At 31.4% G+C, this 144,179-nt stretch overlaps 4 protein-coding genes across 9 annotated transcripts; 3 read left to right on the top strand and 1 right to left on the bottom strand.

The window, feature by feature from the left end:
• The first annotated feature begins 15,449 nt into the window (after window positions 1-15,449).
• On the top strand, window positions 15,450-31,572 carry LOC134708256 (ras-related protein Rab-14). The gene is made up of 9 exons (XM_063568650.1): window positions 15,450-15,555; window positions 18,908-19,020; window positions 20,297-20,342; window positions 21,504-21,635; window positions 22,470-22,536; window positions 23,669-23,756; window positions 24,223-24,253; window positions 25,063-25,131; window positions 26,954-31,572. Exons 2-9 carry the CDS (start codon window positions 18,915-18,917, stop codon window positions 27,057-27,059), a joined length of 645 nt encoding a protein of 214 aa, XP_063424720.1. The 5' UTR covers window positions 15,450-15,555; window positions 18,908-18,914; the 3' UTR covers window positions 27,060-31,572.
• A 6,475-nt stretch (window positions 31,573-38,047) lies between these two features.
• LOC134708255 (tektin-like protein 1) lies at window positions 38,048-53,927 on the bottom strand. The gene is made up of 6 exons (XM_063568648.1): window positions 53,389-53,927; window positions 47,362-47,466; window positions 45,822-46,208; window positions 44,290-44,385; window positions 42,550-42,663; window positions 38,048-41,611 (listed from the first exon to the last, which is right to left on the bottom strand). The coding sequence occupies exons 1-6, from the start codon at window positions 53,761-53,763 to the stop codon at window positions 41,426-41,428; spliced, it is 1,263 nt and encodes a 420-aa protein (XP_063424718.1). The 5' UTR covers window positions 53,764-53,927; the 3' UTR covers window positions 38,048-41,425.
• A 250-nt stretch (window positions 53,928-54,177) lies between these two features.
• LOC134708254 (uncharacterized) lies at window positions 54,178-85,560 on the top strand. 2 transcript variants are annotated; one of them, XM_063568647.1, is made up of 5 exons: window positions 54,178-57,039; window positions 74,722-74,971; window positions 78,012-78,037; window positions 79,226-81,808; window positions 82,443-85,560. In XM_063568647.1, exons 1-4 carry the CDS (start codon window positions 54,391-54,393, stop codon window positions 79,232-79,234), a joined length of 2,934 nt encoding a protein of 977 aa, XP_063424717.1. In that variant the 5' UTR covers window positions 54,178-54,390; the 3' UTR covers window positions 79,235-81,808; window positions 82,443-85,560. The 2 variants fall into 2 exon arrangements, with proteins under 2 accessions (XP_063424717.1, XP_063424716.1); XM_063568646.1 differs by lacking the exon at window positions 78,012-78,037 and having other exon boundaries at window positions 54,181-57,039.
• Window positions 85,561-90,903: 5,343 nt separating this feature from the next.
• On the top strand, window positions 90,904-114,258 carry LOC134708253 (MFS-type efflux pump MSMEG_3705-like). Of its 5 annotated transcripts, none has more exons than XM_063568642.1 (13): window positions 90,904-91,055; window positions 95,051-95,122; window positions 96,092-96,150; window positions 97,695-97,745; window positions 99,234-99,471; window positions 100,282-100,548; window positions 101,220-101,382; window positions 102,093-102,318; window positions 105,976-106,172; window positions 106,826-106,910; window positions 107,572-107,775; window positions 110,595-110,696; window positions 113,639-114,258. In XM_063568642.1, exons 3-13 carry the CDS (start codon window positions 96,093-96,095, stop codon window positions 113,671-113,673), a joined length of 1,626 nt encoding a protein of 541 aa, XP_063424712.1. In that variant the 5' UTR covers window positions 90,904-91,055; window positions 95,051-95,122; window position 96,092; the 3' UTR covers window positions 113,674-114,258. The 5 variants fall into 5 exon arrangements, with proteins under 5 accessions (XP_063424712.1, XP_063424715.1, XP_063424711.1 ...); XM_063568641.1 differs by lacking the exon at window positions 90,904-91,055 and adding an exon at window positions 94,279-94,295; XM_063568640.1 differs by lacking the exon at window positions 90,904-91,055 and adding an exon at window positions 94,302-94,483.
• The last annotated feature ends 29,921 nt before the right edge of the window (window positions 114,259-144,179 follow it).

The raw sequence follows: 144,179 nt of genomic DNA, 5'->3' as shown, positions 1-144,179 counted from the left end.
GTGGCACCCGTCGTGTTGGTCATGCAAGTACAATCCACTAACAAGTCGCGCTCGGTACTGCCACAATATAGAAAACACTTGGTTGATATACAAAACTTGTTATATAGATGATACAATTTACCGTATAGCGGGTAATTTTCGCGGGGTGTAAATTTTCGTTTATTTTCGAGGATAGAACAAAATCGCCAAAATAAAATCTGCCAATTTTAAAGAGCACATACAAAGGTAAAGATGAAAGTTTTGAATCCGCCAAAATAATAACCGCCAAAATATTTCGTTTACCTTATTCAAAGAAAATCACGAAATTTACGGTATCACATTTAACAAAGTCCCATCATGTGATTACTAGTTTCATGATTTTTCATTCATGCCTTACATTTTCTTATTTTCATATTGTCTATCGAAAACTATTTTCATATATATATACACGATTTGTAATCACCAAGTAATCTTATGAATGTAATCTTATGAATGTAATCTTAAAGTAATCTTAAAGTAATCTGAAAGTAATCATCAGTACACATGTTTTAGCAATGTAATCGATTACATTACGCTTGCTTGTAATAAGAAATTGCATGATTACTGATTACACAAAATTACACTGTAAAAATGTATTCGATTACAGCTGATTACGATTACTGATTACGATTACCCCATGCCTGGCCATAATAAAGAAACAGAGGACATAATCGTGGTTACGAACAATTGAGCATATCCAAGGTCATCTGTGACTCAGATATTCCATAACAACCATTTATAGAATGGTGGCGTGAGTTAATCTTTCAAAAGCGGCCGTAAAAACCACCTACAACCCCTCTGCAGTTTTCAATTAATTCTTAAAGTTGTTTATCATGTCAAGGATTTGTACTTTTCTTTAAACTCAAGATATAGCAATAATGCTGTTACTTCCCTCATTAAGTGTCACAGACATCGATAAAGTCGCCCACATGAAATAATGTCTCCGATTGTCTTTATTGATTTTCTAAGAAACCCACAAACTATATGACTAAAATACCTTTACATTCACAACTATTATATTTCTCCAATATGACAATTTCAAGATAATTTGCAGGGTCTAAATGCCATGGATTCTTTTACTATTATTCATGCTGTATATCTGGTTCCCCAAAGCAGATTTGTTTGACACGTTTAATGTGTATACAATTACATATCTATTCAATTATACACCGAAATTTAGTTGCAAAATTAAACTAAAAATATCTTACGAATGCTGAATAATGGACACATATGTTCGATTATTTATTGCAATATGCTGTGTATTGTTTTTTTTTTTTTTTTTTGCTAAACCTATCCTGTCGCAATGTTCGATTTGTGTTTATAAACACTCCGTCTTTAGAAACAGTAAACGGATAATTCAAAAAACTACAATACAGTTATTTAATTTATAATACAACTCAAAGAAATCACACATTTTAAACTCGTTTACATGACATTCATGCTGTCGTGCTCAACGTCAGACGATCAATCATAACATTGATGCTCTGAAAGTTGTGGTTTTAAAAAAACTATTGCGTCAAAATTACATTTGTCAACATTTTTGCTGTTATTATCTTTGACATTTATATACCCTTGACAGTGTCAATAAGTAATTACTTTCAATTACAAAGTCTGTATCTGTATTTATTGAATTTGTCTTTTTCAATTACAGTTCCCTGACCAGCTTTCATTTTAGGTAAGAAAATCTTTCACCATAAGTAAAGTAATTCAGTCTATCAGCTAGCTTAGATTCCTAATTGTATATAATTAGAAGACTTGCTCAATAAACGCAAGACGTTCGCAAAGTGTGTTGAAAATACTAATTACATGTTTGAAAGTAGATAGACAATTAATTGATGTATATCTTTAAATTTCCTGAGAGAAAGCGAAATTAATATCCATGCATACGTAGTTATATTCCCCTCTGAATTGGACATATTTTTGCAAAGTTCTCTCCCCTTGTGAAGTATGTTAAAATAGTTCTCTGTCCATGAATAATCCTACAGTCTTGATTCCCCACCCGGTTACTACCAAGTTTTAAATTGAGACTGAAGAATGGTGTTTTTTTTAAACTTCATTATTTAGAAATAAAAGCTGCCTTATCTTAATGTTTGAAAATGTTAATATATGTGATAATGCCTACTATTTTTTTTGTAATGGATATAAAATTAAATATACATTCGAGTTCAAACAAATATTTTAAAGCATATAGTGGAGAGAGCGGGAGTGGATCGTAACCCTTGGCTAGCGAAGATGGCTTCGTGGTTATATGCTGAATCTGTTATTCTGTGAGTAATAAAGAGGATACAAATTTGATCGAGAATTTATAATTTTGCATATAAAGCTGACAGCGTGGAAAGTTATCGTGGATATTTACTCATGATCGTCGTCAAAAAGAAAATTCTATTACAACAATTTATAAACGTCGTAAGCAGGATTTGTCACGAAAAACGGGTTTCTAATATCGGAAATATTTATCAAGTCAATACAATATGACAAAATCAGATTGCACCATAAACTAACACTATATTCAAGATGACCGTCGTATACATATACCGGTATATGTTATGATTTTATGTTCATTGGATTTTGTTCTTGACTATGTATATAACAAAAACTCATCATAACTACCAGGATTAATGTTTTGTACATCAGATGCGCGATTCATTTACAAAAGACTCATAAGTTACGCTCGATGCAAAAGAGTTGTCATGCCAAATAACGTACGAAGTACTATAGTTCCTCCCTTCTATCCGCCAAAAGTCTCCTTCAAAACAATGCACAATTTTCTGTTCTATCCACCCTTATCAATGCTAGAGTTAGACAGGGCCTTGTCCAAACAGAACTATGTAACGACGTGTAGTGGGTGACAGCGGAGCCATCTCGATCAAAATGGGTTCATCCAATGTTCAGGCGCGCACGTACGGGCTTTAGTCGGAAGCAATCATCATTGATCACTATAATAAGCTTCATCGTAATAAATCTGTTATACCTTATATCCTGTAATTGGATTTTAAAGAAATTGTGTGCACTTTAATGAATAAATGATGAGCCTGTAGTTATACAATATTGTCACGGATATTTTATATCTCTGAAACTGTTACAGAATATAGATATTATATGTCAATTCCAGTTCCAGTTGCAACAATACGTACTATAAAGACAAAATGCACGCCTTCGACATGGAAGTACATTGAGTCAATATAGTAATTATATTTTTTTTGCTCAAAATTCAAATAATGTGATCTAGTTAAGTTTTCATTTGTAAAACCAGTTTCATTGTACAGTCGCTGTCGTAGACGACCTCATAACTCCATTTGTTCTTTTGAATTAATGAAACATAGAATAAAATGCAATATGCTTTTAAAAATGTCGCACCCACGTGATCTATATGGAAATACTTATTGTTAGAATCTCGTATATTTGAACTGCTCCTTTTCTTATCACTTACAATTAAATCCATTCATAAACTACATTATTCCAATATCTACATGACACAGTTTAGCTTCTGATCTATCATAGCTGAAGGAAAAATATCTCAAGTAACATCAAATTAATAGATAAATAAATAAACGAATTAATAAATTAATAAATATGAATGAAATATACTTTACCCCTCAATCTGAAATTAAACATCTCTTGAACACGTCTTGGTATAATGCTCTTGTGAATTGTGGCTTAACAAAGGCAACAGATAGCTTGACGCTGTATAATCAATAAATAAAACTATTTGAAAACAGAACTCTACACCAATATTCCCTTAGCACAGAACTGTCAACTTCCCTGACGAAGCTTTATGATCTATTTATAAGCTAGTGGTACTTATCTTTTTTTCAAAGCCAATTGCCATTTTCAGTATACAATGTAAAAATGTAATTGTCTACCCTGACGTGTCGCGCCAAGTTATGCAATATTTTCAATATAAAATACTTCATCAATAATATGATAAATGAAAACATGAGCAAACATAGAATTTCTTCACTTAAAACTTGTCGATCCTAATCAGAATTAATGTGCCACATCATATTTTCTTTTTCTTTACACTTAATGCACATTTCAATTAAATTTACACCTTTAATGCTTAAATTATGAGAAAATAAATACTATCTGAAGTAATTATTTCAGTTATAAAACATGAGAAGAAATGAATGGTATTCTTATTAAGCAATATTTTCTTTCAAACAAAACTTTTACTGTCTTAAAAACCACAAAAACAAATGCAATACATTAGTCCTAAACGTCTGTCTACCTCGCCGAACATATATCCCTGGTATACTTATGTCCAGACAAATGGACTTTGACACCACTGACCATTCTTTTTTAGAAGTGATAATATCTTGTGTCATATTTATATTTACAAGTTTTACTAATAATGATATACTTTTAATAAAACGTGTATTTTAATATATTTTTTAGTTTAAAGAATTTGAATCATAATTACGGGAGAGATTACATGACGTATATAGTATATATATATTTGGTTCTATGCTTATAGAGGTGGAATTGAGATCACAAATGATAGACGGAATCCTATGACATATTTTTAACACTAAGTATGCATGCGGTAGTTGATGATGGAATAGAGGGGCGTGACTATGGTACACGTAGTTAGAAGATAATGAACATTGTAAAATACAAATTTTAAAGCAAGAAGATAGATCAGGAATAACAATGAAAATTTAAAAGAAAATCGGATAGTAAGATGATTATTCGACAGGAACAGTAAAATAGAAAAAGAAGTTCGTATTGTAAGAAGATGATTCGAGAGGTGCAATAAAAAAAAGTAGAGATTTATCTAACTTTGACGGAACCTTTTAAAATTAGCCGTTTTGAAGCTTTTCAACTTCGTAGTTTAATTAGTCCTTCAAACTGTTTGATTCCAGTGTAATTCAACAGTCTTGTGCAGAATAAACGCGCGATTACCGTATAAAATTAGAACCCTGGTATCTTTGACCAGTTAAAACCACTGGGTCAATGCAACTGCCGGTGGACGTTTTGTCCCCAAGGATATCACCAGCCCAGTAGTCAGCACTTTAGTGATGACAAGATGGTATGTTTCTTTTTCTATTAATTTACTATTAATAAAATTCGGAATTACTCGAAGCAATAAGATTTTTTCTACCCTAAGGTAAAGATTGTCTTAAATTGCTGAGTTACTCGACGCAATACAAAAATGTCTACCCTGAGGTAAATATTGTCTTAAAATGCTGAATTACTCGAAGCAATTAGATTTTTTTAACCAGAAATAAAGATTGTCATACAATGCTGAATTATTCAAAGCTATCAGATTTTTTCTACCCTGAGGTAAAAAATGTCTTACTGAAATGCTAAATTACTCAAAGCAATACGATTGTTTTACCCTGAGGTAAAGATAGTATTAAAATGCTGAATCACTCGAAGCAATAAGATGTTTCTGCCCTGACTGATGAGGTAAAGATTGTCTTAATCGTTTTGGTGGAAATTGTTGGCTGTTAAGTTTTTTTTCGCTCTTCATCTTCGCATTTTGTTTTTCGTTCCAACAGTTATAGTTATACTCGAGTGTCTTTGACGCGTATCATAAAGAGGAACCGCGCGAATACAATTATAAACCTGGAGTGTTTTTTCAAACTGTATTAATTAATTAAATATAGGAAGATATGGTATGAGTGCCTATGAGACAACTCTCAATCCAAGTAGCAATTCATAAAAGTAAACCATTATAGGTCAAGGTACGGCTTTCGACACGGAGCTTTGGCTCACACCGAACAGCACGCTATAGAGGACCCCAAAAATTACTAGTGTTAAACAATTCAAACGGGAAAACCAATGGTCAAATATGTTTACTTACTGATTAAGAAGATGAGCCTTTCTTTCAGATTATAGATTAACATGTATTTCGTTAGACATTTTTAGCAATGGTTCACACCTCGGTGGCGATAATGTAGGTTTTTTTTTAAGAAACATTTTCATTGGTGGATACTTGATATTGCAGAGGCGTATCAATTAACAAATGATAAGTCAAACAGACACAACACAAACTTTCACATACACGCCGATATGACGTACTGCCACTACTCCTACAGCTTTCAGTAAGGTCCAGAGCACTCATCTGCTGATAGAGCACCATCAGCTGGCGATACGGCACCTTTTTGGGGAAAAAAATTGATTTGTCTCCCTTGGCACAGTATCTTAAGTAATATCTAATGTACGCTCTTTTCTTCTCACTTTAACGTTTGTTTGTTTTTTGTGTTATTAAAATTTGCTGTTACAAAATGTTAGAATTATTATAAATTAAGGAATGTATCTCCCTCATGCAAAGCTCTGATTACTTTCACGTATTTGGCTTTACTTTTTGGACCTTTTGGATTATAGCTCTTCATCTTTTATATTATAAAAGCTTTGGATTTCAAATATTTTGGCCACGAACATCACTGAAGATACATGTATTGTCGAAATGCGCATCTGGTGGAGGAAAATTTGGTACCGTTAATGTTATTAAATTGTTTTGTCAGGATTTATTTGAATTAATATTTTAAAAAAGTAAATATTTTTCAACAGTGAAATAAAAAAAATAAAAACTGTGCATGACACTTCAAATATCCACGTGCTTTAAAAAAAATCGCGTTTATAATTTAAATTCCACCTCCGCTTATCGAATTTCACCTTTGAAATGTAACACGTTTTGCATTAGTGACAATAAAAATAGACTTGGATATTCACAAATTTTCCCGTGTAATAAAATTGAGAATGGAAATGGGGAATGTGTCAAAGAGACAACAATCCGACCATAGAAAAAAACAACAGCAGAAGGTCACCAACAGGTCTTCAATGTAGCGAGAAATTCCCGCACACGGAGGCGTCCTTCAGCTGGCCTCTAAACAAATATATATTAGTTCAGTGATAATGAACGCCATACTAACTCCAAATTGTACACAAGAAACTAAAATTAAAAAACTAAAAAAAGGCCAGAGGCTCCTGACTTTAGCCAATGTAGAAAACTACACGCATAACAATACGCACATTAAAATTCATTTCAAGAGATGTCCGAGTCTGATGTCAAAAGATCGATGTAACAAAAGAAAATAAACAAAATGACAATGATACACAAATAACAACAAACTACTAGCAGTAACCTGACATGCCAGCTCCAGACTTCAATTAAACTGATTGAAAGATTATGATTTCATCATATGAATATCAGACACAATCCTTCCCGTTATGGGTCTAGTATCATACCATCATAACATATATGAGAAGAACATAACCCGTGTCATGCCAATAACTGCTTTTTTTAAATAAATATGTTTAGTTCCGATGCAAAGACCCTATAAGTGAATCAATATTAAAGCCAAAATATGCAATCTTTAATGATCTGACAACAGTATCGTAACTATATCCTTTCTTAATAAGTCTATTTAAAGGTTTTGTTAGTTTCTGATGTGAATACTGACATTTTTGTGCTTTATAAAGAATATTTCCATAAAAAATGGATGTGAAATACCGGAATGTATAAGAAGTCTGCATGTTGAGTTACACTTACGAATGATGTCCTTATACCGATGATCACATTAAGTAAATGTTTTGACTAGTTTGTGATATCGAAAACCCTGGTGTAATAATTTTTCAGTAATACACAAATTTCTCTCGTTAAAGATTGCAACATTTTTACACACACGAGCGAATCGTACAAGTTGAGACATATAAACACCGTAAGGTGGTGACAAGGGAACGTCACCATCTAAAAATGGATAATTAACGATAGGAAATGAAAAATCATCTCTTTTATCATAGATTTTAGTACTAAGCTTTCCGTTAGTGATATAGATATCAAGATCGAGGAAAGGAAAGGGCAGTGGTCATTGCTAGTATTAGCTTTATTTAAAGTAAGTTCAACAGGATAAATTTCTTTAGTATAAATACTGAAGTCGTCATTATTGAGAGCCATCCAAATATCTAAAAGTATTATTAAATTTGTTTATCAGATGTTGTTTCGATGGATCTTTGTTGATTTTTGTCATAAATTGTAACTCATAGCATTACAAAAACAGGTCTTACCAAAAATTGATTCCTGTGACATACCTACAAGTAGCTCTTCCATTTGAATCATACATCAAGACAAATTGAACAATTTAGAATTATCAGTGAATATCTTTATTCATTTTTTAAATGTTCTCCGTTATTTCGAAAATTCCTGCAATCTTCAATGTATTTAGCACATTTAGGACATTTATAAACAGAATGTATTTCATCTTCAATTTCTCTTTTGAAGATTTACATCTTTCAATCTCTATTTCTAATAAAGGAGTAGGTCTAGTAAGATCACTTTTTCGGGCCCCAAAATATAGCAGTTTTACAAAGTTGTTAAAATGTAAACTTTTGGTTATTTATTGAAAAGTTGAATGCTTCTGCTACATAAATATGGTCTCTTTTTGACAATACACTGCATATATATTGGGTACTAGCGTCATTAAGTCATGTTATATTACTGAAATCTTCACAATTCTAGAATTTTAATTAAATTTTAGACTGTTTTAGTCTTAAATGAAAGTGTCCAAGTTTTGAGGCCCTTTATAGGTTTTTTGTTTGGTGTGAGCCAAGGCTCCGTGTTAAAGGCCGTACATTGACCTATGATGGTTTACTTTTATAAATTTTTATTTGAATGGAGAGTTGACTCATTGGCACTCACACCACATCTTCCCTTTATTTATAAATCACAAAATTACACTGCTATAGTTCAGCGCTTAAACTTAATACTATTTTATGATTATGGAGGCGTATAAAAAAACTTGCACGCATAGAAGTCTGAAATATAGTTTTAAGTGACAAGTATAGAATGAAAAATTAACATAAATATGTAAAGTCCGAGATTACTCATGCAAAAGAGCTGTTGGACGTCAGAGTAATCTCGGACTAAAATATATATAACCAGGATGAAAAATGATTTGGCAAACTAATTTTGATCGCGTTTTGGCTGATACATTATTGAGAGTCTACCTCGTAATTGAAATACCGTATATATATATATATATATATATATATAACTTGACAACAAAACTTAATAACAAAAGAAAAGATTTCTGTTTCTCTAGTGTTTACTTTCACTTTCTATGTCGAAACATTAAAAGCAGTGAAATTTTATCATTGACGCCACCATGATTTGATTGCCTGTTATCAAACATCTATGTTAAACAAACCCGCCATAGCGGTGTTCCAATTGTCTTAGCCGCACTCAGATACTCTTTTCCTCGATTGTGACAACACAGAATGCGAATCATAAATGGATGTGTACACTTGTCTTGAGGAAAACGACACATGCCGATAAAGCAAAGTCATCTTCCGGTTATTGTTTGGGTTAGTGTTGTACAGTCTCCTGTTTTCTCTGCTGTGTTTTGTGTTGTCGTATAATATTATCGTTTTTCGAATCTTAGGTCAGAGTTTTCATCAAATTACCTTGTTGTGCACCTGCGTTCAATCTTAGTTGGTTTTAAAAGGTTTATGGTTTTTTTTCATTTGTTGTCAGGGATGTAATGTGTTCTTACTGCTGGACTATAAACGATTGGTCATAAACAGAAACCTCTGACGTTTATAGAGCCTCTGGTTTTGATGGGGTTTCATGTTGTCCAATCTTGTTTTGGTGTAATGTAGTGTTCTATGAATTGCTGTTTTGTCTGTTCTGCTTTTACCTTTTGATCGTGACGTCGTATGGTTCTGTTTTATATGTTTTAGTTTTGAGCAAATTATGATAAACGTACCTTTTACTTTAACACTCTCAAACATCGCTGAATAGCAATCAGCAATATGTTAATGCTTACAAAATAATCTGCCGTCATAACCAGAAGTACAGCAGAAAGACTTTTTACAAGAGTTTTACTTGGATTTATTTTAGTTCATCACCAAATACAAATACATGCTAACTGTAGTTTACGATTTAAAGAGTTAATGAATAATGAAAAAATAGGGGGAAATATCATTGATATATAGCTTTGCCACCGCAAATTTTAATAGTCTCATTAACCCTTCTCAAATGAACTACACAAACGAAGTATTAAAATGTAATAAATATTGTTAAAACTAGCAGCTTTTTATTTCTGCGAAATAATGATTTTCTTAAGAAAATTATATAAGGTAATAAGATTGACTCCTTAGCACTATGATAAAAGTACAAAAAACATAACGTTCGCACAGAGTTGTTACATTTGAATATGTATACGACCGATTGCTAAAACATTATTTAGAGATTTTCTATTGAATAATGGTCATAACCTGGATTAACGTTATTTATTACTTATTCTTCGTCTAAATTGTTTCCAAACAACAACAGCAAAGTGTAGTCTTTCCTGCAGCGGATTGTAATCCCATGTTTCTGTGGCAACAACACCTGCACGTACTTTATTCAATGTCTAGTGCCCAAGACCATTCATGCAACTAGGCTATATTGAATATAGCATAGCAGACATGTCGCCGGATTCATATAGGATTGTAACAAACGGTATAATGTTTGTTATATTAATAATATAAATCAAAACATAATGCCCGTGTCACACTGTCCCGATTTTTATATACGATGGACACCCGAATGCGAAAATTGTAAGTTCATACGAAGTTGGTCCCGATCTCGTTAAAATACCAAAAAGTGACCGAAGCAAGTACGATCAATAACAAAGTCTATACGATGGTGCCGAAATCATATACGATAGCAAAAGATGGACATACGAAGGTTAACCGTAGACGGTTATTTAAGCTTCATAACTCAACCGAAGCCTACACGATGGATCATGAAGGCTACACGATTGATTACGATGATGGCGCGATGGCCATACGATGTATAAAAGACGTCGTGTACAGCTTACGATAAGTATACAAACGATCTAAAAATGCGTTCTACCTGTTTTGAACTTTTTTATGATACGAACAGAATTTCAACAACATATCTTTTCTGTACAAGTCTGCCATGCATGGCGGGAAATCGATCTTTTTGTCTTATTCTTATAAAACTTAGTTTAACATACCCTCGCCTACTACATGTAAGTTGCGTGTAGATAAAATTGTTATGGACACTCTAGAATCAAAATGTTTAAAACTTGGTATGGTATTACTCGTTAAAGTTGAAAGGTCAAGGTCACAGTGGCAGTCGTAATACAAGGCAATACCAACCTTGTTGACACTCTCAAACCAATATGCTTCAAAAGATTTTAACCACATTTGGTAAATTGTTCCTCCTTGTAATGATCTGACATTTTTTACGTTCAAGGCCAAAGGTCAAGGTCTTGCAGATGGACTTGTTTTTTCTCCTTGAAATATCATAATACACAGAAAATTGGTTGCTCAATTTTTTACCTGCTTATTCTAAAGACAATATTAAAGGTATTTCCAATTACTGAATCTTTTGTTTGATTTCTAAAAGAATAGTTTATGTATCAAAGATGCATATTCAATTTACCATTTTCTGCATGTGTCATATACAAATATAGTGTTCATATTTGTCCCCAATATGTTACATACGAGGGGATGCCACCGCTCGGCTTTGCCTTGTTTGAACTGTTAAATGAGTGCACTAGTCTGATTAATCACCCATAATTATGCCCATGTTTACTGATCTATCTTAAATGTAAGGTTCGTTGATCCCTTTTATTCAAAAAGAGTTCTTTTCAGGAGAATATCATAACAATATATACAAAAGGAAGGATGTGGGGAAAGCAACAAATGAGGCAAAATATGACATATAGAAAACAAAATGGTTATGGAGTAAACGTTCGTGTGTCAACAACTCAGATGATACATAAAAAATCAGAATAATGAAGAAAAAGTTGGTTTCCCTATATTCGTGAATATGCAGTGTTGGTGTATGAGGCGCGTTTATGATTTTCAATATGTTACTTGATATGAAAAATTGACAAAAAATAATATTTTGATTGTAAAAGTAAATCCTGAGCCTGTAATAGCTGCTCTTCTTGTTCTATTTGAATTAATAGAAACAACGCTGTCGCCTTTCTTGTTCTGATAGAATCATATGATATGAGCTCCTTATTTTGTGAACGTCTTTCTTAACTGTCGTATTAGACTGACCAGTGCATATCGCGAATGGCACTTTAAATTATTTTAGCGCGAAAATTAACTTATATTTAGCTGAATTTATTGCCGTCGTAGTTCCATCTTGTCGCCTTCGTACTTTAATTCGATGGCAACACGACAGGATTACGAGGTCTTCACGAAGTCGTGTTTCCATCGTAAGACCTTCTGGTAGCTTCGTGATTCATTCGTGTAGACATCGTAATGTCAAAACTGTCCGATGGAAACGATGGAAACACGAATGCAATACGATGTTCAAAGATGCATTCCCGGTGACATTACGATGGTGAGGATGGTGATACGAACTCAATACGAACCCTCAACATCGGATGCACCTTCGGCGATTTTTAACATGTTAATAAAATTTAGAACCCTTCACGAAGTTGTCCCCGAAGTCTAGAAAAAGTTGTTGATGGTTCTACGATGATTAAAGATTGCATTACGAATAGCCCGAGCTGGATACGATCAGTCCCGATTTTGAAAATTTCCCTAATCGTGATGACATCGGCGTAAAAATCGGGACAGTGTGACGCGGGCATAAAGGTTATTCCTGATTAATTATTTTATTACTAAAGGCGTTAAGAACCTTTGGTGACGCACAGTTTAAATTCTATAATAAGTAAGAAGTGAGCAATGGTTGTTACAGACGAACGTTCACCTAATCTGTCCCAGTCAATGGGATAATTTAGGTCGTCAATCAATGGCCAGGACCACACTGTTTTGAATATGATTCTATGACCGACGATTTGCGAATTTGTTTTAGTCGTCGGGTGTCCTGTTATATAAGACTTCGGAGTTTCATAACATTGCAGTCAAGGTTTTTTTTTTTTTTTTTTTTTTACTATCAATGTACGGGTTTCAACATTGATAGTAAAAAGAACTAGTCGGGTTAGATAAAAAGATGATTACCAATCCGCTATTGCATGTGAGTTGCCTTTTCGCTTCACTTACTCGATACAGCTTTTTATAGGAGTAACGCGATGACGGGTGCTAACCTTTCCGGAAGATAAGAGCTCAACCCTTGTTTTACGTGGGGTTTGTGTTGTTTCTAAGTATTTGGTTTTATATTGTGTGTTTTGTTAAAGCCTTGACTTGTTTAACATTTGGTCTTGCTGTTTCTTTTTTTTCACGTCAGTTTATTTTCTGCATTTCTGTTTAATTATCCCTCTGATATCTACAGTCTCCCCAATTACCGTATATCCAAAATAAGAAAGAAAAAGAAAAACAATCAGCAAACATCAAACATCAAACATAATTGAAGTCGCTTTGGAGTGTGACGATGCCATACACAATGGGGAACATATATATATATATATATTTTGTTTCATCTCGTGATCGATTTTATTTGGGAATCGGCAATGGCAGTCAGCAGGGTTTAGGAACATCAGTTGTTCGACCTGTTAGTCAAATGCGTTTTGTTTAAATATACTTTTTCACTTTTTTGGTCTTTTGGAAAATGTTGTTTCTGCTTTATTCAGACCCTTCTACAACGAAATTTGTTTTACTTGCATACGTATAAAAATTGCGGTTTTTATCCAACGCAATCATAAGTTTGAACGTAGTTTTCAATAACGACTCGTGTATGTATATATATATATACATACAACTCGTCTAAACATCAACCCACCAATGTTAGATCTGTAAATTTTCTTTCGCAATTTTTTTATTTTTCCCTCGCCGGGATTCGAACCCATGCATATATATATATAGAAGTCTAAAATTTCAAGCAACAGCATTGATAAGACATATATGGTATCAGCGAAAAATTATTAATAAAAGCGTATTAAAAGACTGCATATTTCGTTACAAAAAATTACATGTTTCAGTGTTGTTCTTCTTTCATAATAAAATCATATCATTGTTTATTCTAAAAGAAATTGACGTATAGGATGTACTTAAATATTGCAGAAAGGATTTTCATTTTTTTTCAAATCATCAACGACGAAGGTCATTTCTTTTGCCGAAATATAATTTATTCTGTATGGCATAACTTCCTTTTGCTTGTTTACCACAAATCTTTAGACTTGTGTATTTGTTTGTGTAGCATCTAATACATGCATGTACATATTACGGTTGCCGCTTGATTGTTTTTGTGTGCCTTTTCTGTAAATTAATGCTACAAAATATTTTGTGAATTTGAACTTTTTTTAGTATAGAACACAATTCTTTGACTATTCTGTCAAAAGATCTAGCCGGTCGGGTGTTTGTCTGTCAATTACTGCATCTACATGCAATAATTAACATAGACATCATTTAACATCAAAATATCACAATGAACTGCATGGGTCATTCGAATATAGGGGATCATATTTTTCTAAAGGTTTATGATTATCCTCATCAAGTTCAAGTCCGTTTTGAAATATCTGAATTTCTGTGTCATTTGGTGTCTTGTCGAGAGTTATTTCATTCTGGCGCAATTGCCAATCATACCAGATCTTCATATTTTTTGTATTTGAAGCACAATCTTCACAAAACACATCCTCATTATTTTTTTTAATTATAACACGTTTCGTTTATTTGAGATACATTCCTTTCTTATTTTTTCGGCTAAAGTTAATAGAATGGTTATTGTCTCATCTCTGACAAATCATCTCTGTCAATAAATTTACACTACTACTAAGGGGAAATAAAACCATTTTCTAACGATGAGACTACAATAATGAATAGTAGTATCGGACATTCTCTTATTTAATTAATTGGGCCATTGGTTCATGTGATTACAGCTACATATTTGCTGCCCATGATTCACATAAAGGATAATAGTGTTATAAACTTTGAAATGGCGTAAGGTCAATGTTACAGTAAGATTAATTGGCATGTTGTATGTGTTCCTATAGGCACAAGTTGCGCCTCTGTAAAAAAAATGTGTTACTATGTTTAATGTTGAATATATTTTGTGACACGATGAGCTTCAATTTTATAAGGTATCAGGTTCGTTCGCGCCCAATACACTTTCGCACCCCTCTCGTTCGCACCTCGCACGTTCGCACCAGAGACATATATACATGTCTCTGTTCGCACCCAAGGTCCGTTCGCACTCAACACGTTCGCGCCCAATTTTAATTCAAAAATTTACAAAGACCTAGACAAACCACAGTAAAGTTTTCATTTATTGCATTTTAGAGACAGAAAAGAAATTCCATGAACTCAAATGAAAAAGTACCAGTCCATTATAAAATCTTTTAAGATACTTCTCGAGCCATAAATGAAAAATATAAAACAAAAAAGGGGGGACCATTTACCAAACGCAACTGTGGTTTGTCTAGTTCTTTATAAATTTTAAATGCTGTAAACAAATATTTATTTTCAATGTTTAAATGGATATTACTTTTATTGTTTTTATTGAATTTTTAATTTTATGAGAAACGTATTTCTAAATCCAGCGCATTTCCATTTGTGTGATTGTGGGTTAACTTCTCTTGACAGATAGGGGGCGTATGGATCGCCTATTTATTCCGCCATATTGTTGCTGATTCAGAAACACAATTTCTGGGTTTTATACAAATTTAGGTATAGAACATCATACAATGATGTCTTAAAATGAAAGGCAGAATGAGTCTGCATATTCAATTATTATAGCCTGTATTTCATTTCTGTAACATGTAGACACGAACCGAAAATCGTAGATAAACATAAAGAGCAGACGGTTTGACAGTCACCCCTCCCCTTCCAATCTGTCATTACGATGTATCTGGATGAAACTATGCGGCCTATGCCATTAACATAAGACATTTAAACGAATACGATTTTGTTCATCCTAACTGTGAATTTACTGAACAACTGACTAGTAGAAAGGGGTAACCAGTGGCTGCTAAAATACTATATAATTTGTTTTTGATAACTTCAATACTTGAGTATAAACGTATTTACACTTTTTGTATTTAGATGTATTTTGCCTTTGAATGACCTTATATCACCTCCGAATAACCTTTTGACATCAAGCAACAATCACTTTTTAGTTATGACGTCAAATGGTTTGAATTATGATGACAAAGTTTACACGAACCTGTGATTATGTTCCGGACCATATGAGTATTTGGACCATACGTGTATGGTCATGACCATATGCGTATACTCATATGGTCCGACCATACGTGTATGGTTGGACCATATGAGTATATACTCGTTTGGTTATAAACGGCCCGGACCATATGAGTATTTGGACCATATAGGTATATTTTTCAATATTATGCATGAGAAAATTTTATAAAATAACAATGATTTCTACATGCAATTGTATTATTTACAATTCAAATAACATTAAATATTGATGTCAAAGTTAGTTTTCATTGCCTTATTGTATTCTTGCATAGATGGGTAGGGTGACATTTACGTCCACACGGTACATAAATTTGTACCATAGCTTTTCTTGGGTCCTGGGTCATTCCGATGTGTCTACGGTAAAAAAGCTCTATTGACTAGATCTCCAATATTGTAATATGACTGAAGTACATCATATCACCAGACAACTTTAAAAAATCAACTAGTGTCCTTGTTAGTGACGTCATTCATTTAAAAAAAAAAAACCCACGTATATTAAGTATAAAAAAAATTGAATATTGCACTGCTGATGCTATATAAAGTTTCAAAAGTAAGCAAATTATTGGACTCTTTATCCTGTAAACTTCTTGCGTAACAGTTCATTTAGATATTTTGGGAAGTTATCTTCACAGGTCGATCGACATTTTGCCATTGACTTGTAATAACATATCGGTAATGAAAAAAAATGTGTCTACTATACATGTAGTTTTGGCTAGTGCTGAAATTTACTGTGTGAAACTGCTTATTTTATTTTGATATTCTTGTTATAACTAATTTTTAATGAAAAAATTACCTTTGGTAGTGTTTTTTTAATGACGTGACAACTAGAAGGGTTATATAAAGAGGTAAGCACAAATGTACCTGTTAATTACCCCGACCATGCGGGTAGGGTCCAACCATACGCGTATGGTTGGACCATATGAGTATATACCAATATGGTCATGACCCTACCCGTATGGTCCAAATACTCATATGGTCCGGAACAATTATATTATGGCTGACAAATTTGCAGACAAGTGTAAATACATTTATTTCCTGTTTTCACGCTTAATTAATCGACTTTCACATGTCACACTTAAAAAAGTCAGCCAATCCCACGTAATACTTAGATCCCAATAAGACCCTCAAAGTAGTCTTGATCTTCCAGACCGTGTTAACCTGTTTAGGAACATATATATTTACAGGAATTCATTATTTCATTATTATTTTGTGTTTTTGTCTTAACTAACAAATTGTACATTGCATCTCCAGTTTCACTAGTCCTGGGAGTCGTGACAATCCTGTATTTGGCTATAATTTGTCCATGTATCACTATTTAGTAAATCGCCAATGAAAAAATGAAACACTGTATCTTGAAAATAAATATCCAGATATCTATATTGCTGTCCAATCTTCAATAATAAGACATTTCATACTCAATAGTTTTTTTTTTTTATCAAAACTGTAAAAGGATATTTTAACTTTGATATACATGTAGCATTTAATGATTCATAAAAACAGCCATTTGAATGGTTTAACACTAGTAATTTTTTGGCCCTTTATAGCTTGTTATTCGGTGTGAGCCAAGGCTTCGTGTTAAAGGATTGTACATGTACATTGCCCTATAAAGGTTTACTTTTATAAATTGTTATTTGGATGGAGAGTTGTCTCATTGGCACTCACACCACATCTTCTTATATCTATCTAATAACAAAATGTCAATAGAAAGGAGATGTACTAAAATCAGTATTGTCATATCTTATGATCAATTTCTGTCGGCAGTAATTCAAGAATTGGGTTATCACACATAATCTTGACAAGACTCAAAAGCTTCATACATGTATAGGATCACCTGAAAAGGTTTATTAGTGTAATCAGGCTAGTACAGTTAGCACTGGTTCTTAGTCAACACGCCCTTCTCCCCAGGAAATTTCAGGTAAAAATAAATTTGTAACTGTTAAAAATGGTCTAATGAAACGGGGAATTTCAAATCATGTGTGGTCATTTGCAGTATTTCTTAGAAAATCCTGTTTTCCTTCATCAAACAGAAGCTGGAACCACTTGTAAATGATTCTTTAACACTTCACAATTGTTTAAATACTGTAAACCAACTTATTTTTGCGAATATGTAAACCTTGGATCTTTCCTTATTGAACTTCATCAAGTAAATCAGAAAATCGTGAAATTAAATAGCCGCGAAGTGGTCAAGAAAAGGTAAAACGCGAAATAAAGTATCCGCGAAAATCAGTTGGTTTACAGTAAGTCTAAATCACACAAAAACAATTTAGAAACTTGTGTATGTTTGAACTGGAAGTTCGAATAGCACATGTAAAAGAAGGAAAAAAATGCCTGAAAGAAATATTTTTAGGGCCAGCTTGGTCCCTTGGGGAAACAAGTTAAGTTTAGTCCCCGTAACTTCAGAGCAGAATTCCAGTTATTGTTTGGACAAAATATAAATTTGGTCTCTCAGTTGTCATGGTTGTAATAACATGAATAAGGTTTACCCAAGCCAATATTTTTTTGTATATTTTTTTACAACTCTGATCAGCTAGTCAAAGAAAGACCAAGGGAACATATGCATTCAAACTAAAATAAACAGACACTGACATGGCTAAACAAAAATTAAAAGTCAAACAATAGTACATAGAACTCTATGTAGAATATGTATATACTGAGCAACACAAACCCAAGCACATTCACAATTACAATCACATTAACCATGTTTACTATTCACACTACATGACGTACACAGTGTAAAGTTTTGTATGTACTTCCCATATCACATGTAAACTGAATGTTCTATATGAGATAAAGCTGAAAATGAGTTTTACTTTTTTTTCAGTACAAAGATGGCGGCAGGCCCTTATAATTATTCGTATATATTTAAATATATCATAATAGGAGATATGGGAGTTGGAAAATCATGTTTATTACACCAGTTTACAGAAAAAAAATGTGAGTAAAATACACGTAGCTGTGTATATAGTATATCTGATGTTAGTCTATGTACACAGCAGTGTTCTCTCCAGGTCTATATGACACATAGCCGTCCAATGTTTGTGGCTTTCACATTTATAATGAAAATAGCTTTTACTCTGCTTTACAAATGTATGTTGGTATGTTCACATAACATTGCTTTAAAGCATTCAAAAATCTACGGTAACATTGCTTTAAAGCTTTAAAAAACCGCAATCAACAACTATTTAACAGCACAACACAAGATATAAAAAAAGAAGATATGGTATGATTGCCAATGAGACAAGTGCCAACAAGAGACCAAAATGACACAGACATTCACAACTATAGTTCACCGTACAGCCTTCAGCAATGAGCAAAGCCCATACTGCATAGTCAGCTATAAAAGGCCCCTATATGACAAGTACAAAAATTCAAACAAGAAAACTAACAGCCTTTAATAAGCTTATTTATATAAAAAAATGAATGAAAAAAAAATACATGTATGTAACACATAAACAAACAACAACCACTGAATTACAGGCTCCAGACTTGGGACAGGCACATACATAAATAATGTGGCAGGATTAAACATGTTAGCGGAATCCCAACCCTCCCCTAACCTGGGACAGTGGTATAACAGTACAACATAAGAACAAACTATGAAAATCAGTTAAAATGTTGTCTTTAACTAAATGTCATCCACATAAGTTACTTTCCCATTAAAATGTACTTATTTGAGTAATAACAGAAGAAATGTCATCCACATAAGTTACTTTCCCATTAAAATGTACTTATTTGAGTAATAACAGAAGAAATGTCATCCACATAAGTTACTTTCCCATTAAAATGTACTTATTTGAGTAATAACAGAAGAAATGTCATCCACATAAGTTACTTTCCCATTAAAATGTACTTATTTGAGTAATAACAGAAGAAATGTCATCCACATAAGTTACTTTCCCATTAAAATGTACTTATTTGAGTAATAACAGAAGAAATGTCATCCACATAAGTTACTTTCCCATTAAAATGTACTTATTTGAGTAATAACAGAAGAAATGTCATCCACATAAGTTACTTTCCCATTAAAATGTACTTATTTGAGTAATAACAGAAGAAATGTCATCCACATAAGGTACTTTCCCATTAAAATGTACTTATTTGAGTAATAAAAGGAGAAATGTTAAAATGTATATTAAACAACCTAAAACTAAATGATACATATGGCATTAGACAAGGTTTTCTTCAGTAAACCATATTTTGTGTTTTTCAGTCATGGCGGATTGTCCACACACAATAGGAGTAGAATTTGGAACACGGTAAGCTTTTTATGTATTGCATGAGAATAATTAAAATAAATGTATAACTTCAAGTAAGCTCATAATTCAACCATGTATAAACATGCATGACAAGAAATAAACACAGGAAATATAGCTATCCTTGATTCACTCTCGTTGACTCTAGTTACTGTGAATTCATTCATATTTGTGGTTCAAGTATTTGTGGTTAGAAGAAAAGTTGTATTTTCGTGAATACTTCATTTTGTGGTTTTGCAAATGTTTCTAATCAAACCTATATAAAATCATATTTTGTTGATCTTTGTACTATGTATTGAGATGAGTAAAAGCTATAAACCATATTATCATATAAACAGGAAGAATATAATATAGATATTAAATATCAAGATAAATAAACAGGAAAATATTGTATCTTATTCACCTTATGTGTATTAGATGTTATAGATATACCTTTATATTGATAAAGATAGTCTATAAAAAAAAATGATTTTGCTGTTATCAATTTGACAACTGATTCAGGAAAAATAAAATGCACAAAATATTACTTGCATAAAGTATTTTGCAAATAGTTAGTGAAAAATGAAAACAAAAACTTAAAGGTTCCTTTAAATGCAATTAGATGTGTACCTGGTGTATGTTTTATGGATGAAACTCTTATTTTACTCTGCCTTCAAAGGACAAGTAATATTTTCCTCTCACAAGTACAGTCATTTGTTTAAGTCAAACTTGTCACTGTTTGTAAACCTTTTACAATAGTTGTATCATACAATTAAAAAAAAGTGGTGAAATTTATTTAAAAAAAGCCTATTAAACATGTACCTTCTGTTTTGATTAAATAATTTTTACACACTAATAAGTTGTATGCTTTAGTTAAAATAACCCTTATGATTTGAAGATGTGAGTTATGCAAGATACACCAGATAAATCAATTATGTATTTGGATTGTGACAAACACGATTCTGTAATATAAATAGAGAATGTCTTATACAGTCAACTAAAATTTTGCGTTATTTCTGTTAGTTTGTAAAACCATTTTAAAACAATAGAAACATTTTTAGCATTGAATGTTGAAACATGCTAAACAAATGATGATGAAAAATCTTAAATCCCTGATATTTCTTATAAAGATTTTCATAACTGGTCCACAGCTAGACTTTTTCACATTGATCATGTACATTTCAGAATAATAGAAGTCTCAGGACAAAAGATAAAATTACAGATATGGGATACAGCAGGTCAAGAAAGATTTCGTGCTGTCACACGAAGTTATTACAGGGGGGCTGCAGGTGCATTAATGGTTTACGATATAACACGGTAAGACAGATTCTAGATCATGGAAAGCCAGACCAATTATTGAACCTTGTCAAAAGGTTCTGAGTATGTATCTGGCGTACTGTAATTGCAGGTCAAATTACAATGACCTTACCTACCATTAAGTTCAATATTGAAAGATTTCAGTTCGTTGTTTGTAAATAGATATAACTTTAGTGACCTTTTTAAGTCATAATATTTAGAGAACTGGGGTATCATGTATAATATAAAAATGAAGATGTTGTAGGATTGCCCCAACTCTACACATTAGACCACATTAAGTGACGCAGAAATTTAAAACTATAGGTCAGCCTACAGCTTCAACAATGAGCAAAGCCAATACTGCATGCTCAGCTGTAAAAGGCCCTGAAATGACAAATTAAAAAAAAAATCATACGAGAAAAGTAACAGCCTAATTTGTGTACAAATCAATTAACAAAAAAAAAACAAATATGTTACATTACAACCACTGAATTACAGACTTAGGACAGGCACATAAAGAATGTGGCATGGTTAAATTATCTTCTTTCGTGAAAAGTACTGTTGTGCTTTCAATAATTTGAAAACTTTGGCTTATCTCCTAGAACATACAATGATATAAAAAATGATAAGACTGCAATGTAGATCGTTGTTCTAAAATGATTCAAAAAATTGTCTGGTTGAGGTTTACTCTTTCTGTAAGCATATTACTCTTTTCTTACTCTCAAATTCCTAAATTTTATTGTGAAACAATTTTTGTGTATATTAATGTTTTTAGGTAAATATTATTAAGATTTGTATTTTGAGGAGAGAGATATCTTATGCTAGCGATTAACATTTTATATTTACTATTTGCAGGAGAAGTACATATAATCATTTAAGTAGTTGGTTAACAGATGCCAGAAATTTAACAAATCCAAATACAGTAAGTATGAACATTAGTATCTATGAACATAACCAGCGTCTATTTGAACATTGCCAATTTACTATCTACAATGATTAACATCACAAAATCCAATGGTGAAGGGTTATCAGCTCTGATCACAAGAGGGGAACTTTAGATCTTGAAGGCTTCTATCAGCCTTTGTATGCTGATATGGGCTGCTTACTTCAAGATATTTTAACTTGTACAAAATGAAACATATTTTGGTTTATGTGATTTAACATCATATAACTTCCTGTTATGATACATTTATATGTGATTATTGGTAGTAAAAAAAATGATAACAACATATTTGCTTCCTGTTCTAATACAACTTGCAGAATTTCATTTTCCTATATTTTATTTCACCCATAAACAAATTGTTTAAACATTATTTTATCCGAAAGCATTTATTTCATGCTTGTAATTGATTTTTACTGAATCTGTGTTTAAATAGTAAAAAAAATATATCAATTCAACTTACAAAAATTTGAACTTTAAAGTGACATTTTGTAAAAAATATTACTCAAAGGGGAGATTTGTTTCTATGTCCATCTGACTTGACATAACCACATTTTATGTCTATTCCAAATCAGGTTATCTGATCCTTGTTTTGTTCTTTGTTTGTCCTTTGTGTGCGTTTTTTTGTGGTTTTTTTTTTATGCCCAACCTACGATAGTAGAGGGGCATTTGCCTGTGCTTCATTCGTCCCACTTCAGTTTAAAGTTTTTGGTCAAGGTAGTTTTTGATGAAGTTGATGTCCAATCAACGTGAAACTTAGAACACATGTTCCCTATGATATGATCTTTCTAATTTTAATGTCTAATTAGAGATTTGACCCCAATTTCACGGTCCACTAAACATAGAAAATGATAGTGGGAGTGGGGCATCCCTGTACTATGAACACATTCTTGTTTTACAGCAGTTTTGTTATGTTAAATAATTTTTATTATCTTTTTTACCCATTTCATTTATAATACAACTTGAAATGGCTAGCTTCATTCTTTATCTAGGTATGAGAAACATTATAAAACACAACTGACTTGAAAACCCCACTGAATTACTCTTAAAGAAAGTCAATTGTATGTTTGCAGGGTGTAATCAGACACTGAAATCCATGTTTTATCATTTTCAGGTTATATTTTTAATTGGAAATAAATCTGATTTAGAAGCACAGAGAGATGTAACTTATGAAGAGGCAAAACAATTTGCTGATGAAAATGGTAAAGTATTTATTTATTAATGTAAAATATTGAAATATCATGATTAATATAGTTAAGTTATCAAAATAACTATGTGTTAGAAAAAAATAATAGAGAAAATGATGGTTCAAACAGTACTTTTTAAGAAATTTATTTGAGAAAAGTATAATTCATGGTGTAAATATGAAAGATAAGATGTGGTATGATTGCCAGTGAGACAACCCTCTGGAAATGTCACAGAAATTTAAAATTATTGGTCACCGTAAGGCATAAAACAATGAGCAAAGCCAAAACTGCACAGTCAGCTTTAAAAGACCCTGAAAAGACAAATGTTTAACAATTCAAACAAGGAACTTACTGCTTAATTTTAATATGTACAAAAATGAACAAAAGCAAAATTGTTCAGCTGAAGTCAGTCTCTGGTGGTAATTGGATTTTTTGCTTATTTATATTGATAGTTAACATTATAAATTACTCTGTTTTTCAGGTTTAATGTTTTTGGAATGTAGTGCCAAAACGTAAGTAGAAACATTCAGTTACTACATTGTATATTAATAACTACAGAGTGTTGCCATAAGTATTCGTCTATTTTTCACTATATCTTGTATATAAAACAAAATTTTTTCAAAAAATATTTAAGGGTCATTTTTGGTTTGAATTTAAGCAACTTGGTACTAAAAGAAGCAGCATTGTCAGAGGTTTATTTGGTTAAATTTTATTTTGTGGATCATTTTCATTTGTTCACAAGATAAACTCAAATATTATTTTCTGTTCAGAAATTTTCTATGTATTCAACCAAATTAATTTATAAAAAATTATTGTATGTGTTTAAATCAAGAGACAAAAAAATCCAACCATAAATGCCCTCAAAATATTTTTTTTGAAAAAATGTGTTTTTATATGAAATAATGGCAAAAAAATGCAGGTGACAGATACTTTTGGCCAGGTACTGTATACTGAATATTTAGTTAAATTACTAATCAGTTGATTTATCAGCAAATTTGTACACATCCCCTTTAATTATACTGCTTAATATGTTCTATATCATAGACAGGGCAGGATACTCCAAAATATCGAATAATGACGTTGCACAACAGTGGAGTAATGGCACATGTTCATTAATTTTTCAATGTAATGCACGTTGCACATGACCTCATTCAGGGTTTGCTTTATCAGCATACTGGTAAAGTCTGTATTTAAAAAAAAAAAAAATCTATATATGAGCTGCGTCGCATAGAAATCAACCTTATACAAGTGCATGTTTTCATTTACATACTGGTGATTTTGTTTGATTTTCGAACAATCAACTTTTCTTCATATTTTTCAGGGGAGATAATGTAGAAGATGCATTTTTAGATACAGCAAAGAAAATTTATCAAAATATACAAGATGGAAGGTTTGTACATATAATGTTATATTGTGTCAATAAAATACTTACAATAAAATGAAAAAAAGGCATCTAGACTCTAGAGGTTCACTAAGGGTTTTCTTCATAATGGCAAATACTTCAACTATATTTAAGCCCTTTAAGTTTTATAAAAGCTGTGAATAAAGGACTTATTCCATCTAGTGTTTTCAACATCTGATGTCACAACTATATTTATCTTGACTTCATTAACTACCTGTTTTGATGCCCCTGCAACTAAAAGTTGGGGGGGGGGGGGGCATATTGTTTTACCCGTGTCTGTCTGTCTGTCTGTCTGTCGCATTACAGGTACTGGGGATTTATTTATTTTCATGGGTACCAATTTTTGTGGTTTCAGGAAAAATTGCATATTTGTGGATATTTAATTTTGTAGTTTTGTCAAGGTCTGCATACAATCCCTTATAAAATTTGTAATTCGTTGAACATTTAGATTCATGGTTCTCCTGTACCCACAGAATTCACAAAAATTGGTATCCAAACAATATTAATGAATCCACAGTATATAGCTATTCCTGATAACTCCTCATACAGTTTAAATGCTAGGAAGTTTTAACTTTGCTGGCTATTTCTATATATTGAACATGGGCATATGGTCAGGGTTTTGAATTTTATTGATATCAACTTTTCGTCAAGTTGATGTTATTTTATCTTATAAAATAAAAAGTCTGAAAATAACTACCAATGAAGTCAAATGAATGTAGTTGGGTTCATCTGAAGTTGAAAAGGCACTTCTATGTTTTTTTTCTGAAAAAGTCATATATTTTTGTCAATTTTCACTGATTTTTTAGAAACAAGAAAATGCACATACAAATATCATCTAATAATTAACCACAATGTTTGCCTATATGAACAATGTTTCATGTAAATAATTATTAGGTATTTACAAGGCCTTATTATTTTTGACTGCAAAACCTCATTGAGTATTCATTATATTTGGAATCCTTACAGTTTAATCTTTGCAAATGCAAATGCATTATCTCTAAGCAAAAATCACCTAATTTGGTATTACAATATACCTCAATTTTAGGGCCCAAAAAGGCCTTATTCTAATGCAATTTGTTTTTGTTTTGTTTAATGATACTTTTGATTGGACGTTGACAAATAGATTAAAGGGGTAAATTCCACGTTCTACGAGTCCATAACTACCATTTTGAATTCAAATTTTTGTGGTATGTAATTTCTCACAAAGTAATTACCAAAGTCACATTTTGAGCCTCAAATGTTCTTTTTGTCAACGTTGAAACCATTCTGAAGATTTCAAAGTATAAACACGTTGAGTTTTATGTTTGACATCGTGAGTATACATATGATGACACATTGTTTTGTTGCTAAAGTTTTGTGAACTTACATTTATGTCATTTACACCAAAATATTTGGTAAATGGTATTTTTTATAATATGCTGCATTAGACTGGAGATAACTGTATATCAAACTTGGCCTCTGTACAACTTAGATTTAACTGTCGCAAATTGAGTTTACCTTGTGACGTGTATCAAAAAGTAGATATCATATTGATCTGACATAATCAAGAACCTGCTATCAACATATTGTTTCTTAATCTTGTTCTAGTGTTTTCCTGATGCTGAAAATTAATTTGTCATCAGCTTTTAAGTCTTCAACAAATTGACAACAACTGAACTACAGGGTCCTGACTTGTGACAGGCACATATAGATTCAAGCATTCACCGTTATTTACCTAAAATGCGATTACTAAGATAAGCTATAAAGATCTGTAATAACATATGAAAAAAGATGTATCTCATTTCTTTCTTGAATTGCTTTATTTTCTCAGCTTGGACTTGAATGCTGCCGAGTCAGGTGTACAACATAAACCAGCCACACCTAGGAATGCAATTAGTACGGACCAGACACCTAATGATAAAGGATGTGCATGCTAGTCTAGGAGGAGATTTTATCATTGTATGGACATATTAATCCATTCCAAATCCGGTGGTTACTGGTGGATCTATCAACACAAGTCATTTATGTTCTTAATCTATGTTTATATGTTCTTGGAAAATATACTGTAAAAAAAACTGGTACTGAATGAGAGAATTATAAACTGGTACCGAATGAGAATTATTTAAATTGGTACTGCAAGACAGAAATATCAAATATTGTGACTTTATCAAACAAATTTCAGTTGTAATATGATTTGGATAGACATGTTAATATTATCATTTTTCAATCCTTCTATCTTTAAATGTACAAAGTAAGTTACTTGTCTAACCAATGTACGAAGGGTAGAAGATAGTAGCTTAAGGGGATAAGGCTAGAATTTTTTAAATGTCTCCCCTGAATTAGAACATACCTGTAATACGTTTTTCCTTTTAAAAAATATCAGCTTCACTTACTAATGGCAAAATCATAAACATCCCTGCTAAATTGATTGCATCATAAAATTGATTGGTTTGTGGGGGGGATTTTTTATTTTGTTCCCCCATTTGGTAGGAATGTTTATTTTTGTTTGGTAATCTGTAAGTCCATGGATAAGGTTCAAAAGTATTGAAAATTTATAACGGGGAAGGATATAAGTTAGACCATCTACAAATTATTTCAATTCCTGTTTTGTTTTCATCTCTGCAGAACTTTATAATAATAAAGCCTAAACAGCGTTCAACTATCTCTGTCACTTTTTGCATATTTGCTTTAAGGAAAATGGACCCTACTGTTAGTATTTGTAATTCAGAAGTCAAGACCCAATATTCTCCAGAAGGTTGTATTTATATAAACATATAAAATATAGAATCGAGAATAAATAGTATGTTAAATATGTTTCAAACTATTTATCATTTGTGTCTATTATGATTGCTATATGTTAATTTAAACAGGGTAATCTATGTAAATGATAGGAACTTGTATCTTTGTATTTTGCTTGGAAAGAAGAATTTTAATGTTTCAGAAGGAATTGGTTCAATGAGGCCCCTATTTCTACCTTAAATTCTTATTTGGATTTAAATGCAATTATCACAATAAGTCTTAGTGTGAGCATTGACTTTAAATAGAAGATAGAAAAAAAATATTTTTCAAATTTCTGTATCCATGTTCATTTTTAGGAAATATCCATTAACATCAATTTCCAGTTAATCCAAATTAAATGAAATTTCCATTGTTTTTTTTAGGATGGGAAACATAATGCACATGGTTCTACAAATAATATGGTAGCATTATATGTTTGTTATAACAAATTATGTGTCTGACTTGAATTTTTAATTTGTTGAACCATGTAGTCTTTGTTTTTCCAGCCTCATTCTGTAGAAACCTGGGAATTAGTCAAATTTTTATCATATCTGTAATATAGTAAATTTAGGTGTTTTATTATTAAAGTGTGTCGAAATGGTAATATATCACATTCTTGAAGGTTTATTCCTCAGCTTAAGATAATGGAATTAGTTTTTGGGGGCCAAATAAGACCCTAACCGCACCTATCCCAAAAAGGATTTTCTGTAATGCAACTTTTTTTTGACAGCATTAGTCCTATCTTTTATAGCTATTCCTGATGTGAGTTTTATTTAAGTTTTAAAATAATTTGATAGATTTACCAGTAATCATTTTGAAGTAGAGAATGCTTCTCACAAATTTTATAACAAATTTTCAGGTTTTTAGTTGAATAATAAATATTATATTGTATTCAGTTTTTAAGAATTACAATATAGTTTCAGCAGGACTGAATAAAAGATGATTTTGTAAGAAAATTTATTGCAAAAAGAATTAATGTTAAGAATTGCTGTATAAATTTCATCCAGACAAGGTACACTGAAATAAATGCAATTGATAAAATACCTTATACCTAATACCTCTTTCACAATATCTGATATTAGAATTCTGTTGGTGTCTAGCATTTATTTAGTGTATTTTCCCTGGATGATAATTATTGTTAAAATTAAACTTTTGGTAAAAATAAAAGATGGAAAACATTCTTTATTAAAAAAAACCAAAAAACACACCTGTCAAAATTGAAGCATATTTAATAAAGTTTGTGAGAAACATTTTGATAATGTGATGACCAAGTATTGGTCACATGTCAGTCATATGATATGGTATGCTGATGTATTTTTTTGAGCTTTTGTGAATGTGTGAGTGAATGGATTACACTTAATCATTGTGATAACCATTTTGTTTTTATAGTGATTTGTTGAGACTTGAACAAACTATAAAGTTCCTGAAAACGAAAAGCATTTGTTGAAAAAAAATCTGTATTGCAATTAGTAAAAATCATAATGACAATGACACTGATATATATTTATGTATAAAAAAAACACATCGAAACTTCAAAATCTGTTTAAATTAAAAATTACACAAAGAGTACATATACCTAAACAAGATAATTGTTTATTGTTGTGCGAGTACAAAATAGGAATTACAGTAAAACCTGTGTAGTAAGACCATTATTTATAGGTCCCTTTGTACCGCATTTCATATAGATTGAACCTGTATTAAAAGACCAATTGTTTTATGAGCCCACTTATTTGCTCTCTCTTAGGTTGTCTCTTATGACAGGTTTCACTGTATAATATCTTCTAGATAGGGATGTGTGAATAGTTGTAATTTCTGCATATTTTAAATATTTGTGAGATCACATGACATAGAAGGTAGATACTTATTGTGGGCTCAGCAATATTTTCATTTGTTAATCATTTGTAATTACTGAATTGTCGAGAGATTATTTTTTATTTTGTTGCCCAGAATAACATAGGTAATCTGCCATGATTTTGTTCTGCAATATATCTATGAAATCTGCTTCATTTTATATAAATTTAGATGGAATATGTTAACAATTGGTTCCCTCTTGTCTATTTAATGACCTGCCAATTGAGAACAAATATTTTTTTCTGCTTTCAAAACTATTTCTTTTAATAGTTTCTTTTCTTGCTTTTTTGATTAAATTTTGAAAGATGTCATTTTATCTGATGACTGTCCTGTTTATTTGCCTATTTATTTTTATGCAATTTTTTGTGTGTGTCAAATTTCCTTTTCTAGACTTTTCCCTGCATTTTTCTGGCACTATTTGTGCATTTAGAGAAGTTAAAATAATGGACCTATATTGACTGAACATAAAAAATAATGCTATTTTATAGACCTGAATTGTTCCTTATGGTATAAAATAATTGAAACTACAGAAATATTGTCAGCTAAAAGAATTTAAATACATGATTTTATTGCAGTCAGAATTTTTTGGTGGCTAGAAATAGGAAAGGTGTCTTTCCTGGGGATTGAACCTTTTAAATGAAATTATTCTCATTATAAATCTTTTTTTTTAAAGTGAATCTAATATTTTATGAATTCCATTGTCTGTAGGAAATTAATTCATTTGCTCACAAAAAGCAGACACAAACTATAAATCAAAAATAATATTAAGTTTAGTAACGACAGCTCTTTATCTTAGATTGAATATTAGTAGAATGGACTCCCTTAATACACCCTTAAAAAGTTTAATGCAGGTAGTCCCAATTTAGTGTATTGGTTGGATAATAAAATATACAAATTTAACATAAGATATATATAGAATTGACCAGACCGTTTAGAAAACTTCACTCATATGAAATGTCTATATAGTAGATAAAATGAATTCACAGTATTTGAATATACGACAGGGACCAATAAAGTAATATATTTTTATTGCTAGATAAGAAGCTTTGAGCATGTGTTCTGTCCTTCATGTTTATATAGGAAATATTTTTATACAGTGCTTCAGTAGACAGGTTTGCTTCAAGAAGTCATTATTACATGGGAACTTGTTTGTTTAAAGTATGTATGAACAATGAATGTATTGCATCAGTGCTATATTTAACATGTTGTTTTCTAGTTCTGTTGTTATATTATTTGTTGCAACATGTAGATAAAGTGTACTAATTGTATCACATTATTTATTATATAATTTTATCATTATCTTAGATATTCATGTACAATTATGTGTACACTATGTGATAAAAATGACATAATACACTATTTGGTAGTTGTCTCCCCTTACAATACAATCTTCATTTCCTGTCAGGTGGTTGTTGCATATAATTGACGTAACTTAGTAGACACACCAACCAAATTTAATCCTTGAAATGAACAAAATTGACACACAAAATTTTATTATTGTTTAGATTAATTTTCTACTTTCTTTCTCTATGCTAAAATGATAGAGCCTTAGAAAAATACAAGCTTTGGCAAAAAATGACTATAATGTAGAAACAGCTCAGAATAATGTTTTTTAGTAATGAGTAGTCAGCAACTGTAATCATGATTGTATACACATGTAATCATGATTGTATACACATGTAATCATGATTGTATACACATGTTATCATGATTGTATACAATACACTTTATCATGATCATCATATGTTCACAATATGAAAATTTTAATGTCAAGAATACTGTGTAAATAATGATATTGACAAATAAATTATACAAAAAATCTTTAGTTTATATTATTATTGCCTGCTTACTGGAGAGCGGGGTTTGTTTACAGTTTGGACTGGTTGTTAGGGTCAATCTGTCTTTAACAGGGGTTTGTTTACAGTTTGGACTGGTTTTTAGGGGTTTGTTTACAGTTTGGACTGGTTGTTAGGGTCAATCTGTCTTTAACAGGGGTTTGTTTAAAGTTTGGACTGGTTGTTAGGGTCAATCTGTCTTTAACAGGGGTTTGTTTACAGTTTGGACTGGTTGTTAGGGGTTTGTTTACAGTTTGGACTGGTTGTTAGGGTCAATCTGTCTTTAACTATTTATCTACTAATCATTGGATTTCTAAATCAATAACTGGATTTCAGAAAATCTTTTTGAGAATTTCCAGTACTTTTTATATGACCCCAAAATTGGGATCCTATAATGGTATGATGTCGTCGTCTGCGTTGGCGTCTGAAGACAATTTGGTTTCCAGATAATAACTTTAGTTAAAGTGAATAGATCTTAATGAAATATTTTCAGAAGGTTCAATACCACAGAAGGAAGCTTGGGATTGATTTTGGGGATGATGGTCCCAACCATTTAGGAATTAGGGGCCCAAAACAAGCATTTTTCTAGTTTCAGGATAATAACTTGTTTACAAGTATTTCAATTGCTCTGAAATTATACCGCAGTGTTTAAAATCACAAGTAGAAGGTTTGGATTCATTTAATGGGTTAAGGGGCCAAAGTTTAGGAATTAAGGGCCAAAAAGGGGCCAAAACAAGCATTTTTCTAGTTTCCAGACAATAAATGGTGTGTAATTGCATGGATTTCTCTGAAATTGCACCACAATATGTACCATATAAGAAAGGGGAAGCTGGGATTGTTTACCATTTTTTTAAGTTTTTTTTTTTTTTTTTCAACTTTTTTTAAATTTCGAATTTTGAAAAGTTTCAAGAAGAAATATTCAGTTGCACAGTATTGTGCAATAGATGTGTTAGATCTTTGACCACATTAATGTTGTGGCAAAAACCTATATTAAGTCAAAAATTTGATCACAATCAAAATTCAGACAGTATCAAGCTTGAATATTGTGACCAAATTTGCCCCAACTGTTCAAGGTTTGACCACTGAGGTCGTATAAAGCTGCGCCCTGCGGAGCACCTGGTTTGCATTGTGTGCTCTGATATTACTTTGGGACAATATTTGGTACCTTTTTGCATTCAATTTTTTCTTCCATGGGATTTTGGTATCTCCTGAAGCTAGCAACATATTGTACAATAAATGTTATAAACAATATACCAGATTCTATATAATCTGATGGATTCTATACACAGCAGATGTTTTAATAGCTTAGTCGGCTTACACACCAGATCATCATTATCAAGCTGCACATCAAAAAATAACATTATCCCCTTCCAAAGAAGCCAAGAAAAGTTGACAAAAATAAAATCTTTATCATGCAATGAGAAATGTAAAATTTCAAATTACATGTACATTTATCTGCAAATAGGAACTAACAGCATGGTAGATGTAACGATTGCTTACACAATATTACAAAATTGGAGATTATATATAAACTAATTCAATTTCATAGAAGTCAATGAAACTACACGAAGACAGACAAACACACAGAATGGCAGAGTTAAATATTAACTAAACTAGTTTTCGAAAAGATCACTCAAGCAAAAACATTTGATACCTGTGAGAAAAAACTATGCATTTTCTCATTTGAATTGTTCTACATTGTCATTTGGGGGCCTTTTATAGCTGACTGTGCAGTATTCACTTTGCTTATTGTTGAAGGCCATACGGTGACCTATATTTGTTAATTTCTATGTTATTTTGGTCTCTTGTGGAGAGTTGTCTCATTTGCAATCATACCACATGTTTTTATATTGCGTGAAAAGCAGAAACGTCAAATGTATGCTTTGAGTATGGATATTGGTACTAAACATAGATTGTATATATTTATACAAAAAGTTTTAAAGGTTGAAATAATGTGAAAATAATAGAAAACATACAATTTGGCATGGACATATCAGGGCATTGTCAAACCGGGGCATTTTATAGCTGACTATGCCGTATGGCTTTGCTCATTGTTGAAGGCTGTACTGTGCCCTATAGTTGTTAATTTCTGTGTCATTTGGTCTCTTGTGGAGAGTTGTCTCATTTGCAATCAAACCACGACTTTTTTTTATATTGGGCCATAAGAATGATTATACAGAATTTTTTGTCAGACATTTGTTGCTTCATTAATTGATACCTTAGTTTGTTTTTGCATCACCCACTGTACTTTCACTGTAAATGATTTTCAAACCCATTAAAAAGTAAAAAGTACTGAACAGAAAAGATTTCAGTTCTTAAAAATATTTGTGTTTTTGTGTCACCAGCAAAAGTCATGGAATTAGATACTGGAATTACATTTCAGAACTATTTGTATAAAGCAATATATTTCAGAAGTTAATGACTTCAATACTTCATAACCTGGTATTTATGCAGGTACCTTATGTTACAAAATTTAGGTTTGTCATATGTCCATTGTCCTCTTCTTTATTTTTATTGTCCTGTAACTGTTGAACAAACATTACCTTTTTTATACCCCCGCAGAATTTTCCTTGAAGTTCAGTAGTTTTGTGATTTTACTTTTTAACCTTATCTGTCTGTACTTATGTAAGGTACATCCAAAAGTTGATTTCCATTCTCTTACTTTAGATTGCCTCAACGAAATTTTATAAAACTTATAAACAATGTTTATTTTAAAGTGAAATACTCTCTTGTTTAGAGAAAAAAGGATATCTATATAATATGGATTCCTTGAGAGGTTACATTCCATCAGGTAGGGTTCACCTGACCTCTAACTCATGGGTGTTACAAAGGTTAAATTTACATGATCAAGTCCTCATCTCAGATTCTATACCCAGTAGCCTTAGTTGGTCAACTTTATTTTGTATATGAAATGGTTATTTGGTGTACATATCTGACTTGCAGGTTTATCTCAATTTTATGGTTGGAAAATGTTTTGTTTGAATGGTTTGGTCTATTTCTCAAATGCTAGTACCATCAACAACATGGCCACTATATTCGGTGTAAAAGGTAAAATCACAAAAATAGGTAACTCCGAGGAAAATTCAAAACGGAAAGTTCCTTATCAAATGGCAAAATCAAAAGCTCAAACGAATGGATAACTACTTTTCTATTCCTGACTTACTACAGACATTTTCTTATGTAGAAAATGGTGGATTAATTGAACCTGGTTTTATAGCGCTAAACCTCTCACTTGTATGAAAGTCACATCAAATTCCATTATATTGACATCAATGCATGAACAAAACAAACAGAATTAATGTGTAAAAAAGTCAAAAGGAAGTTGAAAAAAATTGGAACCAATTATAATGTTTTAGTTGTCTGTAATAAATCCAATTTTCAAGAAAAACCAAGAAATTCTCTGAAGTGTTCCATCCTAGAGAATTAAGGGGAGACAACTATGGTCACCAGATATCTCACTAAATCAGTAGTAAAACTATAAAGTTTAAATCCATATATGTTTACATCAGTTCTATGTTCCTTTGGAATTTCAACCAAAGATGAAGAACTGGATCTTCCATCACTGTATTGGATACCTAAACTACATAAGTGTCCTTACAAACAACGGCATATTGCTGGGTCTTCCAAGTGCTCCACGAAACCTCTTTCTAAATTATTAACATCTATTTTATCAGCAATCAAAGACGGGTTTCAAAGTTATTGTGAAACTGCCTATTTTAGAGGTGGTGTGAATCAGATGTGGATACTTAAATATTCCAAAGATCTTTTAGAGTACATACAATCTAACTCTCTTTCATCTTGTAACAGTATTAAAACATTTGACTTTTCTACTCTTTACACAAGTATTCGACATTCCAAACTAAAAGACAAATTGAAAGAGTTGGTATTACTTTGCTTCATAAAAAAGAATGGCCAACGTAGATACAAGTATCTTGTCTTAGGGAGGGAAACATCCTACTTTGTAAAGAATCACTCTGATTCAAACAAACAATTATCTGAAACTGATATTATCAAGATGCTTGATTTCTTGATTGACACCATATTTGTTACATTCGGAAGTCGTGTTTTTCAACAGACTGTCAGCATTCCAATAGGAACAAACTGTGCCCCTCTACTGGATGACTTGTAACTTTATTATTATGAGGCTGACTTCATGTAGGAACTTCATAGGAAGAAAGGTAAGAAGTTAGCAATATCCTTTAACTCTACTTTCCGCTATATAGATGATGTTCTTTCACTAAACAATTCAACATTTGGTGACTATTTGGAAGGCATCTATCCCATCGAAATACAGATAAAGGATACTACAGATACAGTAAAGTTGGCTTCATATCTTGACTTACATCTAGAAATTGACAATGAGGGTCGGTTGACAAAACTTCACGACAAAAGAGAAGCTATTAAACCAAGAGTTCCAAATGGTGAAGTTGAAATCATCCCTTCGTAAATTTTACGGACGCCATAACGAGTTGGTTGACCGTTATGGAATAACCGTTTCACAAATGATATCGGATATGTTCCTTACGTCGTAACTACAATCCCCTTCCCTTTCATGAATGTGACCTACTGAATTAGACTATTTACCGGATTTGTAATCACATAAGCAACACGACGGGTGCCACATGTGGAGCAGGATCTGCTTACCCTTCTGGAGCACATGAGATCACCCCTAGTTTTTGGTGGGGTTCGTGTTGTTTATTCTTTAGTTTTCTATGTTGTGTCATGTGTTCTATTGTTTTTCTGTTTGTCTTTTTCATTTTTAGCCATGGCGTCAGTTTGTTTTTGATTTATGAGTTTGACTGTCCCTTGGTATCTTTCATCACTCTTCGTTGAAAGTCAATGTAGTACTGATGAAATAATTTTTCATTACTGTAATAAATAGCTTTTGGCAACAAAAATCTGTTCTACTTGTATTTCATGCATTCGGATGAATGGTTCCTACTGAAAATTAGCCTCACAATAAAATTACAAAGATAGATCCTATAAAACTGAAAATATCTACTAAGTTATGTTTCAATTCAATCAATGGTCCAAATGTACAGGCAGTTTACTTCAACTGTTTAAATGATCAATAATTAAACAAGGATTCACATATCAGTTCTTTGTACAGAGTTTCATGCACAAACTTGTGTCTAAAGATTAGTTCCAGTCTGGTAGGTTTTCACAAATTTTGTTACTTTGCATTTCATAATGTGGCTTTCAAAAGGCATGAAATCATTAGTCATATTCTGTACTGATTATCCAACTTCAATAAAAAATAATTTAATATTAACCAAGATTAAAGTATTACTGAACAGCCATCTACTAAGGATTAATGATTTAAGCCTAAAAATCGGGAGTACTTTAATTCAAAGGAGATTTGTATTTATATATGTATGAAAAATGAATATCATTCAACTGTTTCTACAGGTGAGTTTCATATATTATAAACAGTTTTCACAGTCATGATATTTCATATGAATAATTTTAAAGGAACCTGAAATAATAAGAGAATCAAAAAGATTGACAGCTTGTAATACACTATGAAGTTTGTCAGACTTCAGTTGTCAATCTAGTATGAATGAATTATCCAACCTATTATTGTTGAAAATGATCACAACGTTTGTACATCTGCTTCATACATAATAATTTATAAATACAATAGCTTGAAATAGACAAGATTTCATGAAATACCATTTTTCAAGTAATTTTTCTACTTTTTCAGCCTTGTATAATGATTTTATATATCCTGCCACCCTTTTCCCCCCAATTAAATTTTGGTGGAAAATTCAAGAATTATAGATTATCGTTGATTATCTCAACGAGATTGATTTTCTCGCTTGAGCTGGTACAGCGAAAGTGAGAAAAGCAATCGAGTTGAGATGACCAATGATAATCTGTTTATCGCTATTTTACCTATGACGACGTTGTCAATTTCAATGTCAATTTCGTTAGAGACGCCACGTGGTCTCCTTAGTTTCTAGCGATATTTTTTCCATCTCAAGCGAGAAGCATGATATGAAAATTATCACAAAAAAGGATAAAAGGAAAAATGCACAAAATAGCGATAACATGGTATATAAGAAATATTTCAGCAAAAATATGTGGGAGAGAGCCACTTCCACTGATAATGTTGCAAAAAACTTTCATAAATTTTGACAAATAATGCATTAAGTGAACCAACTTCTTTGCAGAAGTAATTAAAAAAAAAAAATGTTAGTAGTTTTTTTATTATAAATAATTAAACCAGACATCCTGTGTTTTAAACATTTTGTACCAGAGAAATTTTGCTGAAATTTCATTAAAAAATTCCACAAAATCTGTAGATGCTGGAAAACCGTTAGGCTTTTACAGTGCAAGCTGCAATGGAAAAAAATAACAAGTGGCAAAAGTGACAGCAGATGGAATTTTATAAGTGAAGCCAAGAGCGAAACTATCTACCAGCTGTGTAAACAGGCGAAATAAAACTATAACACTATTAAAACAGTGGTTGATGCTTTATTTTTTATTTAGCACTCATGATAACAATATTTGTGTGCATAAAATATCTATCTCAAACAACAGATCTGGTGAACATACAAGACAATGAAAGACAAACTAATACTGATCAATAATCTAGCAATGGACTATAGGTTCTGAAACAATTGTATAAGGTTCAGGATTAGGCTATCAAAATACTCAACATCTTAGAAGGAAATAGTTTCTGAAACAATTGTATAATATTCAGGATTAGACTATCAAATTCTCAACAGGTCAGAAACAAACTGATTGTTGATTTCTACTGTTTCATACATGTCATCTAATTATTTACTCAAACCATTTTGCATAAGATTAACATAAACTGGAATTTGATATTTGCTCTTTAAATTCAGACACTTTCACATCTATGCATAAAATTATCTAACAGCCAAAAGTTAGGTATTTTTGCAATTTTTACAATTTGAATCTTTATCCTTCACCACCAGTCCTTGTATAAAGACATATTTCATGAAATTCTGGATTTGTAATATAAATAGAAACATCAAAACAATTTTTGTTTCAGAACCTACAGTCGAACATTATATACTGAGCCATAAAAACTGTACATGTCTTCACTACTAAATAAACAATGCCCAGTATAACATTTCCTATACTGACAAAAAAACTGTTTCTTTAAACTACATGTAAAGATGTATTTCTTTTGATTATTTCTGAGATTCTAAGTGGGGTCACTGGGGGGAAATATAAGAATAATAAAATATATATTTTCAAAGGTCTCAATACACTGCTCCAATATTTAAATCAGCTAATATAAATATTTTATTTAATTTATATGTAACCAGATTATTATTTATCATTATGAAAGCATCTATTAAAATCAAGCATTCCAATTAGGCAAGACAGAAGGCTGCAGTTTTTAAGTTATCTACCCTGTTTAAAATCTTCATGTTACAATTTAACTTTTGCTTATCAATAAGGAGAGACATTAAGTCTTTAATAATTCCCTAAAACTATAACTTTAATAACTAATATTATTGTTCAATAAAAGGAATTGAGCAGATTACTTATCTCTTATCTAATAACAAATTGTGTAAATCAGTTTTTCACTTGGTTATACTTCAAAGGTCTATATAGTACATAAATGTATAGTTAACAATTCAGAACTTGCATATATATTTAATTGAAAACAATGTTATTTTTCTTTTAAACTCATTTAAGGGGGGTCTGTCTCTCAAGTCCCCTCTAAATCTTCTGTAGTTTCTTACAATGGGTTTTCTCAGGCCTTCTATATCTATATATACCAGCTACTAACAACAGTTCAAAATTCTCTCTTTACCTACCCAAGTTACCTACAAGACTTTAGTTGTTAATATTTCCCTCCTTTATTCGAAAAAAAGTAAAAAACTTTTGAATTAAAAAGTAATATGAGATATTAATTTTACAGATGTATTTGATTTTTAATAATATTTTTGAAAGATTTAATTTTTGAAGGTTTTGATATTTTACTGATAATAAGGTGCCAAAACAATATGAATCTTGTTATCAAAAAAATGTTTGTTTTGTTATATTTTATTAAATGACAATTAAATGTAAAAGGTGCATAATTATTATATCATGTATGCAAAGCGTGTATAAAGCTAATCATAATTACTAAAGCAATAATAATGTTTGTTTCAATATGAACATATATATATATATAATGCTTGTAAATATTTAAAAAAGCTTTAATAATTCGTTAGGTTTGTTGGAAAAATAAGAAGTATATGACTAATGCTGAAGTGGATATTTATGTACCGGTAGAATCATTTGAATAATACTGTCCTAAGGTGTGTTGTTTTAAACCATGACAAAATACAACTGCTCAACAGAAGATAAATACTGTTCTAAGGTGTGCTGATAAAAACCATGACACAATACAAATAAGATAAATACTGTTCTAAGGTATGCTAATATAAACCATGACACACAATGCCTGCTCAACAGAAAAAAATACTGTTCTAATGTGTGTTGACATAAACCATGACACAGTATGCCTGTTCAACAGAAAACAAATACTGTTCTAAGTTGTGCTGATATAAACCATGACACAAAATTACAGCACAAGATTTAAAAAGAAAAAATATCACAGACAGTCAGAAAGTATTACAATAAAGGAATGTAAAACAGACCACAGCTAACACACAGATGGTTTTCTTCCAGGAATACTGTTCTTAAGTCAGCTAATTACAAAAAATAATCAGCAGTTTATCTACGTAAAAACATGTAAAAACTAACAAATAACAAAACAAATAAAATACTGTAACAAATATACATTTTATCACAGCAACAATAAACAACGACCAACAAGCTATATACTTTTCTGTCACATATTGGATTAATCACATCTGTATTGTTCTTTCAGATTTCTTTCAAAACCCAAAATTTAACCGTAGATCAAGATCATACCATATCTGACAATATCAAAATTACACTAAATTGTCAAACCTCTCACAATTTCTTCAATAAAGACTGGAATGGTGAAACACTTATCATTATATATATAATACAGTTAATAAAATCTAAGATTAAGCAGAGAAATTCCAACATGTGACAAAAACTTGACTTCAAGATAACCAGCATAAGTTTTTGAGCAAAATGGTTTTATAAGATGAAGAATACTGATGTAATGACGTGCTAAATGTTATCATGCTTCAAATGATAGAAAAATAATACTTCATACTTAGTCCCTGATCCCCGTGTTAAAATTCATGTCGACATAATGTTCACCCTTCTTGAAACAAAACAAACAGTTATCATATTGTGTGTATTAAGTATTTTCATTACACATAATTAAGAGATTTATCAAAGAAAAAAATGAACATTGTAAGTTATAATGAAAAGTTGCCAGAAAAAATTCAAACTGTGCTCTTACTACAAACATTTAACAAAACTCTTTAAATATTAAATGTCTTCAAATACACATTTATAAACTAAAATATCTGTCCATAAACTGTGAATTCATTAATTTTCATGGTTACCAATTTTAGTGAATGATGAAAAATTTGTATTTTCATGGATACTTAAATTTGGTGGCTTTGAAATATATCCTCAACTTAAAATCCTATAACTTAAGGTTTTTGTATTTTGTTGAAAAAAATAAATTCATGTTATATCTCTTTACCAATATCATTCATGACATTTAATACTAGTAGCTTCTGATCAATAATGAACTCACAGTATATCATAATTAGTACTTGGACGGAATCATATTAAAAAATAACAATTACTAAAATTTTGATTTCATAACAACAAACGCATCATGCATAAAAATAGTGTTTATAATATTTGAAGCAAATATTTAGCATTTAAAAGTTCTATAACAAAATGAAACAGTTTTTGCACTAGAATGCCTCTCCAAGTGTCCATCTATGATTACTTTTGCTTCGTCTCAATCTAATAATACTTCCATCGATGCCAGCAGCAGCACTCTTACTCTTTATATCATTACGTAATTTCAGCTGTGTTAGTCTTAGAAGACCAATATTTCTACTGGTAGCTGTGAGTGACTGAAGTAATCCATCACCTCCCTGAAAAAGATAAACAATAAACTATTGTCCAAGTTCAATGTTTCTTTACACAAGTCAGAAAGTTAGTTTTCTTGTTTGAAGTCTTTTACAATTGTCATTTCAGGGTCTATATATTGCTGACTATGCGGTATGGGTTTTACTCATTGATGAAGGCAGTTCAGTTACCTACTGTAAATTCAGAAATTATTGCGTGCATTTATTATTGCGATTTTGTCATTTTAGACTTAAATGCGATTTTAATTTTTACGATTTTTTTGAGAAAAATTCTGTTAAATTCATATAAAATATTTCAAAATGCGAGTTTAAATTATTGCGTTTACAACTCAGTCGCATTTTTCGCAATAATAAAAACCTCGCATTAATTTCTGAATTTACAGTATTACTGTTTCTATCATATGTCATTTGTCCCTTGTGAAAATGTCTTATTGGCAATCATATATTGACATACTTGTTCATGGCAATTAAACCAGTAACTGTAACTTGTGTTAAATGACTTGGACAAAATCATAGTGCATCACTGGCATACTATTTACTAGTAGCTGTATGTTACTTTGATTAGTTCGTAAATGGAAAGCAAGTGTTTTAACAAAGAACAAGCATTTTGAACATAAGAAATTGAATTTGTGCCTGTAGAATTAAGATTGATTGATTGATTGATTCTTGGTTAATATTGGCCACTTTCAGTAGTTCTCTTGACTATGCACATGTATCATGACGGACATATTTTGTTGGTAGAGGTAGAAGGAGTAACACAGCAGAACCACCCACGACCTTCAACAGGAATTTAGGCAATTCTAGGCATTTAGGATTTGAATTAAAACACACCTTGCCACAAGTGGGTTCAAACTCACAACCTGAGTGATGAAAGTCTAGTGATCAATGTAGCTGAACTGCTTAGACCAACCAGGATGTTACACACATGTTACATGTTAACTCACCCTTATAATTTCCTGTGCTTCTGGTAGCTGTGTGCCAGGATGTCTCTGGAATACTTTGACCATTGGACGGTCTAATCTTTCTCTTGTTGATAAGTCTGAACTAGCAACTGGACCCTAAATAATGGAATGATATAAATGTTAAAACTTTTTAAAAGGTAACCATATACTTTTAGTTACAGCAAACAAAACAGAAGTGAGCAACTTGATGATGGAAACATTATATTTGTAAAATTATCTGTCTGTTTCACAAGATGTAGTGATCTGATATTGATAATGTAACATTTCAAAGTTAGTACATTTGTACTGACAAATTTCTGGTGAGACAGTAATTGCTTAAAAATTTAATATCATAAATATTAATATGTTCTAAATGTAATAACATCTAATTACAAATGAAACAATGATATAACATAAACAATATGAAATACATTTGTAAGAATCAGGCAGTAACTGGACAAAACTTTACAAACAAATCACATTTAAAAGCAGTAAATATTGTAAAATGTTAAATGATACTTTTTAAAAATTTTAAACACAGTATGAATAAAAAAACACCAAGTAATTTTATTAACTTTATTATTCACAGGGCTAAACCACCTTTCTAACTTTACTTAGATGGACTATGTTTATGGTCATGTGGGTAAAATTTATAAAAAAACATATTTTAACAAGTTTTTCATCTTTTATGATTGAAGCGAATACCACCTGATTCTTACAAACATTAACAACATAAATAAACAGATTGATAAACAAATTAACAACATAAATAAACAGATTGATAAACAAATTAACATATCAAATACAGTTGTAATGAGGCCCCTCATGGGGGGGGGGGGGGGGGGGGGGGTGGGGGGGAGAGGGGGTCCTAGTAATCACATAATCACCATTTTTTTGCCAATATAATCACATAATCATTAAATATTTGCTTATCTTTAGTAATCAAATAATCATAAACTAAAAATACAGTCCTAGGTAATCAAATAATCATGAAATATTTGGCTTAATAATCAAATAATCATTAAAAAAACGGCCAAGTAATCACATAATCAAAAACCCCATGAGGGCCCTCTGTAACGTAAGAACCTTTATTATATTCATCAAGAGTTTATTTTCCTGTTGATTAAAAAATACGTAACATTCCTTATAAACTACATATTATAGATTTGTTAATTTAAGAATATTGTATTTTGTGCAATTGTTTCAAAACTTTTTAAGATAAGCCTTGGTCCTAAATTTGCATACAATATTGGACAATATATTTGCAATTTTTGTTTTTATCACAGCTTTCAAAACATGAGGATAATAAAGTTTAAAAAACAAGTAGGAACGTCAGTAAACCTACAATCAAGCAGACATTTTTTTTTTCGACAAATCTTTAAACTTTTTTGTCTTTTGCAAAAGGTCAACACAGTACTGACATGATTGTTAGCATCCTTTCTTAAAATTCTCAATTAAAAAAAAATGAAATTATTAAAGATGAGAAACAAAGTTTCCCACTACCTCAGACATAGCTGAACTTAGGTGAAATGAATTTTAGGTATGTAGATCCTTAAGTTATCAAATACTTATATATGTACATCCTCAGCTTTCAAACTTTTGGAGTTGCTTGTTCCTGATAAAGGTTAATCCAGAAAGTGCGTTTAATGCATATAATTCATAAAATATTATTTTCATTTCTAAACTTATTTGTATTTTCAAGAAAAAATGACTATGGAGTTTAAAGTTGATTATAATACATACCAGTGTATAACTCCTAGCCTTATCGGTGGCATCGTACCATCTCTGTGCTCTGTGCATACCATGACGATTCTCTCCAAAGCTCACACCAAGATGTTGCTGCAATATTAATATACAATTGATAGGCACCATATATATTAAACATTTTTATAACATATTCAATCAATACTTATCAATAACTTTAACTCCATTTTGTGATTTCTGTTGAGAATTTCAAAACTGTATATTTTTCTATCCATATTTGTTTTCTGGGAACAAATTTTTACTGCATGAAAAATATTTTATGACAAAAGATAAATAGATTGCACAGATAATAGATAGGGTTATTTTTGTTTGTTCACAACCTCCCAAAAAAGGTTCCCCATTTCTGACTTTTCTTATTCTAAAATATATCTGTTGTTATGTTGAGTGGATACCTTCCATTTCAAAATTGAAGAGGATCTGAAGAGGAACAGGAAATAATTTGACTTAAATTAACAAGTGAAAAAAATTAATTGTACATAAATTTATATAATATCCCATTTTAATTTTTCTGATAATCGAACACATCAAAATATAACAGGATCCAGCAAAAAAGAAGGGAAACTAAGGTGACATTAAATGAGCAGGAACAGACTGGTTAAAATCATCATATAATGCAAATATATTACATAATTGCAGTAATATATATTTTTTTTTTTAAATTACATTTACCTATAATTATGAGTAATTTTAAATGAAAAACTAAATAATCTTTTTCACTCAGCCATAGCCTTTTAAATATTTTTTAAATGATTTAAAGACTGATCAACGAGACGAAAATGCATACAACCATTTAATAATTAAATTAAAAACATGAATACATTCTCTTTTGAATTATTTCACATTTTATCATACCAGGGCTTTTTATACCTTTCTGTTAAGTATATTGGTTTTCTATATTGTTGAATGTTATACTGAGACCTTTTGTTGCTCTTTATGGAGAGTTGTATCATTGGCAATCATACCATATCTCATTATTTTTCTATGTCATAATTATGTCTTTATATTACAGTTATATAATATTGTGAAGTAATTGTTCGTGATGGAAAAGTACCTAATCATAAATAACACTTATAACGTTTATTTGAGTTATGTAATCTTCAGCTGGTGGTTATTTATTTTAGACAAAAATCAAGTTTTAAAGTACTTTGTTGAAAGATTTATATGAATATAATTCCTTACAAAATTTCTACATAAACGAGAGCAATTGCAGTCAGAGATGTTAGTATGAAACAATTACTTGGCAACCACTAACTCTTCCTATTTAAACCAGCCAATTATGTCATGTGATATCATTTTAACATACAATAAAAGGGGATGTGGAGTAAACATCAACAAAACAGCAACCCAACAAATAAATTGACCAGACCTACATGGAGAGGGCACCATACATAAAGCAATTAAGACGAAATTATAAGATGCAAAATATGATGCATGTATACATTGTATATATATGTACATGTGAATTGTTTACCTATCTGCAAAAATGTTTCATGTGAATAATGATAATGTACCTTGAGTGTGACAGTCTCTGATAATTTCTGTGTTAAACCATCGTTTACAGACTTGTGTGCAGCCTTCTGTAGTTTATCAGTTCTATCAATGGCTTCTCTCAGCTCCCGCCTAAGGTAGGCAGATCTAGCCCTTGCATCGTCAGCATCAGCCAATGCCTGATCAGCTTCAGGTGTAAATGGACCCAAAGGATCAGGTAAATTTGAATAATTCATACGTGAATATCGGCCATCTTGGACACTCTTACTACGACGCATACCTGAGCTGGACATGTTGGACATCGCACTGTTGACATTTGTGATGGAGGACAATGAGTGGTTAAGGAGGTCAAGGACACGGGACCTCTCTTGTAAGACACCAAATAAACGTTTTCTGGCAGCATCTAATACCTAAAAAATAAAATGAAAATTTAATAATAAGCAAATAAAAATCAAATACACGAGAAATGATCTACACAATCATATATATTCATTATTTTTCTTCTAAATAACACAAAATATTTAATTCTAATACTTTCTCAAAAATGTTATACAGTCCTTTAAATATATGAATATTATATGGCATCATTATCTTTGAATAAAAATAAGAGAGCTTGTCATGATTGAAGGTGATGAAATTATTTTTGAGTGTACCATTTATTTTGGTTCCAAATACTTTGGATGTTTGCCTCAGGCCAGTATAATGAAATCACAGTTTAAGTGATACACTTATTTTCTACTAAATGGGTCATGTTTACTAAACTCTAAGTAATGACAGAATAAGTATATCAACAATATCTTTCAAAATGAAACTAAGATAGTATTATCATATAGTGATGGGAGATAACTCTCCATTTCCTTGTTCAGTTTTAGAACTTGTTTCTACCATGTATTAGTGACTTACCTTAGATAAACATTTCCTGTAATAATCTATTAGTTACATGTCAAAAGAAAGATATCTAATGATGAACGTATATAAGAAGCTTGGCAAATCCAGAAACAGCTCAAGAAATGTCAAAAGAAAGGTATTCTAAGATGAAAGTATATCAGAAATTCTGTAGCTATAGCTTATCAAATCCAGAAGAAGTTTCAAGAAATGTCAAAAGAGAAATATTATGATAAGAGTAGTAAGAAATTCTTTAATTCTGATCAAATCCACTGACACAAAATTTTTAAAGCAGCATGGAATAAAGTCAATAACACAGTAAATTTAGAAATTATTATATGCATATTAATTATAATTCTTATTTACAATACATTATCACACCATGTTCATGCCACTTTCTTTTTGTTTAGACAGGGCCAGTTGTTGGTTATAAGTAGCAATTATTTTCCTTTTCAAATAATTGGAATCAATCGAAGAAACAATTTACTTAGAAATTTATAGGTAAATTAAAATTTGAATATAAAGGCCAAGTAAAGCTGACCTTGTAAAAAAAATGTTACCTTTAGGGTCAAAATACATAGCCTAGGTATTACAGTGAGAAAAGAAGAGGGTGACCAGACAAGACAGGTGAATGCTTTATAGAAGTGAACTTTTTAGCAGGTTTGACTGTTTACTTACTAATAATTGTTGCTGAACAGATCTCAGCTGAGCTTCTAATGCCTTTTTACAGTTGATTAAATGTGCTTTTTCTGCATTTAATAAATCATCTGCACCATCATGTCCCTGAAATAAAAAAGAAATGATTTGGTTCTAGACATGTCTACTGAATAAATAGGCTTCGTTAAAAACCTCATTCTTCAGATTTAGTATGTTTTTTAAAAGCTAATAAAGTACATATAAAAAAGAAGATGTGGTATGATTGCCAATGATACAACTATCCACAAAAGACCAAAATGACACAAACATTTAGGTCACCGTACGGCCTTCAACAATGAGCAAAGCCCATACCGCATAGTCAGCTATAAAATGGTAATCATTGTCACAATTCTTCATTTCAGCTGAAAGATCGGACATACCAACTCAATGACCATATGACTATTGCATTTGCAGTGTATGACGAGACAACTTTCTATAAACAGACACAGATTTAAAATGCTCAGAATTGATATTTGCCAAAAAACTCAGACTTTTTTGTTAGGTTTAAAATCATCCTCAATAAGACAGCAAATCTATCAGAAGTTCATGACAGTATTAGAACACAATAAAACTTCTGAATTGACATTAAATCATAAAATATAAGTCAGTTTCATATTAAGTGTGCATTTGTATAAAGTTACAGATGAACTTGAATGGAATGTGTATTGAATTAAAGTAACTTAAAAATTTCTCCTAAAAGGTAAAAGGTGGTATATGTATAAAGATTACTTTGTACTTTCATCAATAGGTAACCAAACCTCGTCTTTGTTGTATAGCCATTTAAATTAGGGGTAAAATGGTTGTAAATATTTGGTGTCAAAATTCAATATTTCTTTAATTAATGGAGATAAGTTCTATATTACATTCTATATAATACCAGTTTTACTTGTGAAATGTTTAAAGACTTTCGTTTAATATTATAATATATTGGTTTTCTAATTAAGTGTCAGTGTTACAAACAACTGAAAATCCATATTCTACATGTGATTTAGCAATAAAGCAATGGTGCTCTACAGTCCTAACTAATATTGTATCCTTTTAATTTTCCACTGCAAGCTTTTTAACAAAACAACTGACATGAAATATATCCAACTTGAAGGATGCTGTGAATATTGGCTTTGAATTTCTAATATAGTGGAAGAGAAACCAAATTAAATATGAACTAACCCCGTCTACCTAAGGTTTGCAATGTACAGTCTGTAGAAACTTTTGTAAAATAATAAACGAACTACAAGTATAAATTCTAAAATTTGAACAAAACTTCTCTCCATTTGTTATATATTAGGTCTGAGACCACAATTGTCGTCCCTTGATTTTCGTTGTTCACGAACATAGTCCCTAGTGTTGACAGTGGGTTACTTGCCATTAATTTTTATACCCCTTCCAAATTTATTTCTCCATGTTTAATGCCTCAAATTCCAAGTAGAGGGGTGAAATTACACTGTAAAAAAATTTGGGTCCAGAATTTTAAAGGAAAGTAGTGATTTGGTCCAGCTGAAAAAGGTAAAAATTAGCACTTCGGAAGCTGTCAAAACATTTCAAGACGCCCTAAAACATAGAATTGTCCATATTTTGAGTTCAAGCCGATGAAGTTTTCTATAATTTTGATATAATTTGTCCCAAAAGTAGTACAACACACTGTAAAAAGTTTTTTGAGAAAGCGCAGGTGGGATTTTTTTTATTTTCATTTATGTTCTAAAAGAAATGCACTACGAACTAATTGTGTTCTCGGACCACATGTACATGTCTGGCCACAATCATCATTGAGGTATTTAGTTTAAAAATTGTGTCTGGTGACCGGGCATACCGACCAAGATGGCCGCCACGGCTAAAAATAGAACTTAAGGGTAAAATACAGTTTTTGGCTTATAGCTCAAAAAACAGAGATTTAAGATAGCCCATGACATTTACATATTTTCTGATCTAAATTCAATAAATGGTTATAAAACTCATTTCAAAATATACAGATTATCAATTTTCAAGAAATATCGAGAGAAAAAAACAGGTCTTCATGTATAAAGACATAACTCCAATGACAAGATTCATCTTGATTTTATCTTCTCAACTTTAACAGTTTGTTTAAATAAATAAAACTTCCACTTTATTAAACAAAAATCCAATAAGCATTTTCATTCAATGTTTACAAGTATATTCCCCTGCTAAGTTCAACAACTCATATATGAATGCAATAAAATACACATGCCACCTTAAAATACAAAAATGACATAAGATATTTAATATTACCCAACTACTATCAATTAACACATAAAAAGAATAACAAAAATAATAGCAACAAGAACCCTTCTCAACTTTAACATTTTGGAACCCAGTCAAAAAATATATGTTCCATTTAAAGCCTATTATATTTCTATCACACAGGAGCTATAGTTGTTAAAAACTTATATCCAATAAAAAGATCTGTGTGGGTCATTCACAGCTGAAACAGAGCTACATTGTATGTACAAATGTAACACATCATCTTATTTTTAAATAGTCACACCTGTTTCAGTACACAATTTCTTTAAAACTATAAAAAAAAATTATATGTATCAAATTACTAAAAACACACTGTTAACTAAAACAGTATATTTAAATATAGTCTTTGATATATTGATATTTTTAAAATACAAGTGTACCTTGATCGAGTGCAGATATGTACATTTTTTTATACAGATGATGTCTCTTAGTTTTAGTATCCTGAAATACTGATACATTAGATATCTTACAAAAAATATTAAAAGATCCTCTCTTTTTCTAACCTAAAAACAATTTCTAATGTCACCAAAATTTGCTTTTGTATAAATAATTTTCAAAATTAATAAATGGAACTGATTGCTTTAACCCATATCAAAAGTAATTCCCTCCTCAATAATATTGCTTGTGTATTCATTTAAAAGGGCTTACAGAAGTTTAATGATTTCTTTAAAATGAAAATTTTCGAAATCTTACATTTATAATACAAACTGTTATCTGTGTAGTTAGATTTGTTTTATTGAGGAACAAATACAAGACCAAATCAGTTATACCACACATCTCATTTTATTTCTTCAACTACAAAGATGGCAAGGAGCTGTTAATAATCAATAAAATTTACAAGGTTATTTACACCCTTTATCTAAATAGCGGTTATTTTTTGTAATTAAGATAAATTTTAAAAGTTTTTTTCCAGTTATCAAACTTTTCAGAAAAAATTTAAGAAACTAGTAAATATAAAAAAGAAGATGTGGTATGATTGCCAATGAGACAACTACATGTATCCACAAAAGACTAAAATGACACAAACATTAACAACTATAGGTCACCATACAGTACAGCCTTCAACAATGAGCAAAGCCCATACCCCACAGTTCTCTTTTCCCTGCATCACAAATTAAAAATGAACTTTTTAACATAAAAAAAACTCTGGTTGAGACATCTCTGTTTGACTAGTGGCACATACATGCACCATTCCAGCATAATTGGTCATGTTTAATTTCCAATCCTCTTTGGGTAAATAAATTGTTATATTATGTAGAACATTGATAATATTATTTTGCTAATTTTTAGGTAATCAAACATAAAACTAGCTGAACAAAAATGTACAGGGTTCGTCATTGTGCTCAAACAATATGTACATGAATATGTACCCATGGCCAGTATGTGATAACTAACTGTTTTTCAATCAAAAGATGTTTGACTTGTACATAATTTCTTTGATTGTAACAGAAAACAATGTTCTTCTTTTTTGTGCAGAGAAAATGGCCCCCTCCAAACACGTCTTGAAAGACATTGGATTTAATGTTCTAAATTCAACATTTGTACATGAAGTTATATATACATTCCTTACAGTCAAACAATTACTTCCTTAGCAATTTGGTTTTACTTCAAGACCTGGTGACCAATAAATATTTTATTACCCCTGGTAAGGGCATACAATACCTCCAGTAACAATTCATAATCTAAACTCTATTCTTGAAACATGTTAAGCGGGTTGAGCTTTAATAGAAAAAAAAGAATGTTTAAATTTTACCATGGTATCACTCATTAAGAAAAAATATAAACGATTTCTAAAGGTCTATAACTGACAAGGGAATCATAAACATTATCTAGAATGGTTAATTTCATGCTTCAAGTAGAAAGTCAATAAGACAACATATGTCATAACTAGAAAGCTACGGATTCTGTAATTGTATAATTCAATAATTAATGAAGTGGTAAGCTACATTGTATTGATCAATTTATAAGATTACTTTTTATTTAAACAATGAAAGATAGATAAAAAGCAACCAAAAAAAATCATAAATTATCAAAATTGAATTGTTATAAATGAGACAAGTACTAGTTTTCTCATTTGACTTGTTTCACACTTTTAATGTCTCAGGTTTTTTTTATAGCTGACTAAACAGTTTAGGTAGATTCTGTTCTTGAAATTTTTACCATGATCTATAACTGCTGATAGGGATTATAGTCAAACTATGTTCACATCATTTGAATGCTGGTGGATAGTTGTCTCATTGGCTATCATTTCACATCTCTTTTTGTTATACTTTTTTCAAGCTACTTGATGGAACTTTGATGTTTTATGCATGAACTCTATGTTATATTTTTTGCATGACTTGATAGGGGGTCTCATTGGGGGGGTTCCGATCCCGGATCCCCCTTACTGTTTTGTTAAATTCCTGTATCCCGCTTACACTATGTGCGTAAGCAATTCTCATTTTTTTGTCATTCTCCGTTTTCACGACACAATAATTTGACTTTCAATTTTCATGCTTATGAAAAATCATCAATCTCGCATCACGCTTAGACCCCAATGAGACGGCACTTGATACATGTGTATGTGCTTTTTGTTTTGTAAGTTTCAATATAAAAAAGAAGATGTGGTATGATTGCCAATGAGACAACTATCCACAAAAGACCAAAATAACCCAAACATTAGCAACTATAGGTCACCATACAGCCTTCAACAATGAGCAAAGCCCATACCCGATACCGCATAGTCAGCTATAAAAGGCCCAATAAGACAATGTAAAACAATTCAAACAAGAAAACTAACGGCCTTATTTCTGTAAAAAAATGAACCAAAAAAAATATCTCTTCAGGGGAAACACTCAAAACACGTACAACAAGACTTTTTGTTGTTGCTGCAATGTGTCGATATAGGATTGTGACTTCTGATGATTTGAATCTGACTTTCAGAAAAATGATTCCAATTTTTATGTCCTAGCTAACTGACCAAAATGTTTCAGGACAGTCAAATTTAAATATTAGTTATTCTATAATGACATATATGCATTCATGTAAAAAAACAATATATCAATCTATTCAATACCCGTTACAATAAAATAATCTTCAATGATTGAAGGATCTCTAGAAACTTTAAAAAGAAGAAGAAGAAAATGGATGAATGAAATAATCTTCATGATCTTGATCATCATATATTATATATGCATGCACATGTATGACACATTTGGTTTTGTCATGTGAAAGTTTGTCCATCAATTATAAGGTTAAATGTTCATCTATCATTTGTCTATGAGGATCCCTGTAAATTATAATTTATTAAAGATACAAGAACTATGTTAAATAGATATCTAGATACAAAAATGTAACAAAATTGACATTGGAATCAAGTATCTACATGATCTAAAACAAATTTGTCACTAGTTAGAAGTGATGCAAAAGTTCAAGAGCTATATATTCTAATAAGACTGAACTACCCCCAACTTATACCGAATGCATTCACTTAAAATGCACCATAAGCTAAATTTGTAGCATATACACCTTATCGCTAATCCCGGCCGCTTGAACTTTTGACACATACAACAATCACTTCTCCATGTTGCGGGGTCAGATATTTTGTATTGTGACGTCAAAATTTTACGGGAACCTGTGTGATATCCAGTAATGGCGGACAAATAGGGATAAGGTGTATACCCTAACTAATATAAATTCAGTATTACAACAGTAATAACCCATAAAGACCCATAGATAAACAGGGAAATACTCTTCTGTTCTGGTTTGTGTTACCTTTTCTCTTGGAGGTCTTGACATCCTGACCTCTTGGCTGTCTTTGTTAAGTCTAATGTCTTTTCTTGTGTGTTCAAGTGCTTTTTCGATAGCTTCTCTTCCCCTTGTAAGTGACTTGATTTCCTCATTTGTCTCTAGAAGACTTTCCCTGAGCTTAGCAACAACAGCTCTAACCTCACGAGTGTACCTGTGGATTTCATCATTACTCAACTGAGAAACTGTGTCGCGAAGATGAGGCAAAGGGTCCAGGGACCTTCCAACATCACATGATTTATCACTTTTGTTGACAATAGTGTTAGAAAGTTTTATTCCTTTCAAAGTAGAATTTCTCCAGGATTCTGGTCCTATTGCTGTGGCAGCTTTTGTTCCTAACATTTTTATGTAGTTAAATCTGGGACTGTTGCATACGCTAACTTTATGGACGACAAAATATTGCCACAGGCAGTGTCAAAGATTGAAAGTGTGAAGTTGTAAATCCTATGGCGTCGTCCACTTTGAAAGGTTGCTCTTGGAAACAAACTTCAAGACAACTTCCGGTTTTCCGTGACTTCCGGAACAACAATTTTGCGTTTGATTCGTTAAAATTGGATTTTAAAACGAATATATTAGACTAAAATTTGATAAATGTATTATACAAGTATTTTAAGGTCTTTCTGAAACCTTAACCAGAAACAATCAAAGTTTTATTTATTTTATCAAAAGGGGAACAGTGGAGGGTAAATGAAAGCCAATAAAAAAAAATGTATATAATTTCCTCAATGTCTGTTTCGGTAACTTAATGCTTTTTTATTTTCAATTTTGAAATTTGTCCTCAGTTAAATAGGAGAAAGACATAAAACAAACGTTTTGAACGTTTTTGAAAATGACCTTCACCTTGGATTCCTAAATAAAAGTTCCGCAGTGAAAGTGACGTAGGGGCACTTGTTCATCAAAGGAGGTACCCGGAAAAGGTGATCCACTAGAGCTTCATGACTAAATTATGTCCCGAGAAGAGAAACATTAATGACAGGCCTCGTCGAAATGGCTTCCGTTCCGCCATGGAAGCTCGGTTTATCAAATTGTAATGGGGATTTTGAGGAGTTTAATGAAATAGATAGAAATCATTCCGACAACAACATTCACATGAACGAAATGCTTGACATTCCAACCTGGAAACGAGAATTGATGTCAAAGAAAACTAAAAATGTGATCCAAGAAAGTAAGAAAACTTGTGTTTTTGATTCTTCTTCCATTTCGCCGGTTATTGACACCAATAGTAATGGTATTAAATCCCCAAATGAACCTTCAAAGTTTGAGGAAAAGGTTAATAATGTCTATCCTGTAAAATCGGATACAAGTACTAGTAGTGTGATTTCCTCCAACTCTAAAATGGGCACAAATGCTAAATCTTATGAGGAAAAGGATTATAAGGATGAACCAATAAGAAATAGTATCGAAATATCACATCTGAAACACGTTCATAGTAATCCATTTTTTGAGAGACTTGGAGTTGATCATCCACACGGCCATATATATAATGACAGTGTTCAAAGTGACATGACCAATGGAATTACAGGCGATGATAATGATACGAATGAAGCATATGCTCCAAATTCAGGTTTTGTTGATAAATTGCGTCTAAAATTTGCCAAATTGAGGGAGAAGTCGGAGAAGAGTAATTTCAAATCATCACGACGGTTTGCCAGTTTAGAGAGTTTGGTCGATGTTGGAAAATCAAAGCATGATGTAAAATCAACATATGAGAAAGCTGGTGATAAAAATCAAAGGCAGCATGATAACATTAAAAAAACAGCTGACTATAATATTAGAACTAAACTGAGGAGTGCTCCTCCTCCTCCAGTGCAACGGCCGCGGGTATCAAGTACAGGGTCGACAACAAATGATGTTGTAGTTGCAAAAAATGAACAACATGTGTCATCAGATTTTATGAAAGGAAGGGATGATATAGTTATCATTGAGCATGAAGTGAAAGATAAACCTACCACGGTGAAAAAAACTAAAGATATTCCGGAAGCTGGCAGTATACATTCCCTCAAAGAAGGAAAAGCAAAAACTGACTTGCCGAAACCTAATACTGTGATAACATTCAGATCTCTGTTTGAGAAAAGAGTGACAAATACTCCAAAACTGCCCGATTTTTATGCATCAAAATTTAATTTACCCAAAGGAAAACTGCCACCTAAACCAGCTGTCCCTCCAAGAAGGGTCTCTCAATCAGCTATTGAAACATCCTCAAAAATAGAAAAGGAAACAATTCCTAATGAAAAAATAGAAAGCGAATTTGAAAAAGATATTTCTACAAAGAAATCTTCAGACATGATTGAGCCAACTCCTGCACAAACTGTGAAAGACTTATCTCAGATGTTTAAACAAAAGCCCGATCGCCCATTTGAGTCTCCAAAAACAAAGCGAAGGTCTCCAGAAAAAAAAGCAATATTTGATTCAAGTGTTATTACTCCTGTCAGGAATGGAGTCAAAGAAGATGATATAATAATATCATTAAAAGAAGATAATAAAGATTTATCTCCAAGATCAGGTACCATTGATAAGCCTGCTCATCCAAGAAAGAAACCAGAGAGAATAAATAGACCCAAAATATCACCCCAATCATCTGTGGAAGAGAAGTCATATAAAATAAGTAAGCCTTTTATATCATCTCAGACTTCAATAGAAGAAGTTAAGAGATCAAGTAAGGAGATAAACCGAGATGCAGAGGATAAAAAACCTGAAGATTCTACAACATTATTCCCCAAAAGAAAACAAATATTTGATTCATCTTTCATCACAGAAACTGTCTCTTCACCTGTAGCACCACCAAGGGTCAAAGGTCAGAAACCAAAGAAACAAGCACCCAGTATAGAGGATGCCGAAAAAAATAAAACAATTTCATCACAATCACAAAAACAAACGGACAGTATAAAACTGAAAGATGGAAATGAACAAGAAAAGACTGTCAATTCAAGGAATGTCTTTTCTGTTGAAGAAATTAATGAACGAAATAAACAAAAGCAGTTGGAAGCTGAAAAACATTTGCAGAAAATTTCACAGAAATCAGTGAAAGTTGAAAATAACAGACAGATTTCAAATATTCCAAAAGATGAAGACAGCAAAAATAATGATACTCCAACAAGGGGATTGCCATCAATAATAGCAAATAGACTTAACAAAACAGACAACAATGTAAATATAGGAAAAGGAATTATTCCACTTTCTAGTGCTAAAGACGAAAGTTCTGAAGAAGAAGAAGAACCAAGACTTGTAAAACCTAGTCATCTACGTTCAATAAAATCATCTTCACCTAATGTGCCAAATAAAAACAATGAAGAAAACAGCTCAGAAACTTTGAATTTTAAAAATGTTCTTAAATCATCTAAAAACAATCAAGTGCCACGAACAAACATTGATGATTTAATAGGTGGTCGAAAGAATAAAAAGCCATCTGCTGTGTTCGACTCTAGCAATATAGCTGTATCACCGGCCACCAATGGTGTTCCTCCATTAAATCTGTCAGATTTAGTCAACGATAAACCATTAGGTCACCCATATCAAGAAGGATACATTGCAACGAAAATTGCACCTTGTAATTATGTGTTTGAGGGAGCTGGCGTTAAGTTAAAAACAACTCCATTGGTGAAAAGAAGAATGGATAAGGTGAGTCTTATAGATCATGTACAGTAGATTGTTAAAGTTTATTCAGGTAAACATGGTTAAAATTGTCATCAGGATCAGCACATTTTGTAGTCTTTAAAACCCGAACATTCGAATGTATCAATACGTAGAATGTTTAAGAGCTACATGTATACGACCAAATATGAGCTACATGTACATGTACATGATGTTAAGGGACGACATCAAAAATTCAATGTAGGATAAAAAACTTAATCCACATGTTTTTTCATTGACCCCCACACAGCCCCTCTTAACTTAAGTTGGGAAAAATTGATTAACTAATAGGGATATATGTAAAAATCGATTTTAGATATACAAAATTTGTAGAATTTTAACCTTCACCCCCACCCTAAACTGTTTGATTTAAGTGTTTTATGCTACATGTACATCGATCTTTTGATGTCGTCCCTATTAAGGTTAATAAATATTGACTGACCAATACTTTACATATAGCTGTTCATATGAACAAGGGATACAGGAGAGACAGAAGACCAAAGGGACATTCACACAAGTCAAAAATAAGTAGTCAAAAATTAGTTAACACAATGCCAGCTAAAGTTGTTAATTTTTAATCAGTAGCATTTCTTCTCTCTGTCTTGTCTGTTAGCTATAGACTTGCCATGGCCTCAAATGATGGGTCCAAAGTCCATGGACTTGCTTTAAAAAAAAATCAAGCACAATCTTGAGAAATGTGCAATGATTTCCAAATAAGACAAGTATTAACCAGAGATGAAAGGATGATGGTCAATGTAATCAGGTAAAGGTCACTATATACAATACTACCTTCAATAATGACCAAACCCAGGCTGTATGTTTGACATACATTTGTATTAAGCTATGCAGCTAATGAGGACAAAATGGGCAACGATATGAAAAAAAAAAGTCCTAATATATATATATAGCTATAAAAACAAAACTAAAAAATGAAAATCAAGCTATATCCATCAGCGGCAAATTAAAGCATAACTACCATGACTACTGAGGACACTTGAACTCATCAAATTTCTCTATAATATTAGAATTATAAAAAAAAAAAATTGAAACCTATAGAACTGATACTTTTCATGGTAGAACTAAATATTATAATACAAAATAGCCTTAAAAGGCAACTTAAAAAAAGGTCTTCATTTCACAAAGATAGAACATTAACACTCATATTTCTTTTGAAATGTCCTTTACAGCAATTATTTAATTTTAAACTGTACTCTAACATGTATATACAATGTATATTCATGAATAGGCTACATAGTATTTATCAACATGGTCTGACCATCAATAGTATATTGACATCATGGTGTTCCTGGGTAATTTAATCCCTCTTGTTAGTGGGCTTTTAATTATTCATGTCTAGATTCTATAAAGTGTCTCCTATTGTATTGTTGAGGGCTTATTATTTTGTTATGTATTAGTGTATACAGTAATCATTTACACTTATATAGGCTGGGATAACATGTGTACAATTTATACATGTGTACTATAGTTACATGTACATGTACATGCATATGTAGTACAATATTATAGATTTGTTTTTTCAATGTACTAAGATAATGATAATCATATGTACATGATGTACAAATGTACATCCTAAATTTTGAAGAATTATGAAACAAAAAGAAAAACAAGGGAAATGAGTCATATGTAATTTGTGAAATTATTGATCATCTATAAAAAGGAGAGAAAAAACAAACATTTGATAAATGATTATTATGATGATTGTGTGTAATTATAAGGGAGAGACAATTAACTGTGGTTTCAATGTATGTCATCATGGTCATGACGTATTATGTAGCATAGTCATTTTAATTTTAATATTTTCCATTATTAAAGTTCATGATTTATTTTTTCTTACATTATTTGAGAATCAGTAAACTTGTCATGATTTGAAAGGTCATTTTATTGCTTCTCCACATCCAAAGTTAATTATTGCAAATGAGTCTGATAAATAATAACAAAATACACATTGCAAGTACTTTTCCCATTTATGTCCAGTGGCAAACATTCTTGTTAAGTCTATATTCAATTAGAAAGCTTCTCAAAAGGAGAAACAAGATTGAGAAAATAGCCATTTGGACATTTGTAAAACAATAACATGTACTGACAAAAATTTCAGTCCAATGTCCCAGACTATAGGGACTAGTGAAAATTATTTTGGCATTTATTTTTGCAAAACTTTGTCTTTGTTTAGACACATGTGTATAAGGAAAATGTCTGAATATTTGTCCTTAGACTAGGTTGTTGGTTTTGGTGCACACTGATATGCAGTTTTCCTCTTACTTCCTGTTACTGTCAGTTACACATATTATTTGTATTCATAAATACATTGAGTAAATAGTGGTATTTTATATTAAGATTTATTATCGTATTCAGTAACAATTGATTAAACCTAACATTTGAATTCTGAACATAATATGCTGATCATATTATAAAATGTTGCTTTATATCATATTTGTTGTTTGCTCATTATATTGAATGTAGATCAGGCTGTTACTTTTCTCATCTGTTGTTTTACATTTGTAATTTCGGTTCTTTAATAGATGACTGTGCAATATAGGGTTTGCTTATTGTTGAAGGCTGTTAGTTGACTGTGCAATATAAGGTTTGCTCATTGTTGAAAGCTGTATAGTGACCTAAACTAGTTGTTAATATCTATGTCAATTGGTCTCTTTCTGAAGAGTTGTGTCATTGGCAAATGAAGGAAAGAATTCTTATTTTTGTATGCACATCGTATGTGCTGGAATCAGTTGTAAGATAGAATAAAACTAAATCGTAAATATGGTGGCCATTAAGAAAGGATGTGATCTGAAATATCATGAATACTGTTGATTCATTATATTTCGTTGAATACCAATTTTCGTGGACTTCGTGGGTACAGGGAAACCAAAAATTTAAATGTTCAAAGGATTGCAAATTTTCTGTATGATTAAATGCAGACTTTTGGAAAACCACGAAATCAAATATTCACGAAAATGCACGTTTTCCTCAATCCACGAAAATTAGTACCCACGAAGATAAATGAATCCACAGTATACACTGTGTCTTACAATTAGCTACTGTATCATGTTCAATGTATATGGTATAGATTATCATGATTATATAATACATGTTTGTACAAAAACAAGGTCATCTTTAGTTTCATATTCTTTTCCTGGGTAAACATATAGTTTGGTGACCTGGATAAAGGTCCATTTATCTGATAGTTACTGAGATTGTCAGTTAAGACTTTGAAATATCAATTGATAAATATAAATTGTATTTTTAGGAAATCATCTTTTTCTTGCCATGGTCGTGAATTAGCCCAATAAGAGGGCTATGGTAGTGGAAACTCACTTTACTTACCTAATCTCATTGGCGTTTTTTTCCATTAATATAAATATTATAAATGCATATGATAGCAAAAATGTGAATATTGCCATGGATAAGCCCTGAATAGGAACTCAAGGGTACTATGAAGATGGATCACCCCTTTTCAAAAATCCTAGATCTGAATTTGTGCACATGTATATACGTAGCTTAGATATATTAGTTTGATAAGTAAATTTCAGATATTAAAAACTTTGAAATGTTGAAAAAAGTTATTTCCTATCCAGCCATCACCAGATTTAGATTGAGAGGGGACTCAATGGGCCAGCCCCTGGTCCCCCTGTTTTTTAGGGAAGAAACTGATTGATTTTACAGGGAATCACTTACACAGCCCCTTCTTAGGCAGTCAATGCCCCCTTATGAAAATACCAGGATCTGTCACTGGGCACTGTTGGCCATCAAGTCTTATGACCCCCAGAGTATTAAAATTTGTTACCAACCAGAACAATTTTTTTCTAAATTTTTAGATTCATAAGGGAAAAGTCTCAGTATTAATTGCCTTAGTACCTAGCTTGAAAAGATTTTTTTCGAGGACAAAATTATCTAATTGTTTAGTGATCTTCTTCAAATCTGAATACCAAAAGGTCAATGAAAATAATCTAATGAGAGCAACACCGAAATGGAGGAAGATATTTATATTGAAACTGGTATTTCTTTAAATTTATAAAAATACCCCACATCTCCAATTATTCATATATTTGTAATTACGTAACTTGGATTTCACCAAGAATTGTAATATGTTATCACTATTACCAAATTAATCTATATTGAAATTTAAGCTTTTTAAAGAATAGGTTTGGAAGTTGTAATGTTTGTTTCAATATTAAAAGTTAATAGTTCAGTAAAACATTACAGGCTTCATCGTAAAAACAAAACAGTAATGTTTTTATAAAGTTAAGTAAAAGAGGTCATGTTATATCTGATATATTATCAATGTAAGGTTACACCCTCAATATACATGTATGAATTAACAGGAAGGACTTTACAAGTAGTCCCCTTTGTACAGGGGTATCTAACTATGATAATACCTATTTTACTGTTAGTTATTAACTCAATATACATGTGATTACCGTATTTACTTAATATTGATAAAACCCCTTTGATTTGTAACTGAAGTTGGCAAATTTTTAAGGCCATACATTGATTGCTATGAAATTCAATAATTTCATATGTCAAAATTTTACTTACAACTTACACAATGAGATTGACAGTAAGGGTTTCTTTGTAGGATAGTGTTTATAATTGAAATGTCTTTCTAAGAAAATATAAAATTTACAAAGGAAATGAAAGAAAAAAGGGAAATTAATAGACATAAATATAGATTAGGTGTTTTAATTTTATAGAAATATTGATAAAATTGTGTGTAAAAGTATGTTGTCAAGCCTCTTAAATGTACAAGTTCTACTACTTTTAAAAACATTAAAAAGTGTAAGAATTGAAGAAGGGAGATAACTCAATGATTTTCATTAGAATTTATATAAATTTAAATTTAAAAGCAGTCTGTCACTTGTGAGAAAAAAATTGTTAGTTTTATTTTTTGTTTTCTTATCCAATCTTTTATTACATATATTTTTCAAAATCTTGATTTACGAAGAATCCTATACTAAGATTATGTAACGCCAAATTTTTTTAATTGAAAACTTGATATTTTTCTGTCATATTTTATTCTGAACAGTTTAAATTTGCCTTGACTTATTCCTACACTGTGTATCTGTTTTATCCTGATTTTAATATTTATCAATTTTGAAGAGGTTTTACTTACACATAATTTCCATTCAAATATTTAAACAAAACAAAAATATTTAAGATTCAAGTTGAAATACATGTAATCCATTCTGATTCTATGAAAATACACAGTATACACTAATTTACATAAATAAGTAATTGATTTTGTTGTATTCATTTTATGTCAGTCAATACATAGTTCATTTAAAATCAGTAAATATTAGAAATAATTATATATAATTTATGTTTTGTCAAGTTTACATAACCATATGTTGTTCTATGATAAACATCAGTGGCAAAAATAACGGAATTGATTTATAAAATTAATAACACACTAAATCTTAATAAAGACTTAGTTTTATTTATTGAATAGAATGTAATTTTAGATTTTTTTTAGATGAAAAAAAGCTTGCATTCTGCTTACTCGTATCAACTTTTAATTGAATTTATTTTAATTGCATAACTAATAAAAACTGTTCTTCATATATGACAAGACAGTGTTTGTTCTAGTACAAATCTGACTATGTTTCGTTAAAGCCCAAAATAGTTTTATTTTGACAGATGTCTTGTGACTGATCTTGACTTAAGCGTAAGAAACTATCACTTTATAATTTGTATGTTTGTCTTTTCTATTACACATAAGTACGTAACTACCCAGTACACATAAACACATGTTTTTAAAGGTCTTAAATTGACTTTAAATGATCACATTGTGTATTGGACTGGACATTCCTACCCTTCTATAAATCATCCCTTAGGATATTCAGACCTATACACACATTCTTAAACCTATTATTATGGGATTGTTATTTTTAACACAATTGCAACATTTTTCTTGCAAGTGACTCACAAAGCCTGTCTGGATTTTAAATATTTTTATTCCGATATATGACTTGTATATTTGTTCATGGTATTAAAATCAATGATTTGAAATAATGCATTTGAACTTGGCATTTAATAAAAATTGAAATTTCAATATTTGGACAACTTGTAGTATTTCTTCCGACTATGAACATGATGAATATGAATGGTTTATTAGCAGTTATTTTCATTATAGAGACCATTTCCCAATCTCCCTTAATGAAAGTTTGTTAAGCTGGATGATTGCATTGGGACACATGGGAGACCAGTCTTTATTTGTTTTTGTGAAATTGAGCAATGAAATAAAATGTGTGTGTTTTTTGGGTTTTTTATGGTTATCTCCCCTTAATCACACTCCCTGTCTGATCTTGAACTCTTCTGCATCATCCATCATACATTACATCTGATTAAGGTAGTTAAGACAAATTATGAATTGTTAAGACAAAATAATGACAGAAAAAAATAGTCATATTTGGCAATATTATTTGGAAAAAATAAAGTTTGTTAAGAAAAATATCATATGTATAAAAATGTAATTGAGACATTATACAAATATAGCCTTTGTATGAGGTCGATACAAGGATATATTGACTGAGGACAAAGTCCGAGGTCGATATACTTCTTTGGGTCGATATATCCTGTATTGACCTCATACAAAGGCTATATTTGTTATATTATTAATTTCCGCCTATATGTATCACATTCTTCATTTAGGTTTGTTGGAATTTTAAAGATATTACATTGTCTACTTGACATAAACAACATATAAGTTGTTATTTCATTGACTTTTTTTGACATCTTATATGTATTTGAAGATTTTTTTGGTCAAATAATCGATTACAAATATCATGTGTTTAAAAACGTTAAACAATATCCTGAAATTCATTACATGACGTCACAAAGTATATCGGTTTTAGATATTCTAAAAATAACCGTGCGATATGCTTTTTGCCGGTCAATATGCATTTTGCTATCCGCCGTTTTCTCTCTACCTTCGAAAATATAGTTTAACATGTGACTATCCCTAAACGAATCAAATTTGTTAAAATATACGAATCAATAATATTAATGATTATAGTTATAAATACATGTATAGATATGATATGATATAGGCTAAAAAATATTAATTATAGTTTAAAGGATATGAAGGAAACTTGATAATCAAAAGTCATGGCAAGTGGATTAATAACAATAACGACAATATTGAGTACACATGATCTGAGACCAAATATTGTTTACTTTACTGTTTTATAATATGATCTTCCTAATAGGGCTGTACATATGTTGTAAAATTGTACATATATCATAAATGTACACTATACTCCTATTATAAAAGTATATCTGTACAGTATTACTCATGATATGAAGATAAGGAGGTATGATATCATATGCTTGCCAATGAGACAGTATAATCAACACGAGACCAAAGCTACACGGATAACAGCTTTCGTCAATGAGCAAAACTTATAAATATTGCATACAATTGTTGTCAAATATCAAATGTCAAATCGTAGTTGACTCAGTCCAGTGATTAAATTTAAATGAATTTATATTAAAGTGAAATTTACATCTTTATACATTTTATGAGTTTTGCAAAGAAATTAGTGAAGAGTATTTGTCAACCTTGAGAGATTTCTAATGTCATTGTGGAAAATTTGAATAATCCATGAAAGACATTTGGATGAAGGTCATGGTCACAGTATAAGATATTAAACATCACGTTACGCAGTGTTCAAAATGACTGTCTAACAGTATTATTTATACCTGTATCTAAGTTTTTTACAGGCCACAAATTAAAGTAAGAACAGGGTCGTCATACATGCACTTTGAATTGTTTTACATTGTCTTATCGGGGCCTTTTATAGCTGACTATATGCGGTATGGGCTTTGCTCATTGTTGAAGGCCGTACAGTGACCTATAATTGTTAATGTTTGTGTCATTTTGGTCTTTTGTGGATAGTTGTCTCTTTGGCAATCATATCGCATCTTCTTTTTTATATACTCCATCTTTCTCAAGGATAGTCTAAGAAATGAATATTAATGGTGTAAGAGGGACCAAACATTGACATTGAAGAAGAAACTAGCCTAACGCTTAACACCAAAATAGGATGTGGCATATAAAAACTGTAAATAGTACCAGAAAATAGAAAAATTGACAGTCCTATAGTTCACACTAACAGTGAACTTAACCAACAACTACTAGTAAATAGTCATTCAAACATAGATTTTAACGAGGGACAACTCATGTTCCAAATACCCTGACCCAAATTGGTACAGAATAAAAATGTAAAGTCACAGAGTTTAACCAGTTTTAGATGCTCACAAACTTCCCTGCTTTACCTATCGAGACCACACTTAAAAGTCAAACTTGCAACAGAAAACCTGCACAGCTAAGAGCTACCAAAAAACAAAGTTAACATTTGTACAATTTATTTTTATAATTGACCTTTTATGTGGTCACATGTCTGATGTTCTGGTACATTTCAAAACATGATTGTTGCTATATATATGTCCATCTTGATGAGTCCTTCCATATAAGTAATGAAATGTTCCATGTCAAAAGTACCTTGTACAATAACGTCTAATGCATCTAGATTGTAAGACATGACCATCATGTCCATACTTTACACAGTGCACTCTGTAAGATATCAGTATGGTACATGTCTGATATCTATGTTCTACAAGTTTGTTGGTCTTGTCAATTGATTGAATTGTCCTGTAGATTTACCTGACAGGTAAGAACAGGTGTGATGATCCATGTTATATATGTATAGGTGATGTATACCTATAGGTGTATATATTGTTATTTTAATGAGCCCGATTAAACTGTTATTATATGTACATAAATTAGAAGAGGTGACATATTGGGGAAATAAAACTTTCTGGACAGTGGTACTATTTTTGGCCTTTTGCTTACTATTTATGGAAATGCTATGTCCAGATTCTTGTAAATAGGTTTTAGGGTCAAAACATAGTTATTGACTTTTCCCAGTAAAAGTTTTCGAACAAGAATGATAATATATACATGTTTGTACATTTCATAAACACAATATTTTTTTTTATAAAAAAAAGAGTATCAGTCACAGCATTGAAATAAAAGCATTTGTTCATAAGCTGACAAGCAGAATGTCTCTTTAATCCTTAGTTTTAATTGTGAATAACTTGTATTTCTTCCTCTGAAAGATTATTGAACTGAGTTGTATACATTTTCAAAGGAAAGTAAAAAATTCTGTTCACAATTATGAAAAGATTGATATGTTTTTATAATTGTGACCATAATTACTCAATTCCAGACAATTTATAAGTAGATATAGTATTTCTATTAGGATAGCCTTGTAAGTCCTGAGGATGAATCATCCATATACATTGTTTACATGATATTGGTAAAAAACTAATAGTATAAAACTATATGGAGATGCTCAATTCAAGATACATGTAGTATAAAACTGTATGGAGATGCTCAAAACAAGATACAATTACCATTTATGTTTTACAAGACTGATCAGACTCACATTTATTTACTACAGTAGATTGGAAATGACTCATTTAAAGCATATCAATCAAGACACTTTACTTCCATTATACAGAAAGAAAAGAAAAACAGAATCAAGTTTTTAAAAGAACAAAACTTTCCCTTGTGGTCCTTGAAGAAAATCTGCTTCTCTCCACTATTATTTCTATTGCACAATACCAGGATTATGTTGGCCCTTTGTAAGATTTTGACTATCAAAACCATCACATCACCACTTTTTAAGGTCTGTATAGAATAATTATCTCTTTTTATGCCCCATCTACGATAGTAGAGGGGCATTATGTTTTCTGGTCTGTGCGTTCGTTCGTCCGTCTGTCCCGCTTCAGGTTAAAGTTTTTGGTTAAGGTAGTTTTTGATGAAGGTACATGTACCCTATGGTATGATCTTTCTAATTTTAATGCCAAATGAGAGATTTTACCCGAATTTCACGGTCCACTGAACATAGAAAATGATAGTGCGAGTGGGGCATTCGTGTGCTGAGGACACATTCTTGTTTGTCCTGTATCCATTTCATTAAAATTTAATTTATCTAATGTTATATATGATTTTGTATTATGTATGGTTAAATGTTTAGCAGCATTTGTCAGCAATTTACATATAGATACATGTATCACAAGTTACATCTAAATTAATCTATATAGATGTATTCTAAATTTTTTGCCTTCAAATGGTCATTTCAATTTATTCTAACATTATTTAGACAATTGTTGACATTGGTTGATTATATCAATATTTATCAGGTTACCTTATCTTTGTTTTGCCTAAAATTTACATGATCTGCCTGAACAATATATATCATGATCAACTAAAAATAAAAATTAAAAAAAAGTCTTGATGAAATTAAAATTGAAATGACCACTTGCCAGAAAACTGGTGAAAACATTTATATTATTAGAATGTAAACATAACATGCATGATAAGTATTTGAATTACATACATTAAAATAGTTGAGACTACCTATTAACTGAATTAACTGACCATTACTGGTCTGTCTACGTCTGCTGGACATAATAACACCAAAGTTGTTTTAGGTTTAATTAGCCAGAAAAATTATCTAATATCTTACTTTTGAGTACAAGACAAAGTCAGCCCATCACATCCCCTTCCAGCCAAACAAAATTTGTCGAAACAAGATAAAACGATTGATTATGTAAACTAGTGGTAAGAGTTTTTAGCATTTATGTGACAAATAGTTTGGGGACAGACAGGTGAAACTGCAAATTATCAGTTTTCTGAAAAGATAAGTGCTACCTTGCTGTTGATAGCTCAAATTTTAAAAGTTTTCTTTGTCACCTGTCGGAAGTATCTTGGGAGTCTTAACGTTTGTTTGGTATGGGTGTTCAGTCGGATGGTATGGAGTATTGGAAGCCAAAATGTCACTTGATTTGGAAGTCTGAGTCTATGGGACCGGTTGAAAATAGGACTTATTTTGTTGGATTTACACAAAAAACTATCACAAAACGGATTTCATTCTATGAACATTACACATGTACTGTGAAAAAGAAGGTAAATAAATTCTCTGTCTGAATAATGTGCATAGAGACAGATTGATAATCATGTGTATTGTTTATTCATGATATATTACCACTTAAATTTGCAGAACATGTACTGGTATATGTTTTGAATATGAATTTCACAAAATTGCAAGAATTCAGGTTTGTGTTGATGTATTTTAATACCATGCATACCAATGCAGGGTATTTTAACTTATATTTCTATCTACTGGAACATATTAACCCTTTTCTAAAGATGACTTTTAGATCCCCCTCCCCTTCTGTAGATTGTATAGCTTAAAATTACAGGAAAAGGGGGTTCAGGGGTTGCTACCTGATGAATTAACAGTGGTTCAACAATTGGGAAGAAAAGATATAATTTTCTGTAGAACTGCTCTGTCAAGACCAATCAAATATGATGCTATGATTGTTTCTTATTTTACCCACATCCTGAATGGGAGACTTTCAGTTTAGATGAACAAACATGTTATTTCCGTGGTAGGGTGTTGGCTTTATAATGGTGTCCTGTGATTCTCACAATGATCAAAGTGGTTTAGTTGATTATAATAAACTGGAGGGAAGAGCTTACAAAATTTGCTAGAGCTTTTAAAAAGAGCTTTCACGGCCATTGAGTCAAATAAGAAAACATGTTTTTATATTACTTTGCTTTTAAGTCACAATATAATGTTTCCCTGGGATAGATTGCACTGGTTATAGTTTTATTACAGTTGTATATAGTATTAATTTTGCTTTAGTCACAATACTGTTTCCCTGGGATAGATTGCACTGGTTATAGTTTTATTACAGTTGTATATAGTATTGATTTTGCTACAAGGTCTGCATAATCTTGCCTTTGACATGAATCACAAATTATTTTTCATAAATTAACGGTAAACTAGATTTTTTGTTGTGGCCATTATTGTTAAGTGATTGCACAGTAGATATTTTTTGTCGCTTAGTTTGATAGATAAATCGATATCGGAGATCTAATGTATATATGACAACAGAGTTATATAATAAAATTCTTCCTCATACTTGTGAGATCCAAATACCTCCGTCACTAAATACATGTAGTCTGAAGAGTGGGTATATATTGTCTTCTTTAAAGTGTGTTGCATGTGATTGTTTACAAGGGTGTTTATAAAGAGGTGACAAGTGGGGTGCTATTGTAATATGGGGACACGCAGGGGAAATATGAAGACAATCTTGATTAGATGTTTTGGTAATCTGATAAGAGATTAATGTCTACCTGAACAGACCCCAATCATTCTATGGTATGTGGTCAATTTGTTTGGTTGCTGGCTTCTTATCACCACTGAAGTATTAAAAGCTTAAGGCTATATTGTACATTTTTTACTGTTATTTAACCCCTCCTTAATCTATCCTAATTGAAATTATGGAAAATTCAAAATTTCACACAAAGGATTTCATTTTTTCCTCTTTTTTTTTTTATTATAATGACTATGATAATGAGGTTTAATAACGTTTTTAAAGGCATCAAATATCCAAATCAAGTAAACCAATATAAAGCAGGGTCTTTAGTTGAGAGGGTATTAAGGTTAATCCTTTTCAGTCATTACGTCTGTCTGTACCCCCGAAATTGGTTTCCCTTCTCTAACTTTAGTTTGTCTCAACCAAATGTTAGGAAACTTATACACAGGGCTTGTACAAAACACATATCAAATTTAAAACGTTTGTGGCATCATTTTTACCACTACATGTACCAGGTCATGCACCTTTAGCCCTTTATAATTTTTTGTTTCAGTTCACTTACTTTAGTTGGCCTCTACCAATGTTATGAATCTTATACACAATGATAGTTACAATAAAACACAGATCAAGTTCAAATTTGGGTCTTTTGACCTATTCAGTTCTCTAGTGTTGTCTCTTTATAGTGTGTAATGTAAGCGGGGACATCATCTGTGTCTCAGGAACACATCTTTGCTCAGTCTGTTTTGTATATATGTTGTCATGATCATACATGAAATATTTGACATTTGACTGTAAGCAAATAAGTTAGAAGTTGCTGCCCCACAGGCCAATGGGCGTAATGGGCAGTAAGTAAGTAAATAAGTTAGAAGATTCAAGTAACAACTATGTTTGATATACATCTATGTGTGATAACACAGTCCAATCTATTGGCAGATTTAGAATTTTTATGCACCATTTATGAGCATTATGTTTTCTGGTCTCTGGTTCTGTTAATCCGTCTATCTGTTCGTCTGTTTGTCCATCCGCCTGTCCTGCTTTAGATTAAAGTTTTGGTTAAAGTAGTTTTTGATGAAGTTGAAGTCCATTCATCTTGAAACTTAGGATGCATGTTCCCTATCATATAATATTTCTAATTTAAGCCAAATTAGAGATTTTGCCCCACTTTCACAGTCCACTGTCAGAACATATGAAATGATAGTGCAGATTGCTTACTTATAATGGACACATTCTTGTTATTAATATTTTTGAGTTTCTCTTTGATAATTATGTTTTATAAAAGTACTGATGTAGCTAAACTTGAGATATCAATTAAAGTTTTGTCAACACCAAATTCTAGAAATATGTGCTGAGGTAACACAAGGGTAGTCGCAATTGGTTTTTCAAATTATATAGTATCAAATGATCAGTAATCTTAAAATGTTGAATCTAAATTATTTAGCTCTCAGCTCCCTGTTTATGGTAATGTTTTTGAAGTCCTATCTTGTTTTATTATTTACATGGGTTGCTGTAAGGAAGAAGCTACTTCTTTGCTAATAGTGAATGAACCTTTGAAGTATTGGATTAAAAAGGGTGAAAGTTCAGAAACTGTACCTTTAAAACACCAAATGTAAAGCTATTTTTGGACAAAATGGTGACACAGCAAATAATTGTGGGAAGATATTTTAAAAGATGATAAATCAAAGAAAAACATTTAAAAAAGGTGGACATATGTTTACCTTATATGTAATTCAGTGTGGTGGTCTTTCAGTGTAAACTGATTACTCTTAACATTGTAAAATCTGGAAATCATTGTACAGGTACTGTAAAACCTGGGAATCATTGTACATGTACTGTAAAACCTGGAAATCATTGTACATGTACTGTAAAACCTGGAAATCATTGTACAGCTAGGTACTGTAAAACCTGGAAATCATTGTACGTGTACTGTAAAACCTGGAAATCATTGTATGTGTACTGTAAAATCTGGAAATCCTTGTACATGTACTGTAAAACCACATGTCTGAAAGTCAACATGTCCATTATCCATAGCAGACACGGATTTAGAGGGGGGCCTCCATTTTCTGGGAAAAATTTGGTTGCTGATATAGGGAATCACTAAAGCATGACCGGAGCGGGCGCTCACTAATGAACATTTCTGGATCCGCCACTGTTTTAGACATTATATGGAACAATTAAAATAGTTAACAAAAGTTTGGACACATATTTATTTGATTCTTAAATGTGACCTTAAAATTTTTTTTTACGCCCGTCAAAATTTTGACGGGACGTATTATGGTATACAAATGTCCGGTGTCCATCCGTCTGTCCGGCGTAAACATGTCGCACTGTAACTTGAGAACGACTTATCCAAATTTCATGAAACTTAAAATAGTTGTTTCTTATGATGGTCAAATGATCTGTATTCTTTTTGGTGAAAATAAGATTAAAACTTTTTGAGTTACGGCACTTTGTAACTAAAACAGGGGTGTGTTTTTTTCACATGTTGCACCGTATCTCAAAAACAATTCTTGATTATGGCTTAAAACTTCAAACACTTCTTAGTTATATTAATCTTAATATCTGTATACTTTTTGGTGATGATTCAAAATTTTATTTTTGAGTTATTGAGTATTTTGTAAAAAAGGGGGAGGTTTTTTTTACATGTCGCACCATATCTCAAAAACGATTTATGATTATTGCTTAAAACTTTACACATGTCTTTGTTATATTAATCTAAAGATCTGTAATAAGATTAAAACTTTTTGAGTTACGGCACTTTGTAACTAAAACAGGGGTGTGTTTTTTCACATGTCGCACCGTATCTCAAAAACAATTCTTGATTATGGCTTTAAACTTCAAACACTTCTTAGTTATATTAATCTTAATATCTGTATACTTTTTGGTGATGATTCAAAATTTTATTTTTGAGTTATTGAGTATTTTGTAAAAAAGGGGGAGGTTTTTTTTACATGTCGCACCATATCTCAAAAACGATTTATGATTATTGCTTAAATTATTGCTTAAAACTTTACACATGTCTTTGTTATATTAATCTAAAGATCTGTATACTTTTTGGTGATGATTCAAAATTTCATTTTTGAGTTATTGAGTATTTTGTAAAAAAGGGGGAGTTTTTTTTTACATGTTGTGCCGTATCTCAAAAACAATTTATGATGCTTAAAACTTTACACACTTCTTTGTTATATTAATCTAAAGATCTGTATACTTTTTGGTGATGATTTGAAACTTTATTTTGGAGTTATTGAGTATTTTGTTAAACAGGGGAGGTTTTTTTTACATGTCGCGTCGTATCTCAAAAATAATTTATGATTATTGCTTAAAACTTTACACACCTATTTGTTATATTAATCTAAAGATCTGTATACTTTTTGGTTTTGATTCAAAATTTTATTTTAGTGATATTTATTTTTTTGTAAAAAAAAAACAGGGTTATATTTTTTGGTTTTGATTCAAAATTTTATTTTAGTGATATTTAGTTTTTTGTAAAAAAAAAACAGGGTTGGGGGTTTCACATGTCCCGCCGTGTCTCAAGAACAATATATGGTTATTGCTCAAAACTTTCTCAGAAACTATTAATGATTATTGCATAAAACTTCCACACAAGACGTCAAGCGTATCATGCGCTCATGGCGCAGCTGTTTATTCATGTATGTGTTATCTTAACACAAGGATGTGTCTTGTAATTAAATTGTAATCGGCTATTCTGTCTTTTTCTAATTGGATTTTTTTGGGGAGGGGGAGGGGATGTTGGAGTACCTCAGTCTTATATTGTCATCATTTTAAATTTGCTTGATGTCACAATGGCCATTTCTTGTTGTACTGGGTATATATAGGGTTTACTCACACAATTCAAAATTATAATAAAAACAAACAAAAGGATTAGAAAAATTATTATCTTTAAGCCATGGAATTGTCAAAGTTACAAATTACAGCTAATTTCATAAAGTATGTAGAGCAAGACTTTATTTAGCTTGCTTGCTTAGATTTTATATTGTACAATCATTAGGATAACACACACTTAAATTCAAATATTATATATATACAGGTTAAACTTTGACTATATATATATATATGCACACGTATAAAAATTGCGGTTTTTATCCAACGCAGTCATAGGTTTGAACGTAGTTTTCAATTTAGACTCGTATATATATATATATATTGTTTAAAGATGTCAACCTTATTTACAAAGCTTGTATAAACAATTATACAAACAAAGCAAGCAAGCCAACCAAAGTTTTGCCTTACATGCATTAGGAAATTAGCTGTAAAAGATTTATTGCATGTCATATCAAAGTTTGGCAAAATATAAAGATATGTGATTTTGCTCAATCCTGAAACACTACAATTTTTTATACCAAACAAAAGTAAAGGGAAAATATTTGCGAGAAACAATTTGAAATTCAATATATAGGAAGTGAAAGGATTATGTAATATTGGCATGTCATCTTACAAATACATAGAATACAAAATATCAATGCTATTAGGGGAAGTTTGAAATTATAAAAAAAACTATGATTATAGCTACTCATTCACATGAACTTTGTTTACAAATTTAAAATATTTTTTATGCTTTGGGCAAATTGATATATAAACACAGGAAACAGCGAACATCAAGATAAGTGAACATCAAGATAAGCGAAGTAATTTTTACATGGATGGTGATTTGGATACTAAGGTCCAAGCCATAAATATGTTTAAAATGTTTGCCCATGGATATTGGTGGATTGTAAATTCTCACTTGTGAATATTTGATTTCTTTTTAATACTTAGTTTGTGTATACACTGAATAGTTCAGAGATTGTATATCCTTATACAGGCTTATATTTACAACTCAAGGTCACAAAATTGTTTTATATAAGGTTATTATATTGTAGTTGCATATCAATTTATGGCTGTTAACTCACTATAGTATGTATGTTTGCTGCATTGCATTCATAGAAGTGCATGTTAAATGGTGTTTTAGAGAACTGATAAACATTTGATCATATTTGAAATTAAGTTGGGTGGGGTTGGGTCACTGCTTGTTTGGGTTTATAAATAACAGTAGAAAGTTGAGGTATTGGTAAAATTGACAGTAAATTAGAAACACAAATATTTGAAACACATAAATAAGTGTATACTTTAGTTATAACCCTACGTTATATAAAATGTAAAATATGAAGATGCTGTGTTCGCACATTGTACTGAAAATGATTTTATGTATTCAATACGTGTTTTGGTTAATAATTTTTCAAGCAGCCCTATTTAGAGATGCCTAAGATTATAAGGGTTTGATTAGGGCCTTTATTCCTGAACCGGTTATATCCAATTTACATTAGATATTAAGATTTATCCTAAATGATATAGTGCAAGAATTTGCTCTTATTGTAGGATAAAGGTTGATAAATGGAGGATATCCTATCCCATTGAATGACATTATGTTTTAAGGTTATTGCCATCTACTGATATTTCATATACAATATCTGATTTGTTTTTTAGGGAAAGATAAAATTCCATGAAGATCCTCGACTACATGAGTATCAGTCAGAGGGTGCTGCCCTTCATGATTACCTCGCACAGAATCCCCATGAGGAGGTGGAAGCTAAAAAACAACATGAGGAAACAACAGTGACCATGTCCCTAGGAGGCTCATTAGGGGATGAGTCTTCTGATGATGTGGACGAACCTACTACCCCTAGAGAGGATGGTACCATTAAATCTAATACACCCTTAGGGGGACTCTCAGCGGGTTAGTATTAATGCTAAACTGAAATTTGATACACAATGTTTAGCATAATTTTCATTACTCCAGAACATTCAAATTCTGAACTAAAACTATTACACCTTTGTCACACTAATCCAGCAGAACTTTATCTGCTACACTCTGAACGCACTGATCAATGTAGCATACATCATACGCACTGAACTGTACAGCAATTCTGAAGTACATTTTATTCATAGGTAGTACATTGGTCTGGTTAGTTAGTTATTCTGAAATTTAATGCACAGCTAGCACAATTTGGTCTGGTTAGTTATAATTCAGAAATTTAATGCACAGCTAGCACAATTTGTCTGGTTAATTATAATTCTAAAATTCTGAGCATTAATTAGGTGTTTTTATTTAAAAAAAAAACTTAAATCTATAGTGGTAACATAAAACATTCTACAGTATAATTAAGCAAAGCACATTTTTTGGGACATTTTATGTAGTGTTGAAAGCAAGTGACATTTTAGTCTTTCTGATAAACATAAGTTTGTGATACTACAAATAATGTAAGATAATGGATCAGATTAAGACATGTGTACATTGTACATCGATAAGAAATCTTTTGGTATCTTAAAAATGTGTGGTTTATTAGTTTGGGACTTGATAAATATGCTTTACCGTCCTGTCAAATTCCTGCTTAAGTAACAATAAATAACCATATTAATTGAAGATATTGGCTTTACAGTAACCTGCTTTACTGTTTACCATGTTTAAAATTTCAAATATCGGTAATTATTGTAACCCTTTAAAGATAAGTAAGTTATGAACTGGAAAAATACATGTAATATTTATAAAGTTACAAATTAAATCAGTATGAGTAATAAGCAAGCATGAAAAGATATTGACCAATTGCTTAATACACATTAATAATAGAATTTGAAGATATTTTTGCAAATAGAGACAGTTTCAAAAATGATCAAAATAAAAAAATACAGTATTAAATGATTATAAAACAGGTTATACATATGTTAAATGTACACAGCATCTGCTACCAGCTTAAAGTCCAGAAAATATTTTATGACAACAACGGTCTCAGCATACTTTTATTGTGTTATGATGAAACTTAGATATTTTAAACTAGATTAACCATCTTCTTATTCATAAATTTTAAGATTTTTTGGCATGCACTATTTCAAATTTCAAATGATAAAACCTACGATATGTTTTATGTTTACATAAAAAGTCGTAATATATTTGTGTGTTTTTAATAGTTTTAGAAACATGATTATCATAAATATATGCATTTAAATTTTATGATCTTTTGATTTTTTATTCTCTTATTTTCCCTTTGAAATACAACACATCATGTTTATAGAAGTTGACTGTTTTGATTGAAGTTATTTGACAGTATAACAATGATCATTGATAAAATTGCCTAAATTGATATAGGTAAAATGAATAACTTATTGTCATGTGACTCATATCGCAATGGTATTAATAGTTTAAATCAGTATGGACCTTAATCACAAGTGGTTTCTAGATAGTTGGGCATCATCTGAGCTGAAAAATTGTCCATCAAATTTTTCAGTGAAATGTGCCTCATGTTCTGTCTATTACAGTCTTGACCTGTTGGTGACCTTCTGCTGTTGTTTTTTCTATGGTCGGGTTGTTGTCTCTTTGACACCTTCCCCATTTCCATTCTCAATTTTAGTATTTTAATCAAAAGATTGTCCTCAAAGGGCTTCAGTATTTGTAGACTTATTGTGAAGTTTAGTAGCTTGCCTTATGAAGGATTGTGTGTTAACTCAAAATAATCCTTTAAACAATGTTTTTTCAGTACATATTAATAAAACATTAGAATTTACATAATTTAATTTGTTTAAATGAATGAGAGGAATTTCGCAAGTGACGTAACCAACATTTATAGCCTTCAGAACATGTTGTGATATCATCTTACATCAGGACAACGTCACACAGGTTTATGCGTCTCCCGTCTCAATGGTATTAATAGTTTAAATCAGTATGGACCTCAATCACAAGTTGTTTCTAGATAATTGGGTATCTACATGTGCAATGTTCGTTTATGAAAAAAAATCCTTCAAGAGAGTTTCCTCAAAGGGGTTCAGTATAATATTCATGGAGACACATTGTGAATTTGGTAGCTTGCCTTATGAAGGATTGTCTGTTTCCTCAAAAATAATCCCTTAAACAATGGTGTTTCAGTACATTTCTGAAAAAAAAATAGTTATTCAGGTAATTTATTTTGTTTTAAAAATTAAGGATAGGAATTTCCTAAGTAAAGTAACCAAAATTGATAGCCGTTGGAACATGTTGTGATATTATCTTACATCAGGATAAAGTCACACATGTTTATGTGTAATTAAAACAAATGTATTATCCAACAAAATCAGAGTTTTAATGAAGATGAATTACAACCATTTATTATTAAATCAAAGATGAGAAATTAATTGTTTAAAATGTCTAGTTACATGTACTTGTCATATTTAGGTGATCATAATTATGTTTTATCTAATAGGTTTTAGCCTGGAGCAAGAAACATCCATAACTAGCTAGTTTAAGGCTATACTCAATACTATAAATACCAATTAACAATACTCCAGTGACAGTATATTTTAATACTTCATCGTTTCTTACTAAAAAATACATTATTTGCATTAACCTTTGAACTGTGCAGAATAAAAAGATAGAGGCCTAAAAATTGCCTTGATCAAAGTATGAAGTAAAATAAAAAGATTACTGGTAGTACTTCCCGTTTATTGTTGTGATATGTATTGTAGCACCATTCCATATAAGTTAGTATACAGTAGAAAATTTCAATATAAATTACTTTGGGACTGAAGAATTTTTCAAATTTAAACAGGTGCCCTGATTTATATTAAGGGTTCTGTTAACAGGTTTCCTGAATTATTCAGTGTTCAGTGATTAGTAGTCAGGTCTTCTAGATTATTAAGGATTTTGATGTACATGTATATTCATTGTTTTCCTTCCAAAAGAGTATAACTGTGCTCTCAGTCCATTAGGCAGTGATATAATATATATAGTATTTGAATTTTATCTTTAGTTAAGGGATCAGCAAAGATGAAGACGGTAAATCACTAATTCTACATTCTTTGTTATGATGTTAAAAACTGACTTTGTCTCTTATACATGTATATAGAGTTGTCTCATTGGCAATCATACCACATCTTCCTATATCTATATAGCTTCATTTATTTTATCTACCAATTCAGGTTTTGAAAATTACACATATATATATATATATATATATAAGAAAAAGTTACATGATAGATGGTTGCCATGGTTACTCCAATTTGAATATATATATACAACTTGGCCAACACTAGACTATTGAATATGCATGTTGTATAAATGATACAGTTTAAACTAAATTATAATGCAAATGATCATTATAGCATCTTGTTTCTAGATTATACCAGAATAATGATAAATGTTTGTTTTTTTACAGCACTATATTGTGCATTATTAAATCATTGATCACTTTTTTGTCTTGATGCTTTACTTTCTAAGCAACAGTCCACAGCTTGTTTCTTTCTGAATTTTGTATCTGCATGACACTATTTCCATCTTGTTTTTGTGGATATTCAGTAAAAAATCCTTTCAACTTAGGATCTCATTGACTAAAATATTGCTACCATACAAATAACGATCTACTATTTCTATGGCAATCTTCCTAGAGCTTCATGTATTAAGATTTATGAAATGACTTTAAATCTGTTTTTATCGCACGCTCACAAGGATTCTGATTAAATAATAGGGCTAAAAACATTCAAAATAAAGTTCTGTATTAAAAACAATTATTAATTTTATGACAATGACCCGATTGATTGAATACAAAAATTATAAATCATTCAATATGACTTTGATTTATCAAATGACAAATTTAATTAAAAATATATTTTTAAGATACACAAAGTTTCTGATTATTCAAATTGCTATGACATGAAGTACTGTGGATTCATTTATATTCTTTGGATACCAAATTTCGTGGATTTCATGGGTACAGGGGAACCACGAATTCAAATGTGCAACAAATTATAAGAAAAACCTATAAAAAAAAGAAGATGTGGTATGATTGCCAATGAGACAACTCTCCCCAAGAGACCAAAATGACACAAAAGTTAACAACTATAGGTCACTGTACGGCCTTCAACAATAAGCAAAGCCCATACCACATAGTCAAAATAGTCATAATTTATTTTCCCTTTTACATGTATGCTGATAAATCCTTAACTTTTTTAACTTTGTTATTTGCAGGTGAACTGACGAACTACAGATCTAAATACCAAACAGAAGATTTCCAGTTTGGAATGTCATTCAGTGAACCTGAACCAGAACCAAAGAAAGAAGAAGTGGAAATTGAGGATTACGAGAACAAGGATTTTCAACCAGCCGATGAAGACAGTACAATAAACTATACAGATTCTAGTATAACAGACATGTTATTTTAACATACAGTTATTTATTTATTTATTTACTATTGTCTTCATCAGCTCATGCGCGGTCTTACCATTGTCATTGCTAAACGTCTTTCTGTCTCTGTGTGTTGTGAGAAGTATAAAACAGATAATCAGTTCATTCCTGTTGTTGTTTCATCAACTTATCTTGTATTTTACAACTATTTTTTTATATTGTATGAGCATAGAATGATGCCACCATTTTTGTTGGGCTTTTTTCACTGCAATGACTTAAATTTTGTATGATACTGTGACGTTAGTAATTTGATGACTTTAAAATCTTATATAAGTGTGTCTGAATGGGGGTTTACAGTTGGGCAAGATTTCAGAATAAATGGCTAAAATAATAAAGAATAGTTAAAAAATGAGGCAGAAAATGAGAAGGGGTACGGAAAAATAAGGAATGGGGAATGATAGGCAAAAAAAGAAAAGAGAAAAATGTCTAGTGTATTAAGGAAAAGTAAAATGAAGACCCCCCCATCAGACCTTCTTATGTTTAACTTGACATCTATATGTAAAACAACCAGAAAACTCCTTTATTATTTTGATATTGCATTTGATAATACTGATCAGAATGAATTCATTTGATTTGTTCGCTCAGAATAAGTGCTACTGAAACTTGATGAAGTATAAGATCATTTTCAGCTTATACAATTACCTCTTATTTGAATATTAAAAATGACACAAATATAGTTTTGAGGCCCTTTTTAAAACTTACTTATGTTTTATTTCATTGAAAATATTAATATTGTATGATTTCTCAAATACAATCACAATTTCACTTCTGGTACAAAATGTATTTATAAAAATTTTGGATTAGTAAAAATATTTCCAAATCACATTGAAATGCTCAAAAATAAATTGGGTTACTTCCAATTTGAAATATATTTTTAAGTTTTATTTTGTTCACTGTTTCTGATGAAAAAGTAGATTTGAAGCATAATTTTAATATGTCTCCTTACTGTCATGATATCTGTTGTCATGATAGATGGTTGCCATGGTAATTGTTAAAATGGCTGCTTGTTGTATCCGTATTTGTTATATTTATGATAGATGTAGATTTGTTGTGTTTATAAATGTTTGTAAATTAAATATATTGTTTTATTTTGATAAAAAAAGAATTGTTACTGTATCACTATTTTAAAAGAATATAAGTTTACATAGAATTATAATCTACAGCTGTTAGCAAAGTTTAAATTATGATTTATAATGTCTCAATAAGAAATATCAAAAGAAGAGGCTAGTGAAATCACACTAAAGGTCAGAAGGAAATAAATGAGATTTTTTGGATAGTCAGTCTGAAAAAATAGGTTTATCTGCTTTTAGAGTGCTCCATTTTAGAGTGGGGAGAGGAGTGAGGTAATTGAGGGTGATGGACAGAAACTGGCAGTTTTTTTTACAGTATCTCCTATTTGAATAAGTCTTATTCTAATATTACCAATTGATCTGGCAAAAATCTTAAAATGGCGTTCATTGATCTCTCTGATTAATATTCCAGATATTCTCATTTTTAACAGAATTATTATATTTTTGAAAGGTCACATGTGTTCATTTTAATGAACCATTTCTAAGCTTTACTTGATAACTATTTGACAAAGAGACAACCAAAGACACATTTATGTGTATAATCATGTCATAATACTGGTGTTAGAATTTTATTTAATTACCGGTATGATTCAACTGAAATTTTCATGAACACCACAAATTCTTTTATTTTGTGTTTAGAAATTTTCTTTATTAAACTAATCAGCATTTTCTTCAATTGTTTTATAAGAAATACTAACTATTACTCAAATTATTAAACCTTTATTTCAAAAAATCATTTCAGTAGTGTTAATGTTTTGCTATTGAATTTTGTCCAAATTTAGTAATAACTAATTTTTTTGGGGCTGGTCTCCAAGTTAGTTATCAAGGGGAAATAACTCTTAATAATTTGTAACTTTTACATTCCATTGTTAAAAATCCATGACTCAAGAAATGTTACATTAATATATTTACATTCAGTAAGCAAGCTTAATGTGAATTGTAAGGTAATTAGATTTATTATTATTGTGAAAATGTATGCTATGGAATTTTTTTTTTATTCCATGAAAGATGTTTAATGGCAAAAACTATTCCTTTGTATACATATATAATACCAGCTGTGCTCATTTTATATTATGATGGTTTCATTTGTTTTTGGTCCATTTTTTAAAATAATTACTGCATATATGATTAGATCCCTGTAAAAACCTCTTCGGCTTCTTAATTTTCATATAAAGAGTTAGAATTGTATACATAGATTTATGTAATTGATATAAAAACTAGTTTCTTATCTAAAATCACTCATTATTTCAACCTGTTTCAAAAAAATCAAATATACAACAAGCAATTTACACATAACGTGACGGTACCCAAATTGCACCTATTTTGACAGTTTTTTCACCTACGTTTTTTTATGATCAGGAAAAAAATGTCCATACTGTGTTTATTTTGAAGCCCTATCCTTCTTTGTCATATAGGTACACCAATTTAATTTTTAGTCCATATTGAGTCATTAAAAAATGGGTTTGAATCAACCTCCAAACTATCCATTATTCTGTAACGAGGAGTACCCAAATTGCATCCATGCTTAAATTAACATCATCAAAAGTCTAATAACCGAGCTTTTGTTTAATTTTTTCAAATATTTTGAACAATTGGATATTTGTCCATGCTTACTATTCATATTTTACGAAATGGATACTTATAATATATTGTATTTGCCAATTTTAATAAGATGACGTTTTGATGACGTCGCATGGTGACGTTTTCGTACATTTTGTTTTTTTCAGTAAACAGTTCGTCTGTTGATAAATACTGTGAACGTTTTGTGTATAACTAAATATGTTTACCTATGTTGAAAGACGGGCATAGTATCAAATCACAAAAATACAACTTGTTTAGTCTCTAGGAAATCTTGTAAGATTTTTATTGCTATTTTTTTCTAAATAGGTGCAATTTGGGTACTCGGTGCAATTTGGGTACCCTGCGTTAAGTGTTTATTTCATGGATTCAATTTTTTTTTAAGAATATCTATGCTTTGATTCAATAGAATATATGACCATGTTGAAATTCTGGTATTGCATGTAGGTCTTGTGCAAAACAGTTTCATATTCATAACCCACTAACACATACTTTTTTCACGTATATGTGGTGTTTTTTTCTTAAATTTGAAACTATTAACATAAACATAAAATTAGCGATAGAAAGAGAAAATTTAAAAGGAATACAGTGGTGAGAAAAAATGAACTTTTTTTTATTCAACTAGTAAAAGATTAAAACATTCATTTTTAAATACATGTAGCATAATTATTTATTTTTACATTCATATGTACAATATCATTCCATTTCAGAATTTCTTGTCTGATGTTGTATAAATGCTGGGAGACAAATACAAATAGGTTTTTATTAGTATTTTAGGTGAGCTTTACCTTTGGTCAAAAAAACTAAAAGTTTGAATGTTTGATTTGACAAACTTCAGAAACAGATTCAAATAAGTTTAAGGATGTTCACTTGTCATGTTTTGGAATTTTTGTCAGATTTTCGAAATCCTCTGGTTTTATCCATTTGAATGCCTGACAAACTTCAGAAACAGATTCAAATAAGATTAAGATAGTCAAAGACATGATGTTCAGCATGAAATGCGGATTATAATGCAGATTATCTAGCAGGGATGATGTTAGTAAAACATTTAGAATTGAATGGTTACAGTTGTCTTTTTTAGCAATATTCAACCATTGTCAACAGTTGTAATCCTGTACAAGTTGACTGTCCCTTTGGTATCTTTCGTCCCTCTTTTAAATTGGATTTTTTGTTTATCATAATTAAGTATATAATAAATGCTGATTTTTATCAACATTTTGAGTTAAAGCTTCAAATGTGAAAATAAATCAAATAATATTGGAAAGCTTATATTAAAGTCTATTTTATACTATTTGTATGAGTCTTGTCTTCCTGCATACATTTCAACATTGTCACATGATTTTTTACTTTCTTCCATTATATCATGTGATTAAATTTGTAGTATAAAACACTAATGATTGGAAATTTAATTTAACACAGGGTATATATGCAATCAATACTTAATTACTAGTATGCAATAGTGGAAATCTAGTGTAATATTACATTCAATATTGTGTATCAGTGTGCTACACTTTATACTAGTGTATACTACATTGTGCCTCAATTTATTACATTGTTTATAAGTGTATTACAATGTGTGTTATTGTAATACATGTGTGACATTGAATATATTTGTGTACTACCTTGTAATCAGTTAATTATATTGTATATAATTGATTAATTCAGTAGCACTATATGTTATTTTATGCCTTTGACATTAACTAGTGTAAACATTTTGTAACTTAACTCTAAATAATTGTGATTTGTATTTTGCATTCCAAATGATGAACTTATTTGATTTTGATTAATAATTCTTCATCTGAACACTGGTACTCGTTTATCTTAAAATGATACATGTGTCTACACTTTTGATGTTGAATAGTTCCTCAAATCTGGATTATGTTAATTGTCTACTACACTGAATACATGTAGTAGTTAATGCTAATTTAGTGCATGTCTTTACAAATTTTGTAAAAGGATCTATTTTCTTTATTGATTACTTCAAGTATTTAGTATGATTTCATAATAATATTGAGAAACCTCTCCTAGAATTCACCATACATTGTATTTAGATTTTCAATTGATGATAATTGTATGAGACGGAAAATCAAGATATTTTTCTTAGAGAGAATGCATTTGTAGGTATTGATTTGTAAGTATTAAAAGGAATATAGAAATCCTCTTAGATAACCGACTGTCTCAAAAGTAGACTGTTAGAAATAGTTAACTTACAGTAATTTATTCTATTATTACAAAGAATAGTTGACTTGTATTTGCACGATGGAGTTTGGTCACATTCTGTTTCTTACATTGATAATGTGTAGTTTCATGAAGACGTTTTTTACAATTCAGACATGAGTTATCTCTCATTCCAAAAATTAAGAAACCACAGGTACGGTGAAAAGATAGGATTCTTTTAATAAGAAAATTCTCCATGTGACATTTAGGTTTGTTGTAAATATTGCCAATATGAAAGTACTGTTAAATCAATGTTAATAATAGATATACATTTGTATAGGTTATTAGTTAAATTCAACTATTAGGAATGTTCTATGTAGCAATTGCCTTTTACACTACTGTTTGGACATAAGGAAGATTTTGTGAAAGGCTGAATTAAAAGAAATATTTCAACATTCTCATTCATGCATTTTACATACAGCTATGGCACTGAAACATGTTGCATTGTATTCCAAATATATGTAGTTAGACTTATCTATTTTTATACAAGGATTGACATTATAATTTTATTAACTGAAGTTGTTTTGGCCAGTTCCCTAGACAATGCTATATTGTGAGTATTTCTACAGCTTACAAATGCGTTAAAAGTCAGCTTATATTCATTCCATGATGCCTCGATCTTGATTTTATTCAAGGTAAATAAATTGTAAAATTCATTTTAACCTGATAGAAGATTTTGTGTACATGGTTAATGTAAACAATGTAACTTTTTGTAAATTCTTTTCAAATTATATGCATCTCTGTTTTATTGTGATGGCAAAATAATATACATCTTTGCTAAATTTGTTATATCTTTGTTGTTGTACATCTTTTACTAGAAATGTACCTTGTTTTGCTGCCTGAAAATACCAGAATGCAAATAATGTGCAAAAGTTCATTGTCAATTTTTATATAACTATGTACTAATATGTAATATGACCTGTTTTATGGGTTGATTGCTAGAGGTTATATTGTCTTTTTTGTTTCAAAATGTTCCTTTATTGAATGAGAGTTAAATAGTGAGAAATATATCTATGAAAAATGCTTATAGTTTTCCAAATTTTTACTGTATTTACATTGTTAACAGCTTTGATTCCATTAATATATTTTTTTTTCAAGAAGTACCAAATAATACATTTTTTGTTTGTTTTCTGTGATTGTCTTGAATAATTTTCAACTTTTCTTATAATTTATACATAACAAACTCATTTTTTTGTTAAGATAATCTATCTTTATATTGTATATATTTCAAATAAATCGTGCTTATTCACATAAGACTTTTGTTGTGTTTACCCACCGATGAATTGCATTGTACATCTGCCTAAGAGAAACTGTAAAACTCCATTATTATTCAATATTGGAGTAACTATAATAAAGCTGTGCACAATAGTTATTAACTACATGAAAATGAACACTTAGACCTATAATGGTTTACTTTTCAAATTGTGACTTGGATGGAGAGTTTTCCCATTGGTACTCATACCATATCTTCTTATATCTTTGTGAATGATGGGAAATGTTTCTGGTCTACACCATTTTCAGTAATATAAGATGTATGTAATATCCTTTCAATGAAGTGATGGGGCGGAGGTACTTTATAAAGAAAAGTACTCCTACATGGGATAAGGATCTTAATGAAACTTCATACAATGGTAGTATATCTTATGCAAAATTTGGATAATACTGTCTGACAAAGAATCATGTTCAGTATCATTTCATGAGGGAATCTGGTGAATATGCTGATGATACATCTTTTTAGTACTACAGTCTTTAGGAAAACATTATTTTCTGAACACAATTTTATAGCAAGTAGTGCCAAGATTCAAATTTTCACCATTCTGAGGGACATTCCTACAGTTTTCTCTCAATTTTACATCTCCTTTATTCACTACCACTCGGCTTCATTTTCACTATTCACTCTCCATCCATGGTATCTATACCATAAACTTGTAAGTAATGCCTCCCTAAATAAAGCAATCCAGGATCCCTAAATCATTTGAATGCGAGAAATCAAGTTGACCAAACAACAAGATTCTGGGAATCGATAGAACAGTGCAGTCATCTGTTACTAATGGGAACCAGTTCTGAGGAGTGACATCAATATCGATATTCATTGTACAAGACACTCCAGAATACATTGTACAAAACACTTCAGTATATATTGTACAAGACACTTCAGTATACATTGTACAGACACTCCAGTATACATTGTACAAGACACTTCAGTATTCAATGTACAAGACACTTCAGTATACATTGTACAAGTCACTTCAGTATTCATTGCATAAGACATTTCATTATACATTGTACAAGACACTTCAGTATTCATTGTACAAGACACTTCAGTATTCATTGTACAAGACACTTCAGTATTCATTGTACAAGATACTTCAGTATTCACTGTACAAGACACATCAGTATACATTGTACAAGACACTTCAGTATACATTGTACAAGACACTCCAGTATACATTGTACAAGACACTTCAGTATTCATTGTACAAGACACTTCAGTATACATTGAACAAGTCACTTCAGTATACATTGTACAAGACACTTCAGTATACATTGTACAAGACACTCCAGTATACATTGTACAAGACACTTCAGTATACATTGTACAAGACACTCCAGTATACATTGTACAAGACACTTCAGTATACATTGTACAAGTCACTTCAGTATTCATTGCATAAGACACTTCATTATACATTGTACAAGACACTTCAGTATTCATTGTACAAGACACTTCAGTATTCATTGTACAAGATACTTCAGTATTCACTGTACAAGACACTTCAGTATACATTGTACAAGACACTTCAGTATACATTGTACAATACACTTCAGTATTCATTGTACAAGACATTTCAGTATACATTGTAAATTGTACAAGACACTTAAGTATACATATACAAGACACTTGAAAACATATTTATTATCATTGTTTTGGTAAATTGAAGAATATTTTGTATAAGTAAAATATTGTATGCTATTATGCAGGCTACTAGAGCTGTACACTGGCTTCTGGAAGCATTAGCCACACTTGGGTATGTCACTGATGTTTATCAAATTGTGATGTACACTATTTCCATTAAAACTATGAAAATTGCCTTATCAGAGTAATTGTCTGACATTTTTTTTTGCATACCAGTGATAAATTGTAGAAAAAAAACACTTATATGACTAGTATTGGTGATCAATTTTCTGACAAGACTCACAACCAACTACAATTATCCATGGATTGGTCCTTTATTTCTTTGTTGCATACAAGGAACTTTAGACTACGAAAATTTGAAAGAAGCTGACATAATAGTCATTACTCATTAACATGTAGATGATTCAAAGATGTCTTGCTATTTTGATCTCAACAATCACACATAATATAAAATCAAGGAAACCACAATAACAACTAGATCTACTGGTTATATTGACCTGTATAATCTAGAGACTGATAGAAGAGGTAAAATAAGAAATAAACTCGGAGAGGACAAAAAAATATACCTTAATTTCCTGATTATAGGTAGCAACAGTTAGCACAAAAGAGATGATTTTAGCTTCCCAATTGTGAACTTGCCATTTCTCTGTAGCAACATTCCAGTAGCTAATTGATACGACATTTCCGGTGTTGTATTTCCTATCGAGATTTCCTTGATAGATGATGGGATTGCTACTCACAAGGACGCTATTAAACCAAGAGCCCCAAATGATGAAGTTGAAATCATCCCTTCGTAAATTTTACGGACGCCATCACGAGTTGGTTGACTGTTATGGAATAACCGTTTCACAGATGATATCGGTTATATTCCTTATGTCGTAACTACAATACCCTTTTCCTTTTCACGAATGTGACATACCGAATAAGACTATTTACCGGATTTGTAATAACATAAGCAACACGACGGGTGCCACATGTGGAGCAGGATATGCTAACCCTTTCAGAGCATCTGCGATCACCCCAAGTTTTTGCTGGGGTTCGTATTGCTTAGTCTTTAGTTTTCTTTGTTGTGTATTCTGTACTATTTGTCTTTTGATTTTTAGCCATGGTGTTATCAGTTTATTTTCTATCTATGAGTTTGACTCTCTCTCTGGTACCTTGTGTCCCTCTTTTAGCAGAACGTGCATAAGGAGTATTTGTCTCCAACTTGATTTTCTTCCAGAGCATATGTTTTCCATCCGATTTTACTGGTTAGAGATTGTTCCTTACAAGTAAGAGGTTAATGATAGTTGAAGTATTCTTAGTATCTAATTGGCTAACAGGTAATCTTGTCAGAGATGGCAATGATTTTCTTGATCACTTTCTCCTTTCCTCGTTTATGAGTTTTCAATACAATCTATTTAGTAGTGGATTTTAACACATTATGGAATCATGATCAATGTGCTGAATGCCACTAGTGTAGCAGGAATTGTTTACGCTTCTGGAGAACCTAAGTTCACATGTAACTTTAAACCTGGTTTAAGACTTGAAACCTTTGTTTTACACCGGTTGTGAAACTCGTATTTAAACATACTAAAAAGTAAAAACATGCGATTAATGTCAGTGAGGGTAGATTGGTACAATGTAAGTTTTTACAATGATATACGAATTCCTTAATATGTTCTTTCTATTAGAACTGCTTCTAGTGTCTCATGGTAGCGTGATTGTCTCCAGTACTTGAGATGGTGGGTTGGAATCCAGTCGAGTCAAACCAAATATAAAAAAGAAGATGTGGCCGTATGATTGCCAATGAGACAACTGTCTACAAGAGACCAACATGACACAGACATTAACAACTATAGATCATCGCACGGCCTTCAACAATGAACAAAGCACATACCTCATAGTCATATATAAAAGGCCCCGATATGACAATGTAAAACCATTCAAACGAGAAAACTAACGCCTTACAAATATGTCACACATGAACTAACGACAACCACTGAATTACAGGCTCCTGACTTGGGACAGGCACATACATGAATAATGTGGTGGGGTTCACATGTAAGCGGGATCCCAACCCTCCCCTAACTTCGGACAGTGTTATAACAGTACAACATAAGAACGAACTATAAAAATAAGTTGCAATAGGTTTAACTCATCTGATGGACAAACATACAAGTAGACTGTTTTACATTTACTTTTCTACATTGGCTAGAGGTATAGGGGGAGGGTTGAGTTCTCATAAACATGTTTAACCCCGCCGCATTTTTGCGCCTGTCCCAATTCCTCTGGCCTTTGTGAGTCTTGTATTTTTTTAATTTTAGTTTCTTGTGTACAATTTTGAAATTAGTATGGCGTTCATTATCACTGAACTAGTATATATTTGTTTAGGGGCCAGCTGAAGGACGCCTCCGAGTGCGGGAATTTCTCGCTACATTGAAGACCTGTTAGTGACCTTTTGTTGTTTTTTCTATGGTCGGGTTGTTGTCTCTTTGACACATTCCCCATTTCCATTCTCACTTTTATGTTAAAAAATGTATTTGCTGCTTATCCGCTAAGCACGGAGCATCGCTGAGTTAGAGGAGCATCACTGAGTTAGAGCAACACGGAGCATCACTGAGTTAGAGCAAAGACTGGTCAGTTGGTTTTCAGAATAATTTGTCCGAGTACGGTGACACGTTTTCCTGTCGCCTTTAACCTTATGAACTTGCACATTAAAGATATGACTCAATAAGGGTGTCGGTCTAAAACAAAGTAGGATTAGTGTTGATGCGTTTATCGCACTGACATGTTCTTGGCATGAATATGCGTTTAATTTTTCCCAGGAAGTTAAACAACCATCCATCTAACCATCTTGATGTTCGCATGTGATAGTGTTGAGCAGTGAACTAGAACCGAAGCCGACAGCTATGATGGCTGCTTATGATCAGTATTTTACTGTATATACGAACTAAGATTGCATTTGACTTGAAGGCGCATGATATATTTTTTTTCCTGAATGATTCATAAAGTTAACTATAAATTGCCGGTTGATGCAATGCTGAAGCAGATTCATTCTTGTGGCTTTTTTTTCAAAGAGAGACTGTTTTCACTTCGGATTTCAATATTTCAGTAGGAACTAATAGAATAACCATTCTTTGTAGTTATTTTCAAAGGGTGGATGATATCAAGAACACTTTCAAATGGAATTAACAAAAATGGTATACGTATTTACGGATAATGTTTAGGTTTCCAGTAACAGTAACTTAGGCTATTACAAGTTTCAGTTCCAATAGCCTTGTTTTCAATATCAAAATATGAGTTACACCTTCTTTAGAAATATTTGATAAAAAACCCCACATTAAAACAATAATTATTTCGGCAGATTATGCAAATAGAGTTAACAACGCGTCTTTAAGCCATCGAGTTTAGTTTGTGTTTTAAAAGTGTTTTTTTTGCATCTTTTGTGGAACAGCCGTGTTATTTAGTAAGTGATGCGAATTTGTCTTCTCAATCTGAAAATAGTATTGAGCGGTGATGATCTATGTAACTTAATTATTATTTTTTTAATTTTCATTACTCAATTTATTTTTATTTCTATTTTTAAGATAGGTAAATGTACCCACAGAATTTAAAGTATTTAACGATGTCATTATACATATAAACCAGAGATAACGTTTAACATATGTTCTAATTTTTATCCTGTCGCAACAACTTAGTGGCAAACGTTGTTAAGGAACGGTGGACTATATATCGATGTTTCATTCAGTACAGTGTGACACTGACTAAATTGTATGCCATGAACCCCCAACATGATGTTCTTAATCACAAGCTAGTAGGAAAGTATTATTTCCGATGATCTTAAGTGTTGGTAAGTGTCAATTTAATAATATTTAAAACTTAAAAGTTTGCAATTTTACTTGTAAACGTGTTAACAAAAACTGAGCCAGTTCTATTGCATTTGCTCGAAGAGCTAGATTGTCTACACCTTATATTTTGACCACCAGCAATAGATTAGGTGGATGGTTTACAAGTCGAAAGATGAGAGAGATGTGTGCTTCTTTTTAAAATTAAAAAAGCAAATAAACGTAAACCAATAAAGGTAGTGGTGAAGTTCACGAAAGAGAGGGGCGAAGGATTCCAGAGTGACACCAAACTCATAAATCGAAAATAAACTGACAACGTCATGTACATTTAAGAAAAAGACAAACAAACAATGGTACCCAAAACTTAACATAGAAAAATAAAGACTAATCAACAAGACTGACTGAAAACTAGGGAACCTGATCTCATCCGTGATAGTGTGCTCCGGAAGAGTAAAGGCCGATCCTGCTCCACGTGTTGCACCCGTCGTGTTTCCGCTCATGTTAGTACAAACCCGGTAATAAGTCTAATTCGGTAGGTCGGACCGCCCCATTCATGAAAAGGGAAGTGGATTGTACTTACGACAGCAAAAACACAAACCATTGTATAAATTTTATACCCTAACGTTTTTTTGGAAGTTGGAATCACGGTTTTTAGACGAGCCTGCAACTTTTGTTGCAGAAAGCTCGACATAGGGATGGTGATCTGGCGATGGCGTTAGCTAACGTCTTAAAAGCTTTATATTTAAGAAGGTGTAAGACCTGGAAGCTTCATACTTTGTATATGGATGCCCCATGTTACGAAGTTTCCGTCAGTCACATTGACCTCATTTTCATGGTTCAGTGACTACTTAAAAAAGTTGAAAAGATTTTTTGTAATGTTAAATTCTCTCTTATTATAAGTAATAGGATACTTACATTTGATATGTGCGTACCTTGCAAGGTCCTCCTGCCCGTCAGACAGTTTTCACTTGACCCCGACCTCATTTCATGGATCAGTGAACAAGGTTAAGTTTTGGTGGTTAAGTCTATTTTTCAGATACTTTAAACAAAAGGTCTAGTATATTCAGTGTATGAAAGGACTGTAAGGTGTACATGTTTAACTGGCAGGTTTCATCTGACCATGACCTCATTTTCATGGTTCAGTGGTTATAGTTAAGTTTTTGTGTTTTGGTCTGTTTTTCTTATACTGCATGCAATAGGTCTACTATATTTGGTGTATGGAATGATTGAAAGGTGTTCATGTCTAGCTGGTAGGTGTTATCTGACCTTGACAGCATTTTCATGGTGTAGTGGTCAAAGTTAAGTTTTGAGTTTTGGTCTTTTTTCTAATACTAATTGCAATAGGTCAACTATATTTGGTGTATGGAAATATTTTATGATCTATTTGTCAGTCACACAGTTTTTTTTTTACTTTGACCTCATTTGCATGGCCAGTGTTCATTGCTCAGTGTTAAGGTTTTGTCTTTTGTTTTGTTTTTCTTAAACTATAAGCAATAAGTCAACTATATTTGACGTATGGAAGAATTGTAGCTGTACATGCTTGCCTGGCATGGTTAATGTGACCTTGACCTCATTTTCATGGTTCATTGGTCAATGTTTAGTTTTCTTGGTTAATAAGTTTATGTGACAGTTGTAATAAAGCTTTATATTTATAACTATCAAAATAATATCAATGATTATTAAAGAAGGCGAGACATTTCAGTGTGTGCACTCTTGTAGTTCATGGTTTAAGAATCCGTGACATCATTCATGATTTTAGCCCTTATATGCAAAGGTAGATGCATACAAGAACAATCTGTAGATTTTTTTTTATATCAAGTTAAAGTGAAGCAACTTAATTTTAAGTTGCAGTGATTGCAGGGCTTATCCCACTAATACCCTCCCCCTTTTTCACCTTCTTTGTATGTTGCTTATGCTATCTTGACTTTGTTGTATTTCTTGAGGACCTCGTTTATTAATAAGTTTATATTTAAACTTTTTTTTTTATGAAATTTGAATTTTACTTTAATCAAATTTATACACTAAAATAACTCAGTAATCAAAAAGGATGTAGGATCAGTGTCCTAAGTGCCTGTGAGTGACATCTGGAAAGGTCATACGTATGCATTTTTCAGTATAAGTTAATTTCATCATTCATCGTATAATAAATTACACGGACCATACGCGTATTGTGCAAATGAAATACTCATATGGTCCCAGTGGCGGATACAGAACTTTCCATAGGGGGGGGGGGGGGGGGGGGCGCTGACTGACCTAAAAGGGGGGGGGGGCTCCAGTCATGCTTCAATGATTCCCTATATAAATTTCAATTTTGAACCCTATTTTAACCTGCTAAACTCAATACAAAGGCAGGCATTACCAAAACTTAGAATTGGGGACCATCAACTTTCAATTGAAACGGGGAGGCACAAACATATCCCAGCTCATGAGCGTATTTGTAAACTGTGTGAGGAGGAGGTGGAAGATGAGATCCACTTTCTCTTACGATGCAAAAAATTAGAAACATTCAGAATGACATTTATTAAAGAACTTTGTATTTCTCATCCTAATCTTAAGAAATGTAACGTTGAAAATATGTTTATATGGCTAATGGGTTGTGAGAATCTAGAAGTTCTAAAACACCTATGTAACTTAATAATCAGTCCCTGGACTGAGAGGGATAAGTTGATAAAAATGTAAATAATGCCAATTTGCTGACTCAGTGAATCATTCATAGACCAAATTTAAATTTTATGGCACTAATAGTGTCCATAGGAAGCTTAATAACATTTTTACATGTTCAATATATGCATATATAAATATCTATGGTTTTAACTTTGCTTTTGTGTTTATTTTCTTTATTCTATATTTTGTCATTTGTATATCATTAAGAATTAATAATAATCATTGTAACAAATTGTTTGTAAATTTATACTGCTCTTTTAGGGCGTCCTTGATTGACAATGAAAATATTGTATTGTATTGTATTGTATTAATCTGAGACTACTGTTATAGTAGTCTCAGTATTAATCAACCAAAATTTTCCCACGAAAGGGGGGCCCGGTCCCCCCTCCCCCCGCCCCCCTGGATCCGCCTATGGGTCCGAACCTAATTATGTTTCCGATAAAAGTAACACACTTTTCCGGAATATAGGTGCCATGTCGGTACTAGATTTCAATAATAGTATAGCCCTAAAATATAAACAATCTCGTCCAAACTTTCCAAAGATAATTTGATTGTTTAACACGCCATGACTTAGTTCGACAGTAACAATCAACTTCAAATTTTCTTATCATATCACTGTAATCAAACTCTTTTCCAATAGAAAGGTTTATTAATGTTTTATAACTCGTGTCACACACATGTGACCAGACACACGTGATTTAGTTATATAATACAAATTTGACAATTGAGCGATTGGGGATGTATAAAGATGTGAAGTCTGTCTGAAAAGGTATTTTTATCCACCTATACATTTAACTCACAGACAATATAATTACTGAAACCAGCTGGGTAAAGAAATTAATAATAAGATGTTTTTAAAATGTAAACAATGCATCAACAGTCCAAATAATATACTGGACCTGGGATATAATATGTATACATATTGTCTTCCTGTACATGTATGAAATGTTTGCCACTGGACTTTTAGCAACCATCAAGCTAAATGATATACTATTCCCAGATTGAAAGTTCTGAGACAATATAACATTGTTTAAATTAAGTAATCTTGGATGGCTTCATGGATAAGCCACTATACTCTGAAATGAGTGTAAACCTACAGATGTGTGTATGTTCAAATATCATTTAGAATGTCAATTTTAGCATGTTCAGCTAAACATCATGATCAAAGAAGATAAAGGATACTTGTATGTCATGTATGTGGATTATATTAGATATTCATGTACATTGTACACAGTCACTAGCTATCACTGTCATGATCTGTCATGGCTGAGGGTGTTGACCCCATGGACTATACTTTGCAATTTATCATATTGAAAATGATATTTATATATTTCAGAGATTATACAGTCACATTGTGAAAATAACAGATAATCCTGATATCAGAAGAATTTCATCTCAGTAAAATAAGGTAATGCATGTTCATCTCACAAAATGTTTTGGTAATGATTTCTTGGAGTGAAGTCATGGCTAACTGTTCTTGTATTCTTCTCTCATTCTGCATCAGTTAATGCCTAATTGACAAATGGCTACTAGATGTACTAAACAGAGTTTAATTGGACTAACTCTGCTAGTTGTTTGATTTGAATTAATCTGCTTGCCTACATGTTTTAATAGGTTTAGAATCTTGAATAATGTCATATTACTCTGACATATTTGTGACGTCATTGAAAAAAGAAAACAGTGTTCATGTATGGCATGTAACACTTAAAATTAAAAAAAATATATTAATCAGTGAAATCAACAGAATAACAGATTTTTATGCCCCATCTAAGGGCATTACGTTTTTTGATCTGTGCATCTGTTTGTCAGTCTGTCCTGCTACAGGTTAAAGTTTTTGGTTAAGTTTTGGTCAAGGTAGTATTTGATGAATTGAAGTCCAATCAACTTGAAACTTAGTACACATGTTCCTTATAGTATGATGTGATCTTTCTAAATTTAGTGCCAAATTAGATTTTTAACTTGACTTTCACAGTCCACATAGAAAATGATAGTGGGCATCCATGTAATATGGACACATTCTTGTTTATCAGTATAATGTATCTCGAGAGAAAAGCATGTGTATTGCATAAAAGCCATATTATAGTAAAAAAAAAGTAATATTTATGATTTAATGCTAGTGAAGACCAACTAATGAAGAATCATAAACATTAGGATTTATGTTAACTGTATAAGTACTGACCTCTATGCAAAGAAAAGGTTAAATGAATAAATTATTTAACTCTAAAATCAACAATGACAATTTGTATATATATAAGACCTTTAAATTTAAAGAATTAAAGCCCTTCAAAGTTAACATAACAATGTTCAGTCATGCAGTCTGTTTAAATTCCAAGAAAACGAATATAATTGAATGTAAGTTGTATATTTTTTGACACAGAATGGCATCTATTAAAGAAGCTGTTAGACACAGGGGATATGATTCTATCAGGAATGAAGGTTTGTTAACACATGGTGTTGTGAATTATACTAACTCAACCTTTTATTTTGTTTTTATTTAACATGTTTAATGCTTCAGTTTACTAACAGTCTATTGCTTGTTTTTCTGATTTGCATGTTATTTTTGTTATTGTTTATTTTTATAGTTTTAGATTGACTTATACACTTAGTATTTATAAAAGGCATTATAACTGTTATTATAAAAAGTTATCTGAGATTTGATGTCCATGTTCAATCTACAACTTTCATTAGAAAAGGCATTGATTTGAGGTTCCTTTTCCTGATTCAGCTCACACACATTCATTAGAAAAAGCCTTGATCCAAGATAGTTTTTCCTGATTCGATTCATAACATTCATTAAAAAAGACCTTGATCCCAGGTTCTTTTTCCTGATTTAACTTACAAAATTCATTAGAAAAGGCCTCGATTCTTAGTAAACTCACAAACACTCATTAGAAAAGGCCTTGATCAAGGTTTTTTTTTCCTGATTCAATTCACAACATTCATTAGAAAAGACCTTGATACGAGATTCATCTTCTGATTCAACTCACTACATTCTTATTATCAGGAAAGGAAAAAGAGAATTGACTATAGGTTAGTAATTTCATAGAACCAGATATCGTTCTTTTTTTTTGGATTTTATATTATTTCAAGTTTCAAATTTCACTGTTGAATATTTGTATGTACATTTATTTTTTGTAATGTTCCTTGTATGTTGTTAAATTGTGCATCTGTCAGTCTGTGTTTGTCAGTGTTTGGAATTTTAAATTATGGTAACAATAGATTTTTTATTTTGTGACTATCTAAATTTTTTAGATATGAGATATGGTTTAATTTGCAATATACATATACATTGCAGTGTTAAGATTAACCCTATAGAAGGGGAGATAAGTTGTTAGTTTCTTTACTTTTTAGAAGAAGAGGTACACAATACATGTAGATTTAAAGTACTATCACTGTTAACTGTTGAAAAGAATAATACCAAAGTCCAAACTTAGCTCTGCAGGGTTTTTTCAGTTAATTTTGAGAGAATTTTAAAGTTATGGCAAGCCAAAATGGACAAAACATAATATCAAAAAATTGCTCTTTTTGTCCACTTTGGCTTGCCATAAAAGTTGTCTAATTTGAATTGTTGATGGAGTGAAAGACTGATGTAGATACAATGTTTAACAAAACAATAAAATTAGACATTTTGTAGTGGGTTTATTTTGCTTTTGAGTAAGGTTAATCAGCTTATGCACCAATAACATGTGTAGTTTGTTATTGCATTTGTACATTATGTACATAAAAGTACTGTGGTTTCTTTTGTTTTCTAGGTACCATTTTTCGTGCATGGAGGAAAATTTGCTTTTTCATGGATAATTGAATTTGTTGTTTCCCAAAATTCTGCAAATAATTATACAGCAAATTTGCAATTTGATGAACATTTAGAATTGTTTACCTATCACAAGGAAATCCATGAAAATTGTTATCCAACGAATAATAATGAGTCCTCAGTATAAGTTTTTATATCTCTCACATTTTCACATGCTAATTTATTACAGATTCTACAGAAAAAACAGATCAAAGAACAATGGAAAAAGAGGCGACTGTTGGTATGTTTCTTTTATTTACTATTCCAAAAACTGAAGGACCCATTTTTGTCGAGCCTTTGACTTTAGTCGAAAAAGCGAGACAAAGCAATCCTACATTCCGTCGGCGGCAGCGGCGTCAACAAATATTCACTCCGTGGTTAAAGTTTTTGAAATTTTAATAACTTTCTTAAACTGTACTGGATTTCTACCAAACTTTGACAGAAGCTTGTTTATGATCATAAGATAATATCCAGAAGTAAATTTTGTTAAAAATAAAATTCCATTTTTTCCGTATTTTACTTATAAATTGACTTAGTTTTTTCTGCGGGGAAACATTACATTCACTCTGTGGTTAAAGTTTTTAGAATTTTAATAACTTTCTTAAACTATCCTGGGTTTGTACCAAACTTGGACAGAAGCTTGTTTATGATCATAAGATAGTATCCAGAAGTAAATTTTGTAAATAAATAAATCCATTTTTTCCATATTTTACTTATAAATGGACTTAGTTTTTTCTGCGGGGAAACATTACATTCACTCTGTGGTTAAAGTTTTTAGAATTTTAATAACTTTCTTAAACTATCCTGGGTTTGTACCAAACTTGGACAGAAGCTTATTTATGATCATAAGATTGTATCCAGAAGTAAAGTTTGTAAAAAGATTACTCCGTTTTTTCTGTAATTTACTTTTAAATGGACTTAGATTTTCTTACAATCATAAAATAGTAACAAGAGGAATATTTTTATTGATTTTTTTCCTCATTGTTGTTGAGCCTGCGATTTACAGCAAAAATAGGCGAGACACTGGGTTCCGCGGAACCCTTACAAATTATTTTTAAATAGATCACATACCTTTATGTATAATTTGCTTTTCCAAAGACAATACTTTAGATTTAACGTAAATATTAAAAACACCAATTCTAATATTTAAGTCAGACATATTTTTTAAACCGTTATTGATTTTTATCATAATTTTACACATCAACCATCAGGACCCAACTTTTAAACCACATTTATTATTTTACAGTACTTGGACAAAACTCATGGTTCCCTTTATTTTTGCATTTTTCATAGCATAAAACATGTTGAGTGTGTTTTAAAGATAAGAATGATTTCTTTATTGAAAGTGTTTAATACATAAATTTACATGGTATACATGCAGAGGGTAAAAGTACATTTTTAACTTCATCTTGAATATAAGTTATTTAAAGAATGCATTTTGTTCAATGTTTTGTATAAAAATAAAGAGATGTGGTGTAATTATCAATGAGAAAAACTATCCATCAAAGTTCAAATGAAGTGGATTTAAGCAAATATAGGTAACCAACAGCCTTCAACATTGAGAAAAAAACCATACTGCATAATGGACAAAAAATCCCACACATGAAAAATATGATACAATTCAATTGAGAAAACTAAAGGTTTAATTGACATAATTGATATCAAAACAATTTACAATAAACAAATATAAGATACATGAAACAATGATAACTGTCTATTGTTTTTGCAGAGTTGGGCTTTTTTCAAACATTTAACAGGACAAATGTTTGGGCTCTGTTTTTGTTCCTGTTGACTTATCTATTGAATCAGTTGGACCGGTTCCTGTTTGGCATCACAGCTAAGTCAATGGCCCAGGAGGTTCACTTTGGGGACCAGGCTTGTATGATCAACAGTACTTATTTCACAGACAGTGATCTGATTGGCTCAAACAACACTGTTATTAAATGTGAGGCTGGAGCTGAAAACTTGTAAGTCTATAGATATAGGAAAATGTGATATGAATGCAAATGAGACAACTCTCCATCTAAGTCACAATTTATAAAAGTAAACCCTAAATTTTGAATATAATTAATCATATAAAAAATACATGTACTCTGGTCAACAACATTGAATCTTGAGAGAGAATTATACTTCTTTTTCCAAGTTATATCATTTAGCATACATTAAGCATGTAACAAAAAAAGTGTTGTATTTATCTTTGACAGTCAACTTTGTTTAAACATTTTGTTAAACATGAATTTATTTATGCAAAATGATTAAAGTTCATTTATATGAAGCGTGGAACAAATTTATTCCAAAAATATGCAAATGAAACATACATGTAATGTGATTATAAAATGGTGAAGATGAAAGTACATTTGATGCTACAGGTAATGTCAATGATTTAAAAGATAATTTCATTGAAACCAAAATTGAAATTTCTGTTTTTCTTAATTTTCTTCTGATTTGTTAGAGAAATTGTATATGCAAAAACAGACATCAATAAAAAATTTAATATAGCGCCTATCCCAAGTCAGGAGCCTCTGGCCTTTGTTACTCTTGTATTATTTTTATATTAGTTTCTTGTGTACAATTTGGAAATTAGTATGGCGTTCATTATCACTGAACTAGTACATATTTGTTTAGGGGCCAGCTGAAGGACGCTCTGGGTGCGGGAATTTCTCGCTACATTGAAGACCTGTTGGTGACCTTCTGCTGTTGTTTTTTATTTGGTCGGGTTGTTGTCTCTTTGACACATTTCCCATTTCCATTCTCAATTTTAATAATGTATTTTACAGATGCTTAGATATAAGAAATGGCGATGGTAGCTATGTGTGTAAATGGGACTACAATGGTCAGGGATTAGAGTACCAGTTAGTAGCTGGTCCCGTTTTTATAGTCATTTACACATTTTCTGGGATCTTCATTAGTTTTGCTGCAGACAAATATAATCGTAAAGTCATGTTAGCATCTTGTTTGGTAATCTGGTCAACCATGACGTTATTGACAGGATTTGTGAACAGCTATTGGCAGATAGTCATCCTGAGATTTGGACTAGGTATAGGGTAAGTAATTAATGAACAGCTATTAGTACATTAGATTTTGATGAAGTTCATGTTTAGGGTATTAGTATATATGGACAGTTATTTTGGATTGTCATATAACGTGTATAGTTAAGTTATAATTGGGGTTTCCCATTCCAGCACATGAAGTTCTCCATTTCTGCCTTTTTCATTTGAAGACAGCATGTCTTTTACAGGCCTGGCTTTATAATTATCTACATTTTCATTGAACATTTCATTTAAAAAAAAATATTTCAGTCTAGCAATGAGCATGATGAGAGAAGAAATAAAGAATTTGACTTGATATAAGAATGACTATGCAAACTTCATGATCAGTTTTCAATAATTGTAATTGTCAATGGCATTTTATTTTATAAAAATATAATTTTTGAGAAAGTTTGCAGACCTTAGGCTGAATAACTTAGTACTGTTGATTCATTTATATCCAGTGGTATCAATTTTTGTGGTTTGAGCAAAATTACTATTTGCGTGGACATTTGATTTCCTGGTTTTCACCAAACTCTGCATACAAAGCCTATGAAAAATTTGTAAATCCTTGAACATTTGAATTTCTGGTTCACTAGTACACATGAAACCCACGAAACCCATGAAAATTAGTATCCAACGAATAATAAAGAATCCACAGTATTTATTTTGAGCTTCTTTTATTTCAGTGAGGCTGGATGTACCCCCTTTGCAGCTTCTATGATAGCAGATTACTTCCCTAAGCAGAGTCGTGGATTAGCATTAGGTGTATATAATTGGGGTATCTACATTGGCTACAGTATGTCATATGCCTTTGGAAATTTTATCAGCAAGGCTAATATAAACAATCAAGTAAGTTACAACTGAAGAGAAGAAAGTGGTTATAATTCTTTTAATAACATGGTTTCACCACTGTCATCATTGTTACTTGGATAAATATAAAAAAGAGGATGTGGTATGATTGCCAATGAGACAACTCTCCACAAGAGACCAAATGACACAGAAATGAACAACTATTTTTCCCTGTATGGCCTTCAGCAAAGAGAAAAGAGGTTGTTTCATCTGTAACAATTTTGTTATGAGTCCTTTCTAGTGATTCAGTTCCTTTATTACTTTCCTTTATAACTTAAATCATTCAAGGTCAAAAGTCACACATCAAAAACTCATCAATTTTTTAGATATGTTATTTTGTCCAAAGTTCCTGAGATAATAGCTGTAAATTTTGACCTGTTTCAGATTTTGTTTTTTACACATTTGTCTCTTAAATTGAATTGTTATCTTACAAGCAAATATATAGGGTTGTTATACTAGGCCATGTATATATTTATTTAACATTTTGTGTTTATAGGGTTGTTATACAGCTAGGCCATGTATATATAACATTTGTAGTTTATAGGGTTGTTATACTAGGCCATGTATATATAACATTTGTAGTTTATAGGGTTGTTATACTAGGCCATGTATATATAACATTTGTTGTTTATATGGTTGTTTATGTTATACAAGGCCATGTATAGTTTATGTTATACAAGGCCATGTATATATAACATTTGTTGTTTTAGGGTTGGAGATGGAGTTATTTTTTAGCAGCCATTCCAGGTATAGCTGTAGCAGCCTTGTTATTCTTAACAGTTGATGACCCACCTAGACAACAAAGTGAACCTGATAAGGATGCAGATAAAGAACAGAACACAATGAGTGTCAAATATAAAGCTAAGAGAGTTTTTACCAGATTTTTTAACCCATCTGTGATGTTGTTATTGCTAGCCTCATCCGTTAGGAATGCAGGTTTGTACATAAGAAAATGTCTGAACCAAATCTGTTATATGACAGTTGTTATATATAAGAAGATGTGGTATGCGTGCCAATGAGACAACTCTCCATCCAAATCCTAATTTGTAAAAGTAAACCATTATAGGTCAAAGTACTGTCTTAAACATGGAGCCTTGTTTCATACTGAACAGCAAGCTATAATGGGCCAATAAATGACTACCGGTAGTGTAAAACTATAAAAACTTGAAAACAAACTGTCTCATCTTTATAAAAAATAAGAAACATTTATGAATCACATCAACAAACAACAACCACTAAACATCAGGTTTCTGACCTAGGTCAGGTGCAAAGAAATGCAGCGGGTATTAGTTGTTTTAAGTACAGCTCTTTGTAAGAACCAGGCAGGGTGCCATATACATGTGATTTATGAGGGTTTCAGATTCACCCCCTGCCTGGATCTTACAAATAGCTGTACTTAATTAGTTTGATGTGTTTGAGTTTTTGATTTTGCCTTTTGATTAGGGACTTTTGATTTGAATGTTCTTTGGAGTTCAGTTTTTTTGTGATTTTACTTTTTGTCTTAATTAATAATCACAAATCAGACATTGGGTTAACATTGGTATTCATCATAGAACTTCTGATGATGTTAAGGAAGCTCGCTTGTCATGTTTTGGAATTTTGGTCAGATTTTCGGAATCCTCTGGTTTTATCCATTTGAATGCCTAAACAAAATTTTCCCCGGTGACCCCCATTTTTATTTTTATAATTCTTTTACATGTATAATGATAAGCTGTCTGCTAAAGTCTTATAAAATTTTAATTACTTTTGAATAGTTTTTGAGGACTTAAACTTGTCATTGATTAAGCTATGAAAAATCAAGAGAGAACATTTCCCCGCCAAAATTTCAATGGCTAATATCTCGAAAACAAGCACGGTGACCTATGTATATATTTTGCTCCTTTGATTCCTTTATTAATCCCCTATCAATATATGCTAGTGTTTTGAAAAGTTAATTACTTTGAAACTGAGAAGCCAGCTCCCTTAATGGATATAATATAACGATAACTGTCATTTTGATTAACGTTGATGTTTTCTATTTCAGCTGGCTATGTAATATTGTACAACACACAGCAGTAAACGATAACTGTCATTTGATTAACGTTGATGTTTTCTATTTCAGCTGGCTATGTAATATCGTACAACACACAGCAGTAAACGATAACTGTCATTTGATTAACGTTGATGTTTTCTATTTCAGCTGGCTATGTAATATCGTACAACACACAGCAGTAAACGATAACTGTCATTTGATTAACGTTGATGTTTTCTATTTCAGCTGGCTATGTAATATCGTACAACACACAGCAGTAAACGATAACTGTCATTTGATTAAAGTTGATGTTTTCTATTTCAGCTGGCTATGTAATATCGTACAACACACAGCAGTAAACGATAACTGTCATTTGATTAACGTTGATGTTTTCTATTTCAGCTGGCTATGTAATATCTTACAACACACAGCAGTAAACGATAACTGTCATTTGATTAAAGTTGATGTTTTCTATTTCAGCTGGCTATGTAATATTGTACAACACAGCAGTAAACAATAATTGTTTTTTGATTAACGATGATGTTTTCTATTTCAGCTGGCTATGTAATATCGTACAACACACAACAGTAAACGATAACTGTCATTTGATTAAAGTTGATGTTTTCTATTTCAGCTGGCTATGTAATATCGTACAACACACAACAGTAAACGATAACTGTCATTTGATTAACGTTGATGTTTTCTATTTCAGCTGGCTATGTAATATCGTACAACACACAGCAGTAAACGATAACTGTCATTTGATTAACGTTGATGTTTTCTATTTCAGCTGGCTATGTAATATTGTACAACACACAGCAGTAAACGATAACTGTCATTTGATTAACGTTGATGTTTTCTATTTCAGCTGGCTATGTAATATCGTACAACACACAGCAGTAAACGATAACTGTCATTTGATTAACGTTGATGTTTTCTATTTCAGCTGGCTATGTAATATCGTACAACACACAACAGTAAACGATAACTGTCATTTGATTAAAGTTGATGTTTTCTATTTCAGCTGGCTATGTAATATCGTACAACACACAGCAGTAAACAATAATTGTTTTTTGATTAACGTTGATGTTTTCTATTTCAGCTGGCTATGTAATATCGTACAACACACAGCAGTAAACGATAACTGTCATTTGATTAAAGTTGATGTTTTCTATTTCAGCTGGCTATGTAATATGGTACAACACACAACAGTAAAAGATAATTGTCATTTGATTAAAGTTGATGTTTTCTATTTCAGCTGGCTATGTAATATCGTACAACACACAACAGTAAACGATAACTGTCATTTGATTAAAGTTGATGTTTTCTATTTCAGCTGGCTATGTAATATCGTACAACACACAGCAGTAAACAATAATTGTTTTTTGATTAACGATGATGTTTTCTATTTCAGCTGGCTATGTAATATCGTACAACACACAGCAGTAAACGATAACTGTCATTTGATTAAAGTTGATGTTTTCTATTTCAGCTGGCTATGTAATATCGTACAACACACAGCAGTAAACAATAATTGTTTTTTGATTAACGATGATGTTTTCTATTTCAGCTGGCTATGTAATATTGTACAACACAGCAGTAAACAATAATTGTCATTTGATTAAAGTTGATGTTTTCTATTTCAGCTGGCTATGTAATATCGTACAACACACAACAGTAAAAGATAATTGTCATTTGATTAAAGTTGATGTTTTCTATTTCAGCTGGCTATGTAATATCGTACAACACACAACAGTAAAAGATAATTGTCATTTGATTAAAGTTGATGTTTTCTATTTCAGCTGGCTATGTAATATCGTACAACACACAACAGTAAAAGATAATTGTCATTTGATTAAAGTTGATGTTTTCTATTTCAGCTGGCTATGTAATATCGTACAACACACAACAGTAAACGATAATTGTTTTTTGATTAAAGTTGATGTTTTCTATTTCAGCTGGCTATGTAATATCGTACAACACACAGCAGTAAACGATAACTGTCATTTGATTAACGTTGATGTTTTCTATTTCAGCTGGCTATGTAATATCGTACAACACACAGCAGTAAACGATAATTGTTTTTTGATTAAAGTTGATGTTTTCTATTTCAGCTGGCTATGTAATATCGTACAACACACAGCAGTAAACAATAATTGTTTTTTGATTAACGTTGATGTTTTCTATTTCAGCTGGCTATGTAATATCGTACAACACACAACAGTAAACGATAATTGTTTTTTGATTAACGTTGATGTTTTCTATTTCAGCTGGCTATGTAATATCGTACAACACACAACAGTAAACGATAACTGTCATTTGATTAACGTTGATGTTTTCTATTTCAGCTGGCTATGAAATATTGTACAACACACAACAGTAAACGATAACTGTCATTTGATTAAAGTTGATGTTTTCTATTTCAGCTGGCTATGTAATATCGTACAACACACAGCAGTAAACGATAACTGTCATTTGATTAACGTTGATGTTTTCTATTTCAGCTGGCTATGTAATATCGTACAACACACAGCAGTAAACGATAACTGTCATTTGATTAACGTTGATGTTTTCTATTTCAGCTGGCTATGTAATATCGTACAACACACAACAGTACTTTACAGACTTACATCAGACAAAAGAACAGATAGGGGACTATATGTCATGGATACCTATTGTAGGAGGTATTTTCAGTGTCACTGTTGGTGGGCTGCTGTCTGATGTAATTGTTAAAAGATTAGGACTATATTCTCGAGTTATTGTTATTATTATTAGTTTGGTAAGTATATCTTATTTCTTGGTGTTAGAATAGCAATTATATCTGTAGAAAAAGCAATTATATCTGTAGAAAAGTTGTTTTTTGAAGTGATTTAACTACATGTATATGCAGGTTGAAAAATATAAATAGACACAGCTACATGTATGTCAAACTTAGATTTTTGTATAAAATGATACATTTTTAAATTAGAAAATTGTGAAAATATAGATTCTTACATTGGTACCAATGGATTATGGTTTTATCCTATTGATATACTGTGGATTTATTTATTTTTCGTTGGATACCAATTTACATAGATTTTGTGGGTACAGGTGAACCATAAATTGCAAATTTTCTATAGGCTTGTATCAAATTTAAAAAGTCTGAGCCTTGTTGAGAATTGAAGTTGAATAAATCAACAAGAAACTTTGTAAGAATCTGTTATAAAATAAATTTTCATATCTATTAAACTGAAAACCCCTTCAAGTCCCTTCCACATTCCACAATTTCTCCAACATCAGTTAGCACATTTCAATTCTAATGAACTCCGCCAATCATCTTTTGAGACAAGGTGTCCATTGATAAGATACATGATTGTTGTCTAATTAGCAATCATACATCTTCTGTTATTTGTATTTAGTTATAATAAAACCTGATTTTACTGTACTTTCCAGACATTAGCTGCACCATTTGCTGCAGGAACATTATTTTTTATGCCACCTTATGCTTACCTATGCCAGATACCAACATATTTATTTGGTAAGTATAGTCAGACTCCCACAGATTAGACAGATGATGGTATTACTTTTTCTGATATGAATAAAATTGAGAATGGAAATAGGGAATATGTCAAAGAGACAACAACCTGGCCAAAGAGCAGTTAACAGCTGAAGGCCACCAATGGGTTTCAATGCAGTGAGAAAATCCAGCACCTGGAGGTGTCCTCAGCTGGCGCCTAAATAAAATTGTTTGAAGTTTATTTTTAGTTCAACATGATATTGATTACTTTATTTATTTCTATAATTTTTAATGTGAATATCGATTAGATACAGGAGCGACATGAGGGTGTTGCGCGGGTTTGTCATACCCAAATTTAAAAACTATGACTCCAGAGTTCCTGCAAAACCATTTTTTTTTTCAGATAAAAAAAAAGATATTTATTTATTCTGGAGTAGTGACAATGTAAATCCCCAATTTCTACAAAAATTAAGGCACAATCCTGATGTCCCAAAAAGGTCCTTCTGCCCTTCATAATGGCATATCTCAATAACAATGTGCAATAGGAAGATTTCTCTTTCAAGAAGCCAAACAAAAGTGCAAGGAAAAAACATTATCAGACAAGATATTGGAAATTTGTCTCATTAGCACTCTTACCACATCTTCTTACATCTATATATGATTGATTGTTTGTTGTTTACAGGTGAGATGTGGATAGGCATTACCATAGCAGTGTTGGTGGAGTTGGTACCGTCTGATATTAGAACCACAGGAATCGCAGTTTATTTATTTATAATTACAAACATTGGTGGAAATATACAGCTACTTGTACCAGTCATTAAGAACCATATAAAAGAAATGCATAAACACGACATTCCAAAATATCCAGATGTAAATGCACTTAGAAGTAAGTTTTATCATCAGTTTTTATGTAGAAATATTGTAAATTCTGATATTTTGTCCATGCATTAAAAATTGGCATTTTCATCAACAATAGACAAATAAATGAGATTTATTACTGTGCCTATCCAATAAGCTTTGTGGTAGTGAATTACCTATTGCCTAACCAGTTTAAAAAATTGTCAATACAACTTGTCCATTTAAATTGTACAACAGGTATTGTGAGAGCTATTATCAACAGGTGGTCATTTAACTACCTGTAGATTTACCTGGTTTGTTTTTGACAGAGCTAATTTAAATGAATGATACATGTAGCTAGCTTGCTTTCCTCATGTTTAATGTCCTGAATGAACTATTCTATTTAGGTATTGAACATTTTACATTTAATTTGTTCTTTCTAATGAAGATATTTATTGTAAATTTATTCATTTTGCTTACAACTACAAAAAAATCATTGCTGGTAAATCCCACTTTCATAATGAAGAATAAAGCACTGAAATTTCTATTCACTAAGCACTTGTATTTTTTTTTATATATTGAAAATAAATTAATAACAGTAATTCCAATTGAAGTAGATCCTGAATATCAAATGAAACTTAGCATCACTCCTATTCCATTTCAGGAATCTTAATATAACATGAAAATATATTCCATTAGAAAACACTACGCCACACATAATTCATCTTGTAGAATTATTCACAAATAGATGGGCTATCCAAAAAAATCCATTTCACAAACACTTATTTTAATTCCATTCAGAATTCAAAAACTTAAAATAGATCCCACATTAAATGCACCATGAAGCAAAGATATATCTCCTTTTTTATAAACTAAATTCACTGATTAAAATTTCCACCTTGACTATTTAGAGACACAAAAAGAAATGGCTTAAAATGTCCCATATCTAAATAGAATAGAATAGTCTATTCAGGACATTGGTCATGATGCATGAGGAAAGCAAGCTAGCTATCAGTCATTTAAATTTTACCTTTTAGGAAAAGTGAAGATTTTTTTACTGGGTAGTTAAATGACCACCTGTTGATGAGCTCTCACCATACCTATTGTACAATTTAAATGGACAAATTGTGTTGACAATTTTTTATTCTGGTCAGGCAATAGGTATTTAAAAACCTCAAAGGTGATGGGATAATGACAGTAATGGATTTTAGTAGGAATACTAGAAATGTTTGCTCACATTTTTTATTGCATATTTTAAACAATGGACAAGAATGCACAATTTAGTAAATGTTGCACACAATAATGCTATCAATAATTCAATTGCGTGTTAAAACCTTTTCATAGCAATATCTGCAATGATAAAATATCGCCAAAATTTGGGTATTTAAAGTGTAAGATATTCATAAGCAGCAGATCCATGTTTCATGGATGTTAAAGTTACATTGCTTTAAATACAGTTCATGCTGACAACTGTAGATAGATATAGGAAGATGTGGTACGAGTGGCGATGAAACAACTCTCCATCCAAATAACAATTTATAAATGTAAACCATTACAGGTCAAGGTACAGCCTTCACCACATGGATGGTTTACATGAATGAACTATTCAACACATACCATACACACAACTGATGGTCAAAACAACCTTATAGCACTGTTACATATGTATTAAAAAAAAGTATGGTGTAGTAATCAATGAAATGCATTTTAAGGTTTAGAAACACTTTCTGTTTTTAAATATGAAAATGAAAGTAATGCTCAAAATTTAATATGTCTGGACGTCTTTTCTGGATTTACCTCCTCGGGAACACTTAAAACTAAACATTTGTGAAGCAGGGATATAAGAAAGGAGACACACTTGGAATTATACAACTTAAATAGACAAAAATAAAACGACCCCCTTATAAAATGGTAAAATAAAAAATAAAAAAACACACATAAACATATGAAAAGAAATTTATGAAACAACAATAAAGAAGAAACAAAGTTTTGAAAAAAGAAAGAAAAATGAGTATTAAAACTATTGTCTATCTTTTAAAGTAATGAAATATATTCCTATTAATTCGCACTTTAAGAATATAATGCATTCTAGGTAACATTTTTAAAAAGTGTACACAAAAACATTGTGATTGGTTCCAAAGGTACTTCCCGGTAATTAAAAAATGGAAATTCAGCCAATGATGTGATGTTTTGATGCAATTTGTATGTAACAATTTTTTTATTGGCTAAAAGTTGGAGTCAAATCCACAGTTGACCAGGCGTAACTAAGGAGGGACAACCATTTTGAAATGATTAAATCAACAAATGTTCGATTACTACTATACAATCGAAAATAAAACAACACCTACCTCGAATTCGCCGTTTTAATGTAATTTCATCTGAATTTGAAGTGTATTGGTAACGTAATAACCTCCAGTATGTAAGTTTTCATTTCTATGACGTCACGTTTACCCATGATGTCTTTGCGCCAAATTCATTCATGAAGTTTCAGGGATTTTTTTCATTTGTCAAAATTAGACATTTTTCCAAGTTTTATCTTATTGTTTCTTTTTGTAATGCATTAGAATTGGAATAACAGTACTGTAGTTAAAGTGTTGCCACCGTCAATTTTGATTTGACGGTTGCAAATATCCGTTTTACTTTCTCTGCTACGCGTTGCCAGTAAAACTGCATTTGCGACTGTCAAATCTACAATTGACGGTGGCAACTCTTCAACTACAGTACTGTTATTCCTTAATTATTTTCATTTTGTTATACAAACAATAAAATTACCCATAGTCCTTTAGATTTTAAAACGGCCAATTACATGGCTGTAGAGACATTAGAAAAAATGAAGTTGGTTTCAAGATGATTTTGATTTATTTACAGCTGCTTTATACATACTGTACCCAGGGCCCTATCTGTATGCAGCGTTCATATTTGTATTTGTGATGTTCTTGATGAGGAGAGATCAACGAAAAGCTGAACAAAGTAATTATTTACCAATGAACGATTCTGTACAAAATTAGATACATGTTTAAATGTAGAAGTTTATTATTCTATTGACATATTTAATTTATTTAAGAACTATTTCCTCGTTGAAATGCTCGGTAAGAACCATGTAACCTTTACTACAATACTGTGGATTGTTGAATTATATTTTTTGTGGATTTAATGTGTATCTTGGTAATCCAAGAATTGAAGTGTTCAGCAAAATACAAGAAACAGAAAAAAATCATTCAATTTATTTTATGCAGCAGGTAGATTGGTGTCATATATATATTGGGGATTAAATTTTTCCAAGGATTTTGTTGAGCAAGTCATTGATTCATTACGTTATTTTAATCGTAGTTTTACCGCATCTATTTTGAATCAAACAATGAGTAAGAAGTGAACATTCAGTGGTGTGTGTACTCACCATTTTGTCTTAAACAGTGTACAAGCACATGAAATACAGAGGTTTTTGATCCAAAATATTTTTTATCAACAGAAGGTACAAATCATCATTCATCACTTATACCCAACTGTTTTTAAGAATATAGATGCTGAACTGTAATGCAAATTAGTCTTTGCCTTCCATTTTTTTCTGCAATAAAAGCTACTTAAAATAAAACCAAAATGCCTAAACTCTATTCTTAAGATTTTTATACTCCAATTAGGGTTTTTACTTGCAAAAATATTCATGAAGATTGATTAAATAACATATTTGCATATATATGCCTGAGAATTTTTGTAAAATTAGTTTACAGTGGTATTTGAGTTTAAATCAGTCAAAATACTTCTTGCTGTGGTCAGTAATGGCTTAATGTAGAGTGGAGAGCACATATTCGCCGGGGACACAATTTTGCCGTTTTATGATTGTGAGGTGTAAAAACTTCAAAGGATGGCTGAAATGGAAGAAATATTCTAGTGAATCATATTTCTATAACAAATATGATTATTTTTTAAACTGAGACAAAATTGCTGCACCTACCGAAAAGGACAGAGAAACGGACAACGATTTTCCACAAATTTCCTGAATAAAAAACACGATTTCAAAGAAGTATTTCTAAGTGATTCTTTGACTGAATGCCCTAAAGTTCAGTTCTTTACACCTTTGAAATGTTTGCTTTTTATCTATAATGAAATTGATTTGATAAATAGTGTTTAAAGTTGCGGTTATTTGGTTTTAAATAGATGTGAAAAAACGGCGAATATGTGTCCCCCATTAACAAAACATCAGGAAATTTCAAACACCCTTTAACCTAACTTTTTATATGATTATTTTCAAACAAACACTTTTTCAAGCTTAAAAATATTTTGCCTTTGAAGTTGTCTTCATATAGAAATATCAATATACTTCTAAAACATTTAGACCTGAACATTAAATTTAGAAAACATTGAAAAATGTGGCGAAAATGAGCACCCCACTCTATGTATCAATGGAACACTATTGAGAAATTTTAGTTATAATTAGTTGAAACATTTGCATTGCATATTGTTGCATAAGTAGATATTAGGTCCTAAACTGTTTTTGTGTTGCCATGTTTTTTTTGTTTTACAGACTAGATGATCGATTTTTATTATTTGGTGCCCTGGGGGGCATGGGTGGACTTGTACTATACCACCATCACCAGCTTTCATGAGATCTAACCAAAGACCACCACCACTACTAATTCTACATCCAACTACTAATACTACTTCCATAACTATTCCATTACTAACACCAGTCACCTTTACCATCATTAACAGCATGACTTCATCCTCAATCCTGCATGAAATATTTGCCACTGGACCATTTTAGCATTGCCATCAGCCACCACTACCACCACCATCAGCCGTCACTATAGCCACTACAATGTTCACCATTATAAACCACCACTACCATCCACTTAAACTACTTAATACTTCTACAACTACTAATACTACTACTGAGACTAACAACTAACTTTTATGAACTAACTATTTTATCATGGATTTTGACTTGCACTTTCATTTTCAATCTTAACCAGCCATCATGATCATTGAAGATAAATATATATGTTTTAGTGACATTTTAACATCCTTCATTTACTCAGGGATAACTTTAGTTATAAAATATTATTCAGATTAAATATATACTTATACTTTTATCTTTGGTTTTTATGTTGTAACTTCATATGAATCACTGTAAGTCACTAGAAAAATAATTAGAAATAGGGAAACCTCTCCACTTTTCTTGTCTTAATTTACTTTAACTAACACAGCAACAACATCAAGATTATACATTAGGAATAAATCAGGTTACTTGTAGATTAAACAATTGACCAGTGATTTCTAATTTGCCATTGGATAAGCATGAGATTTTATTTCATTGATAGTAAACATGAGGCCCTACTACTTAAGACGCTTGAATGATTTATAATTTTTTTAACATTGTGAAATATAAAATATTTTGACAAGAACTGGTATCTCAATGGATGCTTTTTGTCTTAATCAACCCATAAGGACACCAGTTAAGATGGTAATAATTTGAACAAAATGTAAGTTGGAGCTATCTTTATATGTATCAGGATATTTAGATAGAAATTGATGGTAAGCACTGAATGTATTCAAATAAGAAACAAGGAGCCTTCATGGTAAACTCAAAAGTAAGCTAGCCTATTTGACTGTACATCTTTTGCAGTTCAGAGTAAATTACACATGCATATACTACTATTCATAAGATGTAATCTTTCCTATAACTGAGGATCTGATGTGTATTATGATTGCTCTGCTGAATTTTCAAGAGTTAATTTGTTATGAACAATTCATATTCAACAATATACATTGTTTTTAAGTGGTGAAATATTTTTCACTGACTCTGAGATAAAAGTTTGAGATCGACAATTTATTTTGTTTTAGAATCAGTATTGATAATGTAAGCTTTATTAATTCATTTTAATAGAAACTCATAAAATATTTGTTTTTTTCAGGTGCTTACACAATTCTCCCTGACACAACTGCATAGCAACCTTTACCTTCAGTTAACTACCTAGCTTTCCATTGGAGAAGGGAACCCTCAATATGGATTTTCCTACATTTTTTTATACAATCAAACTGCATGTTTACAATTTATCAGTAATGTTGTGGTTATGATGCATATATAGTGATATAGCTTGCTGTATCTTTGCAAAAACTGTTTACATTTCAGCAACATAAGACTGTTTCTATAGACACAACTTGTTAAAACAAGTGGTATTTGCAGTGACTGTTCACTACAATGTTGACAGTCCATTAAATGTTTTGTGATTTTATTCTTGTGACATTGATCATTTTATACTCCAAGCCAACGTTCTTAATGTTACTCATATTGAGACATATAAAACAAATACTCAATTCTTACTTAGAATTAATTGACTTGTAAATAAATATGTATAGAAATTATGATATTTTTGAATATGTCCACACTTTGTAAATTATAGCAGAAAATGTGATATCTAAATATATCACTGATGTGAACATAGTTTCTTATGATTATTTGATTCATACAAGTGCTATATATATAACCATTATGAAACAAGTATGAATGTAGTAAATAAACTCATCATAGATACCAGGACTAAATTTTATATATTCGCCAGACACATGTTTCGACTAAAAAAAGACTCATCAGTGACGCTCGAATCCCAAAAAGTAAAAAAAAAAAAAGCCAAATAAAGAACAAAGTTGAAGAGCAGTGAGATCCAAAATTTCTAAAAGTGTTGCCAAATACAGCTTAGAAAATCTATGCCTGAAGTAGAAAAGCCTTAGTATTTAAAAAAATGCAAAATTTTGTAAACATTGTTTCTTTAAAGATTATGTACTCAAATATATGTTTACCAAAATAAACATGTCTAAATTGAAAACAATATTCAAACTTATAATTGTGTTGGATAAAAACAGCATTTTTTTTAGGTTTGCATGTAAAACATATTTCTTGGTAAAGTGGTCTTAATACAGGACAAACACATTTTTCCAAAAGACCAAAAAAGTGAAAAGAATATTTTAACAAAACACACTTGACTAACAGATCGAACAACAGATCGATATTAAACCATGCAGACTGCCATTGAAGATTACCAAGATATTTACATTGTCTTCTGGTTAATTAAATTTATTAAGGTTGGTTGTTTGAACAACTGTACAATTGGGATAACAGCATGCATTAGAAAATGCCTGTACCAAGTCAGGAATATGACAGTTGTTATCCATTCATTTGATGTGTTTGGACTTTTGATTTTGTCTATTGATTTTGGATTTTCCTTTTTATACGACCGCAAATTTTGAAAAAATTTTCGTCGTATATTGCTATCACGTTGGCGTCGTCGTCGTCGTCGTCGTTGTCGTCGTCGTCCGAATACTTTTAGTTTTCGCACTCTAACTTTAGTAAAAGTGAATAGAAATCTATGAAATTTTAACACAAGGTTTATGACCATAAAAGGAAGGCTGGTATTGATTTTGGGAGTTTTGGTCCCAACATTTTAGGAATTAGGGGCCAAAAAGGGCCCAAATAAGCATTTTCTTGGTTTTCGCACTATAACTTTAGTTTAAGTTAATAGAAATCTATGAATTTTTGACACAAGGTTTATAACCACAAAATAAAGGTTGGGATTGATTTTGGGAGTTTTATTTTCAACAGTTTAGGAATTAGGGGCCAAAAAAGGGCCCAAATAAGCATTATTCTTGGTTTTCGCACAATAACTTTAGTTAAAGTAAATAGTAATCAATGAAATTTAAACACAATGTTTATGACCACAAAAGGAAGGTTGGCATTGATTTTGGGAGTTTCGGTCCCAACAGTTTAGGAATTAGGGGCCAAAAAGGGACCCAAATAAGCATTTTTCTTGGTTTTCGCACCATAGCGTTAGTATAAGTAAATAGAAATCTATGAAATTTAAACACAAGGTTTATGACTATAATAGGAAGGTTGGTATTGATTTTGGAAGTTTTGGTCCCAACAGTTAAGGAAAAAGGGGCCAAAAGGGTCCAAAATTAAACTTTGTTTGATTTCATCAAAATTGAATAATTGGGGTTCTTTAATATGCCGAATCTAACTGTGTATGTAGATTCTTAATTTTTGGTCCCGTTTTCAAATTGGTCTACATTAAGGTCCAAAGGGTCCAAAATTAAACTTAGTTTGATTTTAACAAAAATTGAAACCATGGGGTTCTTTGATATGCTGAATCTAAAAATGTACTTAGATTTTTGATTATTGGCTCAGTTTTCAAGTTGGCCCAAATGGGGGTCCAAAATTAAACATTGTTTGATTTCATCAAAAATTGAATAATTGGGGTTCTTTGATATGCCAAATCTAACTGTGTATGTAGATTCTTAATTTTTGGTCCAGTTTTAAAATTGGTCTAAATTAAAGTGCAAAGGGTCCAAAATTAAACTAAGTTTGATTTTAACAAAAATTAAATTCTTGGGCCTCTTTGATATGCTGAATCTAAACATGTACTTAGATTTTTGATTATGGGCCCAGTTTTCAAGTTGGTCCAAATCAGGATCTAAAATTATTATATTAAGTATTGTGCAATAGCAAGTCTTTTCAATTGCACAGTATTGTGCAATGGCAAGAAATATCTAATTTCACAATATTGTGAAATAGCAAATTTTTTTTTAATTAAGAGTTATCTTTCTTTGTCCAGTATAGTAAGCAAGAAATATCTGCAAGAATTTTTTTTAATTGGAGTTATCTTTCTTTGTCCAGAATCAACTTAAATCTTTGTTATATACAATATACAATGTATATTCACTTTTTACTACCAACTGATAAATTTAAATAATCTTTACCATTCAGTGATAACAAGCAGTTTTTTTACATCATGTATTTAAATGAGTAGTAATTGTTGCAAACTCCATTTTCGCACTCTAACTTTAGTAAAAGTGAATAGAAATCTATGAAATTTTAACACAAGGTTTATGACCATAAAAGGAAGGCTGGTATTGATTTTGGGAGTTTTGGTCCCAACATTTTAGGAATTAGGGGCCAAAAAGGGCCCAAATAAGCATTTTCTTGGTTTTCGCACTATAACTTTAGTTTAAGTTAATAGAAATCTATGAATTTTTGACACAAGGTTTATAACCACAAAATAAAGGTTGGGATTGATTTTGGGAGTTTTATTTTCAACAGTTTAGGAATTAGGGGCCAAAAAAGGGCCCAAATAAGCATTATTCTTGGTTTTCGCACAATAACTTTAGTTAAAGTAAATAGTAATCAATGAAATTTAAACACAATGTTTATGACCACAAAAGGAAGGTTGGCATTGATTTTGGGAGTTTCGGTCCCAACAGTTTAGGAATTAGGGGCCAAAAAGGGACCCAAATAAGCATTTTTCTTGGTTTTCGCACCATAGCGTTAGTATAAGTAAATAGAAATCTATGAAATTTAAACACAAGGTTTATGACTATAATAGGAAGGTTGGTATTGATTTTGGAAGTTTTGGTCCCAACAGTTAAGGAAAAAGGGGCCAAAAGGGTCCAAAATTAAACTTTGTTTGATTTCATCAAAATTGAATAATTGGGGTTCTTTAATATGCCGAATCTAACTGTGTATGTAGATTCTTAATTTTTGGTCCCGTTTTCAAATTGGTCTACATTAAGGTCCAAAGGGTCCAAAATTAAACTTAGTTTGATTTTAACAAAAATTGAAACCATGGGGTTCTTTGATATGCTGAATCTAAAAATGTACTTAGATTTTTGATTATTGGCTCAGTTTTCAAGTTGGCCCAAATGGGGGTCCAAAATTAAACATTGTTTGATTTCATCAAAAATTGAATAATTGGGGTTCTTTGATATGCCAAATCTAACTGTGTATGTAGATTCTTAATTTTTGGTCCAGTTTTAAAATTGGTCTAAATTAAAGTGCAAAGGGTCCAAAATTAAACTAAGTTTGATTTTAACAAAAATTAAATTCTTGGGCCTCTTTGATATGCTGAATCTAAACATGTACTTAGATTTTTGATTATGGGCCCAGTTTTCAAGTTGGTCCAAATCAGGATCTAAAATTATTATATTAAGTATTGTGCAATAGCAAGTCTTTTCAATTGCACAGTATTGTGCAATGGCAAGAAATATCTAATTTCACAATATTGTGAAATAGCAAATTTTTTTTTAATTAAGAGTTATCTTTCTTTGTCCAGTATAGTAAGCAAGAAATATCTGCAAGAATTTTTTTTAATTGGAGTTATCTTTCTTTGTCCAGAATCAACTTAAATCTTTGTTATATACAATATACAATGTATATTCACTTTTTACTACCAACTGATAAATTTAAATAATCTTTACCATTCAGTGATAACAAGCAGTTTTTTTACATCATGTAATTAAATGAGTAGTAATTGTTGCAAACTCCATTAGAATATTTTAATTGAAATTAGTTTTGGAATAAGGGAAAGGGGGATGTGAATAAAAAATTGGGTTAAATTTTTCTCATTTGAAATTTCATAAATAAAAAGAAAATTTCTTCAAACATTTTTTTGAGAGGATTAATATTCAACAGCATAGTGAATTGCTCTAAAAGAAAACAAAAATTTTAAGTTCATTTGAATACATTCATTCTGTGTCAGAAACCTATGCTGTGTCAACTATTTAATCACAATCCAAATTTAGAGCGGAATCCAGCTTGAATGTTGTGTCCATACTTGCCCCAACCGTTCAGGGTTCAACCTCTGCGGTCGTATAAAGCTACGCCCTGCGGAGCATCTGGTTGAATTTTCCTCGGAGTTCAGTATTTTTGTGTTTTTACTTTTTATGCATGGGGTAAAGTTTCTTGTTCATTTCCCTGTAGAAATAGAGCCAACTTGTTACCATATATTAGCATGAAATTAACTATTGTGAGCTTCAATCTGAATGGTTTATCCATGGAACAGTGAAAGTTCACAAGAATGAAAAAATACTGTTGTAAGGAAACTAATCATGTGCCAGCAGATCAAGGCTATTTGATGAATTTTTAAATGAGATTTTGATTTCAACCCTAAAAAACCCAAATAGTTATGATACTCATATACATATATAAGTAATGAATGCTATTTGTGTTTTTTTATGGCTTGTTTTTTGTGCAATAAATTTTATTCTGTATTTCAATTTATTTTATTTTATTATTTGTATTGTTAATATAAGCAGTCCTCTTAATTCCTAAGGATTCGATGAAAAATGATATTTGCTGAATTTAAGTGTAACCACTTTATTTTTATTTTTACTTTAATAATCAGATGTGGTATGAGAGTCGATTAGAAAAACCCTCGAGCCACAATTTGTAAAAGTAAACCATTATAGGTCAAAGTACAACTTTCAATATGGAGCATTGGATCACACGGAACAGCAAGGAATAAAGGGCCACAAATCCATAGCGTACAAAGATTCAAACAGAAAAATCAAATGTCAAATCTAAATAAAAAACATGAAACAGAAACACTTATCAACCAAACCAACAAACGACAACTACTGAACATCAGGTTCCTGACTTAAGACAGGTGCAAACAAACGGATCTGGTTTAATTGTTTTAATAGTCACCCTTCATCCTAACCTGAAACAATAGTGTACCACTCATCAATGAAAGACACACCTTGAAATATCAATTGAAATGGCTTAAGTCAATCAAAAGACATATTAACAAAAGCTAGTGGACATGGACTGAATGAATAGATTTGATATATGACACAATGTAAATACAAAGTTAATAAAAAAAATCACAAGGGTTCTCTCTTTTCTTCCAATGCAGTCCTCTAATGGAGTATTATCTCACTATTGCCCATTCTAGGTGTGACAACAAATGTGCAGAAAAATATTTAAGTGTAATACAATCTTAATGGTGCGATTACGGGATGCTTCAACTCAGTACCCCCTGCTTGTAAACATCTTGTGAGGAACAATCCACCAAAGGTTGTGGTAGGTTGTTCCATATCCGTATTCTGTCTGGAAGAAGGATTGCCCTTATGTGGAAGTTCTGGCATATGTTTTGAGAAATCGTGTTGTGTGTCCTCTAGCGTTGTGAAGCATCCCGTTTTGTTTGTTGGTGACAGTGCTGCATAATTTTTTGGATGAAGGCCCTGGTTGAATTTTCTTTTTAGGTATATGCTCTTTATGTGTGTATTGCAATTAATGGCTTTGTGGATTGTTTATACGCCTAAGTATTTTGCTACGTCGACCAATTTTAAATTATGCCCATGAATGTTGTTACTTGTGGGATGTTGGATGGACTTGTTGGTTACGCGTAGGAGTTGGAATTTGCTAGGATATATGATGGGATAGTATTCCATTTGCCAATCCGATTCCTATCTGAGTAAGTTGTTTATGTCTTCTTGTATTAGTTGTGCACTGATGAGTCTTATGGAGACGAAACGCACGTCTGGCGTTCTAAATTATAATCATGGTACCTTTAATAACTATTTACAACCAGGATCGATTCCACTGCTGGTGGACGTTTCATCCCCGAGGGTATCACCAGCCCAGTAGCCAACACTTTGTGTTGACATGAATATCAATAATGTGGTCATTTTTATAAATTTCCTTTTTACAAAACTTTGAATTTTTCGAAAAAACTAAGGATTTTCTTAACCCAGGCAAAGATAACCTTAGCCGTATTTGGCACAACTTTTTTGGAATGTTTGGATCCTCAATGCTCTTCAACTATGTACTTGTTGTTTTTGGCGTATTGCATTTTAAACCCGATGCTTTTGTTATCTATTAAGCATGTGTTTCTTTGTCTAATATGTTCTCCTATTTATTTGTATTGTAGTCCTGTTATATTATGTTGTCATTCCAATGTTATATTTAACATTGCCATTAAAGTGCGAGGTTTTGCATGCCACAAAACCAGGTTCAACCCACCATTTTTCCTTTAAAAATGTCCTGTATCAAGTAAGGAAGATGGTCATTGTTATATTATTGTTTATTCCTGTGTCTGTTACATTTTAACGTTGCGTCGTTTGTTTTCTCTTATTTTTGAGTGTAAATTCACATTGCGGTAAGACGTGTCACGGTACTTGTCTATCCCAAATTCATGTTTTTGGTTTTGATGTTATATTTGTTATTCTCGTGGGATTTTGTCTGATGCTTGGTCCGTTTCTGTGTGTGTTACATTTCAGTGTTGTATCGTTGTTTTCCTCTTATATTTAATGCGTTTCCCTCGGTTTTTGTTTGTTTCCCCGATTTTGTTTATTGTCCATGGATTTATGAGTTTTGAACAGCGGTATACTACTGTTGCCTTTATTTATTAGCTTTATAAATATTTTGATAAGGTAAATGTATTGTTATTCCTGTAGACAAAGCTTCAAACTATTTTGTTGTTTTTTGTGGTGTTTCCAATTGATGGATTAAGGCTCACAATATTTCGAACCTTTGAATAATGCAGTAATGAGTGATGTTGTTTTTAGATCACCATTTATAACGTGGCTAGCCGGATTATACAAACATGGGGAATTAGGATGTTTAAACTTTGAATCATAAATATTGAGTACCTAGAGCATGTTCATAATTGATTTTTGTAAATGTATTAGAGAAGCTCATTTTGATGGATGCAGACTTATCTTTAACGTTTGCATTTTCATTTTCGAATGAACTGAATAATGAACTTATCCTAGATACCAAGAAAAAACAATAGTATTTGCACCAGACACGTTTTTCGTCTACAAAAGACTTATCATCAGAGCATTGATTTATGATGAAGGATTCTTCCGAAATTGATGGCATCGAGATTTTTTTCTTAAAGGATAATTTTCAGAAAGAATCAGTTCTCCGTTTCTTCTGCTTTCATGCGGTCCGGTCTGGTTTGAAAATCTTTGACTGGCAATATCCGATATGATTCGTAACAGAGGTTTCCAAACACAAGTTTTATAGTTAATGAAATTTTGAGAAGGGCAGAAAATAAAGCTTAGTTCGAATATGTCGAATACACAACGGCTTCTGCTTTAAAACGAAAAGTCCCTAATTGAATAGGAAAATCAAAAGAACAAACGAATGGAAAACAACTATCATATTCCAGACTAAGTACATGCATTTTCTTATGTAAAAAATGGTGGATTAAACCTGGTTTAAAGCAAGCTAAACCTTTACGTTTACGACAGTCGTATCAAATTCCATTATATTAACAACGATGTATGAGCAAAATAAATAGACATAATAGGTAAAAATGTCAAAACAGGGTTACAGCATGCAACATTGTGTTATAATCATAATCACAATGAAAACAAATAAGTATGCAACAAAAAAGCACAAAGCACATTAGCGAAAATGAGAGACAAGAATACAAAAATTATACAATGATAGGATGAAAAAGTACAGAGTCAAGTCAAATGGATACAACCAAAAACAGACTTTCTGACTGTCTTGAAGACCCATTGGTTGCCTTCGGCTGTTGTCTGTTCTATGGTCGGGTTGTTGTCTCTTTGATACATTCCCCATTTCCATTCTCAATTCAAAACAGTAAAAGTATTATCCATACAGACAAATTTAACACGTTGTTAAGATGATAAACATTGTCAGTACCCAGGAATTATTCTTTAAGACCATCGTGTATTATTTGTGAAGTTGATACGGACTATTCATCAACTCAAGATCTTGGTATCTTCTGATGAGCGTTCTTTGACATACCCCTGGTTCATCAACTTTCTGCTCACACACTGGTCCGAGTCCGAGTATGAGCTGAACGCTCTTGAATACCAAATAAGTTGGGAAATGTATATCTCGTAAATAGATTATGTTGGTATATTGCTTCTCAGGTGGGGAAAATTAATAATTTCAAAAATAAATTCGCCTCGTTTGTCAAAGACTCTGGTATTGAGATGATCAAACTCAACTAACATTTTATATACGGAAAACTAAGGATTTTTGTCGTGAAAATGTCTCATTTCGTTAAATCTATTAGTATTGATCATTAAGAAATAAAACAATACATGGCCAAATATTCATAATTCAGTCAATTGGAATCGCAAAATTGCTAACTAAAGACAAACTAAAAGTACGACATCGAGATAGGTAGACCATTTTCTTCTTTAATAAATTGAGACGTGGCCATGGATAAGCATCAACCAAACGACAAAAAAGCAGAGAAAAAAATTAAGTCAATACAGTGTCGGTATAAAATGACGGGTTCTTATTTTATATGTCAAGCACTCAATCGACTTATTGGTTTTATTATATACATTTAGGAAAAAGTTAATTGTGAAGTAATTTAAAATAATCACACAAGATTAACCCTGAAAAAAAAACCATATTTGTGTGCAACACTCTGCAAAGAAAATCAGATTCGACCAGGGAACCTGCATAATTTAGTGAAACAAATTTGCACCACATGAATCATTTAATTCTGGCTTCGGACTTGCATCAGGAAAATAATAGAGGGGGAAAAGATACCAGAGAACATAAACGATGTGGCAGGTCTACACATTTTTGTGAAACCAACACCCTACACTTGGCAATCTCCCATACAGACAGAGTTATCGTCCTTTCCTCCTCAACTGTATGGGAGATTGTACACTTGGAAGATACAATGGTGAAATAGTGCAACATAACAAAAACTTCTCATTTACCCGAATATGTGGGAAAAACAATATATATAATTCTTTAGAGAAAAACATACAAACTACAAAAAAATGTGTTTAGATTGTAGCTGCTGAACGTCAATTAAGATACAATGAAAACGAAGTGTCCATTTTGGACCAAAAGGCTTGGTAAAACAATATACATTACGTGAAGTAATGTGTTCAACTTCTGTATTATAAAATCTTTTACATTTTACAGATATTTTACATTAGTTTTAAATGTTTATTTTGCCCACGTTCATTATTAAGAACACAAAGTCTTAATCTCAATGAATACATAAAAGTATGAAATTAACTGTCGTTTGTGATAACTCAATCAAGGGTGTCAGTTCTTTTTGCGTTCACACACAAACGGGTTGGTGGATATACAGAGAGCATAATTCCATTTAAAATCACTACTCTGGACCATTTCTAAACACAGCTGTTCATAGTGTCCACCAGGAACTGGTAACTGGTTCCCTTTATTCCAGTTTTGAAAGCTGATAGGCTTTCCATTAGATTTCCAAATGAAATCACCGTTGTGGCCATAACCTCCAATCCAAAAGAATTTATCGGCTGTTGTATGGTTCGTGTATTGGCTTTCGAGTAAGGATTTTATTACATCTGTCTTGTTTGTGTCGGGTACTTCTACTAGACTACTGTCATAACGATGACAGTGACCCTCGGCTTCTTTCCATGTCACGCTGACATCGCTTACAAAATAACAGCTGTCCCCGTCTGGTATCCAGTTGTGATAACACTCGACTGAAATATTACATATACATGTATTTTATTTGTAAGTCACAAAATGATAAAAATATACAGTGTATCTTTATTCACTTTTTAAAAACAAATCAGTGTTATATCATTTTATTTGAATGAATTTTGTCTACAAAAATGATTTTTTTCATCATAAAATTGAAGTTCTCAGGGGTTAAACAAATATGGAAAAAAAAATTGACTAAAAGAATGGATAAAACAAAAGAATTGCAACATCAAATTTCTATAAGAAGCACATTTTTCGGACAATTTTAGATAAAGAATTTACGTGCGAATTATCTATAGTTTTGGATGCACACAATTAAGAGGTGTTTCGATTAATATTAACAACAAAAAATAAACATTATATCATAGATAAATATGTAGATTAAGACGGAAGAATTATTTTAATAAAAATAGAAATTGATAAAAATATATTTATATTTGTAAACCTTTATGCCCCAAACTCATGTAAAGATAGAAATATGTTCTATTGACTCCGAATATAAATTTAAAGAAAGAAAAGGAAAAAGGGTATCATTTAAAATCATTTCCTCCAAAGACATTTACATTTCTTTCTTAAAATAGACACTATGAAAAACCAATAGGATTTTCAAATGGGACACATATTTCATTTTTGTTAATAAAATTCATTTTTTTTCATGACAAAATTCAATTTTTTAAAACAGATATGCAAATATTTACTTATTTGCACACAAAATTGACTCTAGTGACATAAAAATGACTTTTGTGGCACAACATTGACCTTTGTGTTAAATTTTCACTTCTGTTTAACGAAACTCAATTTTGTCTCCACAAAAAAAACCCACAAAATTGAATTTTTGACAAAATCTCAGTTTTGAATGAAAATTAGTTCACAGAATCAAAACTAAACTAATTTGCATTCAAAATTGACTTTTGTCGCCCAATTTTCAAATTAGGTAACAAAAGTGAAGTCTGTGCAAGGAGGTCATATAACCTCTTTGGTCTGTGTTACAAAAATGAATTTTGTCATGACAAAACTAACTTCTGTCCACTGAAAGATAAATTTGTTTGACAAAATTTTTGTAGTAAGCTACAAATTTCGTTAAACTGAATTAATTTTTGTTGAACAAAACTCACTTTTGTCCTTTAAAAAAATGAATTTTGAGTACAAAACCAAAAGAGTCCCATTCGGCGCCCCGTAAAACCGTCGTGGCTACAAATAAAAAAATTGATAATTATCCGTTTATAAAAACAGGTGTAAATAGATAAAGCTGATTTGTTTACATTTTGTATGCAGGCGTGGCGAAATGGCGATGTAATTAATTTGCATATATAGATATGGAAGAGTGCTGTTGTTATTATGTTTCTACCGTATATCTATTATCACCTTTCTTTTAAATGAAGACTCACCACTACATAGTTTTTTGTTGCATTCTGAACCCTGGCAGCACTGATTACACAGCTGTAAACTTCTATAATATGGTGCTAATTCACGTAACAAATCACATCTCTGAAAATAAATAGGACAGAAAATCTCATAAAGGTTCGGTTTTTTATCTGTTTTTATTAAAAAAAAGTAACAAAGTAAAAAACGTTCGAAACTTTTGTCACAATTGTCATGATGTTAAAATCGCACTGATCAAATATTGTATCGATATTTTTATCATAAACGCAAAGAAAGTATACCGTCGTCATGAAGATCGATTTTGTGGTACCAAAAAAAGGTTGAAAAAAGGAAGCAGAAGATTACAAGAGGAAATCAAACCGATTGATATAACACAAAAAACTAAAAGCAATTATTGAAGGCATCAATTATTGAAGGCAGCTGAAAACAACTCTAACTTGATCAAATGTCCTGGTTTGGGACAACCATATAAGGAATGTGATTGATCACTTTTCCTTAAATGGGGACGATCTTGTAATAAAAAAAAGAAAGAAAATAAATTCAATAAAACTAAAAAAAAAAGCGGGTCGTGGAAGTGAAAATAAACTATAAATGACAATTCCATTTCTTTTATTGTACTTTTTAAATATTATAATCACAAAACTCATTTATTTTTATCTTTATTTTTTGTAAATTTGACGGTTTTGAAAAAAATTATTTCATAACACTATTTTCCAGAGAGTGATATAGGTCTTAATACATTGAGTTTTATGACTAAACCATTAGACCTTTTGATTAATAGATGTTAAGGAGCAGACATTGACTGTTATCTCGTTTATGTACATCTCTTTTATTCAAAAGTATAAATGCATATATCATAAGATTAGTTATAAATCAAAAAAGAAACAAAGTTCAAAATAATGCAACAAAATGTTATTTACATGTCCTTTTGACAAGTTCACAAATCGTTATATATGGATAACAAATACCACCTAACATTTGTGCATCTGTCGAAATATCGAGATTCTTTATGTTGCTCATGAGTGGCACTTGCTACAATTTCATATAACTTTGACCTTTATTTTAATTACCTTTTTCTTTTCACATCCCAAATTGAATCTCTTTTCAAAGTTGGCATTTACAAACTGCTGAGTAAAACATACCTGAGATTGAATAAATGTTCAAATAAGGTAAACTATAGGTTTCCAGTAAATTCAACAAAAACGTTTTAACCATTGAATATTTAAAAGTGAATGGAATAGTATTAAATGAGACTTTTCGATTTGATTATATAAAAATATAATAAAGTAGTATTTCTTAATCTAACTAGTAAATTTTAGCATGTTTTAGTGGGTTAAACGTAAATTGACAGACCTATGATAAGTAGCATATCACATCACAGTGCACATGGTAATGTAACTCTAATGTCTACATATGTACATTATTATGCGTGAGGAACTAATTTTCGATAAATCATTTCTACCTCAGAAATTGATTACCATGGCTGTATTTGGTAACAATTTAAGGAATATTTGGTACGCAATGCTCTTTTATTTTGTACTCTATTTGGTCTTTGTATCATCTTTTTATTCGAGCGTCACTGATGAGTATTTTGTTGGCGAAATGTGAGTCTGTCGTAAATATAACATTTCAATCCTGGCATCTATGATAACTTTATTAATTAAGGGTTATGACCCCTTGATTTATTTGCCACAAAGTCATCATTTTCTATTAAATGCAATGAAACAGTAAAAAATAATTCTTTGCATCAAATTTCCCCTTGGAATCAGAGTTGGGGTAATTGTAATTGTAATCGTTAATCAGCTGTAATTGATTACAATTTTTCAAGTAATCATTGTAATCATTAATCAGCCAAAAATCTGATTACATGTAATTTAATTTAATCAATTACTTTTCAAAATACCCTTTAATCCTGATTACTTTATGATTACATTCTGATTACATTGGAAAAAAAAATAAACTGTGTTTATGGTCAATAAAGGAAACTTTTTGTTATTCTTATTCAATTTATATTGAACATGCTAAAGATAGTTTGGTTTTCTTTTTTTTTTTTATAAATCATGACAATTTGTTTGTATGCTTCAGTAAAAAATAAACTGTTACCTTATTAAAAAGTCATCAATAGGCTTAATAGAAACATATAATACAATTATATGTTTCTGGCCTTAGTAAAAGATATTTTACATATATTCACAATTTAAAGATGTACATATATATTTGATAATAACTATTATATTCAAGTAATTCTTTTCTTTAACCCTTAATTATAATCTTTTGTTAATGTTGTGATTTTTGTCAACTTTGAATTGACAGGTAGGAAACCAATTAAGGTTTGTTTTTATTGCAATTACCAACTTAGTAAAGCTGTAGGACAATATATATGGTAAAAGATAAATCAGACATGTGATAATTCATCTAATTAGCACAAACAAAATTAAAAGTTAGACAAATATCTCATTTAAAGTAAGCAAATTTTTGTATGTATTTGGACTGGACATGTAAAATGCAATGATTTTTAGCACTTTTATTTTGTTTACTATTTGATTGAACTGGTAACTTTATGTCATCTATATAATAACTCCCATAAACTGCACCTTGAAACAAATATAAATTAAAGTCTAGAATAGGTCAGAAGACAAACAGCAAACGCTTTTTAAAAAGCTATATTCAATTGGAGTCAAAATAATTCAGAGATTAATAATGATGATAAAGTTCACCGGGTTGACATAACCAGTGACACAATGTTCATGTGTGTATGAAGTGAACTTTTGAGGTTTATGAAATAGATGAAGTTTGAAGTTATCATTTTATAATATAGCAAACAATAATTTCTAAAAAAATGCTATAGTAATATATTAAATGTTTATTTATTTACATTACGCATATTTTTTTTGGTTTAATTTATTGTAATCAGATGTAATCATGATTACTTTGCCAATGTAATCATTAATTTAATCAGACACTTTAAAAAATGATGTAATCATTAATTTAATTTAATCGTACAAATGACAAAGTAATTGTAATTTAATCAATTACATTGAAAGTAATCGGACCCATCTCTGCTTGGAATATGTACAAAATGTCCTATCTCTATTATTCATTGTATCTGTAGTTTTGATACAATTGAAGCTTGAAAAGTTTGTACAAAAATGGCTACAGATAGGATCATAAACCTTAACATCAAATTTTAATGTTCAGCGAAGAATTAATTTCCCAAAGGCTTGTATGCAGCTATTGGCAATACTACGGATATTTATAGAGTGTCGATTGTTTTTCAGACAAGAAGGTGAATACCAGCTATAATTTAATTGAAGGGCGACAGACCTGAAATGATATGAAGCCATACAACATTTGAGTTTATAAGACCATTAATAATCTTTAATAATCTGATGATCGTTTTTGGCCTGAGACGTCAGTTTATGTTTAATGCCACTTGCATACTTAGTTTCTATCAATAACTTTCTATCTCAAGCGAATAGTTTGATGTAAAATTTTATTATATATAAGGATAAGAGAAAAATTAATTCCCACGCAAATAAATGATTCAACATTACGTTTTATTTATAAATCCTGATGTGTGTTGCTTCACGTCCAGTATTTTATTAATGTTGTGAAAATTAAAATGTTGTACTAAATTATAATCCTGGTAATTTTGATAACTATTTACACCACTGGGTCGATGCCACTGATGGTGGGCGTTTCATCCCCTGGCGTTTTACCAGCCCAGTGGTCAGCACTTCGGTGTTGACATGAATTTCAATGATGTGGTCATTTTATAAATTTCCTGATGCAAAACTTTGAATTTTTCGTAAAACTAAAGATTTTCTTGTCCCAGGAATAGATTACCTTCGCCGTAGTTGGTACAACTTTTTTGGAATTCTGAATCCTCAATCCTCAATGCTCTTCAACTTTGTACTTGTTTGTCTTTATAACTATTTTGATATGAGCATCACTGATGAGTCTTATGTTGACGAAAAGCGCGTCTGGCGTAATAAATTATAATCCTGGTACTTTTAATAACTATTATGCATGCTCAGGACGCAAATACATTTTATGGGAAGGCTCTGCAGGAATGAGTACTATCTTTTATAGACTATATAAATTTGATTAATTACAAATATGAATAAATTACAATGATGATTATTAAAAGTAAAACATACAAATGTTTTCGATTGTTGGGTAAGGGTTTGCACATGCTTCTTACCTTCTAGAAATTAACATGTAAATGAAACAGCAAAGTGATAAATTAAGGCATTTTAACAAAAACAACTTGAATAAAATGTTGTCCTCGTTAAATTATTTTGTGGTGTGTCTAAAAAATAAATCTTTCAGTGATGTTTGTTCTCGCAACCCCCCCCCCCCTTTTTTTTATATTAAATCACACAGAGCGGTACCAAATGCTTTAAGATAAGCTTCAGTTGTGCATAAAACTTTGATTAAAATATAAATATTTGTTTGGTTAACGAGGTATCAAGATCTATCAAAACTAATTCTTCCCCCCCCCAAATGTGACTTACAGAATTAGATTCATCTAACTTATATATGCGATACGAACAAAAGAGGATAGACGAGACATTTTGCTTCGACAATTATCCGTCTGTTAAACAGCAACGGTGTATACTTTCCGTTAGTTTTTTATACAATATTCACCCAGTGTGGTCAATTGTAGAGTTTGATGTCAAAAGTCCATGTAACGAACACCATTGTTGTAACGGCATTTACTTTTGCAGCCACCATTACAAGTTTTCAAGCACTATATCTCCATGCATAGATACGGCCGCAAATGCTTTATATTTCGGCTTCGAATGTTAAAATCAATTAATAACACCATAGACAGACATTAATGTACCTCATCTGATCTACATTCGACTTTTGATCGGCACTCTAGTGGGCTGGTAACATCCCGACAATTGGAACATATATTTGCAGCATCTTAAATAGAATTTTATCTATGAATATTTTTTGTCATGAGATATTATATCAACTACTTACTTACTACTACTTACTACTAATAGATATAGGAAGATGTGGTGTGAGTGCCAATGAGACAACTCTCCTTCCAAATAACAATTTACTAAGTTAATCTTTTTAGAGCTGGCAAATCTTTAAGTCTATCAAATATGAAATCATTTTCTTTGATAACCACTAGAACTCGACGCGACTACGCAGGTCAATGATTGAATTAAATTAGTACCTATATTATTAGCCGACAGTAATATCAAGAATGCACATTGTCATCAGATGAAGTCACGCAGTGGTATAGGGACACATTTATGTGCTTGTAACAGTTACTGTGAGCATCTTGGAGTGAGAGTGCTGAAGAAATTGCTTATCTATCTTGAGGTCTTAAATTTATGTCTTGTTGTAATGGGTGCAGGAATGATATTTTTGATCCCATAACTTCTTAAAAAAGTGGAGATATATTATTATAGTGCATATAATAAAGGCAATAGTAGTATACCGCTGTTCAATAGTCATAAATCGATTCAACTGAGAGAGAGAGAAAAAAATCGGGTCACAAACCAAAACGGAAGGACACATACAACTATAAGAAAAAAAAACCCAACTGAAACTCCGACACAAGTTTGTCAAAAATGTTGTGATACGGACATCCAGAAACTATCAAGCATGTCAAAATTCACAAAGTATGTATATACATGTACGTTTTCAGTCCTTATTACAGGTATTTTAAATATAATAAGCCTTTATTTCCATTCCTCAATCAATTACAGGACGGATATACTGTTAAATAGTGTTTACTACATAACCCCGCTATTGTTGATTGTGCAATACATTGAACCAGAGCGTTTCAATTATGGTCAAGCATAAGGTGTATATAGTAGGTATTGCTCGGAAATATGGGGATTTCATATGGCACCAAATATCGAAAAAGTTCATTTGTATTTTTTAAAACGTATTCTTAAAGTCAAAATGAGTGCTGTAACTAATATAATTTATTGTGAATTAGGTAGATTGCCAATGTACATTGAAAGCCAGTATAGAATGGTCAAATATTGGTTAAAAATTTTGAGTAGAGAAAATTGTATATTAAAGAATTGCTATGATGAGATGTATGACAGAAGTTTTATTAAAAAGAATGATAAACAAAACTGGTGTTGTAAAATTAGAGATATTTTGTTTAGATATAGATTTAATTATGTTTGGTTAAACCAAAGTGTAGTTTGTAAAAATATTTTTCTATCGCAATTAAAAGAAAGAATGCTTGGTGCATTCACTAGTGAAGTAACTATGTTTTTTGAGAATTCAAGTAAATGTCATTTGTATAGGTACATGTATAGTACACACACATTACAATTTTATTTAGATAGACCTGTAAATTATATATACAAACCATACATTTGTAAATATCGTATATCAGCTCATATGCTCAGTATAGAAACAGGCAGATATTATAATTTTGATAAAAATAATAGATTATGTACAAATTGTAATACTAGCTCTATTGGAGATGAATACCATTTTATACTTGAATGTAAAAAATATAGTCAGATTCGAGAAAAGTATATAAAAAAGTATTATTGGAGAAATCCTTCTACATACAAACTTATCCAGTTGTTATCTGTCAGAAATATTAAAGAATTGAATAACTTAGGTATATTTTTAAAATCTGCAGAAAAACTTAGAATTTAATTGTAGTACATTATATTTTTGTTCTCATTTCACTTAAATATTATATCATTCTCCGCTCGTATTTCGTATTTTGTATTATGTATTATGTATTATATGTTCTTTCATGCACACCTTATATTTATATATATTATATATGTCTTGTTAAATTCTTAAATTGGTGTAAAATTGTGTATGTATCCTATAAAAGAGGGACGAAAGATACCAAAGGGACAGTCAAACTCATAAATCTAAAACAAACTGACAACGCCATGGCTAAAAATGAAAAAGACAAACAGAAAAAACAATAGTACACATGACACAACGTAGAAAACTAAAGAATAAACAACACGAACCCCACCAAAAACTAGGGGTGATCTCAGGTGCTCCGGAAGGGTAAGCAGATCCTGCTCCACATGCGGCACCCGTCGTGTTGCTTATGTGATTACAAATCCGGTAAATAGTCTAATTCGGTAGGTCAAATTCATGAAAGGGAAGGGGATTGTAGTTAAGACGTAAGGAACATATCCGATATCATTTGTGAAATGGTTATTCCATAACGGTCAACCAACTCGTGATGGCGTCCATAAAATTTACGAAGGGATGATTTCAACTTCACCATTTGGTACTCTTGATTTAATAGCTTCCTTGTGAGCAGTAACCCTCTATCAAGAAAATCATGATAGGAAATGCAAGCACGGGAATATCGTATCAATTGAGAGATATATACCCCGTATGCAGGTGCTGCTGGAATGTTGCTACTTAGAAATGGAAAGTTCACAATTGGAAAGGTGAAATCATCTCTTTTGTCGTAAAGTTTTGTCTTCAACCGACCCTCATTGTCAATTTCTAGATGTAAGTCAAGATATGAAGCTGACTTAACTGTATCTGTAGTATCCTTTATCTCCAATTCAATGGGATAGATGCGTTCCACATAGTCACCAAATTTTGAATTGTTTAGTGAAAGAACGTCATCTATATAACGGAAAGTAGAGTTAAAGGCTATAAGCTGTATTGCTGTATTTCTTCGGAATAAAGTATTATTATTATTATATTTGTTCTCGGATTTCCAGATCAAATAAATCAATGCAGCTTCCTATCCTCATTAATATAGGCTTTCCTCATAACAGACGTGGATATGTTATAGTAAACTATTTTAGGGCTTCAACTAATTACTATAATAATCATGTATTTACACTAATGATGAATATCTAATACAACATTCTTGAAATGTGACGCAATAAAGGCAACAGCAGTATGCTGGTGTTCAAACATCATTAATAAATTTAGAAAAAAGAAATCCGGGTTACAAACCAAAAACCGAGGAAAACACATCAACTAAAGATGGCACGGTAGTAAAAGAATTCCGGAATTTAGGCTGCTCTTTTGTGTAACCTACTGTGTCAATGTATATCAACAGTATTATTCACATATTATTAAAAAAAAACAGGAACAAATGAACATACTTTCCGAAACTGATAAATGAATCTGGTGTTTAAAATTAAGAAAGAATGTTAAATACAGGTGAAAATGAATTTTGAGATTTTTAAAAATTGGTGTATTCACTGCATGATAAAAAGTAAAATCACAAAATTACCGAACGCCTAGAAATATTTAAAACGGAAAGTCCCAAATCAAATGGTAAAATAAAACGAATGGACAACAAATGTCACATTCCTGACTTGGTACATACATCTTCGTGTGTAGAAAATGGTGTATTAAACTTGGTTTGATAGATAGCGAAACCTTTCACTTGTATGACAGTCGCAATCATTATAACGACGATGTGTGCAACAAACAGTTATAATTGGTAAACTTTTCAAAAATTGGGGTACAGCAATCACTAAAACAAAGAAATATGTAACAAAATAAAATCCTAGACATATAGGCACATATTTAAAGCACATTAGTAAAAAATGAATGACAAGAATACAAGAATTTACCATAGCACATTAACACAATGCAGGAATGTATAAGTACAGAGTCACGTCATATGTAATAAAGAAACTCAAAAAGTCATGTACACAAAGCACATAGGCAACCATTAAAATCATAAATACTAAAATTTATCATAGCACAATAAAAGACCTAAAAGAATTATTGGCCTTAGGTTTTGAAATATAGCAACAAAAATAAACGGTCATGATACATATTTAAATTAATTTCTGAATATTATAATAACAGTTAACTGTGTATGTTGAATTTTGGACAGTTAGAATTTTGGAGAGTGTTAAAAAGTAGTGAATATTGTAAAATGGGTATAATTATCTCTATGGGCCAAGAAATACTACTGTGTCACATATACAATGCACCATTAGATTTTATGGGCGCAGCCATTTTATGAGCATAACATGGTACTCAGAATTAAGAGTATGGCGAATCCTGATTGGTCGATATGTGCTCCCGTTATTCTTTATTTTAGAGACTTCGTGCACTCTGCTTTATACAAACGGCAAAATAAAAATTATTCCGTAGCCCTAAAGGCACTGAGATGACTTTTCAACGCTAGAACAAGACCCGTATTTTTAAGGGCAAAATTGATAGGCATGGGAAATAAGTACAAAATACGCTAAGAAAAGCAACGCGACCCTATATTTTTTAGACCAAAAAATACTGTCCTAATAACTTTTCTTTGATTTTAGCAAGGTTTCGTTAAGAAAATCAGCTTTCTAAAGTCTGTATCTCGAAAAAGGCAACCATTGTCGCCTATGGGGATATTAATTGTTTATTTCAATCTATACAGCATCGACATTTGCTCAAAAAGTGTCAAAAACAGTAATTTTACTTGACATTTGATGTGAAACGGTATTTTTTGGTGACAAATGAAATATTGATTATCTAGTTTTAAGCTATAGTCTGTTTCATATTGGTATTGCATTTTACCTTAGAAACAAGGGTGGGCTCGACTTTTGACTTACTGTGGAACGAATATGTCATTTTCTGAAGTTCTGCTGATTTGTTTGAATAGAGCAAGTACACGTCTAGAGTTTGTGAATATAAATCGATTTTTAAACCTAACAATCTCGACCCAAGTGCTGTTATCGAAATTACCAAATTCAGCGAAAATGTACGGAAATGATCTCCTTCGAACATTGAAATGTTCACACGAATATCAAACTAAAAGAATAAAATAAGCATGCCATTTTGTAGTTAACAAACAGTTATCGATGTCAAAACACAAGTATTAACCCATATTCCATATTTTGAAATGCTATAGTCTGTTTCAAAAATGTACTTTTTTACGAAAACGGTTTCATTTAAAACTGTTGTTCAAAATTCACCGTAGTAGTTATATATTGGATTGGTTTTGTTATCAATATAATCAGTACTTGATGATATATAAAGAATCATTGGAGAAAGTGGGCATTATCTTCAGTCCCTTTTTAACAGAACCGCATTTACTCCAAAAAACTGATTTTTTTCTTCACATTTTTCGACTGGGGTCACCTCCGATAAAAAAAATTCTGAAAATTCAGAGAGTAAATCCAGAACGGTTTGAAGATGATTTATTTGTGGCATATATATTTGTGCATCTAACGCACTATGAATTGCACGATACAAGAAAGTATTAAATACCGTATAGGTTTCAATACATCATTAGATTTTATGGGCGCAGCCATTTTATGAGCATAACATGGTATTCAGAATTAAGAGTATGGCGAATCCTGATTGGTCGATATGTGCTCCCGTTATTCTTTATTTTTAGAGACTTCGTGCACTCTGCTTTATACAAACGGCAAAATAAAAATTATTCCGTAGCCCTAAAGGCACTGAGATGACTTTTCAACGCTAGAACAAGACCCGTATTTTTAAGGGCAAAATTGATAGGCATGGGAGATAAGTACAAAATACGCTAAGAAAAGCAACGCGACCCTATATTTTTTAGACCAAAAAATACTGTCCTAATAACTTTTCTTTGATTGTAGCAAGGTTTCGTTAAGAAAATCAACTTTCTAAAGTCTGTATCTCGAAAAAGGCTACCATTGTCGCCTATGGGGAAATTAATTGTTTATTTCAATCATAAGAGGAAAACAAAGGATCAACAGGAACTCCGAAGTGCAATTAAAAAAATTAAGATTTAATATGATACGTTATCTAAAAATATACATTGATATACATACTTTGTGAATTTTGACATGCTTGGATGTTACAGTTGTCTGTTTTACAACATTTTTGACAAACTTGAAGCACTCCACTTCTTCTTCTTCCAAAAGCGACCTTTGCCATATCACATAACTATAAATGATATTCAACCTGTTTGCACTTTTTCAATTTCATTATTATTCATCTAGATAGTACTATCACATAAAAGTAAAATAAATCAAATTGTCAAAGTCTTTATTATAACTATATATGCTAAAAAATATTATAAAATCAAAGATACCAGGCTTAGGATTTGATACACCAGATTAAGACCCATCAGCGACGCCTGTATCATAACAACTTACGGGCAAATCACAAAGTTAAAGGGCATTTAATACTCAAAGTGTAAAAGTTAAACATTTAGTTTGCAGAAATGAAATCTTGTTCAAATTCACGACACAAACAATAAAAGAGATGATAACTATGCTGGTCATAACCGCGGGGACGACACATTCAACACCAAGTACATCGTCTAAGGTGTTATAAAACAAACGAAGGAAGTTGAGCTTTTTTATTATCCAGAATAATTCATATTTTTGCAAACAGTAAATTTTATAAAATGACCATATAATAGATTTACATGATAAAATCTAAGTGGTGATTAACTACAGAATAAAAACGGAAAGATTACATAAAACAAACTAAACCAGCACATAAAAATACACTGCCGAGTTAGCCGAAGCCAATTCAACGCATAAAAGGACGTCGCATTTGAATTTCTAAAGAGATTTCCCAAAAATAAGATAGAATTCAAGATTAGATTTGTAAGAGTGATATAACATTAATAAATAACAATGAAATTTACAATATTGATTAATATCAAATTGTGGTAGTTATTAGATTATTAATTGTATTATCTAGCTATGTTGGTGTTTCGTTTGACTCAAACTGTAAATCAAATATATCGTATAAATTTCGTTGATCCAAACTAATGTAAGCACATTTAAATGAAAGCAATTTTAGAAGAGCGTACTGCCTTCAATACCGTATAGTCAGCTATAAAAACTACGACAAGAAAACTAGAAACTAAAATTAAACGAGAAACTCACCGCCTTATTCTTAACAAGAAACAAAAACGTACGACATGAACAAACGACAACCTCTGTTGCACACAGGGATGCTGACTTAAGCCAGTAAACAAAGAATTTGCCGGCATTTATCATATTTGCGAGTGCTCAATCCTCCCATAATCTAGCGCAGTGATGCATCGGCACAATATAAGAATACACTGTACAAAGCAGTTGCATTAATTGGCATCACTAAAATTTCAACTAAGCGGCAAATAAAAAAGTTACAACATAGAAAAAATAGGCACAGCGCACTGGAATAAGAGTATTTGCGCTTTATTAAAGCTGTTTCAAAGGCAATCGAAACTAGCAGATAATCATATTGTCCTTTACTAAAGAGAACCACAAATCAAACATTATAAATGTAACTCTACCGCGTGTTGGCATCTTATATCAACTATAATGAAAAGTGCGATTTTTTTAAGAAATAAAGAGGGTGTTTTTTTGTATGAATAAAGATCAGAATCAAATAAAAAAATAATCAACAGAAATAAATATCAGTATGGGAGAGAAGGTAAAACATAATTGTGTTTGAACCGAAAGATACCTCTAAATAACTCACCAGGCTAGATCTACAACCAACATTATAATATGTTGATAAATCATCGTCTATCACTTGTTCAGTGTAGCAAATCTGAAGAACAATATATTCACAATTCAAACATTTATATTATGACTAGGGTAATAATAATCCTAAACAGTATGTTGAACAGCATATAAACTGAACACTAGTAGAAGTACAGTCGACATTCTAGTAATTAGAGAAATATTTCGAGATGCCAGTAGTTCGACTCAAACTATTACCGGAAGCGACATGCCTAGGAATACAACCCTCTCTTAGCATGGCGAGGTTTCTTTACAATATGAATATACAGACAATCTGATAATCGATTTATTGGGTGGCATTTGCATATTTTGCATGATAGAAACAAGTGTTTGTCTTTGTTTCATTAGTAATCCAGGTATAACTTTGACACGGACGGACGGATGGAGCAGTTTTTCAATGCTCTTTTACAATATGTCAAAATCAGCTATTAGAATACATTTATTTTTAAATTAAGAAAACGAAATCAATTAGAAAAAACATCCGCAATTTAAGATACATGATATAACCCCCCCCCCCCCCCCCCCCCCCAAAAAAAAAACCAACCAAACAAACAAACAAAACAAACCCAAAAACCAACAAAAAACAAACTAATAACCGTTGAGATTTTCGTCAGATTGTTTTCCTTAATATAATAACTCACTTCTCCAACAGCACATTCATGTTTACGGATGCAAGACCTTGGTTCTGCAACACCTTGACACGAAAGACAACGTAGACCTTGATAAGAGAACAAAATCTATCATGTATTATTACACATTCAAACAAATCACATATAAATGAAAGCAACACAACACATCTTTTGATGTTGTTATTTTCATTCATAATTCGTCAGAGATGAATCACTTCCTGCAATTGTCCAGCTATCAAATTCTTATATCGTCTAATATAAGTAACACAGACATGTCAAAATAAGTATGAGTTTTTTGGACTCAATCAGCTATTCTTTTTACATGGTAATAAGATTGCCAACGAAAATATGAAAAGATAATGCAGTGAGAAATGTTGTTGTAGTCATATCTTCAAATTTTGTTTTATTGGTATTGACGATGTTGCTACATACTATCTATATCAATATACTTTAATCATTGCATTGCACAAGTTCAGACCAGACCGGTAGTAAAACCCTCGCTTAAGTGGTGCGTCCGTTGCCTGTGCGAGATGTATAATTTGCATCCACGTCCGGTTAGAGTTGGGACGTTAAATTCGATGCCTGTGTAAAAAGTGTAACGCTCTTTTCTAGTTACAAACCATCGCAACAACTCTTTGAGTGGTTCGTAGGTGACCTGTTGCAAGGCTAAGTGTCTATCCCTGTCCAGTATACTCTCATTTCCGTGTCAGTCTAAATTTTTCCTACCTTATTCCGGAAGCCTACATTACAGAACCTATCAATTGTATATTTTGTAAATATGTTATCATCCTGAATATGCATGAAATGTTTGCCTTTGAACGTTAAACAACCAACAACTACTCAATCAATATAAGTCATGCATTACGTTACTTCTGTTTGATTTTTCTACAACTTCTTAAAAACAACACAACACATAGCAACTTACCATGTACTCCATACAATATAGTTACTGCAATTGAAATGAAATAATTTCCTTTTTATATCCAACTACCTAAAACTATGAAACAAAAGCGCAATCTTCGAAAAATATAATATTTTATTGATTGCTATAAAATGCATTTTATGCTCTGTATTTATTTTTGTAAAGACTGATTCAAATTATTGTATAAGCTGAGTAATTTCAAATAGTTATTGTTTTCGTGAACTGATGACAAGTGGTTTGCAAAAAGATACAATATACACGCTTTTCGTTATAGATTGGAAGATGCCTTCTTTATAATTAGTTATCAAAGGTACCAGGATTATAATTTAGTACGCCAGAAGCGCGTTTCGTCTGCATAAGACTCATCAGTGACGCTCAAATCAAAATATTTATAAAGCCAAACAAGTACAAAGTTGAAGAGCATTGAGGATTCAAAATTCCAAAAAGTTGTGCCAAATACGGCTACGGGTGCAGTTTTTATTTTTATTTGAAATCATAAATTAAAAATCTACAAATGTTTGGGCGATATTTAGCTTTACATATTATAAACATAGGGAAACGTTAATTTTATTACTATCACTGGGTCGATGCCTCTGCTGGTGGACTATTAGTCCCCGAAGGTATCACCAGCCAGTACGAAAATACGGATTTGCTGTGTTATTAAAATTTGCTGTTACAAAATATTAGAAAATTATTATAAATTAAGGAATGTATCTCCCTCATGCAAAGCTCTGATTCCTTTCACGGATTTGGCTATACTTGTTGGACCTTTTGGATTATAGCTCTTCAACTTACCTACGATATCAATTTATTGCATGCTTGATCTATAATTCAACTCCTAACATTATGTTTTATTCCATATTTTATTTTCATCCTCAACATGCATGAAATATTTGCCACTGGTCGTTAACCAATCAACAATCAATCATTTTTTTATTTGTTTTTAGCTGAGATTTGTTTTTTATTTAATTTTCCGAAATTTGATAACCGTATCTGGCAGTCCAAAGACTATAGAAATATATTACATATAGGACAGTCTGGTGACTGTACAACACAAAAAAAAACCCAACATAAAATCATAAAAGTGTGAACGTTTGTTCAACGATATTGATATAATATATATAAAGACAATGTATCAACATAAAAAAATTGACAGAGAAAAAATACCCAGTATTTTTGATGTTTCTCCGTTCTATGAAATATAGCTCATTTTGAGTCATTTATCAAACACAAAAAATATTTGTGTATTTGGAAAACAGTGAATGATTTTATGCCTTGAACTTGAATTTGTCTTACCAAAAAGAAACAAGTACATGCATATCAGATCCATGTTCCTGAACGGGTTCAACCAAACTGATAAGAAGTGCAATGATATGATTTTTGATCTAAAATAAGATATTAGAAGCAGTCCGTTCTTATTTTCCACCCTTACAAAAGCACACAATTTCCTAATAAAGTAACATTTGTCCGTAGAAAAAAGAAATATAAACCAAGTTTATTTTCTAAAATGGGCTTATATATATATTTGCTAAACATTTCATGTGAAGTCAGTGGCATATGTCGTCTAAGTTAAACTTAAAAAAAAAACAGTTGGAAAAGGTATCGTAAAACACTTCAGTGAATTTGTCATATATTCTAAACAAGGCATGTCATATATTTATATATATATATGACATGCCTTGTCAGACGCGCGTTTCGTCTACAGGATACTTATCAGTGATTCTCAGATCAAAATAGTTGTAAAGCGAATCAAGTACAAAGTTGAAGAGCATTAAGGACCCAAATTCCAAAATGTTGTGCCAAATACAGCTATGTTTGTCTATGCCTGGGATAAGAAAAGCCTAATTTTTTCGTTAAAGTCAAAGTTTTATTAACAGGAAATTTATGAAATGATCATTTCATTGCTATGCATGTCAATACCGAAGTCCTGACTACTGGGCTGGTGATACTGTCGATATTATTCATGGCAGACATGTACATGATAAACGTACGATTTGAAAAAGCCCGCCTTGTTATCCATGTCCGTGTAACACATGCTCCATTTGCAGTCTGATAGCATATTTCGTGTACTCCATTATATTGTTTCAATGTACTCCGTAGTTGAAATTTTTCTCCGTGTACTGCTTACTCCATGTACGAACGCCGTTTGTTTGACGAATTTATTTAGCCCAGTTTAAGCAGACCGTGTTTGTTTCTCAATTGACAAGATTTTATTTTGACTGATAATTGATTTGCAAAGAAGGTGATGTAGGCATATTTTATCTGTCAACGTATCCAATTTTGCTTAGTATAGATTCCTTCAGCTTTTGTATACTCTAGATGAATTTACGAGTTTTGAATAGAGGTAAGCAACTTTTGCGTCTAAAGTTCTGTCTGATTAGCTTTATGAGGGAACGTTGTATATATTTTCATATATACCTCTATTTGCCATGATGTGTTTTGTCAACTTTTACGAAACTATTTCTTACTTTCAGCGTGATAACTCAATCGAGATTGAGCGAAAATTCTTTTAAAAATTACTTTTCAGACAATGACAAATTATCCTATTTATTTAATATCAGAGGAGACATATAAAAGAGGGACGAAAGATACCAAAGGGACAGTCAAACTCATAAATCGGAAATAAACTGACAACGCCATGGCTGAAAATAAAAAAGACAAACAGACAAATAATAGTACACATGACACAACATAGAAAAATAAAGAATAAACAACATGAACCGCACCAAAAAAACTATCTCAGGTAGTAAAATTTACGAAGTGATGATTTCAACTTCACCATTTGGAACTCTTGATTTAATAACTTCCTTGTGAGCAGCAACCCTCTATCAAGAAACTCATGATAGGAAATGCAAAACGGGAATATCGTGCCAATTGGGAGATATATACCCCGTATGCAGATGCTGCTGGAATGTTGCTTCTTAGAAATGGAAAGTTCACAATTGGAAAGCTCAAATCATCTTTTTTATCGTAAAATTTTTTTTCAACCGACCCTCATTGTCAATTTCTAGATATAAGTCAAGATATGAGGCCGATTTAACTGTATCTGTAGTATCCTTTATCTGTAGTTCGATGGGATAGATGCGTTCCACATTTTGAATTATTCAGTGAAAGAAAATCATCTATATAGCGGAAATAGAGTTAAAGGATATCGCTTACTTCTTATCTTTTTTTCTGAGTAATTCCTGCATGAAGTCAGCCTCATACCTATAAAGAGACAAGTCGACAAGTAGAGGGGCACAACTTGTTCCAATTGGAATGACGACAGTCTGTTGAAAAACATGTCCTCCGAACGTAACAAATGTGTTGTCAATCAAGAAATCAAGCATCTTGATAATATTAGGTTGAGAGATTTTTTTGTAACAATTTAACAATGCCATGGCAAAAAAACCCGAACATCAACGTTCTTTAAAGACTACTATGTCTACAAAACAAAACACATAATACTCAATACTTAGCAATACGAACATCGCAAAACATCGGGGTTATTTCAGTTGCTACAAAAAGTAGATCCAGTTAGGTACAATATAAATCATTGTTTATGGCGAGAATCGCACCTGATATACTTCATTTGTATAAAATCAAATATATACCGGTACTCTTTCTATCGTTTATGACTGACTTGTTGTCTAATATAAGTGCTTCGACAACCGATATAAAATTGAGAATGGAATTGATATAGCATGTCTAAAATGATACTACCATCAGCAGCCTATTTCGCTGTCAGATTGTAATACCATTGAAAATCAGTGATCAGATATTTTTTATAACTCGTTATAAAAATCAGGTTTTCGTATCTCAACTTTACTGTTATTTGATATACAGAATTAGTATATCGGTTAACCCCTTGTCCCCTAGTAAATTGGAGGTACACAAACTACTAGAAATATCAACATTTCAAGTTGCAGTTATGAGTATGATGAAACTTCATGAAACCTTTGAAGGATGTTGTGTTTATATTGGTGCGAATACTTTTTGTAGCTTGAATTTGAAATAATGGGTCGCTTTTAACTCCTTGTTAAAAACAAATCGTTCTACTGTTAGTAACAGTGTTCTCTGTGTTATTGTCAATTCCTTTGATGTGTTATAGCATTTGATTTTGCCATTTGATTAGGGACTTTCCGTTTTGAATTTTTCTCGGAGTTCTCTATTTTAGTGATTTTACTTTTTTCAACATTGTGTATGAACTTCGAGTACTCTCTAAATCGTATTTAGTATGTCGACAAATTTTCACTTCTGTTCTCGTTCTATGAACAACAAATTAAATAATTTTATAAATAAATATTTTCATACTCGGTGTTCTCCTTACAAAAAAAAATATTTTTGTTTATCTTTGTACGGGTTTTTTAACGGTTTTTTTTTTAGTTTTTTATTTACATTGTTTTACAGATGAGATTTATTCGTTTAGTGTATATTCACTTGTTTGTGTTTATATGTCTTTTGATTGAGTAAAGCCGTTTGATACTTTATAGGTTGCCTTTCTATGTTGTGATGTTACACTATATTTTCAGGTAAGGATGAAGGTTGGCGCCCGTATAAACTTGAAAACTATCTGCATTTTTAAATTTGCACCTGTTCTAAGTCTTTATGACCTATTGCTCAGTGGTTGACGTGTTCCATAAAAGATTTTCGTTTCTTGTTCGATATAGATGAGTCGGCTGATTTGGCTGTTTAAGTGGGTTTACACTCGTCCTTTTTGGGCCCTTTATCGCTAATCGACTTATGGAGAAAAACAGAAGATTCGAGAATTGGTCTAGACTAATTAAATAATTTTTTTCAGACTGTCTAGAAAGTGTTGTGACAATGCTAATTCTGTCAAGACATATGTTG

This window comes from Mytilus trossulus, chromosome 2, assembly GCF_036588685.1.
Source record: "Mytilus trossulus isolate FHL-02 chromosome 2, PNRI_Mtr1.1.1.hap1, whole genome shotgun sequence".
Taxonomy (NCBI): Eukaryota; Metazoa; Mollusca; class Bivalvia; order Mytilida; family Mytilidae; genus Mytilus; species Mytilus trossulus.
The sequence above is the reverse complement of the archived record's forward strand: the minus strand, read 5'-3'. Positions and strand labels throughout refer to the sequence as shown.

What these genes read in the sequence shown, in the direction of transcription:
- LOC134708256 (XM_063568650.1), top strand. Translation starts at nt 18,915, where the DNA reads ATGGCGGCAGGCCCTTATAATTATTCGTATATATTTAAATATATCATA. An exon ending in TTGGAATGTAGTGCCAAAAC is followed by an intron (nt 24,254 to 25,062) that starts GTAAGTAGAAAC and finishes CATATTTTTCAG; the next exon opens with GGGAGATAATGTAGAAGATG. An exon ending in CAAAATATACAAGATGGAAG is followed by an intron (nt 25,132 to 26,953) that starts GTTTGTACATAT and finishes TTATTTTCTCAG; the next exon opens with CTTGGACTTGAATGCTGCCG.
- LOC134708255 (XM_063568648.1), bottom strand. Translation starts at nt 53,763, where the DNA reads ATGTTAGGAACAAAAGCTGCCACAGCAATAGGACCAGAATCCTGGAGA. An exon ending in CAGAGACTGTCACACTCAAG is followed by an intron (nt 44,386 to 45,821) that starts GTACATTATCAT and finishes TTAATATTGCAG; the next exon opens with CAACATCTTGGTGTGAGCTT. An exon ending in AAGCACAGGAAATTATAAGG is followed by an intron (nt 41,612 to 42,549) that starts GTGAGTTAACAT and finishes TATCTTTTTCAG; the next exon opens with GGAGGTGATGGATTACTTCA.
- LOC134708254 (XM_063568646.1), top strand. Translation starts at nt 54,391, where the DNA reads ATGACAGGCCTCGTCGAAATGGCTTCCGTTCCGCCATGGAAGCTCGGT. An exon ending in TGAAAAGAAGAATGGATAAG is followed by an intron (nt 57,040 to 74,721) that starts GTGAGTCTTATA and finishes TTTGTTTTTTAG; the next exon opens with GGAAAGATAAAATTCCATGA. An exon ending in CTTAGGGGGACTCTCAGCGG is followed by an intron (nt 74,972 to 79,225) that starts GTTAGTATTAAT and finishes TGTTATTTGCAG; the next exon opens with GTGAACTGACGAACTACAGA.
- LOC134708253 (XM_063568642.1), top strand. Translation starts at nt 96,093, where the DNA reads ATGGCATCTATTAAAGAAGCTGTTAGACACAGGGGATATGATTCTATC. An exon ending in TGATTCTATCAGGAATGAAG is followed by an intron (nt 96,151 to 97,694) that starts GTTTGTTAACAC and finishes AATTTATTACAG; the next exon opens with ATTCTACAGAAAAAACAGAT. An exon ending in GATACCAACATATTTATTTG is followed by an intron (nt 106,911 to 107,571) that starts GTAAGTATAGTC and finishes TGTTGTTTACAG; the next exon opens with GTGAGATGTGGATAGGCATT.